Source organism: Polyodon spathula, chromosome 4 (genome assembly GCF_017654505.1).
Source record: "Polyodon spathula isolate WHYD16114869_AA chromosome 4, ASM1765450v1, whole genome shotgun sequence".
NCBI lineage: Eukaryota > Metazoa > Chordata > Actinopteri > Acipenseriformes > Polyodontidae > Polyodon > Polyodon spathula.
In genome coordinates this window covers 79,320,304-79,449,885 of record NC_054537.1, presented here as the reverse complement: position 1 = coordinate 79,449,885, position 129,582 = coordinate 79,320,304, and the positions used below count along the sequence as shown (strand labels likewise).

General features: G+C 36.0%; 3 protein-coding genes across 4 annotated transcripts; 2 read left to right on the top strand and 1 right to left on the bottom strand.

Annotated features, from left to right (window-relative positions):
• The first annotated feature begins 12,063 nt into the window (after positions 1-12,063).
• pkhd1l1.1 (PKHD1 like 1, tandem duplicate 1) lies at positions 12,064-75,891 on the top strand. Its single transcript, XM_041246753.1, is given in 79 exon segments — positions 12,064-12,110; positions 12,618-12,748; positions 15,882-15,968; positions 16,332-16,476; positions 17,149-17,213; positions 19,328-19,382; positions 19,854-19,903; positions 20,137-20,230; positions 20,697-20,716; positions 20,719-20,749; positions 22,880-22,947; positions 23,554-23,596; positions 25,080-25,147; positions 25,298-25,408; positions 27,127-27,216; positions 27,746-28,011; positions 29,578-29,663; positions 29,999-30,158; positions 30,540-30,624; positions 31,148-31,291; positions 31,569-31,720; positions 32,201-32,305; positions 32,498-32,649; positions 33,624-33,781; positions 35,859-36,031; positions 36,366-36,513; positions 36,933-37,087; positions 37,650-37,772; positions 38,040-38,145; positions 38,340-38,459; positions 38,593-38,754; positions 39,067-39,188; positions 41,326-41,461; positions 42,385-42,568; positions 42,880-43,022; positions 43,231-43,335; positions 43,744-43,932; positions 44,359-44,533; positions 45,322-45,520; positions 45,791-46,778; positions 47,483-47,731; positions 48,591-48,740; positions 48,899-49,073; positions 49,542-49,698; positions 49,981-50,137; positions 50,575-50,654; positions 51,182-51,311; positions 51,899-52,028; positions 52,300-52,541; positions 52,660-52,800; positions 52,889-53,908; positions 54,382-54,573; positions 55,082-55,233; positions 55,468-55,627; positions 55,796-55,976; positions 56,322-56,410; positions 56,737-56,891; positions 57,413-57,542; positions 57,901-58,019; positions 60,189-60,318; positions 60,607-60,783; positions 61,439-61,533; positions 62,232-62,364; positions 62,605-62,726; positions 63,669-63,759; positions 64,027-64,186; positions 64,329-64,440; positions 64,599-64,710; positions 67,072-67,188; positions 67,467-67,632; positions 68,084-68,316; positions 68,559-68,726; positions 69,753-69,910; positions 71,928-72,063; positions 72,295-72,636; positions 73,744-73,895; positions 74,026-74,172; positions 74,575-74,728; positions 75,225-75,891. Coding segments are annotated over 79 exon segments (12,606 nt in total). The 3' UTR covers positions 75,476-75,891.
• Positions 75,892-78,491: 2,600 nt separating this feature from the next.
• On the top strand, positions 78,492-91,092 carry LOC121314911 (receptor-binding cancer antigen expressed on SiSo cells-like). 2 transcript variants are annotated; one of them, XM_041248653.1, is made up of 7 exons: positions 78,492-78,751; positions 81,289-81,385; positions 81,694-81,772; positions 81,857-82,015; positions 82,612-82,719; positions 84,241-84,332; positions 89,489-91,092. In XM_041248653.1, exons 2-7 carry the CDS (start codon positions 81,303-81,305, stop codon positions 89,604-89,606), a joined length of 639 nt encoding a protein of 212 aa, XP_041104587.1. In that variant the 5' UTR covers positions 78,492-78,751; positions 81,289-81,302; the 3' UTR covers positions 89,607-91,092. The 2 variants fall into 2 exon arrangements, with proteins under 2 accessions (XP_041104587.1, XP_041104588.1); XM_041248654.1 differs by having other exon boundaries at positions 78,511-78,556.
• A 4,552-nt stretch (positions 91,093-95,644) lies between these two features.
• On the bottom strand, positions 95,645-112,301 carry sybu (syntabulin (syntaxin-interacting)). The gene is made up of 8 exons (XM_041248652.1): positions 112,075-112,301; positions 108,497-108,552; positions 107,791-107,977; positions 104,319-104,516; positions 100,244-100,346; positions 99,492-99,671; positions 98,231-98,392; positions 95,645-97,413 (listed from the first exon to the last, which is right to left on the bottom strand). The coding sequence occupies exons 2-8, from the start codon at positions 108,518-108,520 to the stop codon at positions 96,282-96,284; spliced, it is 1,986 nt and encodes a 661-aa protein (XP_041104586.1). The 5' UTR covers positions 108,521-108,552; positions 112,075-112,301; the 3' UTR covers positions 95,645-96,281.
• Between the last annotated feature and the right edge of the window lie 17,281 nt (positions 112,302-129,582).

Here is a 129,582-nt window from a genome sequence, read left to right as displayed (position 1 = left end):
CTGGTGTTTTTAGTTCTGTAATTCATTTTTAACTATTACACTATGGCTTGGTTTACATGAAGATCACAGTCATGACTGGGTGACGTTATGCAAATACATTGTGGTAGCGTGACTTCAAAGGCAGGTTCAATCGCTTTCTCACAAGAAAAATGGCTGTAAAAACGGTAAACCGGTAAAACATGTAAACTGGAGCAGGAATCGTGCTTGTGGCTCACGAAGTTTCAGCAGTCGAGATCCCCTTTTTTCTGACTTAATATCGTGTAATCTTCAGCAGAAAGGCTGTAGAAAATATAGACCCCCCGAAGCCCACCACACACACTCACACACTACATTTATGGACTACTTCAACACCAGAACCACCGTGGTTATACTCATGCCTACAACTGACAGTACGTTTTAACCATCAGTATTAAAATAAGACAAATTCAGACACGACTCAAAAGTTTTATTCAAGTTCATATCAGAAAAAATGAGAAACTAATAAAATAAACATTTCAGAAGAAACTAGTGTGTATAAATAGGTATACAAAAGTAGTTTTTAATATAAAACAAAAGTAACATAGGATTTATCTTGTGTGTCACTTGCAGCACAAAATCCAGGTTGAACTGCTGCAGCCTACAGTTCTGCAGTTTTCTGATCGAAATGTTTCTGCTGAAGTTCTGTGGCTAGCTTCAAGATTAAATCTCTCCTACCTTGAAAAGACAAAAGAATTGATGTTTGCCAGGTCTAGTAGAGATAACAGGCTTGTATATACATTAAAAAATAGAATATTGTAGGTTACATTCAAAATAAAACATGTAAAAGGCAGTCCTAGTGTTAAACAAATATAATAAACAAATATAAATTCTAAGTAGTAAAACTTATATTTTATTTAATTGTGTGTGTTGGAAAGGAAAACGTGTGCATGTAAACGCCACCTATGACAGCATTCAATAACGCTGGCAATTATATGAAGTTTTATGGTAATTAAAATATAAGAACCCTAAAATCATTTAGTTTCAATTTAAAATAATCTTTTATTTGCATTCTACAATGCAGCAGCAGCATGATTTATTTTGTGTTACCAGTAGGCTAAAGTACAGAAAAAGTGTGCTCGGTATTCACTTGATTTTACTGCTGTATTGTATACTGTATAGGCCTACTGTACAGATTTATATTTTTACATAGTGTAATGTGTAGCTGTGGCAAAGTGGTTGGTAAGGGGAACAGATGTCGCGGTGATGCGGTGCAGGAGTGATGAACAGACAACGATATCCAGTGAAAAAAGTGCTTTTATTTGTAATCCAGGTCTGGTGACCGTCAAATAATAAATCCCCGGCTATACACAACAATGCGTAAAGCCCGGGGATAGAAATAACTGGGCACAGTCCCGAACAAAACAAACACACGGTCACCAGTCCTGGGTGAGTGCAGACGTGCGTGTGCAGTGGTGAAGACACGGGTAATTTGTGACGGTTGGTGCGGTGGTGATCCGGTTGGTGCGTTTAGCTGTCTAGTGGTGAAAACACAGACAGTTATTTACACAGACACAAACAACATACAACACTCTTTTCTTTTACTGAGAGCTCCTCTCTCGATACTTCTGTCTCTCCAGCGTTTTACCCAAACGAAGGAAAAGGTCAGCGTTACCCTGGCCCCTATATGTAATCCCGCATGATATCGAGGTAAACGATTGCAGCTGCCTTATTACTTGCAGCTGCCTCTCGTTTACCTTTAAAATCAATACGGTCTTACAACAGAGTCTCGCTTCTTTCCAGGCTGACCCACTTCCCTGACCTGGAAACGAACTGTCAGGCCAGCCCTTCCAGATACTTCTCCTCTTGTTCTTTAGCGCCCTCACAGGTCGGGAGGAAGATTCATCACCAGAACTCATGTTTCCGTCACAGTAGCTTACTCAGAACACACTAGAGTTATTTCAGCGCAATGATTTATACAACTTCCAAAAAAAAAAAAAAATAGAAATTTGTAAAAAATTAATTAAAAATAATAAACTGAAATAGCTTGTTTAGATAAATGTCCACCCCCCTTGTAATAGCAATCCTAAATTACTCAGGTGTAACCAAATGCCTTCAAAATCACACATCAAGTTAAGTGACCTCCACCTGTGTTAAATTGTATTGATTCACATGATTTCAGAATAAATTCAGAGGTTCCTTCTGCTGGATAGTGCATTTCAAAGCAAAGACTCAACCATGAGCACCAAGGCACTTTCAAAAGAACTCCAGGACAAAGTTGTTGAAAGGTACAGATCGGGATGAGTATAAAAAATATCAAAAGCCTTGAATATCCCTTGGAGCACAGTCAAGACGATTATTAAGAAGTGTAAGGTGTAAGGCACCACCAAGATCCTGCCTAGATCAGGCCGTCCCTCCAAACTGGATGACCAAACAAGAAGGAGACTGATCAGAGAAGCTACCAAGAGGTCAATGGCAACTCTGCAAGAGCTACAACCTTTATGGCCAAGACTGGTCAAAGTGCATGCGACAACAACATCCCAAGCACTCCCCAAATCTGGCCTGTATTGTAGGGTGGCAAGAAGGAAGCCATTACTCAAGAAAGCCCACCTTGAATCCTGTTTTGAGGTATGCAAAAAAACACTCAGAAGATTCTGTAGGCATGTGGCAAAAAGTTTTCTGGTCTGACGAGACTAAAATGGAACTTTTTGGCCTAAATGCAAAGTGTTATTTTTGGCGCAAACCCAAAACAGCGCATCACCCAAAGAACACTATCCCTACTCTGAAGCATGGTGGTGGCAGCATCATGTTAGGGGGGTGTTTCTCATCAGCAAGGACCGGGGCACTTGTCAGGATAAAAGGGAAAATGAATGGAGCAAAGTACAGAAAAGTCCTTGAGGAAAACCTGCTGCCCTCTGCAAGAAAGCTGAAACTGGGACGGAAGTTCATCTTTTAGCATGACAATGACCCAAAGCACACAGCCAAAGCTACACTGGAGTGGCTAAGGAACAAAAAGGTAAATGTCCTTGTGTGGCCCAGTCAAGAGTCCTGACCTAAATCTAATTGAACATTTGTGGCATGACTTGAAGATTGCTGCCCATCAACACTCCCCAAGGAACTTGACAAAGCTTGAACAGTTTTGTAAAGAAAAATGGTCAATTATTGCCAAATCTAGGTGTACAAAGTTGGTAGAAACCTCAGAGCCTACCAACAGACTCACAGCTGTAATTGCTGCCAAAGGTGCTTCCACCAAGTATTAACTCAGGGGGGTAAGGACTTATCCAATTATAATCTTTCAGTTTTATATTTTTAATACATAATTTTCTCTCAATAAAAACTTATTTTCCCCTTAACAGTGTGGAGTATGGTGTGTAGATAAGTGGAAAAAAAATCCTCATTTAAATGCATAGAACTCTGTGGCACTGACACAACAAAATGTGAAAAAAGTTCAAAGGGGTGTAGACTTATTTTTTCTTTGTACATACGCCAAAATGTGCACTTTGCGAATTGTCGTAATGAAAGTGCAAATTGTGGGACGTTTGCGCTGCGATTGGCCCATCTTATTACATCTACCCCTTGGTCTTTAATCTCAGTTTGTCAGTGTCTTATATCATTTGTTACATAAATAAAAAAATACATACCAGCTTCTTGCACAAATCTATTATTCAGGTTATTGTTATTGTAACAAAATTATATGTATTCAAATATGAACCCAAGTGTCGACCCAAGGGACTTTTTCAGCCTGAAAAAAGAAACAAGGACCAGGGGTCACATATGGAGTTTAGAAAAAGGGGCATTCAGAACAGAAAATAGGAGGCACTTTTTTACACAGAGAATTGTGAGGGTCTGGAATCAACTCCCCAGTAATGTTGTTGAAGCCGACACCCTGGGATCCTTCAAGAAGCTGCTTGATGAGATTTTGGGATCAATAAGCTACTAACAACCAAACGAGCAAGATGGGCCGAATGGCCTCCTCTCGTTTGTAAACTTTCTTATGTTCTTATGTTCTTATGAAGTATGTAGTGATTTTATTGTAGACATTAACACCTTATGGGCAGGATGAAAGAGAAAAGTAGGTCTCTACAGATATGTAAAACATGTATTTATGGCTTCTTCTGTATGAGTGTATATAAAACAAACCTGACCCTATTTTAATTTAAGACAATAGTCTTTATATTAATCATATTTAAATTATTTGTGGCTTTTAGTTTAGAGAAAGAGATACGTATATTAAACAAAACATGCACATTAGAGGTTAGGATTAGGCTTGTTTGGCAATGTTTTTTTTTTTTTTTTTTTTTTTTACAGTGCTCAAGAAAGATAATTCCTTCTTGGCCTTAAGTTGTTTCAACATCTATCAGTTGTTGTTATCGGTCAACAAAAATAGTAAACAAAGACAGACTTTTTTCCCTGCCAAACTATTGACTAATGATGTCAATCATGTTAATTACAATGCTTATCACAGCTACTGCAGGTATAAAAGATTTTGAGATGCCCTTTGAGTTGGCAGTGCCTATTTGATCTATACATACATAAAAAATGCACACCAGCCTGTTGCAGAATACTAAAAGACAGCTACTTTTTGTAGTTATGAAAACAGCACTTCAAAGTGAAATGTGTGCCAGGCTCTACATAACTCTCCATGCTGTGGATGCAAAATCAGAGCTACAGGTACCAAGAAGAACATTCACTGTATCCACATATTTACTGCATCCACTAAAAAGGTAAGTTTGACACACAAAAAGATGGGCAGACACCTCCATGTGCCCCAGATTCTTATATATTATAAGGAATCACTGTTCAATGTTAAGAATTTTTTAATGATTTGGAGTAAATCGCTTTCAAAATGTAGCTCATTCTTTTTAAATAAACCAAGCTATACCTTTGTGAATTGAGCCCATTGATGCAGTTCATTCTAAGTGAACTCTCTGTATGTTTACTTTAGTGGCTTGTTTGTTAACAGGCCAGAAGGCAAGTGACTTGTTCATTGTCATGTCAGTTTTACATCTGAATAATTGCTTTGCTTAAATTCTGTTGAACAATATATAGATCGTGTTTTTTTTTTGTTTTTTTTACACAGGTGAAGGTCATTTTGGTATTATCTGCACTAACAATTGTTAATTGCAGGCTGTTTGGTTTTCACAAGCATGTCTTTGTATTAGCTGTTTGTTTCTGTTCTCCTTCCCCGGTGATACACTTTGTAATCACGTGACATTTTGTCAGTCCTGGTTACGAAATCAACAAACAAAGATGCTATATCGTTCTTTTATGCTTATGACAATGAAGGGGTCTGAGCAGGTATACACAACAAGTCTACAGAACTTGTTTATTATGTTCAGAAATATAGAATTAGACAAAGTAAATACACCTGTGTTGCCTCAGGGTCATTTAAGGATGAAGATCATAAAGGATCAGGAACCTTTTTAATACCTCAAATTGCATCCTGATTTTCACAAATGTATTAACTCACTATTTTAACAATGTATGCAAGAAAAGTAATAGTATCTGTAATAAACTTTTTGTCAACAAAAAATATAAATTATGTATTTTTAGTACTTCTGTATTTATTATGATGGACTTTTTTGTAGCTGGTTTCACAGACCCTGATTTGCACTCACCTTGGACTGGAAAACCAGTCATTAAAGTTTAAATGAACCCAGATAATTTAAAACCAAATCAAAATGATATTGGTAGGTACAGAAAAAAACTAGATTTTCATCAACTCTTAGCAAAAGACAGTTATAGTTAAGAATGTGCCTGTGACAGAGAAAGAATGAATCTTGGTTATAAATTTTCCTCCCGACCTGTGAGGGCGCTGTGCAAAGGGAACAGAGTGCCCCGGACTGGATTCCCGGACAATTCATTCAAGGGAAAGGTGGAAGTCGGCAATCTAGAAAGGGGGTGGAGCTACGGTATATCAAGTCATCGCCCCAGAAGGGAAGCAATGTGGCAACCAAAAATTGTAGGAGAAACGGTTGCACTCGCTAACCAAGGGGACGTGACTGACAGTAGAAAAGGGGATGTGGCTAGGTGACCTGTTCCTTTGTTATAGTTAAGAGCGAACGCTGAAAGGAGAACTATAATTGTACTGTGAGTGTTTATTTGTTTTGTCGTGTCTAAGTATATACTTGTTTGTTTATTAGATGGCTAATACGTACCGGGAGCTGTTGCTTAAGACCAGCACCCACCCAGACAACACTTCACAACTGTACACAAATAAATTGTATTTCACCACTTGCACATTAGCACTCACTCTGGACTTGTGTGTGTCTTTGTGTGTGTTATACTGTGTTTATTATTTCGGGACCTTTGTTTGGAACAGTGCAATGCAGATTGCTGAGTATTGCCTAGGATTATTCTTTGTGGTCGCCAGACAGGGATTATACAAATCAACGTGTTTGGATCGTGAACTTTGTTGTCTATCATCTGTTTCGTAATCACATCACCTCTACACCTGAACACTGCAAACCACTTTGCCACAGTGCCTTCCCACAAAATATACAGATTTAGTTTCACGAACCAGTTGTTGGTTTGTTTTCTAACTAAATTCTAATATAGGGACACAGGAGATGCTGATATTACCTAAACCAGGCAACAAGAGCTACATTTTTACCAGGATATGTTTCTATTGTCAGTCCTCGTTGCCATGGTAACAATGGAATGCAGTAGTTTTTGCAGTCAACAACAGTTTAACCCTTTAAATTGCAGCTTTGGTTCTGCAGGCTTGTGTATCATAATGGCCAGCTTGGAAACAGAACTTGCTTTGCTCTGGCTCTGCACTTTCAGTTGACATTCCTGAAATCATTGTTAATTCAAAATCTTTTATCGGAGGGGATACATTTATTTATCCCCCCTTATAAAAGATGTTGAATTAACAATGATTTCTTAGGGAAATTTTAAACCTATTTAAAAGGATAAAAGTATGCCGCATCCATTTTTACACAAACTGACTTAAAAAAAAAAAAAATCTCACTCTTACCACTTCAGACCATAAAATCAGTAGCGCATTTAAAAAAAAAAAAAAAAAAAAAAAGGAAAAAAAGAATGGATTTTAGTTTCACTGAAACCGGATCATAAAGTTCAGCTGTGTAAAGTGGATCAGGTTCGGATTCCACTCGCCCGTTATTGTCATCCAACAGTAGTGCTGTACACACCGTAGCAAGGCAAACTAACCAATGAAAATCGTCAACGTCATTCATTTGCTGTATTTCAAACTGTTCTTTTTTATTATCATTGGAAGTGCAAACCATACTAAAGGAAAAAAGAAATGAAGACAGGACACTAAAAATCTACAAACTCTGAAGTGGTACATTTGTTTATTAAGAAGCCACCACACGTTCCATATTTTATTCATTTGTCCTGGTGATGTATTTCGAGCTTGTAACACATCTTCATGTGTTACAAGTACTGCTTGTACCAAAATCTTCACTTCCATATTGGTAAATTTCAGTTTTCACTTCTGAGCATCCACCATGGCTAGTACCAGGCTGGGGTCTTAGTGTGCCATTAATTTTCTTTTGGAATGTGTAGCCTACACACGCAGGGTTGACCCAGACCTGCTATTTATTGTAAGAGGCCTGTAATTCTCTATCACTAATTGCAGTGAGTGGTATTTAAATTGGTGATGCGTCAATTTTAAAAACGAAACAAGTTTGTTTTGATCCAATTTGACATGCGTTCAAAATTACATTGACCAATGAAAATTGACTGGGAAGACACGTGGGTTCTTCCAGTACCCAGAACAAAATGGAAAATCTAATTGTCTGTGTGGCCAAACAAAAATTACTTTATGATGAATCCAACAAAGATTACAAAGACTTTGAAAAAAAAAAAAGAAAACATATGAAAAAACATTGCCACAGACTTGGGCATTAATGATATGTATTATAAAACATGAAATTATGAACTGACAGAATACATAAACATGTGGATTTTGTGCAGCATAGGTTATTACAAACATATACATTTTATTTCAATTGTAGTCGAGGAAGTAAAGAAACAATGGCCTAACCTGGAGACACATATCAGAGAAAGAAACGTGAGACAGGGCAATAGCGGTCAGGGCTTAACAGGCAGAAAAGAGGAGCAGTACATGAAAGTGATGGAATTTCTGGCTCCATACAGAGAGTAGTAGAAAGTCATTGTTGTAACGTATTTTCGATAGTTGGGTAGTTTCGCATGCTAGATAATCGAGTATTTATCAGCCACGATAAAGCTCGACTTAAAGCATAAGACCCGAGTTAGCACGCACGCCTTAAAAATAACACGATGGGTATATTAGCATCTGCTGAATATGCAAAATGCATAGTGATATATTCAAATGAAGTGGCAAGAGAGCACTAATAAGGCTAATGATATTTAGACGATATTTACTAAACTGCGCTAACCAGGAAGCACACCTTAAATCACGGGCTAGATAGCACTGATGAAAAGCAGGTGTTACGAGCCGAGATCCGTCTTGCTGTCTGTCAGCACAAGGTACAGGTATATTTATGTACGATACTACACATCCGAAACTCCATAAATAAGTAAGACTAATTTTAAAATAAATACGTTTATATACTAAAACACACATATACCAGCCGACTGCATAACATAAATAAATAAATAAACTTTTGAACAGAAATGCGTCTATATACAGGTATATTATGGTTAAATAAAACTGTACAAACAAAATAAGCAACAGGATATTGAAAATACACGTGTTTTTATAGACATAAAAGTATGCAAAAGCTTACTATGCAAATGAAAAAAAATGGTAATAACTTACTAGCAAACAAAACAAAAAGAGACATAACTGCGTTCATAGATATAATTGAAACACGGTAATATAAATAAAGGAAATTGGGTTTACAATCACAACAGCACATAATATCAAAGAAGGAAGGGTCCTTCTAAATCACGTACCTGCATGCAGTGCACTTTTTTTTTCTCTACACGATTTGGGCACAGCTACCATTGCATGTGTCGACTGGCACTGGGGTCGTTACCTGCTTTTACTTCTGTACAAATAATTCTGTACCTCACATCGTAACCGATTTGCACTTTTCTGTACAAAATTATTCTTTGTCTAACTACAATAGATTATACAGCAGGTTATGTACAGTATAGTTACTCCTAGTTATCATTACCTGTGCTTTTCTTGCAATTGGTGTCTGCGAGGTCCACGGTGTAAAACACGTGAACTGCATTTCAAAGTACAGAAATGCATTGATCACTGAAATATGCCACCTGGTCTAAATGCCAACTCCATACTTTGTTGTATTCGCAGTTTCATTAATGTAGCCTAAGGGCTGCCGACTGATCTAATCAATGATGATAAAAAAAAAAAATAGGCTACTGTATAAACGAAATGCTTTGTATACTGTACAGCCATGGGTATAACTTTTTTTTATTAATTTTTGCGATACAGCCACGATACTATTTAGTAATTGTCAAGAAGACCTTTATGTGATAAAGCACGTCTTTCAATGCAAATGATTCCCATAGTCTTAATAAGCGGCATTCACATTAGTAAATACCAGTTTATTTATAGTTTACGAGGTTGTGTTACTTCTAAGAACCTTTAGTAAATGAAGTCCCTAGTGTGCAATGGACTGACTCACGACTTTGTCAGATGACGTATTCTAAATGACGGAACGGATGCAGAGTGCAATGGCCTTACTTAGCTGTTAAAATCAGACAAATCGCACCCTGGCTTAATCAATAGCATTGTGTTTTTTTGAGCTGACAAAACTACTTATGCACGTTGCCTGGTAAACTAATCCCATAATTAAAAATTGAAACTGCATCTCCAGTTCCCGGATTCCCGTCTGAATTCATTGTAGTTAGATAATCCAGTCACTGAAGTATATAATTATTGCTTTCTTAATTTGCTATGAGGAGCTTGTTTGTTTTTAAATTGTGCATGGCTGTTTTTTTCTTTCCCTTGGAAACAAACTGTTTTCAATCTATTGTATATCCAGCAACAGATATCTAGTTCCTTATTTTGAAGGAAGTACAAAGAAACATTTCAGGAGCTGGAAATTCACATTTATTATCATAGCTGGAGTATTCCAAATTAATGTCACTGTTCTTTTTTTTTCAGCAATATATACTGCAGGTATCATTTAGTATTTTTTAACAGAAAATGCACAGTACTGTACAAAACAATGTAATATTATGTATGTTACAGAATTGTAATTGTTTTTTTAAACATACCTGAGGTATTTTTTAAAACTCACATTGCTATGATTTTGCAGCTTGGTTATGCTCATGGAGGTTGATAGTGTGCCACCAGAAACAAAATGATTTTTTGCTAATTGTCCTGTTGTGTTAATAATAATTTGCAGTAGTAATTTGAGCAGCTTTAAATGTAATTTGAGTTTACATTTCTCTTAGTAGTTTACAATATGATTTTTGTTTCTGAGTTATGTTGCACTATATAGTCAGTTATAATAATTCTGTTATTACTTGGCTTAGAACTCGTCTGCTTAACCTTAAGTTCCAGGGCTGAGAAACATTCATCGGTTTGAAAATTTTGTTTGTATTTTTTACTTCACAGTTTTGTTTCACTTAACGTTTACAGCTTTATCACAGTTACTCCTTGCTACAGCTACTGTATTTCCTGCTCTAGTTCAACCTATAAGGAACTTTCCAGTACTCTGATTTGCATACATTCAAATCAGGACCAGTATTCATATAGTCACACTAAATGGCAGTTCATGAAGTTTATTGTCACCCTAGAAGATCGATGGACAGTGTGCTAAGCAATCAAAATGCAGCATCTATGGTCAGAATCTGCCACTTGTTGTGAATAGCAAGTATAGAATGTGTTGTGAATTGATGTTTACCTAATGTATTCATGTGACAGAGGGCGCTGTGTAAAGGGAACAGAGCACTGGATGGCCAGACAATTCATTCCCAGGGTTAGACGGAAGTCGGCCATCTAGAAAGGGGGCAGAGCTACGATACACTAAATCATCAACCCGGAAGGGAAATGATGTGGCAGCCGTGGATTGGTTCACCAAAGGGTCATAATTGATGGTATGTAAGGGGACGCAGCAAGGTGATCTGTTCCTTTGTTTTACTTAATGCTAAACAGCAAGGAGACCCGTAGTGTAATCGTGAGTGTAGTTTGTTTTGTCATTTCTAAATACAATTTGTTTGTTGTTATTAGACAGCTAACACGATCCGGAGCAGTTACTAAAGGCCAGCACTAAACCTGGATAACACTTAATCCTGGTCACAAATAAATTGTAAATCACCACAAGCACATTAATAATCACTCTGGGCTTGTGAATGTGTGTCTTTGTGTGTGTTCTAGTGAGATTATTATTTACAAACTGTGTCTTATTATTTCAGGACTGCAACCTGTTTTTTGGAACAATGTAGTACACATTGCTGTGTATTGCCTGGGATTATTCTTTGTGGTCGCTAGACCAGGATTATAAAAATAAAACCTGTTTGGATTGTGAACTTTGCTATCTGTCTTCTGTTTCACCATCACATCATCACTACACCTGTGCACTGCAAACCACTTTGCCACAGTAATGAATATACTGAATTTTATATAAATAGTATATTTATATATATATATATATATATATATATATATATATATATATATATATATATATATATATATATATATATATATATATATATATATATATATATATATATATATATATATATATATATATATATATTATATATTCATATTTCATTCCATTTCATTAAGCGATATGTATTATATAACAATACTTATCTATATTTTTGTGGTTTGCCCATGGAAAGCACACCTAGAAAGACATAAATCACCAACAGTAAATGCCATCAGCAAACTATAGTGCTTTTTTGTCAAGAAAAAAGCTGACAAAAGGTGTGTGACAAGCTAGAAGTTTGTTGACTTTAATCCCCTTTTTTATCTTCTGGGTGGTTGAATGTTTTTTTGTACAGTATGTGTCACACAATACAGAATATTATTTATGGACCATCTCAGGTGTATCAACATAACTTTTGTGTTCACCTGTAACATGTCATTACCATGTAATTGCATGATATAAGATATGTAAAATTCCCTTACAGTTTCGCCTATATAAATGGGAGGTTAGGAAATTGCTGACAATGAAGGAAAGGTCTTTGAAAATAACAGAAGTCACTGTCTTGCTGAGGTAAGTGTTTTTAACTTGCTGTACATGCAGTTTTGGAGTTTCACCTTTAACCAATAAAATTAAAAGCATCTACAATTACTACTACGACTACTACTAATAATAATAATAATAATAATAATAATAATAATAATAATAATAATAATAATAATAATAAAGGATATTTATTCACATTATTTGTTTTTCTTTCTTTTTCTTATATAGGAAATTACTGGATTTTACCCAATTTGCACCATATGACTAGAAATCTTAGGAGTTTGGAATTAGGAAATAAACGCTGAGGGGATAGTAGTCTAAAATGTGACAAATGTTTCCCCTCACCAGTTATTTTATTAAAATTTGAAAATGTGATAAAATAAAACTGCTAAATTAATTGTAGGTAAGCGATTCTGTTTTGCCAGATCAGACAATCTTTGGGATGAAGTAGGTTACTATGGGGGTGGCCGTCACAGTGCTGTAGACATTCTTATAAGTGGGTAACACACCAAACTTTTATTAGTTTTATTTCAGGCTGCGTGTGGTTTCTTCAGACTCCGAATCTGCGTGGGTCTGCACCACCACAAAACGGCTTCTGACAATGAAGCCCAAACTGCATTCTAAACAGAATATGCTTCTAACAGCTCTCATAGTATACATTACAGGTATGTTTCTCAGTGATACCCATGTTAAATAGGGTTAATTGTAACCTCTCTCTCTCTCTCTCTCTCTCTCTCTCTCTCTCTCTCTCTCTCTCTCTCTCTCTCTATATATATATATATATATATATATATATATATATATATATATATATATATATATATATCTATATATATATAGATATATATATCGTTAAATATGTACGTACATGCAGTTTTTATTCAAATAAGAATTTTGTATCTTTTTTAAAAAGATGCTTCGGTATATATATATATATATATATATATATATATATATATATATATATATATATATATATATATATATATATATTAGATATATATATACACATATATATATATACACATTAAATGTAGTCTATTAACGTACATGTTGTATTTTTGTTTTGTTTGTTCAAGAGTTTACCAACAGGCATAGGGCAGAGGGGACATGTATATATAAAATATAATTTTGCCCGTCCACTTTGTCAATCTTTGGGCAGTGTCATTGTATTTACCATTACAACAATGTTTCATTTTAACCATGAAATGTAATACAAAAGGGATGGGGGGGGGCGTGTGTATTTAAATAACTGATTTATTTGAATGAGAGCAAGGAGCCAGTACAGTATTAATTTTTAGTTCAGTAACCACTGTTGAAATGTTACAGGGCTGCATTATGACAAGTACGTTATAATGCAATGTACACAAACTCTATATACCATAAGGAGGGTATACAGAGGTTATTCGAGAGAAAAAAGCCTCAGTATAAACTATAAAAAACTTGGAACGATGAAGAGGTTTGTTAATATTGTAATGAAGGTGTTCAAAAGGCAGAATCCTAATTTAAATATAAATAAAACATTTTAACTGTGAAATGCGTTGAAGTGTTTTCACTAGATAACACGGTGATTCGATTATTTAATTATTTCCACTTTTAGAAAAGTGTATGCTCATTTACATTCATCTACCCTAAGTGCAACTGCATAGTAACTATATCCATTCCACAACAGGACTCGCTACATTAAACACAAAATCGCTACATTAAACACAATAGCATTTGTGTACAGTATAGGATTTTTATTTTAGTTATGTACATGACAAATTATGTTGATTTTTGAAGAATTTTGCTTTCATAGACTGGGAAAAATGCTGTGTGTCTCACTGTCCATTGTGCCTATTTCATAAAGAAAATTTGTACAGAGGATACCTGTGTAAAACTGGTCTATGCTAAATGGTATGGCAAACCAAATGATCATTTACAGATATCTCAAACTAATTTATAGATATCTCTGATCATTTTAAGATAACTTAAATGACTTAATGTTAATTAAAGATATTTCTAAATCATTTTAAGATATCTCTAAATGCTATCAAAATACACATGGTTTATAGATATCTACAAGGGCGCTCAAAAGTATTCACCCCCCTTGGGCTTTTCCACATTTTATTGTGTTACAACATGGAATCAAAATGGATTTAATTAGGAGTTTTTGCCACTGATCAACACAAAAAAAGTCCATAATGTCAAAGTGAAAATCTACAAATTGATCTAAATTAATTACATATATAAAACAGAAAATAATTGATGGCATAAGTATTCACCCCCTTTGCTATGACACACCTAAATAAGCTCTGGTGCAACCAATTGTCTTTAGAAGTCACATAATTAGTTGAATGGAGTCCATCTGTGTGCCATTAAGGTGTTTCACATGATTTCAGGTTAAATATACCTGACTCTGGGAGGTCCCACAGTTGGTTAGTACATTTCCTAACAAAAACTAAATCATGAAGATGAAGGAACATTCAAAGCAAATCTTAAAAAGCTCCAATCAGGGGTAGGATATAAGAACATTTCCAAGGCATTGAATATCCCCCGGAGCACAGTAAAGTCCATTATTATGAAATGGCACAACTGTGACTCTGTCTAGAACAGGCCATCCTCAAAAACTGAGTATCCGGGCGAGAAGGGCACTATTCTAGGAGTACACCAAGAGGCCTATGGCAACTCTAAAGGAGTTCCACTGCTGACCTAGGAGACACTGCATAGGACAACAATAGCCTGGGTGCTTCACAAAACTGGCTTTTATGGGAAAGTGGCAAAAAGAAAGCCATTGTTGAAAAAACTCACATCGAATCTCCGCTAGAGTTTGCCAGAAGGCATGTGGGAGACTCTGACACCAAGTGGAAGAAGATTCTATGATCTGATGAGACCAAAATAAAGCTTTTTGGCCTCAATACTAAGCGCTATGTTTGGCGCAAGCCTAACACTGTGCATCATCCTGAGAACACCATCCCTACCGTGAAGTATGGTGGTGGCAGCATCATGCTATGGGGATGCTTCTCTACGTCAGGGCCTGGAAAGCTTGTGAAGATAGAGGGCAAAATGGACGCAGGAGGAAAACCTGCTGAAGTCTGCAAGAGACCTGGGACTTGGGAGAAGATTCATTTTCCAGGAGGACAATGACCCAAAACATACAGCCAAAGCCACACTGGAGTAACTTAAAAACAAAAAGATCAATGTCCTGGAGTGGCCCAGTCAAAGCCTGGACCTCAATCCAATTGAGAATATGTGGAAAGAGTTGAAAATTGCTGTTCACCAAAGGTCCCCATCCAACTTGATGGAGCTTGAGCAAGTTTGCAAAGAAGAATGGGAAAAATTGCAGTGTCCAGATGTACAAAGCTGGTAGAGACTTATTCAAATAGACTCATGGCTGTAATTGCTGCCAAAGGTGCCTCTACCAAATATTGACTCAAGGGGGTGAATACTTATGCAATCAATTATTTTCTGGTTTGTATTTATAATTAATTTAGAACAATTTGTAGATTTTATTTTTCACTTTGACATTATGGACTTTTTTTTTGTGTTGTTCAGTGGCAAAAACTCCTAATTAAATCCATTTTGATTCCTTGTTGTAACACAACAAAATGTGAAAAAGTCCAAGGGGGGTGAATACTTTTGAGAGCCTCTGTAAGTATTATTTAAAGATATCTGTAAATCAGTTTGAGATTTATTTTATATGAATTTAATTTATATGCATTGCTCCATTAAAACAAATAAAAATACTGTACAATAATCCAAACTGGCCAAATCAAAGCAAGGATCTAACTATGTCTGTCTGATGGCCCCAATTTCCAGGAGTACAGAGCATCCCACGTGTCCTGCAGGTCACACCTCAATTTGGAAGCGTAAGTGGTGCAACTCGTTTGACGATTAAAGGGCAGGGTATGTGTTCATAATTTTAAAGTATATACACTTAAAACCTAAAAGGCAATGTATGATTTTATCTGGCATTTGAAATTCGTATGCCTCGGTCATAGGTTATATATTGACATATTAACAATGTTTTATCCTGTAACTAAATACAGGGAAAAACTATAACGTGATGGGTCGTTTAGGTTGTTTTATTTCTGTGGTTGAAGGATTTATTCGTTTTTTTTTGTAAAGCTACATTAACGATAAAAACTTTAGCAATTACAGCCTTATATGCAAGCTGTTTCTTTTCCTGTACTGTATCACAGGTGAGTTATTAAGCATTTTAAATTTTTAAGGCTAATGCAATACTGTTTCTTTGTGTTTGCCTGATAGGATTTGCTCAAAAAAACCAATTTAACTATGGAGCAGGAAACGACCACCTTGGTAATACTGTTCAGTTGGTTTCTCAGACCAGATCAATCCCCTGTGATGTAGAAAAGGACTCTAGCCATGAAAACCAAATAACATGCTATACAAGGTATTTAAACACCTTACTCACAAAGAAGATTTCTGGTTTTACTGTGTCTCATTTTGTAATCTACTTTGCGTTCATTCAAATCCAATGAAAGAAGCAAAAGTAATAGCTCAAACTATTTAAAATTATGCAGTGTAGACTAATGTGGAGTTAAATCTCTGAATTTAGCTTCTTGATTTAGAGTATTAAATATTTTCATGCAGTATCCGATACTTGTCTGCTAATTTAAAAAGACAACAGCTAAATAGCTATACTGAGCTACAGAAAAAGTATCTTTCTTATAAATGATAATACATGAGACAATTTCACAGAAACAAATGATTTAGCATCAAGTTTCATGTTCATATAACTTCTTGACTGGTTTCAGTATCATTATTTCATAGTACTTTTATTATGAGTTTACAGGTTCACAAACCAACCATTTGTTTTAAAGCCTTTTTATAACAATGGGCTTTCTATCTCGTCATGTCTATTGATTTTAGATTAGGAAAAAAGCCATAAGCCGTGAGACAACTATGAGCTACTGCTACTATTGATCCACCTAAACAGTCGGATAACCAATTGCATTAAGTTATTATTATTATTATTATTATTATTATTATTATTATTATTATTATTATTATTATTATTATTATTATTAAGATCCAGTGCCGATTTAAAACATTTTTATTTTAGAGGTATGCCTCAAGAGAACTACTTAGTCCAAGTCAGTGTGGATGGAGTGCCAGTCACTGAAACATGTGGATGGTGCACATTTTACGTGAGTAAAGAACATTTTAAAAGTTAAAGTACACTAGGAATTAAAAACAAAAATCTGCTCTTCTGTGACAGTATTAACAATGGGCTCCTCCATTAAAGAGTAAGCAGCTTCACCTTTGAATGCTGTTTGCAACCATTCTGAGTGCCATTTATCAAACAATATCTTTTACTGATATTTGTGAATTTTTGAAGCACAGTTCTAGAACAACCACAAGAAAGGGGGGACCAGTAATGCTGCTGCCTACCGAGGGATTAAACAGTCAACCCACGTATAACAGGGGAGATCTGTGCTTACTGTCTGGCACATGCGTGGTTCTGCAGGAAGAGGGCAGCAGCCTCATAAGATCTGCCTGTCAATCATGGCAATGACACAAAGAGGTTGGGAGGAAGGCGTAATGGCTTCCCCTCTCTCTGAATGGTTGAGAGGCAGGCCTTGGAGGGTTGCTTGGCCCATACGAACTGCGCTTGCTTATGCATTCTGGTGGCCTGACAGGGGATACCCCTTGACATTGGCGGAAGACGACAGTGTAAACAAAGACCAGGCAGGAACGCCAGCAGTTGAAGAGAGAACGAAATAGACAAGCATGGCTAAGGAGACAAGCCGCCTTAAACAAATAAAACAACAATTAAAATAAATTATAACATACCTGAGGGGGACGTGTGTAAGTATATGGAGAACTTTGGCCACCCCAGTATATAGAGAATAGCCGAGCATAGGACAGAGACCCAAGCTGACCGGCTTAGCAGCAGTGGGGGCACTGTGTAAGCAGCACTTTTATTTTGTAGTTTTATTATTGTGTTTTATTTTCTCTTTTTATTTCGCCTTTAGTTTTCATTTTTATTTCAGAGCACCTGTGCGTGCTGACTGATACAAGTGCAACCCTTGTTTACTGTTGTCGGTATAGGGGGAGTTGCAATACCAGCACCATCTGGCGACAAAAATAAATAAATAAATACAAATTACCTAAATAAAACTGGGCACCTGAGCGGTGTTGCAAATAAAACCTTCTGTCTCCCATGTGTGTCAGTGAATTTCCCACCACGGAAGCCATTTTCTCTTTTGCCTCTCACCTCTGGTAAGGTAAGATCTCTGTGTATAACCAACTGATCATGTTTTGAAAGAGCTTTTCCGAGTCAACTGCAGTTCCCCTGCATTCGTGGTGAAAGCTGGCTTGCCGCTTTTGTGGAATTATCGGCTTTAAAATCTAGCTTCTTTCTACTCCTTTCTTCAACAGCCTACCTCGCTTGCATTGCAGGCTGTCTTTTTACTGTCTGTCGTATGTGTGCGACTGCCTGTTCAGCATTGACTTAAAGGAGTGCGTATGTGTGTGTCTTTTCAGCTTAGGCTTTGCTCTACCCCCGCCGTTGAATGATTCCGCCAACTGCTGTACGTGCAGTTGGGTGATAAACAAATAGATATTTTTTGTACCTTTGTTGTTGCGTGTCCACCTGTGTGTTGACCCGGTCGCACATCCGTGTTGTGCTGTGAATTTTAGCTGCAGTGAAGTTTAAAAAAACAAAAAAACAAACAACAGCCATGTAATTCCTCCACCAGGGCTGCGTTTTAACCTGTCCCGCTGTAGAGTAGACTTCTCTGGCTGCCTCGGCCTGCCCAACCCAGTTTGTCAGTCCTTCAAAAAAAAAAAAAAGATAAGTGTGTTCTCCCTTGTTGTATGATTCGCGTTGACCAGGGGTGACTACACACGGTCAGGGTAGGCACCGCTGCTTTAGCTGAGCCCGGATGCTTCAGTACCTCGGTGCACACTCAGCCCTTGATACTTCGGTGCCTCGGTGCGCACGGTGCTGGGTTCACACGGTGCTCAGTGCACTCAATGCACACGGTACTTCGTTGCCTCAGTGCACATGGTGCTCGATGCTATTGGTGCGCACCATGCTTGGTGTTCACGATGTTTAGTACTTCTATGCGCATAGCACTCTCGGTGCTCGGTGCTCGGTACAACCGGACCAGCGCTTTGTCTGTCACGGTATACGGACCCTAGGACAGCCCTCTCGAAGCAGCGACTGTCGCACTGGATTGTGGACACAGTCCCGACTGCGTATGACAGTGCTGGCTTGTCCCCTCCTGGGCGGGTAGCCACACACTCTACCAAAGGGTTGGCTAAATCTTGGGCCCTCTTCAGTGGGGCCTCGCTGTCCGATATTTGTACTGCAGCTAGTTGGGCTATGCTGCATACTTTCTCGCCTTAATGTGATAGATCCTTCCGTGCCTTCATTAGGCATGAGGGTCCTTATGGCTGCAAGCTCACAGCCCTAACCCTTGGTGCGGCCCCCGGGTTCGACGCAAAAGAAAAAATGGACCGAGGAAGTCAACCCAGGAAGGGGCCTATCGGCAGCTCTGATATAAAGAGCTCAGTGAATACCTACCTAAGACAAGCATATCCCATAAGTATGTTTGGGTTGTCTTCTCTTTCAGCGAACCAGGGTTACAGTAAGTAACCTAACGTTATACTGTATATTGAAAAAGGTCTGACTGGAGCATTGACTAGAATAATCTAACATTGAAACGGATATCCATGGAAATATAATGTAAAAATGAAGCTATTCGTTTGTTGCCTTGACAACATATTTAACTTACATTGTTCCTTTTTTTAGCCCACCAGATCTAGAACTCCAACTATCACAAGCATCACTCCTTTAACTGGATTACCAGGTCTGACATTTCAAAATTATAAATCTATAGAAATGCTTGTTTGCATAACTTAATTTGACAAATGTTTTATTAATTTGTATGGAATATGTATTTTTTCTTTGAGAATTAGGACCATATTATCTTACAGTAACCAGTATTAGTATGGAATTCTTTAATTTGGGCTTTCACACTTATTTAACTACTCTTTCAAGGTGTTTTATATCTGGAATTTATATATTATTGTTGCTCAACAGGTTCGCTACTCACCATTAAAGGAAATATCTACACAGATGTTTATGGCAGCAATACAGATCTTAGTTCGACTGGCAGAAATATCAGGGTTTTAAGGTAGCTGCAGTTAAATAACAACATAGCTAAAATGTAAAACATCTAAACCTAGGTTTCTTAAAACCTGTGGAATATCTAAATTACCTTTCATCAGTCTGTTATGTGTAGAACATTCATTTGTAGGTAGAGAAAACCCAGCAGATCTTGATGTGTTGAAGTAAAATGTCACTTGCAGTAGAATATCTCGTTCTTGTTGGTAAAGATTCACTTACATATCCTGATATCTAAATTAAAGACGGAATCCCCTGTAAACAAGATAGCTTTTATTATAATTTTATACAGTTTTCAAATATTGTGTTAAAATATATAATGGTGGATCCTCTTGTTTAAATAAAAAATATTTTAATTGAAAGTTAGTTATGAGTGATTATAAACCTGAGCTATATTAGACACTCACATTGTGTATTTGACTATATAATGTAAGTTATTATTAATAATAATTAGTAAAACTTTCTTTTTATTTCAGAGTTTACATTGGAGGAATGCCTTTGAACTTCTTATACCTAATTCTGATAGACTGTCCGACATTCAATCATTTAAATTGCACAAAGGCTATATATATATATATATATATATATATATATATATATATATATATATATATATATATATATAACAACACACACACGCACACAGTACATTCTTGCTATAACACCCTTCATTATAACAAACCTTCGGCTATAACAAATTTGGCCTCTAGACCCCAAATAAAAAAATACACAAAAAGATAATATAAACACACACTGTCAGCATCCCAGTCTGTATGCACAGAATGCCACCTCTGCAGTGAAGTCCACTCTTTTGTCTTAATAAAAAGAGCGTGCTGTGAAACGGAAACGAAAATCATTTTATGTTGCAGCAAAAAATCAACTATTTTGATTATTTGAAAAAAGGAGTAACGCAGGCATATCTCTGCTGTGAACATGGGTTGCCAATAAGCGCTGTTTTTTAACTTGTTCAGCAACCGTGCGGCAAACCAGAACTGATTAAAGAAAAAAAAAATAACAACAACAACAAAAAAAAAAAACCTTGAGGAACTTTTCATGTCTCAAACTTTCCATGTCGGATTGATTTGGAATAAAAGAGTAGTTTGGGATTCTAGTATGTTGGATTGAGATTTGGTGTGATCTAAAAATTCATGGCAGATTGATTAAGAATAAAAGTTTAGCTTCAATTTAGTTTTTTTGCTTTTTGTACTGCGTTTTAATTCTTTAACGAATTGGATAAAGCAATGGCAGAATACTGCATTCATGAGACGAACAGGTACATGTAATTCTAATTTTATTCACAATATCATCTCATTAACTTACAGTCATTAACAGTTTGTCCTTCATTTTTATTGTCCTTTCGCTATAATTAACCCCTCGATATAACAGACAAAAGGCTTGGACCCAAACAAATTTCAGAAAGTCAGAAAACAGTGACAGTGACATTTTAAACACCATTTTCATGTTTGGAGCATCTTTCTTTTGTAGTATGTTTTGCAATTCATTTTCTGTTAAGTCACAGAATCGCTGTTCAGTAGTTTTTTTCATTCAGCCATTTTGTCTTGTTGTCAGGAGTGGAAGTGAAGGGCATTCCTTTGAAAAGGGACAGGACTGACAGTGATGTGAACCATGCAAATGTCAGAGGGAGACTATTGCCCGGTGGTGTAAGGATGTTATGGCATAGTTCAACCTATTTTTGATCCTATGATGAGGTTTTAACCAATCAGTCCAGATTTTCAGACAGTGTTGGTCCCGAATTTTCTCCATATAAAATATATACTATAAAATAGTATATAAATCCTGCCTCTTAATTTTGTAATTCGACACCACACTTCACTCAAAACTCGAAACTTATTACCAGTACTGAAGGGATAAAAACTATTAAAAAGACCCAGGGATAACTCGATACTGTCATTTTACGTGACTGACCTTGAAACGGACCGTTCATTCATTTGCAGTTACCAAGTGCAGCTGGTTACGGCGTCAGTTCATAATGACTGAGAAGTGAAAAATTAGTTCTCATTCCATTGGCATTAAAGCTCAGGTTATTCGGGATAACAAGCTTCTCATTAGAACTTTCAAAGCGTGTTTTTGCATGCAAAACAATCGATAATGTTTGATTTCTGTGTGAAACTGTAAGTTGTTTATTATTGTTTTTACTAAGTTAATTCTGTATAATGTACTTTTATTAACATTTTCTATTTAAGCTGTCAAATTAGTTAGCACAAGCCAATACCTAAAGGTTTAGTCAGCAGTTTGTGGTTGTATTGTTTTCGTAAAAAAAAAAAAAAACACTGTAGTTATATTATTTATTTTTATTTCCAATTAAACTATATGAGTTGCGCCGAGTTTGTACAGTACTGTATACTGTAATTGATTCATTCACTGCAGTTCTTTTTTCATAAAGAAATTTAAATAAAAATAAACTTGTAAATACTGTAATACTGTAAATGTGTGAGTTCTGTTACTTATAATGCCATGGCTCACGTGCACCCAAGGTTAACCTTGGATAAGACAACACTAAAGGGCATCTCCGTAGGGTGTCGAGCAAATGAGATTGTACATACATATTCATTAAAAAGAAAAATTCATAAAAAAAAAAAAAAAAAACTTTTATATGGTTTATTCTGAATTATATTCCTTAATATTACCTTTTCATTAGGTATGGCCTTCAATTAGAATATAATGACCAGGGAACAATGATTTGCAGAATGACAGGAACTTATGTGGGTAAGAACCTTTTCTATTTTTATTGCTGAGTTCACACTTTGTCACCTTAAAAAAGAGCATCACGTGACCAAAAATTAAATTAAAAAAAACAAAGAGCCCTAGTCTTTTTATGATGATCTAAAGGCTAGTCTCAGACGGAACAAAAACAAAAAAGAAATATATTTCAAAATGTGTATTTGTAACTTCTATCAGACTGTGATAAATGATTGTTTTTAATATCAAGTTGTAATATTAGCCATACAATAAGAATAGTATACAATATCTATAAAGGCACAACACACAGGAAATTTATTATTTTGGAACTGTAGTCTTAAATAATTTCATTAAAAAAAAATTATAATATCTGCAATAAACAATCATGGTAAGTTTCAGAACTTAATTAACACCTCTGTTTGATTGGCTTATTCCATTCAAGAGATGAAGTTGATTCATCATGGCTCAGCAAGTGTAAGTGCTTTCCTTTTGTGGATGGCTGCAGATCTACAATATGTATAATTATCTTTTTATGTTTATGTAATGTTCTAAAACAAATCCTCTAACCATGATATAATACAGTCATAATTTTAAGTCACACAGTAAGTAATAATTCTGTCTATGTGTTGACAGGCAATCACAACGTGACCTTCATTCTGGATAGTGACTATGGAAGGTAAGGCTTTCCCAAACTCTTCTGTTGGACAAATAATGCCGTGACCTTGAGAAACTTTGAACTATGCTGACACGACTTGTATGTTAAGATCGATAAGACCGTAGTGGTCATCATTTATTTTAATACTTCAAGTATCAATGCAAATAGATGTGATCCTTGGGTATCTTAACAAAACTAAAATAAAAACATAATGTACAATTCTTTAAAAATAGCTTAGTATTTTTTTTTTGTAAAACATAGTACTGAGAATATGTTTATTATTATTATTTATTATTATTATTATTATTATTATTATTATTATTATTATTATTATTATTATTTCTCAAAAACAGGTCCAAGATTTTCGTGTATCATAGTAGCACTCTTTGTAAGAACTTGATGCACAACCCTGGTTAAATAACAAGTAGCAGATTTAATTCACTATTTCTATTACCACTATTTTATTTATTATTCGCTGGAACCTAGGCATATTACTGCCACACACAGTTTCTCTCCATCAGTCAATCCTATGCTAACCCATATAAATCAACTTGATAGTAACAATTGGTTTGAAGACGTAAAGCCATATTCTGACACTAGCACATACCATATATTAAGATTCAGTATCTATATATTTGTGATCCAAGAAGATTTTAGAACCCGCTCTGCATACTGTAGATGTAACGGAAAACATGTGAGCAATGCAAATCATGCTTTTCAAATAGACAATGGTATGTTTAGGAATGATAAGATCAGTGTATAGCCATGCCACTGTTGGTGTCCAAAGAATAAGACAGGATTGTGCAGAAATCAATACAGTATTAGTAACAGAATAGGTTTTGCAATGTGTCTGCTTGATTCTCTAAAGGTATGGGAGCTTCCTGTAGTGAATCACCGGTCTAAATGTTTTTTTTTTTGTTTGTTTGTTTTATACCCGGAAGACCTCACAATGCTGTCCATGCTCTTTAAGCCTGATATCTGCTATTAGCTGCTGCTACTATTTCACATATTATGTTACTATCATGTATTCTGCTTTTTCCACGGTATTTAATGTATTATGCTTTTTTCTTTTTCTTTTTTTTTTACTGTATATCATGTATTATGCATTTCTCTGTATTTAAAGTATTATGGATTTTCTTTTTGTTACTGCATCTTGTAAAGAGCTTTGTGATGGTGGTCCACTATGAAAGGCACTATATAAAATGAAGATTGATTGATTGAATGTTGTCTGATATTCCCAGACAGCTGATGAAAATACAGAAATTGAGTACAAAATAATGACACTGTCCTCAGTATTTTGTTGCCGGTGTCAAATAGGAAAGCTGTTTTTTTTGTTCTGAATGTGATAACTTATTTTATAAAGAATGTATAAACATTCATGAAAAGGTCATTCCGTCTCAACTGTGTGTGTATTTAAAATGAGAAAAAAAGTTGCAATGCATTTGACAATCTGCTAGTATTTTCTTGTCGCATTTTAAGTGTATCCTTTCTGTGTCTTTTTCAGGAGCTTAACTGATAATGCATATTTTGTTTCATCTTTAAATAAGCTTGCTATGTTTCAGAGCTACGCAGGTAAGAAAGTCAGAATAGTCACACACATTTTGTTAAAAAAAGTGAATTTGATAAATATTGCAGTTTTTTCTGCTGAATAGTGATACTGATAGTAATTGCTTTGTTAACTTGTTATCACGGCAGGAATAAAATGTGAACCTTTTTTTTCAGAGATCAGTGGCATTTCTCCATCTGAAGGAAGCATGGAGGGAGGAACCATACTAACTATAAATGGGCAGTACTTTGATCAGACAGATAGCCCGGCTAAAGTTCTAGTCGGAGGTATGCACAAATATTTTAGTCACCTTCATAAGTTACTACAGAGTTTTACATATACAGTAGAAATAAATAAATGTGGAGAAACATAAATGTTGTGTGTGTTAATGGGGAGTTTCTACCCATTAGTGTTGATAAAGGGACTGTTACTGTACCTAGGTTTAATTTATTAACCCTTTCCTGCCTAAATATGACCATATATGGGCATGGATATGAGCACTTTGTTTTAGCTCTTTAAATCAGAAATTAAAACCAATGATATAATGTCTTTTGTTTTGGAATGTATTTCATTTTTTGTTATATAAGCTCCCCCCCCCCCCCCCCAAAAAAAAAAAAAAAAAAAAAATTGAATGTATAAAATAAATAATAGTTTTAAAAACTGCCCATTTTGACCCCTTTCTAAGTTAGATATAAAAAAAAATAAAAAATAGGATGGTACAGTTGCAAAATTATGGGATTTTAAATTTAAAAAATCAAATTTCAAATATCTTCTACCATTGAGGAGGTACAGTATTTTGTCCGAGCCGTGGTCTGTATGACAAAATGTCTGAAAACAGCCCTATTTTCAGTACTATCAGCTATTTTATGGAAGTAGTCCAGACTAAGCAAAACATCACAAAGTACACTGCCAAATCTCAAGTAAAAAGTGCAGTTGTTTTTAGTCAATAATTTTGTATCATATGTATATACAAAAGTTATAGAATTCAGTATAACCACGAATAACAAATAAAACATATTTAAAAAAGTCTATAGATAAACTAACTATATGGTGATCAGAAAGCAGTAATCGTAAAGATAATGGGATAATGCAATACATGTGGCCACCATTGTAAGCAAGTAATCAAATAAATAATTAAATAAAAGTGTTGTTTTGTGGTGTATGGTGTACCTCCTCTCGAGCTAGTCCTGTTCTACTTCACCAAAAGTGACATGTAGGATTACACATTGCGTCATGACTTATGACTATGCCACACAAATAATATTAAGAGAACTGGGACCTCTATGACAGAACTCAGTTTCCTCCCTACACAAGTTTTCTCAATTGAATGAAAAGTCAGAGACAAAAAGGTAATTTAGTGCTCATTACGAGCAGGATATTTTATTATAACACACAAGGCATAACACAGATAAGCTACAATGACCAACACAGTGATCGCTGCACGCAGTGGACAAAGAAAGAATGAATCAGTTGTTTGGAGTCCTTTTTAATACAGCAGCACCTAACAAGAAAACACAAACAAGTCAGGGGTGGAGCACTGAGGAAGGGAACACCCAGGGCACATCCGTCCAGTCCATCAGGTCAGCCCAGACTAAGCAAATAACACAATGAAACAATGAGTGATTAAATAAAGTCAACAAACAAAAGAATACCAATAAATCAATCTATAAAAGTGCTCAGTAAAAACACAACCAAATCAAAATGTGCAAAACTCAAAACATACATGAACCACCTTGAGACAAGCCCACCAATACATTTACATTGACCTTTTGTATTGATGGAAAGTTTTGGTTCCTCACCTTTTCTACAATAATCCTGACACTATTTCACCATAGGAGTGAGTTTGAGCCACTGAATTAAATGTCTGAGTTGCTCTTTATGCTTTGGTATCTGTATTAGATGTGTTTTACTATCCGAACAAATGATAATTTGGAGATAAATGCTTTGAAAATCTAGCCCATAGTTTGTAATGAGCACTATGTTGATGTTTTCCTTTTTTCCACAGGTCAGAATTGTCCGGTTCTATCTTTATCCAATAACAAAATCACCTGCAGAGCCCCAGCATACCTGACAAGTAACATTACTGTGTTTCCAGGTAAATGATTTCTTGTCTTGGTTAATCTTTGCACCTGTCCCACATTTTTAGAATAAATATTTGTTTAGCTGAATAAAATCCTGGCCTTGGATACACTATTTAAACTTATTTCAAGATCATGACTTATGTTTAACCATCCTTAGTGCTTCAGCTTGTTGAATGGGTGCACAGTTTACCACCTATATTTTGGGACCTGCTCTTCAACAATGAATGGGAACATTCAGAGAAATGGGGAGAACGGCATGAATTTGGGTTTAAAAATCAATAAAATATTTAGTATTAGTATCGGTATTTATCTTGATATTTGTCTACTGGTCTCTCTATTGGTCAGTGTCATGTTTCATGTATACTTGTGAATTTGTGCCTCAAGCTGAGAAGCTAGTACTATAGTACTATTAACCTGGTTTTGATATCCTTATACAATAGAAAATATCATTGAAAACGGAATAAACTGATTATAATGAAAGACTATTAGTAGCAAGAATGGCATTGGATTGGATGTGTTTAACCTTTACATTGTTTTGTTTAGGTGGTAGAGGTCTGAAACTTGAGACCTGGAATAACAGTAGCCCCAAGAAATTGGATGAGATTCTGACGTACACTGCATCAAGTCCTGGGTATAATGTCACCTGGGTAGATTCTGCGTCATATACCTGGCCAGTAGAATGGGATAATTTTGTGGCCCGATTCAGTGGCTTCATGATCCCAACAGAAACTGACAAATACCGATTCAACATCAAAGGGGACGATTTCTATGCTCTATATTTCAGCAATACTGGCCATCCCAAAGACAAGGTAATAAGCAATAGCAGTTTGCAGTAAAGTAAAATATTGACAGATATAAAAGTTTAGTTTTGTTTTGCTTATCTTTGTTTCACCTTTTCTTGGATGTAATGTTTAGTCTCTTACTTGCCGTTTTGAACATTAAAATCATTATATATCTCCCTTGCATCCACACACCCGTTTTTTACAATGCATAACAAACTTTACAGTAAACTGCAGTTTTTTTTCCACTGACCTAATTTCCTGATGCACCAAAAAAGATCCCCTGAAGAAACTGTGTTTTGCACAGACCAGTTCGACGTGCGGAGCTCTGCAACAATGTATCTAGTTTCACGTGCGGAGCTCTGCAACAATGTATCCAGTTTGACATGCGGAACTCTGCAACAATGCATCCAGTTTGATATGCGGAGCTCTGCAACAATGTATCCAGTTTGACGTGCAGAGCTCTGCAACGATGCATCCAGTTTGAAGTGCGGAGCTCTGCAACAATGTATCCAGTTTGATATGCAGAGCTCTGCAACAATGTATCCAGTTTCACGTGCAGAGCTCTGCAACAATGCATCCAGTTTGACGTGCGGAGCTCTGCAATGATGGATCCAGTTTGATATGCAGAGCTCTGCAACGATGCATCCAGTTTGATATGCAGAGCTCTGCAACGATGCATCCAGTTTGATATGCAGAGCTCTTCAATGATGCATCCAGTTTGATGTGCGGAGCTCTGCAATGATGGATCCAGTTTGACGTGCGGAGCTCTGCAATGATGGATCCAGTTTGACGTGCGGAGCTCTGCAATGATGCATCCAGTTTGACAAGAAATACAAACACTGATATATCACTGTTGTAGAATAATTTGTTTTATTTTAAATAGCACCTTGAAATAGCCATTGTTTTTTTTAACAAGTATTATGTCATTTTATTTCATTATTATGGAGATTATTAGTTAGACATGCAAGGAGATTTTATTTTTATTTCATTAGATTGTAATGTTTTTTGTTCCTCCCATACAAGCTAAAACATTTGTTTACATTGTGGTTTATGATTTTATGTAGCCTACACCTTAAGCTAGAAAAAAAAAAAAAAGATTTATCCTATTTCTTAAAGTGGTTTATTGCGTGAATATTTTCTTGAATTACTATTTGCAGTTGACAAAATCATATGCACACACAAATCATATTGACTATAGAGACGGAGCAATCATGTGCTACAGTTTGTCATTGTTTTAGTGCCCCATCTAGGCAGTTCGCACTTGGTCCAGAAGCATTTGAATATATTGAAAAATATGAAAACTCATATAATGATAATTCTTTTTAATATGTAGACTGTAGAGACATATAAAATCAGATTTGCCATTCATGAAACCTTTTTTTATTGTGGATCAATACACTGTTTAACCTAACCGTCAAAAAACTATATATATGTAATTCATATCTACTACCGAGTTATTACAAAGGATTGTTAATATATATTGTAAGCATCAGTGTGTATTTTAAACATTTGATCCTTTTGTTACTTTTGTTACTGGAAAAAAATATGTGTGATGATGACTCTTCATGCTTCTTGTTATCTAATCGTTTTCAGGTAAAGATTGCGGACTATGACACTAACAGTTATTACAAAAATCCTTCTCAGCAATCAGACATTCTTCCTCTTGTGAAAGGCAAAGTGTATGTGTTTTTTATTTTCTGAATCAAATAAATTTGATGAATTGTTTTATAGACATTATTTACCGTAATTGAAGTATAGTGTTAACAAAAAAAAATAAAAAAATCCATGATATTACTTTCTGTAAACCTCTATGAGATTACAATATTTTTTTGTAAATGTAAGGACCAGCTGTAAAATAATTGAATGTAAAGTTATATTTCACAAAGAGTACAATAGGATTTAAGAAAAAGGAAAAACATGTCATATAAACTAGAAACAACTGAGATATTTAATTTAGGGTCTTGTACATAGTCTTTTCTTACTGCTGAAAATAAGTGCTACTTTTTCTGTACAGGTATTATATTGAAATACTGCTAATGGAGTATAGTGGTGTTGCCTCTGTAGATGTGGGTATGTTTAAAGAAAAGAGCATCTTCTTGACAGAGCAAACATCTAATGCAATCAAAGAGGTCCAGATCATCCATACAACGTATACTGTTTCAGAGGAAAAGCAGGTTAGTAGCTTATCAATACTAAATTACCACTGTAGTTTTTGGCATGAATAGAGGGAACCTTGCAGTTTGTACACTCATAAGCAGATCTATTACTGATGGATCTTGGTTCTGAAAATGTAGCAAAGCTATAGTATATATCTCCCATGCATGTTTTCTTCTTTTCAATGGCAAATTATTGTAAAAGAAAATAACTAAGGATAATGTACAGCCAGCATGTAAATGATAGGAATGTTTCCTTCAAGGGTTTTTGATAACATAGAGTGCTAGCTTGTCACTAAAAACCTGTGGTAAAATGACAGCCTTTTATTAGTTGTGAACGATTTGATTAATTTCTCTATGAATGTTTTTATTTCTTTCTTTTTTTTTTTTTTTTTTTTTTAGGTTCTGTGCTTTGAGAACTGGACAACAGGAAGCCCAGTTAACGAAACTCAAAGAATCACTGTAAAAAGCTCCTGTTTTGATGTAGGCAATTGTGTGTCCATAAATTATCAACTTGTCTACAATTCTGAAAGAACAGGTATAGTATGAATGAATTTGTTTAAAATGCAGGTCTTGTTATACAAACTTTAAAACATAAAAGACTGAGGATGTTTTTTACACAGCTGTGATAAGAACATGGTGGCGCCTCTCATTTGTTAAAAACCTAATCAACTCAGTGCATATAGTCCTTTCCATTAGTGCAGCAGAACCTCAGATATTATCCATTTAGTACCAAAGTCTGCAATAGTGGCTGTCAAGAGTGCTAACATTCAGTGAGCCACCCAAGCCTTGTTTTGTATACCTTCAAGGCTATGTGGTACATGTTTAATAGGTATTATTTTTTAATGAAGTAAAAACTCATTTAGGGAATCACAATATTAAGAACAAGGGATAGAACAAGCATAAAAATGTCCCAGCCCTTTGTAGATCTGTGTGTACAGTTTTATTAGGGAAATGTACACAAGTATTCAAAGGGTTGAATGTAATTAAACTTGTTTAAACATTTACAGTCCCAATTCCAGTGACTGCCTCAGCTGAAGAAGTTCAGAGAGCTTTAAATACTCTTTGGTCAGTTAAGCCAGATACAGTCCAGGTGACGAAGGCAGACATCAGCCAAGGTTCTGTTTACACCATAACCTTCCAATCACAAAGAGGTAAATACAAGCACTTTATGCGTGACACTGTAGTTAATGTTATTGTTCTGATTCAAATGTATTGTTTTACTATGTAGGCCATTTTTACCCCAAGTCGTTAATCATAACTTTTGGACAATATGCCTGGGGTATTCAATATAAGAGTGTTCCGTATGTGCTATAATTTGGTTGTCTGGTGACCAAAATGCATTCTATAATTATCAGTCACGTTAATGTTAATGTTATTATTATTATTCATATTGAAACTATTACTATTTGTATTTACATCTATTTACAGGTGATTTTGAAGATCTTCAGTATAAGGCTGTAGATAGTATTAACATAACTGTTGAGGAAGTAACCAAAGGAAAGCCCAGTCTAACAACATTTACAATGATGTGGGATGGAGTGTGGTCTGAACCGCTCAGATATAACGCATCTGCTGATGAGGTTTGTGTCTGATTTTTTAAAGTACGTTTTTTATGAAAAAAAAAGGATTCACACCAGGAGCTAGAAAGCAGTTGCCAGTGCAGATGGAAAGTCAGAGGGAAAGAACAATGTCTGCCTTTGCCAATAATAGACATAATGGCAAGAGCAATGTCAGGCCATGTCCATTCTCTGTTAACCCATCAGTCAAGGCTATACTATTCATTACAAAAATTACGTTTTTTAAGAAAAATAGCAATACGATTTCAAGTGTGACTGGTTACCACCCAGTGAAACATGTAAAAGAGTCTAACAGACTCTTCATTTAATAACATTTCATATAGGCTGCTGTATATTTCCAGTGTTAGCTGTGATAATTTTAAAATCAGTTTCCTTGCCTTTGGATAGCTTTAAGCCTTATTATCATTTGTCACTATTGTATTCTGATTATATATTCATAAGAAGAATGGAAGAACTTAAAATGGATTACATGTCTCTTTACAGGTCAAAAATGCCCTTGAAGAAATGGTCGGTGCAAAATGTCCAAGCGAGTTTACTGAACACACTGAAGGTCTTGATGTAAAATACTTCAGGGATTATGAAACTGGAGTAAGCGCTTAAATACATTTTTCAAAAATATTAATACAGTATGTATTATATTAGAGCATACATTATGTGCAATAATAAAAATAAACCCAGTATTCATAAGTATTTGCATAATTCAACTACAACTCTGTGTTCAGGGGAACTCTATTGTTTTGAATACCTGCTGCTGAAACACATTTTTGTGTCACTGTTTAGGGGTACCATTGGGGAATACTTGAATCAAAAACAGATGCTTTCTGTGGACGTTTCTATCTGAAAAATCCATATTTACTGTATAATACAGAAGAAATATCACCGTCTGGGCAAGCCTATGGAGATATCCGATTAGAAAAATATAATACGGTAAGGTTTTCTACAGTTTTTTGTATTTCTGCTTGAATATCAATTACCAAAAAATAAATAAAAAATAAAGCAGCTAATGTTACAGTAATTTCTCCTAGAACATATTTTGTAATTAATAAACATATATAGCATATTGTGAAGTAATTACAGTATGTATATATATATATATATATATATATATATAATATAATATATATGGGTATATTATATATATATATATATATATATATATAAAGCATAATAAATCCTTTAATGAAATGTATTTTCGTATTATTTAGAAATTACTTTGCATACAAAGGAAAAATAAATCGAAACGAAAATTATGTTTCCTAGGGAGACCTTTTAAGACGCAACGAGAATGTATAGCTTTGTTTTTCTCTTATGTCTTGTCTCAAAAAAAATGAACGGTCTACAGAAATAAGTTCCTCTACACATTTTTTAAAACGTATTTAATAATCACCATATATATATATATATATATATATATATATATATATATATATATATATATATATATATATATATATATATATATAAATTATTATTTGAATTCTATATTCAGTATCATGACAAGATTTTGAAAAGTAGTAAGCGCTGAAAATTAGTACAACACATTACTTAAAGATAAACATGGGTTACTCAGAATAGTCGTGTAGTGAATAGAAACAAAGAATTAGAACAAATATTTTGCAACTTTAAGTCAGACAGACATTCATAGGGCAGAAACTTTTCATGTGACAATATTTTTAAAATCATTTTATTGGGGTCCTTTGTTTTGATCAGCATAGCAACTTTTAAAAAAACTATTCTATAGTGTTTATTGTTTGATCTAATGAAATATTTGTGGTTGATTTAAGAAGCAAATGCATACATTTGTTGATGTTCTTTCACAAAATATAATGTATTCACAGAATGTAATAAGAATGATGATATGTATATACATATATTTGTTCTCAGTTATAACTTTTTATCATTTTAGTTGGCAGTACACTTGCATTGATCTGCTCCTTCCTTTGCAAGACATGTACTCTGGAACCAATTATTTGCTTCAGAACATTTATATTTTCACGGCATCATCAGACTTCTACGTGGACACAGTTTACATTGGGAAAAAAATGAAATCAGGAAGTATAGATGGTAATGTATTTAACGTTTCAATCTACAAGTGCTCAAGATACAACTAATTTGAAACAGTTTGAAGGACTTAAAAATAGACACACTGATAATGTTCCTTCTGGTAAACTGTGTGTTTCTTGTGGGTAGTTTTATGGAATCATGGTCTTCTTTCATAGTTTTAATGATTAATAGTGTAATGAAACTGAAACTTGTATATTCAATTCAGAAAGTACCTTTCTCAGTTTGCTCTACCAAGAAACAACTATGGTGCTTCAACAAATTCTCAAATTAATCCCTGAGCTATTTACCGTGGGACTATGGGCCATATATAAAAGATGGCGGTAATTTCCTGCCATAAAAACAATAAATGAATAAATTACTGGGCAGTATTTAACACATCATTTATAAAACTACTGCCTGGTTATTTTGCTTGCCAGTAATGGTTTCAGATTAGATTTAAGGTTGGTTCATACTCCCACATAATTTGTGGTTGGAGTCAAGGGTCTCTGACCCTGAGACAGGTTGAAATTATGTCATCCACACTCTTGCAACGTGTGTCTTTTTTGATTCATACAGCCTTTTCTCATGCATCTGCGACCAGATAATATTGAAATTTCAACATATGCTGCACAGCTTTTATAACTGTGTTAGCCTGATGTATCACAATCATCTGCGACAGAAGTGTGAACAAACACTTACTGTCACAAGTTATTACAGAGAGATTGTATCTAACCAATTGTCAGAGGTAATGTATGTAAATGAGCTGTGTCCCTGCAGGACATATCTGGAGACAGGTTGTCCGAAATATCAAGAAGTCACATTAAAAAAAGTACAGATACATTTTACACACACACATATTTATAGTGCTCGGTTTATTTTAAATGCATAAATCATTGCGCTGAAATAACATTAGAATATTCTCCATATAGATTGCATTAGCCTATGTAAAAATATATGATCTGCACATTAGGCATATACAGCTATGGACAAAAGTTTTGCATCACCTTGTAGAATTATCATATTTTGCTTCATAAAGTAGAATGAAGCGTGCTGAATAATGTTACGTTAACATTGAATTATGTACCGCTTTGTCTTTATTTTCCATATACTTCACGAAAACTGTAACAAATAGACATTTTAAAATCTCACATGAAATCCTGTACTACCAGTATAGCTTCCATTAGACTTTTGCAATATCATTTTTTTATTTCTTTGGTTACACCTGTTTAGATGACTTAGCAATGCAATTTAATGTATGCATTACAAATAACAAAACACTTAAATTACGTAATTATTGGATAATTAAACATACTTTTTTTATTACTATTGGCTTAAATACATATTCCTAAATGCAGGAAATTATACTGTTAAGACACGTCTCATTCGCTGGCTGGTGTTAGGCACGTATAAATTATAATGCCGGTAAGGTTCAATTAACGCCACAATACAGATTTATGAATCAGACGATTAATATACTAATGAGAAAATTGGTCTCTAAGGGCACGTTATTCTAATGTCACAATGTGTGAAGTTTTCTGATGGTAAATGTGTTTAATCATCACCTTACGAAATACAGTCATGTTAAACATTATTACTGGCATGGTAAGTTTTATGAATATGGGTCTATGACTTTTCTTGTATCTTCCTGTATGTCGTTATGAGGCTGAAAGAGTTGGGGAAATATTTTCTAACTAGCTATTGATGTTCAGTGGAATGTTGTAGTGCCTAAAATGGAAGGTGAAAATAACAAAATATTGTTGAACTTTTTTTTGTCTGTCACTGCAAGATGAGGCAAAACACACCTTAAAACCACACCAGATAGCCACATTGTTTTCTTGGCATGACCTTACTGTACCATACAATGGTGTTTCCAGTTTGGAACAGAAATGTTATAAATAAAAAAAAAATTAAAAAAGTAAAATTACTTTTATTATTTTCTGGAGTTAAAGTACCAGTATGCTTAAACTTTTAAATGGTATTATTTATTGTTTTTTTTTTTTTTATTCCAAAATGTTGCTCCATCGAAAATGCAATTTTGTGCATCAGGGTCTTGTGGTTTTGAAGCCAGGGTCTATTAAATGTTTTTCTGATTGTGTAGTATTGACTTCGAGGAGAGCTCCAGCATTAGCAAGCAGAGGGATTTTTGTTGAGCAGATTAAGGTCAACAAGGCACCTCTATCAGGGTCTTCAGGATCACACCTCTATGAAGTCTCTATGAAACCCTACAGCTGTGGACATGACTTACCTTTACTGGGTGTTGGATTTGCACAGGTCAGTTGGATATATTTTCAGGAAACAGTTACAGTCCAACATATATTAAAGTCCACCTGAATTAAATCGCCACCTCTCTAGCTACCATTCTTATCATGGCACATGAACAAGGAATACATTTTGATTACCCTTTTGAGTGTTCATTATTTGAATGTTTGACTTTATGACTGCAGAACTATGCATATGTATAGATGTATAAATATAAAAGTATGCATGTCATCTCTTTTTCTCTAGTGCCAATTATATATCCATTTTCAACCCCATTCCTGATAAACTAGTTTTTTTTGTACACTACAATGTAATTCCTATTAATGGCTTTTCTAATCCATGACAGAATGTGTCAAATATTACTGAAGATGAAGTGCTGTACCAAGGATTTAACCCGGAAGCCAGAGCTGGTGTTAGAGTAAAGAGATTGCAGTATGCTTCGCCTCCAGTCTCAGGCACATTTGATGTAGAGATCTATGGAAAACAAATACATGGTAAATCTTGGTACATTCCAAAGCCAACCTACGCTTTATCCATAAAATCAATGCGCTTCAGAATGAAATTTCTAAAGACATTTTAAGCATTAAATGGGATTTGCTATAATGTGCATAAAATTTAGCAGATTAAGAGTATAGTGCATACCAAAGTACTTTTGTGTAGCATTGTTTAATTAAGATAAGTGCTAGATGTTAAAGCGATATTTTATTTCAACTACGTTTTCTTATTAAGTATGTTCTGAATAATTGTTTCTGCCTTAGATCATTGTCTGTTTCTCAAATTCTTCTAAAAGTTATTTTTTTATTTTTAGTTATTATTATTATTTTAACCTAGGCCAGCCTTTTTACTAAACAAAGTACTTGATTGATTGTCTAGTACTGATTCCTGTATTATGCGTTCTTCTCTCCTCTTGTAGGGCTCTCTGTCAATGTGTCAGAAGCAGATTTGCAATATGCGCTGCAAGGGATTCCAGAAATGGGACTGGTACAAGTTACCAGAAGCGGAGACTGTAAAGGATATGCTTGGACTGTCACATGGATGACCAAGACTGGACACCAACCCCTAATACAGGTTAAAATGTTGCCCTGTTACGGATTTATTTTGCGGGAGGAAAAAAATGGATTGCAATGACTAAAAATTAGCCTGCATTCATCAGATTTTTTTTTTTTCCCTGTCGTGGCTACAGGAAAAGCTAGCAATAATGACCAGAACTCCCTGACCATTAACTGGAATAGGTGATTTCACCAAGTCAATTTGAAGTGCAACTCATAACGAGTAATTCTGTTCTTAATGGCTGTGTATTTAAATACGGTGTCATTGATCTGGCAGAGGCTGTGCGATACTATCTAGCCAATTTATGCCTTATCCATAAAATCAATGCACTTTCAATCTGATTTTTAAACACACTAAGCAGTAAATGGGTTTTGCTATGCATGTACATTAGCATAAACTGTAGCATGTAACCCGATGGCAGGGTTCAGCACTCCTGATGGTAAAAATGTGTCTAAAATGCAGAGCATACCTGATTTAGATAATGTGTATACTATTACAAGGAGGAACTACTCAGGGTGTTTGCATGTGAAACAAACAGATGTACATCTCAAATGTATTCACTATTTGTTTTCCCATTCAGATTAATAATGTTTCTACCAATGGATTAAGTATCAGCATATCAGCTTATGTTGTAGAAAAGGGAGGTTTGTTAATACCGCAGATTTTGGGAGACATGTTGCGTGTTCCCCACGCTAAACCACAGGTATGTAAAGGCAGAACTGTACAACCTTCACAACTAGCTGTTAAATAAGACACAATTAAATTAAATGATATACAGAGTTAAACACATACGTGTAGACTGTACATTAATTATGGTTTCTGACCTATTGTAGTATCTGTATGCAAATTGTCACAGTATAGTTTTTATATATTATTATGTTTATTTTTCTTTTAATATTGCATCGATTACCATTTTCATATTTGTGTACGTTGCTCTTCGTGGTACTGCTACTTTATTTCTTGTTTAAAGGTTCAGGTTTTTATCAATGATATCCCATCATACTGCTCCAGTGACTGTGGATATCAGTGGAAATCAACAAAAACTCCAGTTGTTTCAGGGTTAAGCCCAACTGAAGGTAATTGAATTGGTTCAGTTTCAGTGGTTATCAGGGGCACTGACTTTGCCAGACCCTGTACCAGTTTTGTGGCTGTTTAAAGCAGATGGCTGATTCTACCATTAAGGTATTAAAAAATCCTTCCTGGCATTTGCTAGATATATTCATTGTAATCGTCTTCATAGAAGTTAGTTTATATGCAATTCTTTTTTTAGGATCATTTCATGAACAAACCATCTTGACAGTTACAGGATCTTCACTTTCCAATAATTCCCCCAATGCAAGTGCTAAAGTTTATGTGGGGGCTGTTGAATGTAATGTTACAAAGTTAAGTGGTAAGTAATATGTATTTACTTCTTTAAATGTATACTGGGGGAGCTGTTTATTGCACTTAATTATGTTAGTGTAAGAAATTATGAAAATAAGATTTAAAATAAGAGCATTCTTGAATTTTCAATGTTTTTTCAGACAATGGGATCACCTGTAAAGTTGGGAATGCAAGTGCCGGATCCTTCCCAGTTTCTGTCTATATTGCAGAGCTTGGTCTTGCTCACAACGTCAACAATTTAACCAACTTCACTTACAAGATGGGAGTCACGCAAATCTCCCCTACTGAAGGCAGTACAGCAGGTACTGTAAATATGTACTGTTTCAACATCCTTTTGCATATCTGTATTTTAATAATACGTATTTTTTGTTTTAGACATTAATAATGTATCTCCAGTGTCAGGGTTATAGTGGCTAATGTGGGACCCCTATGTGCTGCATGTCACGTTTACATTTGAACTGGAGAACTACTGTTCCAGTCGTGATGAAATGGGCATTCCTTCACACATAGAGGGGGTCATGTTCAGATTTTTTTCTTCCGTAATTTACAAAGTCATTTACAATCAGTGTTAATGTGTTACTTACTGGCATACTTTTTTTTATTTTGCTTATTAGGAGGAACTGTGCTCACCGTGTCTGGATATGGTTTTGGCCAGGATGCAGTGGTTATGATTAATGATAATCCCTGTGTTGTTATTGATGTAAGCCTGGATGAACTGAAATGCAAAACACCAGCTGTAAGTAAATGTGCTTGTTATATAATGTACCTACTGTATGAGAACAAGCTGCCACTTTGTAAAACTATAATAGGGGTGTATGGTTACTGTGTTGGTATCAACGGAGAGAACGGGGGAGACACACAGGGTTTGTAGTTGAAACGCCTGTCCAGCGTCCAGGTTTATTTATTTACAGGTAGTTGCAGTGGTTGGTGGCCACCACTAGGGTACCAGCAATGGTATCCCTAGTACGGAAGGATATTCACAAACACAATGTACATAATAATACAATACACCATTCAAAAACAGCTAAGAAATGAATGGTGGCCAAGTTTGGGTCGTGCGCTACTCCCGCTACACAGGGATGTCCCACACCAGGAACCTTCTTCCTAACCTAAAACTAAATAAACTGTGGTGGGATTAAAATTCCCCTTAATTAATTCCTACATAAACGTGGCATTTATCTCGGTATACAGTGCTCCCTCGCTAGAACGCGGGACACACACAATATGAGTAATAAGCTGGTGTGGGGGGGTGCCACGGGACATATAGCAACACACATCTGACTAAAATACAAAATAACTCCCTCTTTATAATGCACATATCTTGAAGCAAAAATGTAACTTTCCATGAATTAACCATGCATAATGCACTGTGTAATCAACGCTATATTTTTTATATAAAAAAAAAAGGTAATATTACAAATCGTGGATCATTTTAATTAGCATTTTTTAAACTATGAATAGCCTGGCTAAACAGTGATCGGGAGTTCAGTTTGAAACGACAGACAAGCAAACTAAATGCCGGAGCGGGGCTGAAGTGTCTCATCTCCCTGAGAAAGCTGCAGCTCCTCTTGTAGCAAAAAAGTAAATACATTAGGAAAGATAACCATGTAATAGGCCTAATATTTATTTAATTATTAAAAAAAAAAAAAAAAGTTGAAGAAGATGACTGTGTTATGTTAAGTGCCAGTGCAGATTTTCTTCAGTTCAGCTACTGTACCAAAAGGGAGAGACAGAAACGGAAGTTAGACAGAGAAGTTGTTTACAGTTTGAACAACATCAGTACTGTATTTACTGTAGAAATATTGCATGAATCACTAGTATAGGGAAGAGGGAGCACTGTACACACGTTGATAACCTGTAGCACACACAGTCATAAGGGATCTCCATCCACCAGGACCCAGGTTCTTTTGGTTGCGCCCCCTGGATATGTACATAGCTGTGAGGTCTTCAGTTTGTAACAAAGCACAGAACAAATGGAGAACAAAGAATCTTTTCAGACCCTTCTTAAAGTCAGGCGATAAGGGTTAATTGATTGTCAATTCTTCAATTGACACCTGGCCATCTGCTACACATTACTTTCAATTAGACAGGGAGGAATCACCCAGCCCTGCCATATCTAATCAAACAAAATGTTCTTTACCAAGCACCACCAGTACATACTATGTCAGTCAGTCCTGCCACAAAAGCCAGTAATTTAAAGAAGAATATTTCAATTATTTTTGGTATTAAGATAGCTAATTACCATCAATAACAAATACATTCTATGTAGTAACACACCTGCAGTATCATTAACAGCCACGCTGTTTATTTTTATATTTACCTTTTATAAATGTTTTTTTCAAATGTGTTGTTTGGTTTGTCAACTTTTAAACATCTATTTAAAGATTTTGCAGCACCTTACTTACAATGTACAGTGATGGTAGGGATGCTTATGTTGACAATGCTTTATAGTGACTTTTCTTTTTCAACAGTTTATTTGACCTCAATATTCACGAATGTTTTAGATGATCCACTTTGTCCTTTTTTACCTGTCTACTATTATATTTAGACTCTTTTTGTCAGTGAAATTTTAGACACATGTGTATATTTACATTCACAGTATCCTGGCGCGACTTTCATGTAAAATAAATAAATATACCTCAAAGTATCAGCTGGAAAGGGGAAGGTTACAAAACACAGTTTAACCATCAGCTCCTGATTGACTAAATGTACTGCTGAATGTAATTCATCTTTACTATGTTGTGTACTTCATATATTCATACTTGTGAAAATTCATTGTAGGTAAACTGAGATGAAAGTCATAAACTGTGATATCTAGTTATATCTACAAACTTGAATGGTTTAAAAAAGAACAAACCAATTTATCATTACAGGGAACATTGGGCCCGGTCAATGTAACTGTAAACATGAAGAAAATGGAAGCTGTGCTTGAGAGCAGCCTCTTTACCTATACTGACACAATGACACCAGTCATAACACTGATAAGCCCACAAAATACCAGTGTAATGGGTAAGTTCTTTTATACAGGTAATGTGAAAGCACTGTTTTGGGTGTGGGTGTGTGCTCTGTGAGGTTTCTTTGAAGGATTTATAATACATCCTGTTCAGGTATCTTAACTAAGAACTACTGACAAAATACTGAGTAGCTGAACCTTGTTTTCCATTATAATACTGGATTCTGTGGATTCAGAAAGTAAACATAAATTCTGTACATCTTTCTTTGTGTTCTTCTTTGCCTGTGTAGGTAGCATTCAAAATAAAAAAAAAATACAATTGAGATATTTTCATATCTGGTCACAAAGGCTGTATGTATGATGCTCATTAGGACTGTGCCAAAAAAAATAATTATCTTCAAATACTCGATTATTATGATATTCAGTGACCCCTCACTCAAGTTCCGTGGGGTTCGCACATGCTTTTGTCATTGTTAGTGGCACTTTTCCATTTATTCTGAGGCAGAATGTTCATTACTGAGTGTGGCAATCATCTTATCTGAATTGTACTTTTCCATGCATTGTTTCTTAAGCATAATGCATGGCCATCTAAATAGTTTAACAGGTAAGTAACCACAAGACTTAAATTACATGTAGATCTTTTAAACACATTACTTAAATTTTTTTCAGGATGAGAAAATGCCACACAAAAGAGAATTATAGCAAAAACAATTAGCAATGGTTTAAAATATAATGTAGTTCAATTACTTTTCTCAGCTCTACAGACAAATACAAATTCTAGTTTAAGGAGTCTTACAGCATGTGCACAGTAGTGTTTACATGTGATTAATAACATTATTGAATGTAACTGGAAGTAACACGCAGGTATAGTTACCAGAGAATGACTTGACTCATTACTTGATTATACTGTCAAAGTTTTTGTTATTTTACCAACTTTGCTGTTGATGTTTGTTTATGTATTTATTGATATTATTTTTAGGAAACAATACTCTTACAATTGAAGGATCTGCCCTTTCCACCAGTGGCTCTGTCCTTATTGGTAATACAGAATGTAAAATAGTTGAGTGGTCAGACAGTAGCATTACCTGCTGTCTTCCCAAACTCCCACCTGGGTTGTACACTATCCAGGTACAAGTTGGAAACAGGGGCTACGCCAGCCTAAGGTAAGTTACAGAGTTCTTAAAATCATAAGGAACAGTTATAGTTTTACATTTTATTTTTCAAACTATGTAATTATGTTAGTGTTATTCAGGCTAAAATTGTTGTATGTTTGTTATGTTTGCAAATGAACAACACATCTTATGGTAACCTTATTTGATTATTAATGTTAATTAATAATGTATAATTATTAGTTGCTGTTAACTACTATTAACTATTGATTTGGTTTTCAGAAATACTAGGGTAACTTGTTATAGTTGGAGATATGACTGCATTTTTGTTGTTACAAGGTGTATTTTTGTTTGCTTCTGCGCAGCAATGGTGTCAATGCTTCTATTGAATATGTGTTGCAAGTCATCTACGTCTCCCCCCTTCAAGGCTCTCTGTATGGCGGCACAAAGATTACTGTAACTGGTTCAGGGTTCAGTACAAATACAGAAGACAACCAAATCACTTTAGGTAAGACTGCTTTTTATGGGTTAAACATAACTGAGACCCAGGATTCAGAAAAAGTATTGCAATGGTAGATTATCATTAAGAGTCTTTTTTTTTTTCATTATTATTTTAAACATGTGCCATGCCATTTAATATTTAAACATAGGTCTATGATGATTTTTTTGGTGTCACTGGTATTAATCTAATTGGGCTAATTAAATTTATTTTACAGAGAATACAGATTGCAAAGTAACATCAGCTGCACAGAACCAACTGGAATGTGTGGTGCAATCAACTGGGAATAGCCACACCATCACAAATCTTGGAATACACCCAGGTATCTTTTTGCTCATTATCTTAATTACATTATAGTAACTGTAAATGACAGTGTATTTCAATGTAAGGGACCTATTGGATAATATTGATAAAGGCTCTTTATCAATATTGTGACTGGTATAAACCAGAGACCACACAGATAACTAACTGCTGTAAAAACAGCTGTGCTCCTTTGCACAACCAATTACTGTATATCTGACATGCTGAAGTCAGAAACTGTTATGGGAGAGTCACATACCTTAACATACAGTATAACATAAGCAAACTTGTTTCATCTTATTCAATGGAAAAAGCTGACGATTGGTTTGCTATAATAGTACAATTTATGCTAAATGTGATTCTTGTCTTTAATGTTCATCCTTTGACGGAGAACACTTAATTAAACACTTAGTCAACTGTTTTGTTGCAGACTATGGGGTTGGGTATGCTTGGACTCCATCATCTTTAGAGGTGTTTGTAGGAGACACAGTGCAATGGCAGTGGCAGGCACCGTCCTTTGTGAAAGGGATGGGTTACCGAGTGTTCAGAGTCTCCAATCCCAGTGATACAAACTATGATGGCAGTGGATTTACCAGTGGAAACAGCAATACTGCTTTGGGTAAGGCATTGATTACAGACAAGGCTGTTGGGTTTTGATTGCTGTTAATAAATGTGTGTCATATTTGTTGGGGAATGTGTATTTTGTTGAATATCCAAAAAACGTTATTTTAAAAAATGAGTTATGACTGTGTGCGTAGGGTTTCTCATGTTTAATCTGGAAGAAAGGGTTGGCTGATTAAACTGTGCAAAATGATTTCTGTTATAATAAGAGACACCCTGCACACAAAATATTAACATTACAAATCACAAAAAGAAATGATCTACCCTGGAACTACTAGTAAGAACTGTGTTGTGTGTTTTATGCACAGCATGACAGCTGTAAACAAGATCCGTTTTACTGGAATGTTGTTATCCTTAAAGGTGACTGGTTGATTTGTCATTTCTGATTTATAATACCGTTAAATATCTTTTTTGTTTTTTTCAGGGTCTTTCAGATACAGCTTTATGCTTCCTGGAACCTACTACTACAGCAGTGGTTATATAAATACACAAAGCAATATATTTATGCAAGGAGCTATCACTGTTAAACCAATACCTGATAATAAAAAGAAACTGTATATTTCAGTGGGAGGAATTGAAGCAAAATACAAACCAAGTGAGTTACATTTCCGTTAAATACAGAACTGAAGTGTTAACATTGTATAATACTTTTTAAAGCATGTGGCTCAAGTATAAAATGTTGTATGGTATGACTGTGGCTAAACATGGATTAATCTGATATCCAGAACATGTCAGTTCCATGCCTCAGGAAGTTAAACATGCTTTGTGTTGCATTGTCTGTGAAAGAAAAGATCTAGCAGTTAGATACCATTACACAGTAATGTATCACTTTGCAACCAGTTCTAAGAAGTATGTACTAAATATACCTAGACAAACACAGACTAGGTTTAAATTATTGGCTTACAGTTGTATGTATAGCAAAGTGGAAAATACTCTAGTGGCTTGTCTAAACAAGAATATTTTGTCAGATATCAATTTAATTGTATACCAGTCCAAATATCGACTTCTTCTTTGATGATGTAGTTTAACAATAAGAACGGGTAATTTGGGATTCTTGAACAGAATAGGCATATTTTGTTCTTATATTTCCAAAAAACAAAACAAAACAAAAACACCAGGTTTCAAATTATTGTTAGTTATACATTGAGGTACCCTACCTTGCCAAGGTATATAATATATAGTAATAGCTTTATATACAGTTTATCTTACTCAAGTAATGGCTATATTATTCATCTTCTTTTTCCTTTTATTTTTTCTTTTTCTTTTGTTTCTTCTTTTTCTTCTAACTAGTATTAATAGTAGTCATAGTACCTATGGAAATGGTGTCATAGCAATTGTAATAATACTCTAACATCACTTTTTTAATAGTGCCTCCTCACATAGAAAGAACAGTGGCTGACTGCCCAGAAACAGTCCCACTCTGCAACCAGACCTCCAATGAAACTACAACTGGAGATGGCATTTTATTCCAGTTTTCAAGCTGTTACTCTCCTACTGTCACCAACATCAGCCCATCTAAAGGAACTATCTATGATGCAATATCCATCAAAGGAACAGGATTCAGCAGCACTAACTGTGCAGATGAGGTTAGTGCCTAGATGATCCCTAGTTCAAATAATGTCTTGTCTTTTTGAGTAAATTCATTGTGTTGATGCTAGTAAGCACTGAATTGTGAGGGTATAGGGTACTTGGCAGTGCTGTATAAAGGGTCCCAGTTAATAAAGATAATAGTCATGTTCTAAAGAAGATAACATTTTAGGTGCTGAATAAGTTTAACTTCCATTTATGACCTTTCTTGTCTAAGACAGGGAGAAGCATTTTCTACTTCATTGTTTAATTATTTATTAACTTTATAGGTGACTATTGGAGGACATCCATGCAAAGTGATCAACAGCACTACTACTGAAATTACCTGTGCTCTGAATCCAGAAAATGTAATGAATATTGGCTTTGCAGAACTGGTGTCTGTTAGGGTCAACAATCTAGGGACTGCCATCACCACCATCACTAATGAGTTTAGCCGTCGCTTTGTGCTCTTACCAACTGTCGATTTTATCCACCCTAGTGTTGGAGCCACCACTGGAAAAACAAGGGTGACTATTCAGGGCTCTGGATTTTCAACCCCGGCTGACAGTATAACTGTAGCTGTGGCCGGTGTGGACTGTTCAGTTGTCTCTGTTAATTACACAAGTATCACCTGTGATACCTCTCCAGCTGATGCCACTGAGGGGGAGGTTCGAGTGTCAGTGAATAATTACCTTGCTAGTTGTAATTCCGACTGTCACTTTCAATATAATGCCTCATCTAATCCATCTGTGTCTAGTGTCTCACCGAACAGCATCAACAGCAGTTCAACCATCCTTTCTATTAATGGAACTGGGTTTGGGGACCTTCTTGAAGATATTGAGGTTTTCATTGGAAGTTTGAGATTTCAGCCAAGTGCAGTCACAAATGCACAAATTACTTGTCCCATAGGCACATTGCCTGCTGGTAGTTATAATCTTAAAATTGTTGTGATGAGCAAAGGATTGGCATCAGGAAACATCATGGTTTCCAGTCAGACTCTAGCCTCTCTTACACCAAGTTCTGGAAGCATCAAAGGAGGAACAACTTTGAACATAACAGGCAATGGATTTGTTCCAGGCAATACCACAGTCACTGTAGGGAACTCTCCTTGCTCAATTATTTTTGAAACACCAAGCAAAATCATGTGTCTGACACCACCCCATGATGCAGGAACTGCTGCTGTTAAGATCATGGCTCTGTCAGTTGCCTACCCAGAATTACATTTCAACTATGCAACCCAAGACACTCCAAAAATCACTACTATGAGCCCATCGTCAGGTATGTGTGTCTCTCTCTCTCTATCTATCTATCTATCTATCTATCTATCTATCTATCTATCTATCTCTATCTATCTCTCTCTCTCTCTCTCTCTCTCTCTCTCTATATATATATATTATATATATATATATTATATATATATATCAGTTTAACCCACTGAATATCCCATTTAGCATACATTGTGACAATAAGCAGAATTGATGTTATCAGGTGTTCAAAAGATAAGTTAAATTACAGTGGTTTCAAAACCATTCAGTTGACTATTGACTGATTTGTTGTTTGAAATCCATTTATTAGCCTCTTATCCTATTAGCACTAGCAGTTATGCCAAAACTACCAGCTGATGCACTGTGAATGTTTTGATTTGATTTTCTCATTGAAACACATTAAACTCTTCTTGACTGTCTTGTGTTTGTGACGTGGAACATTTATTTGGGAACACCAATAGGGTACTACTTTATATTGTACAGAAACGAATACAGTGGGATCCCTATCTTCAGAACTGGGAACTAAAACGTCTAGGTTGTACTGCCTAATTAAAATACTTGCTCCAATAAAGAAAATGGGTCAGAAGCCTATTTTCTAACCCAACAACAGTGTTTTGTGGCTTTCTTTGTGCCATCTTGTGATAATAATTAGCTAGAGTAGTTTCTGTGTTTTCTGATTTTTTCATTTAAATGTCTCATTACTTTGTCATCTTGCAGGTTTAAGTGGAACAAATGTTACCATTACTGGGTCTGGATTTGGATCCGTTTTAGAAGATAACTCAGTGGATATAGATAATGTGAAATGTACACTGACAACAGTCAGTAATACACAGATTGTATGTTCTGTGGGAATCCATGCAGGAGGCACCTTTCCCGTAGTGCTCCACAATGCTGTTAAGGGATATGCTGATTCAAATGCTTCTTTCAAATATGAGATGTCACTTGTAGCTGTCACTCCAAAAGAAGGTAAATTATTACCAACAGCTAGATATTCAAGGTAAAGCTTGTTTATATCATTAGATTTATTAGTCTTTGTAACAGGGAGATTTCTACTGACTGTCTGACGCATGCGTGGTACTGCAGGATGAGGGCGGCATCCCTGTAAGATCCGTCTGTCAGTCATGGTGATGACACGGAGAGGTGGGGAAGAGGGTGTGCTGGCTTTCCTTCTCTCTGAGTGGCTGAGAGGCAAGCCTTGGGGGATTGCTCAGCCCATAAGTACTGCGCTTGGTTGTGCATTCAGGTGGCCCTGATTGAGAATACACACAGAAGCCTGCAGAGAAGGCCGGTGGTTGGAACGAGTGACCAAAACCAGGCAAGCACAGCTGAGGAAGACTATTAAATAAACCGACTATTAAAATATATGGTTACATACACAAGGGGACGTGTGTAGTGGCCACCCCCGTGTATAGTGCACAGCGAAGCATAGGACGGAGACCCAAGCTGACCCGCATAGTGGCAGTGGGGGTGCTGTGTAAGCAGCACTTTTGTTTTGTAGTTTTATTACTGTGTTTTATTTTCCCTTTTTCTTTCGCATTTTGTTTTCATTATTCTTTTTGAGCACCTGTGAGCGTACCAGCACTAAACTGTCTACCTGTGTTGGTATTGCCATGGACCTGTCTACTATACCTGTGGTATTCAGGCCACGAACAACAGCGACCTCTATGGGCTGAAATAAATAATTGCAAAAAGAATACAAAAAGAAACAAATAAAACTGGGCACTTATGCAGTGTTTGCAAATACACTTCTGTCTCCCGTGTCAGTGAACACCCACACCCTTCCATAGTCTTATTGATTTGTTGAGATATATATTTTTGTATTTAGGAAGCTTTGGCGGAGGTGCCATTCTAATACTAGAAGGAGCTGGATTTGACCAGCAAAGCTCCAGAGTGTTTGTGTGTGATAGTGAATGTAAAGTAGACCGACATAATTCTACCTCCATCAGCCTCATATGTGAGGTGCCATCTTCTAATGGTAAGTTGTTTTATTTGTAAGTTATTCTAATGGTAAGTTGTTTTAAGTCATCTTCACTGTTATTCAATCACACCATCAGTTAACTAAATAAGATGCCATGTAAAAGCTATACTTGCAATACCTAACAATTTCACAATACATTTGTTACTGAATAATAGGTACAGGCCCACAACAGGATTGTGATGTTCTTGTTTCCAATGGCAATGAAAACAAGACACTATCTAATATCTTCTCCTACAAGTCTTCCCTGACCCATGTAATAACTGACGTGTCTCCAAGGAGAGGAGGCACAGCAGGAGGCACCAAACTTACAATTTCAGGATCTGGTTTCAGGTAATCTTTCTCAGTTATGTAAAATAGATTTTGTTGTTTAATTCCTTGATCGATTTTTTTTGTTACTGTTAGAAAGAATATGTTGTTTGAGCATATCTTTCTTAGTTGAGAGGAGAAGTTTCTGAGGTCTCCTGATGTTCCCTTGTCTCAACCCCTATATGAAAACCACTGGTTTAAAAATCTGAGTCAATGTGGATGGCATTATGGTTTGTGTAAATTATTTAAAGACATGTAGGGCAGATGGAATAGACTTGCACATGCATAAAGTCTAATTGAAGATTACTTTAATGTTATTTGTATGCAACTTATGTCTTCCACATTAGTTAGGGATGCAATGTAATCTGCATTTCAATTTACACAGTATGTAAAAAAAAAATCTATCCCAGAGCAATTTGCTTCTCTCACTCTGACGATAAGGAATTAAAGCTATGATATCCCTTTAATAACATATAATAATTTTTCCACCAGTTCTAGCATGAATGACATCAAGGTCACTATAGGACGATCACTGTGTGAAATTGAGTCTGCAAGCAGCACACAAATAATCTGTGTCACAGATCAGCATCTTCATTCAGAGCAGACCAAAGTTAAAGTATATATTGGGAAAAACGGCATTGCTAAACTGGTAAGGATTTAGTGGGTTTTTTTTTTAATTTTTATTTATTAATTTATTTTTTTAATTTCATTTCATGAATTAAATGTGTACGGAATAATCTTTGTGATATACCCTGTGATAGGTATAACACCATCATGACCCTAGAGTATAACATACAATAGATAAATATAATTGTTGCTGAGTGCATTGGTTTTCTGAAATTCCTAAATATTTGTCATAATATGAAATATGTAGTTAATACAGAGTTAATTATAGATCAGTTGAATCAGTGTTTGTTGGTTTGTTGTGCAGGACAATGCTGATTTCTTTTACATTGATGTCTGGTCCTCTAAATACACATGGGGTGGGGAATTCCCTCCTGAGCAAGGATCCTTTGTTGTAGTAACCAAGGGGCAGACAATCTTGCTAGACACAAGCACCCCTGTGTTAAAGATGCTTCTCATTCAAGGTAGCCCAAATAAATTAAAAATCACACTATCCTTATGTTACCCGTGTTTTAGCAATTTGGAAAGATGAACAATTAAAATATAATCATAAATATGTTAGCTTAGTTGTAGAGAGAACATATTACACTGAAATAATGTTTCGTGACTTTCTGATTAGTCATTAGAATATTAAGTCTTGTGTTAATATTCTACCAGGAATTAAACAACTGTCTGTGTTTTCTGTTCAGCTCTCCTCCTGACCGCTAAATGATGTTGGAGATCATAATCACCGAAGGGTCAAACTCTAGTTATTGTATTATATATAGATATTGTAGATCCATCAAAGCTCTGCCTTGATCCATGAATTAATGATTAAAAGTACATTTTATGGACCAACTTGTTTATACTTTTTCAATGGTATACCAGTATTTATGGCATTTGATTGAGTTGTGGTTTTTAGGTGGAACCCTTGTGTTTGATGAAGCTGACATTGAATTGCAATCAGAAAATATCCTGATCACAGATGGTGGAGTTCTTCAGGTATATTTACATAACTGTTTTTTTTTTCAGTTCTCTGAATCCATTCAAGCAAAGATGCTTCTTTCTGCAATTTAGACCTATTGTCCATTTCTGATGTGCCAACAATTATAATTAAAGAAACAAATAATTGTTGCCTCATAATTAGGATCAATGTAGAGATCAGTCTGAGAAGAACAGTTGATGTATAGAAGCTTATAATGATGTATTAGCCATGATGAGTGTTACGTTTCAGGTTTTGGGAATCTATATGAAATCAAATAAAGCCCCAATAAAACATCTGATATATAGACCAGTCTATCACATTACAAAATCTCAGCTGGCCTTGCCAAGTTTAACCATCAGTATATCTGGGGTAGCTGACAGAAGAGCACATCAGATGTTAACTGTGAATGTAAAAATAAACAGTTAAGTACATTATCCCCAGAATACTGTATCTTATAAAAATAGATAAGTCAAGAGATAAACTTTGTAAAGCGAATATAAACAGTTAGAGAATGTTGATAACATACATACTGGTTCCCCTGCAGATTGGAACTGAAGATGCACCATTCCAGCACAAAGCAATTATTACACTACATGGGCATCTTCGTTCAATTGAACTTCCAGTGTATGGGGCTAAGACTCTGGCAGTTCGAGAAGGAATCCTAGATCTCCATGGTAAAGTCCTGGAAAAGTGTTATGAATAATTGTATAAAGCTTTAAAAAGATTTTAACAATGTAAAGCCAAAGAGCTTTAGTAAAAACTGATCATTAGTTCAGAATTAACATATGGCTGATGTATGTATTACAGCAGCTTTGAAAGTAAACATTTTGAATGATTATGATTTCAATACCACCGATCGTAAAACTTAATTTCTTATCTGTTTACAATCCTATCACTTGAGTTCTGTATTATTCTCTGTTGTGTGGAAGTGAGGAAGAATATCAGGGTTGCACTGTTCACTGAAGCCTAGTGCTTCCGCACATGATAACTCACGGTATGCTTTTGAGGAGTCTTTTCAGAAACAGTCTATGCTAGAATAATTAGCAAATAATTGTATAATTGTAAACAACAATGGAGTGTCAAATAGAACACATGTAATAGAAATTAAATATGAGTCAAATTCAGTGGCATCAAGTATCCCTTAAACAGTTCTTATCCTAGTTAAATGAACAAAGTTTTTTTGTTGTTGTTGTTTTTTTGTTTTTTTTTGACATTATATAAAACATATCGAGGCATGCTTAGTTTTATATTTGTCTTGCAGGCATGCCTGTTCCTGTAACGTGGACCCGTTTGGCTAAGACAGCAGACAAAGGTTCTTCCACACTGGTTTTACAGCAAGCTGTGACATGGAAAGCAAGAGATGAAATTGTTATAGCATCAACTGGAGACAGGTATGTGATCTGTGTATTTCTTTCATTTTAAAGAAAAGAAAGCTTTTTCAACATTTGAGTTCACTACAACACAATGTTAGTTTCTTGAAACTGTAAAGTGTTTCTGTTTCGTTTATTTATATAAATATATTTATATATATATATATATATATATATATATATATATATATATATATATATATATATATATATATACGTGTGTGTGTGTGTGTGTGTGTGTGTGTATCATAATTATTCATGTGAATACAGTACAGTATTTGTTGTTTTTTAGGCATAGCCAAAAGGAAAATGAATTAATGAAAATTGAGTTCGTATCAGTTGATGGAAAAACCCTGACCTTAGCAGAACCGCTGAAATACCAACATTTAGGAGTTTCTATCACCTTGTCCGACGGGACAGTATTTGAAGCAAGAGCTGAAGTTGGACTTCTTACTCGGAATATTGTTGTCAGAGGGTCAACCAATATTGAATGGAATGACAAAATAGAGGCCTGCCCTGATGAATTTAACACAGGTAGATTGAATTGTGTAACAAAGTGCCCACTGCATTATTCATAATATTGACTACTCTATATAAGTATCAAAATAGTAATACTTTTATAAAGCTGCATGCACTAATACATTTTTTTTAGGTGAATTTGCTACCCAGACTTGTTCCCAAGGAAAATTTGGTGAAGAAATTGGCAGTGACCAATTTGGTGGTTGTATTATGTTCCATACCCCACGGCCAAGTGAAAGCTTAGCAATTGGAAGAATTGAATACGTTGAGGTATGTAATTCAATATTTGGTTATTCTGAGAGAAAAATAGCAAAAGTTGAAACCTTGATTGTTTTTTTTTTTGTTTCCTTATCTGTAGGTAGTCCATGCTGGACAGGCCTTTAGATTGGGACGATATCCAATACATTGGCATCTTATGGGAGATTTGAAGTTTAAATCTTATGTCAGAGGTTGTGGAATCCATCAAACCTATAATAGAGCTGTCACTATCCATAACACTCACAATCTTTTGGTGGAGAAAAATGTTATCTATGACATCATGGGTGGGGCCTTTTTCATTGAGGATGGGATTGAGACAGGCAACATTCTTCAATACAACCTGGCTGTCTTTGTGCGCCAGAGTACCAGTCTCTTGAATGATGATGTCACACCTGCAGCATACTGGGTGACCAATCCCAACAACATAATCCGTCACAATGTAGCTGCTGGAGGAACCCACTTTGGGTTTTGGTACAGAATGCATGATCATCCAGATGGACCATCCTTCGATCTGAACATCTGCCAACAACATGTTCCTCTGGGAGAGTTCTTTAACAACACTGTTCATTCTCAAGGCTGGTTTGGGCTCTGGATTTTTCACGAGTACTTTCCTGTGAAAAAGGGATCTTGTGGCTCCACAGTGCCAGAGCCAGCACAATTCAACTTCCTGACCACCTGGAATTGTGAGAAAGGAGCAGAGTGGGTAAATGTGGGGGCAATCCACTTTAACAATTTCCTAATGGTCAACAATGAAAAGGCTGGCATTGAAATGAAACGTGTTTTTAATTCATTCATTGACGGCTGGGGAGCGAACGGGGCCATGATTAAAAATGCCACCGTAGCAGGTTACGTGGGTGAACTCAGTTCTGACTGTAATTCTAAGGGTATCATTCTCCCCTTTAATGAAGGACTGACTGTCACATCTGTTAAATTTATGAATTTTAATCATTCCTCATGTGCTGCCATTGGTGTGACATCGATTGCTGGAAGATGTATAGACAGATGTGGAGGCTGGGGTGCCAAGTTCAGTAAAGTAGAATATTTCAACACACCCAGTAAGGCTGCCTTTCGATGGGAGCATGAAGTTGTTTTGATTGACTCTGATGGGTCTCTGACGACAAAAGGTGTGTGTGTGTTTTTTTTGTTTTTTTTTAACTTTTGAGTATATAGACAGAATTTATAAATGTAATAGCTAACATTTGTGATCGGAGATTTACATCAGTAGTTATGTGGGTAAGAAAACAGATAGAGAAATTCAATTGACACTGTATATGAAGATAAAAGTGTATTGTACACTCATAAAACGGAAACATTTCCTTTTTATCTCCAGTATTTACAATATATAAACATGGTTGGTAGTTACTGTATTTGTCTATATTGTCATTTATTGACATTTTTGACAGTTAAGTGGTAGAGTTCATTGATAGAAAAATAATTATACAAACTATATTTAAGATTTTTCCACAGGCACTAAATGGTCAAGGTTAGAACCTGGGGGCTTCATTCATTTATTGATACTTATGAAGGTTATTCTTTGATATCTGTCTTGTTTTTAGGCATCAAATTAAATACTGTTCTCAATTATACTGGTCCTTAGGTATTGCTAACTATAAGGTGGTTCCTAAAAGCTCCCTACTGGACCCGTCCCACTGCTCCCAAGAAGCTGACTGGAGTGTGGGGTTCCCAGGTTCAATTTGTGACCCCACAGTCAAGTTCCACCGCCTTGCTTTCAACAATCCTTCACCTGCCTCTCTTGAAGCAAAGAATGTCATTCTGACAGACTTACATGGTAAGATAATATTATTTTACCTTTAGTCCAGATCAGCTATAGCAGTATAGTACATGAGATAGCATGACTTCTCATTAGAGGATTTTCGTAATTCTAGGGGCAAGGTTATGCTAATATGATTGGCTAACCAATCCTACAAAGACCATGCATAATGTTCTGACGTCTTTCTCTACTGCCTCCCCAATATATCTCCCTGCTGGTGGTAGGTAGTTACTTGAATTTGGATAATTTCAATTAAGGATGGCTCCTGCTGGTCCTGAAGGTGAGATCCTGGGCCAAACAGTCTAATCATTTCATATTACATTTTATACTACATCATTCAATGCTGTGCCTTGATCTTTGAATGTCTTTGACTGTGATGTAAAGCTAACTCTTCTCATTTTTAAGAGTTCTATCTTTAGCATTACTGTTCTTAAGTTTAAAAAAAATGTTTTAGGCTTATGAAAGTAAGTGTGCAACACAAATTGGACGGTACTCCAAGACTTTTATCTTTGTTTTTACAATGTAGGTACCAGTGTCATTCCTTACTTAAATAAAAGGCTGACCCACGCCCCTGGTTGGATGGCGCTGATTCCAGATGCAAATATGTTTAACTGGTATTTTGAGAATGCTGATCAAATTACCAATATTGCTTACAGTGCCACATTCTATGGATTTAAGGTAATCTGATACTGAGTGATGAAAAATTTATGACACATCAGCAAGATCATACTTAGAATAACCTTTTTGTGTGAAGAACAATTGTATTCTAAAACTAGGATTGTAAAACTTGGATTGTAAAACTGTAGGTTGTATTGTGTATAGTTTGCTGATTGAATGTTTATGGATTGTTTTAATAGCACATTATGCATGATGTAAAAAGTTATTTGATTTATGTATTTTTTTGTGTTACAGCAAGAAGATTATGTCATTATTTCGCACAATTTCACTCAACATGCAGAGATGTTCAGAATAACTGACATACGTAACAAGTCCACAGAGCCTTTGAGCTGGGATAAAAATGTGAACGGTGACTGGTATGTGCAGGCCAATACAACAACCTTGAGTTACATAGGTATGTGAAAACCTATGAATATCTTAATAACCCTATTAATTATACCCACATATAAACACAATCTAACACCCCTATCATGACTGCCCAATCCTGATGCAAGTTTGCTTTTCTTATCTCTTGAAATGTAATGAGGAATACTTGAGACTGTATTTGCATTTTGTGTTACAGTGTCTGGAAAGACCAGCATGAGCAGACACAGGGAAGCGAGCGTGGATCCTTCCATGTCTGATGAGAATGTGGAGTTTCAAGTTTACACCTGCTTCTTTAACTGTAACCCGTCAGTTCCATCAGACATCCCATTACCACCAACCATCCCATTACCACCAAACAAGAAACCTGCACATTTTGTGTATGTCATACAGTAAACACCTGATATACCAACACCCTTTATCCAAATAGACCTGGTGGAGTTCCCCCCAAGATGTTCCACCAATATCAACTCTAATGGCCATAAAGCCCCCTTTATCGAAATGCCCATCAACCTGTTCCGATAAAATGAGTTATACTGTTTTTTAATTAACAAAAGTTAACAATAACAAGATAAGTCAAGATTTACTTTTATATTATTATTTTTATTAAAAAGTAAACTAAACGGGCACATACTTTACAAAACTAAATTTTTTACTATTCAAAAATAGCAATTTTATAAAAAAAAAAAAAAAAAAAAAACATGTTCCCTCTTTGTTTTCTTTAGTCTGTGGTCCAATGACTCTTTCTGGAAATCTTCTGCAGAAAACAGTTACACTGTCCCAACAAAAGAATCTGATGTGGTTATTCCAGCAGGTAATAATAACTATCTGATTACCATGGAAGCTACTCTAGAGAGTATAAAACAGGTAAAGCTTGTTAATTATACATTGAATCATAAGAGATTCGAATAACGTTGGGTCCATTCAAACTTGTTAAGACAGGTGGGGCTCAACCAGCAACACTTTTTTGGATATGCTGGTTTAACTTTAGCTGTATACAATTCAGCCAAAAACAGTATACAGATAAAGCACAGAATAATATGAATTTATAAAAAAAAATTGCAGATCATTATCCTCCTAAAAGCACATGTAAAATGTTCTTTACGAGGTAGATATAACCAAACTGTTATTTATCTACAGAATATTGGGTAGTTCTGGACATAGACACCCCTCCTTTGAATAAACTTACTATTCATGGAGTATTGGAAGTGGACAGCGAAATCTACAACAAGTCATTTGCTGCAAGCAATGCATCTGGGAAGATAGTAATGAAAGCTACCTACATATCAATACAGGTAAAGAAAGTACTTTGATATTCTGGTGAGCATTATATTCATTCCACTGAGGATAAATAGTGTTGTGCATACTGGTATAATAAATGAATAGAAAGATACATGTTTGCCAGGTGTGTATACTGCATTGATGTCACTTCTCTCACGTCATTTACAGCACATATTTGATATACTTCATTTTAAATTGTGTTCTTTGAGAATTGCAATAAATCTGAAATGAGTGCACAAATCATATGAGGTATTATACTATTTAACAACAAAAAGGATAACATTAGATGACAAGTGAGCTGTTCCTTGATGTTTGTACTCTGTGGTGACTGGACACTCTGTACTGACTTTTTCATTGCTGTGCATTTTGTAAAGTAAATCTATACAACTTCTGGAATGTATTCTGGCTGTACCAAACTATTAGATTCATAAATTAATTTATAACACGTGTAACTAGCCACCCAGTGGATGACCTGTTTTAATCATTCCAGTTGAACTACTTACTAATGAAGACCATGGTTTATATGCCAATATAGGGTGGTAAACTAATCGCAGGACAGCCTGACAGTCCCTTTAAAGGTGAACTAGACATTGTTTTGAGGGGGACTCATAAAACAATAGAGTGGCCTTTGCTCGATCAACCTAACCAGGGAGCAAAGGTTTTAGGTAAGTGACCTTCTCTTAGTGTTCAAATTCTATTAATCTATTTAATCCTGCACTTAACCCAATCCGTAGTATTTTGTATTTCACCTGCACTCATATCTAACCCTGATGTAACTATCAACACTGTTATCTGCTCTTGAACTGCCCCGATATCAAATCGTACTGTGTTTTGTATCTTGCTCTTAATTGTACTGTAATTCTTGATATGTATTTTTTGTATACAACTGTAAGTCACTCTGGGTAAGGGTGTCTAAAAAATAAATAAATAAATAATCTAAACTGAGGAAAATCCTAATACTGTACAAGCATCAGCATTGCAAAACAATATTTTAGAAGACATTAATTTTTCTGGGTAATCTAGGTGTCTTTGGAACTTTGGAACTTCATGGGATGCCTCACTCTATATATCGGACTAAACTAGCTTCAACAGCCTCAGTGGGGTCTACCAACTTATCTCTAGTTGATGCGGTTGACTGGAAGGTACTCGTGTCTTTATTTGATTTAAGTACTTTTTCAGTAATGAAAATGAAGCATTATTTGATTTGTTCTGATTTAAGCTGTTGTATGGATGTTCTATATTCATGGGTGAAAGTTTTCCGTCTATAGGTGGCATTCCGTCAAATGACCGCTCCCAGGTTCATTCCTATGATTCATGTAGAAATGGCAAAAAAAAAAAAAAAAAACTTAACTGTTAAACTATAAAATATTTTCGAGTTTTTTTCCTCCAGTAACTTTAATGAGACCATAGACGCCTAACCCATGGGGCACACAATGGAGGCAAACTATATATATTTTTGCCCCTTTTTTTGCTCTGTGTATATACACATTATTACTCTATGTTTTGTTATGGTTTTGCATTTAAATGGTTTAAAATGTATAACAAAAAAACAAACAAACCAACAAACAAAAAATCATTCAGAAGACGCCAGAGGTCCGACATTGATTTAAAAAAAACAAAACACACAATAAAACGCACCCTACATGAACATTGGTTTGACCCATAGTCCGCAATGCATTATTTACAACAGCTAACATTAGCAGCGATGTGCCGAAGATTAGGGAATACTTACCTTCAAAAGAACAGTGCTTGCTTTTCTTTTTTTTGTTTAACACTTTCCTTTAATAAATGACAGGTGGGGATTCTAAGTGTAGCACTGTGCAGAGATGCCATTGGTACTGGTTGTGCCATTTGGTGTTACTTGCATATACTGTATTTGTAATTAATGCTTGCTGAATAAGTACATATTGAACATTTTATGCTGAAACACCTGCCCAATTTTATTGGCTTGCAATTACTAAAACCATAACTTCACAACAGCAAGGTTTGCTTGATTTCTTAGAGCTTCTTAACTGTAGAAAAAAATGGCGTCTCTATGCTTGCAGTTAGTCCTTCAGTTTGACCCCACTTTTTAACAAAGTTAGGTGCCTATGATTGAGACACAACATTCTTGGACAAGTGTTTCTGACATTGATTAAAACACTGACTTGTTGTGCTGCTTTTAGGATGAAACACTCACCTATAGGTACTATATTGGTGTTACTGAATAAGAAAGTTTACTGATCTAGAGATTATCTATACTCAAAGTGAGTATAAGTTAGATTTGTGTTATTATACAGTTCAATAAACTGTTAATCCAAAAGCTTGATTAGTTATCAACATTGAAAATGAAATTAGGTATTTGAAAATTGTCGACATGGTCCTTGAAGGTCCTTGAAAAGTCCTTGAAATTTGTATCAGAGAAACTGCATGAACCCTGTATTTACGACATCTGATTGAGTTAAGCAGAGACTGTATATGAATTTTGCAGCTGAGGTTTTATAAAATGTGTGTTATGTGAATTATGCATACATGTAAAAGGTTTGAGTAACATTTCAAAAACTATTTTTGTTAACTTTTTGTATGTGCGATTTGTCAGGTTGAGCCAAGTTGTAAGTGAAGTAATTTCTGAATGTCTATTTCTACTAAGTCAAGTTCAAATTTGCATCTGAAAGTGGACCAACATGGCTCAGAATGCATCTGAGAGCATGTACAACCCTAGAGCTGCAGGGGGCATAAGAGTCCCAGCCAAAGGATTTGTTTTGCCCCAGGAGTTTCAGGCAAAATGATTATTGGCCACTTTCACCCATGTATATTAATACACAATTTATGTTAGTTCTCTGTACTTTAAAATATGTTTATTTTAAATAAATGAGTACTGCTAATAACTAATCATAACAGAAATATGGGTTCTACATTAATGTTGACTTTATACACCAACTGTTATTTTATCAACAATACAAAAAAGTTAAAAAAAGATGTACGCGAAAAAACTTTTGCTTGTACCTAAACATCAGTTATAAACCTACTTGTGCCATGATGGTGTTTCTTAGTAAAGTGGTCAACTCAGGCAATCCGGTTCAGCAAAGTTGTCATTATGCCACATGTAGATGCCCAATACCCTTCCGCATTGGCCATGCTAGCGACATTGGCCATGCTAGCTGGCGACAACTAACTGCCTGTGCGCTCAATCATCTAGCAGGGAATGACTGCTAAACCATAGGTTAATGCTTAATGAATTTACTCGCTAAATGATGACTACAAGGTGAATTCAATTGAAACCATGTTAACAAGAGTAAAAAATAAAACGGTGTTTCATATTCTATCATTAGGAGGGAGATGATATTGTGATAACTACAACCAGCTATGACTCCTGGCAGGCAGAAACAAGAAAGATCAGAATGATTTCAAAAGATGGATTAATCTTGACCCTGAATGCATCTCTAACCTATTCACACATTGGTGAGAGAGTTAAAACATACAAAAACCAACAAGTAGTAATGATGCTGAGGAGACATTGGATTTATAGCATGAACATTGCTGCAATTTTGGGTTTTTTTTGGTTATTTTTTTGTTATGTATTTAATTTCATGTTAGCAATTTGCGTTACAGTTTTTATTAACTAAACGTATATAATCAATACTGCTATAAGCAATACCCAATGAATATTGAAGAGATTAAACATATTCTAATGTATCGGGCACACTACAGTAACAGGAATGCAGTACACATTCTTAATATATTTTTCAGGTGAGAGTTATGGTGTACCTGGTACAGACCACAGTTACACACTGGCCAGTGATGTGGGTCTTCTGAATAGGAATATCAAGATAATTGGTGAAGATTATCCAGGCTGGTATACAGAGTCTTTTGGAGCCCGAGTTCTGGTTGGCTCAATCTGGGCAAATGATGACACTGAGTACAGAGGTGTGTTGAACTCTTTCAGCATTGCAAATCTGTATGTTAAAAAAGATGATAAAATTATATTTTTTTCTTACTGTAAATTCTGAGCTCCATATAAACCTCACCTTACTATTAATAGCACTGTCTATCAGGCACATTTTAATTAGGCTTACTTAGCACTATGCATCATATTTGAATCTGTCTTGTTCTAGTGATCCATGTATATTTAAAACATTTTGTACATTGGGATTAAAGGACATACGTTTTGGTTCTAAATGCCACTTAAACATTGAAAGGTCACAATAGCACATTATATTTCAAGACCTGAGTAGATACAAAAAAATAAATATAAAAATTGAAGTACTATTTTTTTTTTTTATTATTAAAGCAACAAAATGTGAATGATTTCAAACATCATAAAATGGTAAGGGAGGGTTAACACATACCTTTAATGGCATCTGTTTTATTAATTTAGCAATCTCTACTCATGTTGTTCAACTGCAGTTCATTCTCCATTAGGACTATTCAGGACAACATGCTTTTCATGCTTTTCTCATTTTGGAATACTGTTTTTTTTTTTTTATTTTTTTATTTGTATCTACTTGCAAGATCAAATTAACAACAACAAAGTATAACTAATTAAATTCCTTTTTTTGCACCCCCCCCCCCCCCCTCAAAGGAATTGCCAGAATCAAGGATGTTGAATTCTATCATAGCGGCCAATTTGGCTATAGTGATTACAGTGATCCAAGATATTCGGTGGCTTTCACAAATGTGGGAGAGGTTTGTGCAACGCCTTTAACAAAGTCTACTTCACAAACATTGTATTACAGTTGTTCTCAATTGCAAAACCACAATTACTGATTATTCCAGACCCTATTTAAAAACATTATCACAAACAATGCAAGTTCACACATTCTCAGAAAATGTTGTATTTCTTGTAACAAATAGGTATTTATAGACATATTTTTGGTAAATTACTAATTTAGTTAAATATTAAATCTGACTTACTAAATACATCTTTATTAGTTATTAAGCTAGGTTGTTCAAGCAAGTAGGAATATCTGGGAAAATTGTAAGTGATTAATTAGCTAATTTACAGATTAAATTCCATTAACTACCTACAGAGGGTACCAAATCAGGTGTAAAATAACCATCTCAAGATCATACTACATTCTCCATATAAACCTTCAAAGAACCTTCCCCTTACATTTTAAATCTGGGTTTGTGTTAAATGTTTTGAAAAAGGTGCTTCACAATTGAGAACAACTGTAATTCATTTTGTATAATATAACGGTTGTTTGTCAAATGTTAAATCTAAAGATGTTAATTTGTAATATGCAGCTTCTTGTATGTCACATTTTTATATTTAACAAATGCAGATAAAACATATCTGAGAGCTAATGGTTAAAAGCTCAAAGTTGTCAGTGGAATCTTACAAAATAGAAACACTTGTCATACCTTTTTTCCAGATTCCAGAGAATGATGATTTGTCCTATGTAAAAGGCTGTGCTTTCCATCATGGCTTCTCACCTGCTATAGGTGTCTTTGGAACTCATGGACTCAATATTGAAGACAATATTATATATTTTACTGCTGGTGATGGTAAAGAAAAAAAGAGAGAGATATACATTTTTTCAAGTACATTTTTCTTGTTATAGTCTCTTTATTTACTCCACATTTGTGGAGACAGATTGTAATGCTTATCACTGTGTGTTAATTATTCATATATCTTAAGCTTTCTTTTTGCCAGTGTTTATTTCAACTCATTTGAAGATATTTAATATCTCATTTTGATAGTACATTTCCACGATAAACACCTTGTTTTATAAATAATATTCATAGGTATTCGGGTCGGGGGAAACAGGAACAAGATTAGGAGGAATTTGGTAGCTTTGACTGTTTGGCCCGGTGCCTGGCATGGGAGAGAGGAATCTAACAACATCGAATGGCATGCTGCAATTAAGGTGGCTGTCTGACACTGACTCAAAATGTGCATTCATAGATGGATCTGCTTTTACGAAACTGGCTATTTTAAACTCAGATGTCAATATATTGGTCAGGTCTTTTTAAATTATTCTTCTGATTCAAAGACAGTATAGATAATTGTTTTTGTTGTCTAAAACATGAAGTAAACTAAATTAACAAAAAAAGTAATAGTATATACCACTGTGGCATGATAAAAGTTATTTGATAATTAGATTTTGGTTTATTTTCAAATTTAAGATTTTTTTCTTTTTTTTTTTTTTAAATGATATGTTGACGTTGGTAAACTAACCCCTGTTTATTCCTGATGTAAAGTGCCAATTTTGAATAAACACAGTAAAACGCAAGCACAAGGCTCAGTGTTACTGCTTAACATTTTATTATATTGTCCCCCAAGTGTTGTGATTCAAAGACTGTGCTCGGCCTGACACAAATTGATTAGCACTTGACAATTGATGGAATGTGGGACACAGAGAGGGCTAATAAGCAGAAGTAACTAACAACCTTATTTGTAAACAGCATTGTGCCTGTGCTTGCGTTTTCTGTAACTTTGAAGTTTTTTTTTTTAAATTGCATGACTTCACAAAAAAAAAAAATTCGTAAAAATACATTGATTTTTTTAATAATATAACCTTCATACTTCATAATTGAATTAATTAAATGTGCTTTAGTTTTGAATGTGGAGCTATTATTGTAGTTGTGATTTGTCTTTCTGGGTGCCAGCTATGAGCTCTCTCAACAAACAGAATAGACTAAACTATCAACCTGGTTCAGGCTGGAAAAGGTCTGCATGGAAAATTATTTGTACAGCAGAAAGGTTTCTTGTGATTTCACTATTTTACATCATTATTTTCTGTTGCATTCAGTTTGTTTCTTTCAAATTTATTAAAGCAGATAAACAATGTCTCATTCTTTTCCCCCAGATCAATGAAGGTCAAAACAATGTACTTCAGGATAATATTGTAGCTGGGTTTGAGAGAGTTGGATACCACATTGATGGTGAACCATGCCCAGGTAATTAACCACAAAGATCTCATACTTTTTTTTTTATTTTTTTTTTATCACAATTGACTTAATGTAACACGTGTTATAGTTTTCAAGGAAGGATTTTGATATGTAAGGACTATTCTTATAAATGGTCTGCAGTCGAGGGACTTTCTTTCCATCTGCCTTTACGGACAAATACTAAAGAACACAAAAAAGTTGTTGGTAGCTTTTTTTAGAGCTGGAAATGTATTTGTTACACAAATGCACAAATGACTAATTCTGATCTGTTTACAGGTACATCAAATCCAGCTGAAGCTTGGCACAACAATGAGGCCCACGGGGGTCTGTTTGGGGTGTACATGAATAAAGATGGCATTGCTGATTGCTCCTATCTTCAGGGATTTACCATTTGGAAATGCTGGGATTATGGAATCTATTTCCAGGTAATACTTTTGTTTTGAATTATAATGGGTATTAGATTACACACTCTTCTAATTTGATTTTCTAACATTTACTTCCAGTGAAGCAGCAAATAGTAGAGTCGTGTGTATGTACTGAAGTTATTCCATTACTCTTGATTTTCAGACATACACTAGTGTGCACATCTCGAATGTCACACTAGTAGACAATGGAATGGGAATTATACCATTTATCTATGAACCTCCTTCTTTATCACACATGTACTCCAACAAAACTGTTCAGATTGAGGTAAGAAATATATTTCTTTGAATCTAAGACCTGTCCGAAGCTCAGTTAAAAAAATAAAATAAAATAATATAATGATTTGGGAATGTCCTGAATGTACAAGATTTTATTTATTTGTTTGGTAAGTTTAAAGTCTGTGCTCTTCTCCCTTTTTTCTGTAGAAATCCCTGATTGTAGGAAATAGCCCAAACTTTGATTGTTCAGATGTAGTAAAGAATGAGGATCCAAACATCAAATTAAGTTCTTCGCATAGGAGCCCCAGGCCTCCTACAGGTATTGTCCTACATGTTCTTTTAAGGATATTTGGGTGTTTCTTTCTTTGAAAGATTGTAACTCTTACCGATATTTTTTAATTTCTTATTGAATTGCTCTGAAAATCTGTATGAAACACTTGACAGGATTTTCAAAAGGTTGTAAATGATAACTCCACAGTTAATAAAGAAATCTGTATGTATCATTGATTTTGACATTTTCAAGCGTCGCTGTGCCTATTTTGATATTAAATAATCGTCCTAATGTGATTCCAAAATTATGTTGATTTACAAAATAATGTTAATATCTTAACAAGCTTCTTGGGACTATTTATTTTGTTTCTGTGAGACTTTGAAAGCAAATCCTTGTTAATTGTCAGAATTTATCAGGAGTTAATTTGCACTTGAAAAAGGAGGGTTTTAATTAACAAAACATTATATAACTCATCTTGAACCAAATTTAACAGACCACAGCTGATACAGAAAGAGTGAGAGTGTACAGGACCAGAGTTAATTTCTTACAGACAACCTAGATAATTCAATATTTGTAGTTATGAAAATGTTTTAGCCTTTTCTATACCTGCGGTTATGAAGGAGATTTATTCACTTGTTTTAATCATTTGTAACCTTACGGAACATTTGTTGTATTGCAAAATTATATACCATTATTTGTACGAAGTGTAATTTCACAAGAAATTATCAATGCAACTGTAGCCTGTTTGAAATCTGCATAAGTACATTATATGACAGCTGACCTCTACTGTAGATTTTATTTGAATTATGCAACTAAAATCTTGCTATAGAAAATGGCATATTACTATAAAGTTTCCTTAGGTGATTGCGGATTTGCAATGCGTCCTTGGCTTTATACACATATGTCTTATCCACACAAGAATGAAGAACTGCATGCAAGGCCACACCAATCCACTAGGAATGTGATCGAGATCATTGACATGGAATTTGCTTTAACATATTTGTAGTGTTACCACACTTTATTTACAATGTACACTTTCACGTTCACACGTTTGTATGCATATAAAATGTTTTGTAAATGTATTGCAAGTGTACATTGGCTACTTCTAATCATGTTGAGTTTATTTATTGTGGAGGCGAGCAAAGAGTACCACAGAAAATGCATGATTAAAAGATTTACTGAACAATTAATTATAAACAAATTGTGTATTGGGTAGGGAGTTCTATTGTAATTTTAAAAGCTTAAAAAATGTAATTATTTGTAGCCTACAATCGTACATACTAAAATACAGACAAAAGTAAAATAAATTCCAACAATTCACAAAAAAAAAATTCCAACCAATATACACAGATGGCTTACAGTATTTTGTTTTCCTTTTAACCAAAAAAAGATTGCAAAATGCACATTAAAAGAGTTTTATATAGTAAGCTGAGGCAAAATATCTCGCCAAAAGAGGATAAATGACTAATGGTGTTTATTTATTATTTATTTGTATATATTTTTTATCCGTGCTGTACAATCTTTACCTGCGTGCCAGATAATCGTAAATCAGCATTTTATATGTGAATTGTTCTACATAAATGTACATTCTGGATGACAAAATATACAATTTTAAAGGAAGTAAGAAATAATATACAACGTAGATATTCCCATTAGTTTTTTGTTTCCATTTGGCTGTTGCTCGCTGGTTCCCCTTAGCTAGTTGTTGAGACAGGAAGTGACCTGCAATAATTAAGATTTAAACAAGAATTGCGTTCATTAACGACCTCATTAACTCAATTTCAAAGCATGAACAGATTGATTTAATTAACACATTTAGTTTGAGAGTCACTTGCTACTAAAGCTCTTGTTACTATACCACAAGTTCGATACAATAACACTGGTTTTTGAATAATGGTGAGTGAATGAAAAAGTTTATAAACAATGATTGTGCGCAAAACACCCGCTGTACTTTTTTTAAAAAAAAAACTACATCTTCTATACAAATAAAAAGGGGGGTTACTTGTTTTTAAAAAGCTTGGGCTTTAAGCTCCAAAGTCTTAGCAAAACTCAATCTAACGAAACCCAACATTTTAAATACAAATCTGATCTCAGTGAATACATGAATATACTACAAATGGTATGTCTTTTGATTGGAAGGATTTACATTAGAGTGGTAAGATTATAATCTTCAGTGTAGTGAAAGCTAAATGAATCATTCATATTGCAACATGCATGCCGTAGCTTGGTTTGAAGCTCACTGAACTGATTTTTATGCACCTGGTACTTATTCACAGATCACTTGACTAGTGCAAATCATCTGATGCGTTCCAGAACAGAGTTTTAACCCTTTAATTTACTACACTAAAATCTTATCCTTACCTCTCTCCTGTTTAACCACTACAACCTTGCTGTGTGTTTCCTTCACAGGAGGCAGAACTGGAATTTGTTGGCCCACCTTTTCCTCGGCACACAATCATGCACCAGAAACACCTCATGCTGGATTGATGAGCTACAATGCCATCAGTGGACTTATGACCGTAACAGGTCATTTAAATATGTGTTCTATTTGAGCACTTTTGCTTTTATCTGAAACATTTTCTTTTTTTTTATTAAGAAATGGAATAAAATAAATAAAGCTGCATGAAAATGCTGTAATGTGGCCTCAAATTGTTGCCATCACAGTTTCCAGTCACTATCAATTTGTAATATGTGTTTCTTTATCAGGTAGTGCTCAGAAGACACAGGAAAATTGTATAGATATCCATGAGAGAAAGGTTAAACAATATTAATGTTTGTGTTTTCATTTTGTTTTTCTGTTTAAGATTCCACATTTGTTGGATTTAAGAGCGTCTGCTCAGGACAGATTAATGTGATGTTTATTACCAATCCTAGCAATGAAGATTTACAGCACCCAGTACATGTAAAGGGAATAACAATGGTTAATGGAAGCGAAAATGCTATGGTTTTCATACATAGACCAGATGTTAAGTAAGTATTTATTTATTTTCTTAATATCCAATTTCTTAATTACCCCTGAAATGAATGCAAGTCAAGATGATAATAATTTTTAAAAAATCACAATTCTTCTGTTGATGTTTCTTTGCTTGTTTGCACTTTGAAATTGGAATATGCAGATATCTGAAAAGAAAATGTCATAGATGAAAAGCTGCTGCTGCTTCCTGGTTACAGCCTAATGATTTGAAGTGCTCTACTTCAAATTTACTCCAATAGTTTTGCTGAATTCTGACCAATGTGAACTTCATAAGTACCAGGATAGAGTTGTATTTCAAATATTTGCAAATCTTAGATTTGCATAAAAAAAAAAAAAAAAAAAAAAAAAACAAGTAAAATGTTAACCAGTAAGAATGCATACTATATTTAAAGTATGTTGTTCATAAACATTCTGAACATGCAGTACTGGCTATTTTTCCCCACACAGCATGGTGAACCCTTCGGACTGTGTTGATATGGATTGTGATGCTAAAAAGAAAACGATGCTCAAAGATCTGGATGGCTCCTTCCTGGGTGGGATAGGGGCTGTTGTTCCCCAGTCTGAGTTTGAGTGGAATGGAGACAAACGGCATGGTCTTGGGGATTACAGAATTCCTTCTGTAATGCTCACTGATCTCAATGGAGGACGTATTCCTGTTAAACAAATTGCACCAAACAAAGGTTGGTACATTTTGATTTGAAAGATCTGCAAAAAAAATAAAAATAAAATGCACATTTAATAAATATGACATGTTTTAATATAGCTATTATGTAAAATGTCATTGTTGAATATGAGTAATTTCCATTTAAAAGAAAAAAAAAAAAAACACTTTCATTAAGTTGATGAAGTGTTCTTGGATGTGGAAATTCACCTAATAGCTGAATCATTCACAATGTTTCCTCACTTTTTTTCATAACTACAGGGATAATCAGGGACTCCAAATGTACATACGTGCCAAGCTGGCAGAGCTACAAGTGCCTATCTCTTGACTATGAGATGTTGGTTATAGAGAGTATGGATTCTGACACGGAGACCAGACGCCTATCTCCAGTGGCAGTGCTTGGTGATGGGTACATAGATCTTATAAATGGTGAAGCATTATTAGACTTTTTCTTTTTTTTTTTCTTCTCAAAACTTTAAACTACCGCTGCTTTGAAGCTGTGTGACTGATCAGGTTCTGACTTGGTAAGTAATAAGCTGGATACATTGGCTGTCTGATGCTGAAAACTTTTTGCAGCTGCATCCTTGCAATTGGCGCCATGACTCATTTTTTGATAAAACCTTTCGAAATCTTCTTCCTGGGAAATGGTGAAGCGATTGATCTGAAACTCGGCATATCTCATCAGCATCCAAACCTGCATCAAGTTTGCGAAGCAGAAGTTGCTGTGATAAATTTTAACGTCACAAATCTTATCGAAACGCGCCCCTAACAACAAACTGCTGCTGTTTGAAAACTGTTTGTCTAGCAAACTCCAAACTAGTTCAAACTTAGTTTCAAACTTGTCCCAGTAACAATGGGATACAAATATGTGAAAATGGTGATGTTTTATAAAACAAGATGGCCACCCGTTATACGTTTAAATTTGAAATTTAAACATGTGTCAGATGTCAAACTATTTACTTTACTAACTCCAAACTTCACAAGCATCATCCTTGACATTGTAGCAATTCAACTGACTTTTTAACAAAATGGTGTTGACCTGAATCCAAAGTGGCTGTTTGATGCATTTTTTTTAAATAAACTTGCTTCTTCCACTAATTGCTTAAGTGTTTGGTACTGGCATTGGGGCTTGGAAGCTGTAAAACTGCCTGGCAGTTCTAGTTATTATTATTATTATTATTATTATTACAGGGCCTGATCCATATTATAAAGTGAATTAAATGTTGTACACTGCCTTAACATGATACAACATTAACTCTCATTAACTTACTGCTAAAGACATTATTCTTCCACAAATGTAAGTTGAAATACAGATGTTGGATTACACAGTTTTACAGCATGGAAACTCATTGACAAGAGGCAAACTTTAAATGATATTGTTAAGTGCATTTGCCTATTAAGTAGAATTGCTTACTACTATGTTTTTTTTGTTTGTTTGTTTTTGTTTAATTACAGGTCCTCAAGACCATGGTTGGTGTGCTGGATATACCTGTCAGAAAAGAGTCTCTTTGTTCCATAGCATTGTGGCAACAAATAAGTCTTATGACATTTACTTTACTAGTACCAGCCCCCAGAACCTTCGCTTAATGTTACTCAGTGCTGATAGCAGCAAGGTAAGTTACAAGTTAATGCAACCTGTTACCTTGTCAATATGCCAGGTGCCTTAGAATCCATCCATTGTGCATTATGTTTGTTACTGTAATAGATTTATGATTTGTATATTGTTGTATGTTTGTGTTCTGTGTCTCCTGCTGTTTTGTTTTTCAAAAAAGCATTTGACACCTACAGAGCTCATATTTTCATGGATTTTGGTACTTCTGAGAAATGTAATACAGTTGGTAACGAATAACTTGATAGTGCTTAATTGCGCAAAATTTTGACAAATGCAAAACATGAAGCAATCAATGAAGGCAATTGTGTTGCATTGTGCCATATCCTCAGAGTACATGCTGGGCAGCAGCAAAAATGTGTGAATTTAGACCATTATCAACTGTGTTAGTGCCTTGCCCTGTGACCAAAATTGGGCCCTTGAAGCTTATGATTCATTATTTGGTTCTATTCTTTGTAAAATTAACTTGTGTTTTTCTCCTTTAAAAAAAAAAAAAAAAAAAAAAAAAAAAAAAAAAACTTAAGGTTGTGGGCCAAATATTCAAATGCATTGCGTGTGTCACAAGGGGAGTTGTAGAGATTTTTTCCCACAAGTCCTTTTTCAGAAAAAAAGTTGCTCTTTTGAGTGCGATTCAAAATAGATGCTGCATTGAAAAACATGGGTTGGCAAGTTGTTCTACTATCGCAAGTGCTTTTCTCTCAAATTTGGGGGAGGTTTCATAAATAATCTAGCAAGTTCACTACCACAAGATAAATTGAAATGTTAATTTGCTCGCAAATCACTATGTTGCATGGAAATCGCTTAAGACTGGTTACAAGAGGTATTTCAGGACAATCTGTATTTCCAGTTATAGAGTGAATATGGCTTTCAGACAGCTATATTTGCAAATGCTAGCAGAGCAAAAGAAAAAGAGGAAATTTTGCGCGATCAGAATATTCAGACAACAAATAACATTCCTTGACTTGCCTACTGAAAAAGTCCTTAATCGTTTTATACTTTGATAAAAAATAATAACATTTGGGTTTATTTCCAACTCAAACATTTAATTTATTTTAAAATTGAATTTTAAATAATACTAATGCTTAATTTGTAAAGAAACAGGTGCCGGGGCACAAGCAATGGCAATAATACCATCCTTAAGAAGCGCACATTCAGAATCATAACAAGTTTATTTCAAAGAGTATTGTACTTACTAGTTTAGATTTTATAAACACGTATTCTACTCACATGAACAGGCACTCGGAACACAGGCAAAACACTGGACAGAAACACAAATATACACATTTATATATATATATATATATATATATATATATATATATATATATATATATATATATATATATATATATATATATATATATATATACTCTGTGTGTGTGTGTGTGTGTGTGTGTGTGTGTGTGTATATATATAATATATATATATATATATATATATATATATATATATATATATATATATATATATATACACACACACTGAGCATCAAAAGAAAGTCATCACTTATATTTGAACATCAAAAGAAATCTGTCACTTATATTTGGATAAAATTTACCAATGTTCTGTTTTAGAGCAGGTACAGTGATTTTTTTATTGTGCTGATTAACAATTGACATCACGAAGATGCTGCAAAATGATATGTCGCTCTTAGGCAGGTGTTCTGACTCTTGGTCTCCCAGTTTGTGGCCTGTCATTTACAGAGTGTGTCTGGTTATACCGTCTCGCCAGGTTTGAAATTGCTGGTTGTGAACACCTAAGACGGCAAGCCACAGTACTCTGCCCTAGTCCAGCCTCCAACATACCAATAGCATGATCGCGCTGCTCTCATGACAGACGTGGAATCTAGATTTTTTTTTTTTCTGTGATTTTTTAAATTGCTTTTAGTCAAGCTTTTAGGTTTCACTCATTTGTGATTTTATGCAAAACATTCAAAACGCAAGCAGATTTGCGTCAAAGACCTTTGAATATTTGCCCCTGTATCTTCAATTATTTTCAATTATCTTATTTATCTTACCCAGGTTGTTCGTGTTGCAGTTTTTTATTCCAGTCCTCAGCGTTTAGATGTCTATGTTGAAAACAAATTGGTTGCTCCGACAAATGCTGATTGGAACAGTGACAACACTGACTACACATTAAAGGAGCCTACTTCACCTGGTAAGTAACCCAAACAAAACAGGTGAATCAGTTTCACAAGCTAGCTCATCAGTCCAAGAAGTGAATACAATATTATTCTGCGAGTTATGAATGTTTCAAATTTGATATACAGTGAAATTTGATTTCAGAAACAATCTTTGTGTTTCAATAGTTCTTCTGTTTAACACAAAGAGCTGTCTCTTTCCATTTTATATACGTGTCCAGACTTTTATTTTCTTTTTGTCTCCACAGATCAATACATTCCACAAATGAAGTCTGAAGTCTACGGATCAAACTACTTTGACAATACCTATAAAATGCTCAATATTTTAGTTAGAGGCTCAACTCCAGTTGAAATCCGCACATCTCCACTTCTTTTCATTTCCTTTCAAATGCCTGCCATGACCATTGACAAATTCTACGGAGATAGCCTTATCAAGAACCTTGCAATCTTCCTTAAGATACCTGCAAACAAGATTCGCATCACTAAGATTGTACGGGAAAACAGGCGCAGAAAACGTGCCACTGGTCTTACCGTTAAAGTACAGATTGCTGAGCCACCAGCTCAGCAGTTAAGCAACAGCACCAGTCCAGGTAAGGGGTCCTTCATTATAGTGAATTGGTTTTAATTTATTCCTTCCTGGTTCTAGTGAAAGCAACTCCAGCTCACGTAGTACAGTACGTGGGATATATTCAGTCACAATTCCTGTAGCAATATTTAATCCAGTTTCCAGTCATAAAAGGACAACCCCCAAACACAACGCTGTATTGGCAAAAGAGTCAAGAACTAATGCCACCCTTTACACATTTCAATAGGAGAATACAATGATTTCCAGAAAGGAGGAATGGCAATACATTTTAATAAATAAGATAAAAAGATCAGCATCAGATGTTCTAAATAATTATTTTACTAATAGATAAGATTCAAGCTTGCACTGCCTGTGTTCAAAATATTTTTATATAAAACATATATATAATGAAAAACAGAGCGAGGTTGGAATTTAACTGTTGACTACAGGTTTGCAACACGGTACCACCTGTTGTCTTTTATGAATACACAAAATCCTTCCTATAAATCAAATATGGAGGAAGGTTGCAGGTAAGATCATTTGGGGCAAATGCAGGCATTGCAGATTTTTAAAAAATTAATCTTTACCACTCATTGCTACAACTCTACACACATTATAATTCCTATTTTTAAAACATGAAATACCTGGCAACATCATTTGTGACACTAGATTAGCAGATAATGACCATAACAATGTTCTGCACATTGTTCATTGAAAGCCTGTCCCTTGTAATATCTACAGTAGAAGCAGTAATTCTTTGGAAAAAACGTATATTAATTAAATCACCTTATCAAGTACCTCAAGTCTAGGATTTTGGAATGAGATTTATTTCATGAAGAATATTTCAAGTTGTTCCTAAAATAATGACAAAGTGAATGATACAGTATGCTGTTTATGAATCCAAAATGGCAAGGAAACCCACTTATGGCTTTTAATAAAAACATTAAATGCGGGCAACATAGTGCATGGGGAGAGACAACGTACTGTTCTGGCTTGTTAATACGACCTTCGCCTTAACATATTCTTCATGGCTTTGGGATGGAATGGGGAAAGCACAAATTATTAGGTAGACAAAATTAAAAGATTAATTGTACATGAAGACAACTATGTTATTTATGCTTTTATTCCACAGGCCAACTTGATTTCAAGAACCTGCAAGAAATTTCTAATAACATTGGGCAAATGGCTCTTACTGGAAAACTTAGCAGTGCCATTGGGTTCAATGTTTCATCTGTAGCAATTTCCAAGCCAGTACTTTCAACGAGTGACCCACAATGGAGCCAGGTGTGAAGCTTATCCAAATTACACCAATTGGTTTGGAGTAGGGGGAGGAGTTGTATACCCATACTGTATAACTATTAGATTTACTGTATACAAATATTGTACTGTATATGTTTTTTGTTTTTTTTTCCAGATGGCTGCACAGCCTTCTCAAAGAACCGATGAAGCTGGAGAGTATGTTTCAACTCTTACACGCCTGGTAGTTGTCACAGAGCCGGTAGCTGGGCAGAAAGGACAGAATTTTACCCAACAGCCATCCATAATGGCTGTGGATGCTAATGTAAGTTGTACTGTACATCCCTATGATTTGTGATGCATGATGTATCTATGATCTTTTGTACCTTTATTTAAAACATGGATTGAATACTGTTTGTGAGAATGAAAACAGTTTGCTTTATAAAACTGTTAATAGGGTTCAGAAATGTGTACATTTTCAAACTGATTCCACTAGAGGGAGACCAGAAGACGTTGTAATCTAGTGAGAGTCTCCAGATTTTGGACGAATAATAAATATCAAAAACATAAAACAAAGGCATGACAAGAGACTTTTAGTATGGTAGAAGTTACAGTCAGTATGCCAAACAAATAACTAATCATAACAGGGTTTGATTTGCAAGACTCACTAAAGGCTTAACTTGTTTTACCCATTTATTTACCCATCATGCCATTTCCTCATCTATAGGACAATTGTGTGTGTGTAGGCATTACTAAACTCACACTTACAGCAAAACTTACAAACCCAGAAAACCAGGATATTTCCGGACTAAATGGAACAACCACTATCCCCTTCAATGGCTGCTGGGCTAATTACACAGACCTGTCCCTTAGTATCAGTGGTAAGTACACTATAGTTGTTTTCAAATACAAACTGGTTTCATGACTAACCATCAGCCCACCACATCAAGTGTATGTGCAATTGTATGGCATGATGGGCCCTCTTCACAAATTATTGAAAGATCATTGTTCTATTTTTATTAAATATATAAAGTTTGATATTCATAAAACTGGTGTTAAAAGAACAGACAACATCTACCTAAACATGAAGCTGTATTCTTACTGGATCATCAAAACACACTTTAAAACACACACACACACACACACACACACACACACACACACACACACACACACACACACACACACACATATACACACACACACACACACACACACACACACACACACACACACACACACATATATATATATATAGCTTTGTCTTCTGACTTTTGGTACTATGTTATTAGCTTCAATAGTGCAAAATGACCAATTGAAATCACAGCCACCCTATGCTTAAAAAGATGCAGACTAATAATTTTTTTTTTCTTATAGGGACAGACCTGATGCTTGCATTCACACTGAACAACGTCAAAGCACAATCTAAGTCATTCTCTGTAAAAGCCAATACAGCTCCAACAGCAACACCAACAGCTAATACTGGAGCATTTGGATCCAGCAATGCTTTCAAAACAGAGGCTCTTTATGTAATTTCCATTATTTATTCTTTAAAGCTAATACTGTGTATATTATTACTTCACCCTTCTGACTTTGTTTTTTTTCTCCACTGTATAACAATACCTTAAGTATATAAACATTAATGTTGCACAAAGATGTTACTAAATGTTCTACAAACATAGCACTCCTGGAATATTTGGAATATTCCAAAAACTTGAGTGTTATTTGGGTTAACTTTTGGGAGATATGCAAAAGTCTGGGCAACTGAACTTGAACTTTAGCACTGACTGAAAGATTACAGTTTATACAATTTGAATCAGAAATCCACACTACTATCCAGAAAATAAAATCACTATATTAAGGTTAAGTTAAGGGAATTATTATATATAGTTATTGACTAGTTACCAGAAAATAGATACAGTAATATGTGTGCAATTTCTATTGTATTTCACATATGTTAACAATTGTTTAAAATATATCTTTAAGTTGACTATATAGATGCTAGTGTAATATATTGTAATAGTATATGTAGCATGTGATTTCATATTGTACTGTAGCATTTCCCTAGCGTTAAATTTAATAAATGTTTTTTCAGTCTTCAGAACTCCTTGTTCTTATTCAATGACACATTAAAAAATATGAATTATATAATAATAATAATAATAATAATAATAATAATAATTAGAACTGCCAGGCAGTTAATAATAATAATAATAATAATAATAATAATAATAATAATAATAATAATAATAATAATAACTAGAACTGCCAGCCAGTTTTATGGCTTCCAAGCCCCTGTAACCATACCAGTAGAAGCGAGTTGAGTTCTCAATTTGCCAAGTTTGAAATCAGCAACCTCTAGTTCCCCAGAAGTGTTTTTTTTTTTTTTTTTTTCAAAGAAGCGTCATGTGGCCATTTTGTTGACACACAAACATTAAGTTTTTAGTTTTTTAGTGTGTGTGTGCTTTTTTTTTTATACACATTACTATTTAGATGTTGGCTGATCCCTCTCTTCAAGCAGACTTGCATTTTAAATTTAAATATACAAGCAGTTAATATTAATATAGTTAAAATTTGTTTTATCAAGATTGGACCAAAACATTACTCTAAATCTCAATGAAAACACAAGCCATATTTTTTTTTTTAATTAATCTTTGTGGCAATGGTTGCGATGCTGGCTCCGGGGATCAACCACAGTGCGGTCTCCCCAGCGCATCAGCATGACAATCGTCTGGATTGAGCTAAGTAGGGTACATCTCTGGGGTCCTCAAGTAGGCACCCTCCATACTCTGTGTTTCGTCGACTAGCCCAAATCACCTCAAGAGGGCTCGACAATGACTCTGGCGTCCCAGCATCACCCCCCTCCGTCCCCCACTCAACTCAGCCCAGCTTACTTACCGGTACATCAGCGTTGCTTTCTTTCTATTGTGCTTGAGATCTCCAGCCAGAATCTCCCAACCATTTCCTGGCTTATGAACTGATTAAAGCTTCCAGCTTCTCAACTGTTGCCAAGTTGTACACAACAGACATTTGCAACACATCCAGCCACTGTAAATAGAAGTCATTTGCAGTTAAAAGATTTCCATACCTTGGAATCGTAATCTACCAGGGGATATACAGAATTAAATGACATTAATTTTCACATTAAAATTTATCACAGCAACTTCTGCTTCGTAAACTTGATGCGGTTTTGGATGCTGATGATATGCCAAGTGTCAGATCAATCGATTCACCGGTTCCCAAGAAGAAGATTTTGAAAAGTTTTATCAAAAAATCCAGCAGCGTGCCAATTGCAGGGATGCAGCAGTACAATTTTTGCAGCATCTGACAGCCAATGTATTCAGCTTGTTAATTTCAAAGTCAGAACCTGATCAGTCACACAGCTTCCAAGCAGCAGCAGTTTAAAGTAAAAAAAAATAAAAAATAAGTAATAAAAAAAAAAAATAATACTAATAATAATAAAAACAGTAAAACTTTAACAATAACAATGGACTTCCCAGCCTTTCTTGGAAGCCTAATGATAATAATAATCAAATGACCATGTACATTTCCAGTCACACAACAATGGTCTTACATATTGGGGTCTGAGGTGTATACTACAGATGAGATGCAGAAGTAAACCCGGAAATAAGGACTTCCAGGTTTCATTTACAGCAGATTGAAGGAGTTTAATAATATTTTATTATCCCAGTTAAATAAGATAAATATAAATTACTCACCAATGTTGGGGAGGCTGTAACCAAAATGGGGATTACATACATCACATTTGGGACGGCCCTAAAATATCTACATTTTGGGAGAGAATTATTTTTCTAAAGATATTCTTAAAGGCGATATACCTAAATCACCCAGGACTATTACATTATATTACTTAATCCTAATTCTAGTTCCAAAACCAGCACATTCTGGAATTATGTTTATGCTGTATTTTGACAGTAAACAAAGTACAGTATGGCAGTATCTTATGATACCTTGCTGCCTATGCTGATATTGTTTTGTATATCCATTTTAAAAATAATATTGATTGGAAATTTCTAATTTAAGGAATTACAAAACCAGCACTAGTACACGCATGGATCTCATTGGGGCAATGGCATATGTGGAGATCATCGGGGCCAAGAAAATCAACACCTGGCCGCGATCTTACATTAAACTTCTTTTTTTTTTTTTTTTTTGAACGGTGTTGCTCGAAGAAAGCAGCAACCAACCTCAAATGCTTTGTCCCTTTATTCTCCACCTATGCCATCAGGGGAACATCATTTAAATAAACAGAGTGTCAAAGTGTATGTTCACCCTGCAGCGAACCTAAAAACCTTACTCCCATACCCGTCGTTCTGCAAATGCAACAGCTCCCGGTACAACTTTTGGGCAGGTGTTCCATTGTTTAAGCTTCAAATGGGGTCCTTTCCGAAGTCGTCTTGCATGTAGGCATTTATTTAATTATTCAATTAAGACGTTAAACTGTTTTGTAGCGAACATATAGAACTTTTAAAAATATTTGTACATACTCCTGTAATTCATAAATATATTGTTTAAAAATATATATCTATCTATATACTGCATGTGGCCGTATTTGTCGAGTACCAAATTTCAGGCACACGACTAGTGCTAAAAAAGAGAGGGCCCTACGCTTATTCGCGTTTCCACTTCCTGAAAGCGTAAAGATTGCAGCAAATAGGCAGAGGACTGGTTTTTCAGTGAAAACAATGGTAAATAAAAACAATGTAGTTGAATTATAAATGCATGGATGCAGATTTCTCACGTCACAGACATGAAACTGGCTGGAAACGGACAAAGCGTGGAAATAAGTTCGCTTTGCTGCCAGCTGTGATTTGAATTCAGAGAGCCACGTCTGGTGGGTAAATAAATATATCTAGGACAGTGTACTAAGTGCGATATTAATGGTGAGTATCCATGTAACATTAAAACTGTCAATGTCGTATAGATATGTTATACAATTCAAAGAAAATATATATAATATATTGCATGCGAGAATATATCTTGTGTTTCATTATAAAAAGCGATGTTACTGTAATGAGTGCTAGGAAACTTTTCGAAATTCATTGCTCAATGAAAAGGAAGTTATTTAATTCAACAATATGTCAGCTGATTAGGAAAACACTAATTTGCTCGCAATCATGTCTGCATTTGTAAGTGTAGTGCTTTCGTCTTTGGACCCATCATTATAATGTATTATTTAAAAAATAATTGTTGCAGATTTGCGTATTTATGGTAAACACAGCCAACTAATACTAGTTGAATAGAATAGGTGTCACAATACATCCCTTCCAGAGGACAAAATAACATTACCACTACGCGCTGACATTACAGTTTGGTGACATTTTAAGCATAAACTCATCTTCAACTTGTTTGTAGTCTGTTATAAAATATGACATTTCTAATTGAAAATGAAAAATAATATGTACAGTAGAATGCAGTTAGTAAGTTGCTCTTCAGGGTGACATTACTTAACGCCGTGTATTTTGCAGTTTTTTTTTTTTTGGTAAACCCACAGTAAGATTGGTAAGAGTCAAAAAGTAAGAAAAGTACACAAATACCCCCCCCCCCCCCCCCCCCAAGTATGCACAGTTGGTAAGAGTGATATTTCCTAGTTATCAAGGTCTTTGTATTTTTCAAGTACTACAGAATGTGCAGTAAGGTACTGTATACATTAGGAGCCTAATTGCAAAATAAAAAGCCAATGAAGGGTCTTAAATGTGAAGGTTTTGCCACAGTATAGTGAGGAACACATTTTCAAGGTCAAAATCGCTCCACAAATATTCAAATTAAGTCAGTCCAAGTATGTGGAAGCACTCCTTAACAGTAACAGTTATTTTAAAAAGTTGTCAAAATGTGGCATTATGTGAAATCAACAAGATGATGCCCACATGACACTAAAAATAGGGGATTTGGCATTTACCACAACAGTTAACATGTAAATGTGAATACATTTTTTACTTCTTAACTAATGTCAATACTGACTGAAAGAAATTATAACATTTTAGTGTCATCCTTATTTTCAAAACTAAATTGTCGCATGATCCTGGGGTTATTATATTCAGATGGTACAAATACAGCACCTCTGAACTTCAGCCCCAGTCACACCTGGAAGGAGAACGATTTTTAAAAATCGTTCCAGTTCACATGAATGGAGGTGGTCGCACCACAACGATAACAGTCATTGTAAACGATAGCTATCTTTTCGATCGCTTTCAGAGCGATGTTTTGTGCAATAACGATAAATGTGTCAGTAAATACAGGCATTGTAATGGTTTACTACAGAGGAGACTGCCCTCCACTGTTCTACCGCAGAACGTCATGTTGGAAAACTGTTTCTGGCCGCCTTTAAAAAAAATAAAAATAAAATCTTCTTTAAAAAAAATCTTACTTTTGCTTTGTTGAAAACTGAAACAGGCTTTTAGATCTGCTATTTTTTTTGTTTCTGGCCCTGCTGTCCAACTGGTGCACATCGTTGTATTCTGGATGGTTTGTGCTGTGATGACTGTTTAAGTTGTAGCTTTTGTTAGGGAAGACTTTCAAACAAATTATACACACAGTTTTTCCTACCTTCACTCACAATTGCAAATAGTCATGTTCCCACTGTGGTAAAAATGTGTGCTTGCCTGCCTGGGTAAATGCAACAATTTTTTTTCCAGTGGTGCTGAGCACTCTTGTGAACACGATTATGCCAGCGGGACTTTAACAGAAAAAAACGAACTAATTGATTCCAATAAATATATAACATTTAAATAAATACACAAAATTAATTCAAAAGTTTCGATGCGCTGGGGGAGGCCAAGTAAAGGTTGATCCTCAGAGCCATCATTGCATGATAATATAAATATTACATATACATAAAGTTTATATGAACTAATGTTAATTAGAATTAATACAGATTTAAAGGTATAAGTAAAAATGATGTCACTATACGTAGAACACCATTACATCGTGTAAGAATAAATCATGGATTTGAGTATAAACAATAACACGTCACACCATCAAAAACCTATACATACCTCCAATGTTTTGATTCAAACACATGCTCCCTTGAGAGATATGTACAACATGGCTCTTTGAGCTAATATAGTATGAGTTCAGCTGCAGCAGGCACAGCTTTGAGGACCACTGGCCTACTGGATGAGCAGTATTTTATTTAATTTCTTTAGGTTATGGATGAGTGTATAATGGGCAGGATCTCCAAGGAGCTACTGTATTGTTTGCATCAGTGCCTTGGCCAAATTCTAGTAGTTATTAAATATTATGGCCTGGTCCATTTCTCTCTGGTGCCCTTTCTAAAATTTTTGGGGCATCCATCTTTGGGGCATCCCTGGAACAATATTCTGCATAAGTATCCACATTTTCCTGTATTACAAAAGACCCATAATGGTTTTATGGATGAGTAAAGATCTTTTTGACATTTATATTTTTGTCTTTACCACAGGTATATGATCCACTATGGCCATCACCCGGTTCCGTTTATTCAAAATTTGCACTTGCCTTGCAACAGTGATCTCTTTCTTTAAAAGATTGATATGCAGGTAAGTAAAAGTGTAGTTGGATTTATTTAGATTTTTCCATCCAGCTGAAGAAGGCTTTGTTGTCTGAAACCTGAAACATCCGGATTTAATTGGTATTTTATTTGATCAATTATTCAAATTTGTGTACTTACATTGTGTGTGTGTGTGTGTGTATGTGTGTATATATATATATATATATATATATATATATATATATATATATATATATATATATATATATATATATATATATATAAAATGTGTGTGCTTTTGAGTTTTTCTTCCCAATTTGTGTAGCATGTGTTAATACATTTCCCTGTTATTTTCAGGTCAGGAAGACAGAGAAAGCTAAGTGGAGATCAGATAACCCTTCCAACTACAGTGGATTATTCCTCAGTTCCCAAACAGGTCAGTGAAGTTGCCATTGCCATTTTAAAATAAATAAATAATTAAATAAACATTTTCTCATCTCTTTTTTTCCTATATTTGTAGCCAGAGGTGGAAGAATGGAGTTCATGGGATGAAGAAGCGCCCACAAGTATTAAGATTGAAGGAGGGAATGGCAGTGTAGTCTCTGAGCAAAATGATGCAGAATCAGATGAGCCTGATTATTTCAAAGACATGGCACCAACAATCAGAAAAACACAAAAAGTAAGTTTGTTGAAATGTTAGTAGTGGTTGTTATTGAGTACTATGAAACACTATCCAGAGATACCCAGACAATTTTAAATTAATTTTGCTAAACATGCCACACCACACCAACACTGTCTGTTTGCTGTAAACATTTTCAGCAGTTATTGTAATTGCATTTATTTAAAGACGTAGATATAAAAAATCTAATGTAGGCTAGAAAGTAATTGCAACACAGAAATGGACATGGAATATACCATACTTTGATGCAGTAACTCCATTTGGAGGATCCTGCGGATTTCAAGAATTGTGGTCCTGTTGGCTTTGTTCATGAGAGATTCTGACAGAATCTTCTCTGTAGTCATAGTTCGTTCCCGGAAAACTGAAGAGTGATCACACTACCCAGTTCTAAAAGTGCATTAAAGGGCATTCCCTGATAGAAGAGAGATGGATAGACATTCTGCAAGTATACTGCTTACTCTCTTGTCGTGGATTGGTTAAATCCTTTGCAAATTTGATTACATTTTTAGATAATTTTGCTAAATTTGTACATTTTACTTTAAATTGTTTGCTCTTTTCTGGGATGAGTATATTCTATTACTTTTGTTTTCTTCCAGATTGTCCTCAAGAAGAGGGAACCATTAAATTTCACTTTACCAGATGGCAATACAGGGTTCTCTAGCAGGCTCGCTGCTGCACAGGACATTCCTTTTAATGCGCCATCTGTAAGTACCTCAGAATTCATCTACAAAAACTAGTATGTTGAAAGATGCTTTTTATTTCTAACTCAAAACTCCAGATCACTCTGTAATTAAGATAGTTACACTCAAAACAGAAGACCAGTAAACAAATCTAACATAGTGATATATATATATAAATCTATTTTTCCTTAACTGAATGTAAAGTACTACCAATTTTCTTTTCTGTAAACTTATTAACTAAGGTCTGGTTTCACAGACCCTAATTACACCACCTTATTTTAAAGTAGTTGAAAATGATTGCTAACCAGCCGAATAATGATAAATATTTCTATGACACTATACACCAAATTAAACTGTAAGGGAAATATTGCGTATAAATTAATTACTTTATTAATGCCAGTTTGAAACATATCGGCAATCTTTGGCCTTTGTGTGAAGTCAGGTTGCAAATTGGATTGAAGACTGCAGAGGAACCTGTTGTAGCACCAGTCTGATACTGGCTTCATTAGTTAGTTATGTATAGTGTGTTTTATAGTAACAACTCGCACCTGAATTGAGGAAGTGTTTAAATCAACAAGAAGTCTGTGGCGCTTGTGTGTTTCTACATCAAGGTGGATGTTCCGTGCTAATTAAAAATTACATTTTGCCATCAGAAATGCAGCGAAGCATTGAAAACTTGAGTATCGGACATATAAAGAAATAGGTATTGTATACATTTACACATCAGCAAAACAACTCTTCTGTGTAAATGTAAACAATAGCTTATTTTCTCTGAGTCAACTTAAAAGTGGCTAATGTAAACAGGGTAATAAGGGACTTTACCTTTTGTCAAACCAGCCAAAGTTAGTATGGTTTTAAAGTTGTTTCTATTGGAAGCTATTTTATAGAAACAGAATTACTGTATAGGAGAATTGACTTGTTTTTATGTGTTCACAACATAAGACCACAATTTTAAAGAACACTTACTAACAAATCCTCCTGTTGAGGATTTATTGCAGAGAAAAAATTAATTGCAGAGAATTTATAGCTAATAACTTTCTTACAGTAGCTGGAGTTGTTTAGGCTATTTTTATGACATAACTTTCTCAAATGAAGGAATCGGACAGTGACCAGCTAGCATTCTTCAACACCATATCCCACCAAATTATTCAGCTGTCAGTTAATACATAAAAATAGTGGAAAAGATAAATCTAAACAATTTAATACATAATTTAATGTGTAATATGTGAAATTGTCTACTTAAAGCAAAAAAAAGGAGTTAAAGAATAACTGTACAACACTGAACTTTAAAGAGTTTTAAGCATTGTTATTACATTCAAAATACAGCCCCGTAATTTACACTTGATATGTTTCTAACAGGAACACTTAGCTTTCGAATATGTTCTTTTTTTTTTTTTTTTTTTTTTTTTTTTTTTTTTTTTTTTTTGGTACTATTCAATTGTGGTCAGTTATTTGTTTAATAGAATATTACAATAAAGGAAGACTGCTTTCTGAGTGTGGGATGATGCTAATTGGATTATTGGTTTGTGTTTTTTTGCTCTGTAGGCAGAGCTGGGGGATTTAGATAATTGGCAAGAAAATTCAAATGCCTGGGAAGATGAGTCTGATGCTACTTGGGAAGCTGAAGAAATATTAAGGTATTTACATTTTCCTTTCGTGGTTGTCCGCAAAAGTAGTCCGGGTGAGCCTGCTAATCATACAAAGGTTAAACTAAAGGTAAGCCCTAAACATTTTTGGGTAAGCCCTAAACTAAAGGTAAGCCCCCTCTCCTTTTCTTATTGAACCACTATTCTTTATTCCTAATCTACATTAATGATTTAGATTCTGGTATCGTAAGCAAACTTGTTAAATTCTCAGACGACACAAAAATAGGAGGAGTGGCAAACACTGTTGCAGCAGCAAAGGTCATTCAAAATGATCTAGCCAAGATTCAGAACTGGGCAGACACATGGCAAATGACATTTAATAGAGACAAATATAAGATACTGCACACAGGAAATTAAAATGTGCATTATAAATATCATATGGGAGATACTGAAATTAAAGAAGGAATCTATGAAAAGACCTAGGAGTTTTGTTGACTCAAATGTCTTCACCTAGACAATGTGGGGAAGCTATAAAAAAGGCCAACCAGATGCTTGGATACATTGTGAAAAGTGTTGAATTTAAATCAAGGGAAGTAATGTTAAAACGGTACAATGCATTAGAAAGACCTCATCTTGAATATTGTGTTCAGTTCTGGTACCTCACTGAAAAAAGGATATTGCTGCTCTAGATAGAGTGCAAAGAAGAGCGACCAGAATTATTCTGTGTTTAAAAGGCATGTAATATGCAGACAGGCTAAAATAATTGCATCCATTCAGTCTTGAACAAAGAACACTATGCAGCGTTCTGATTCAAGCATTCAAAATTCTAAAAGGTATTGACAATGTCGACCCAAGGTACTTTTTCGACCTGAAAAAAGAAATAAGGACCAGGGGTCACAAATGAAGATTAGACAAAGGGGCATTCAGAACAGAAAATAGGAGGCACTTTTTTACACAACAGTATTGTTGTTGAAGCTGACACCCTGGGATCCTTCAAGAAGCTGCCTGATGAGATTCTGGGATCAATAAGCTACTAACAACCAAACGAGCAAGATGGGCCGAATGGCCTCCTCTCGTTTGTAAACTTTCTTATGTTCTCCCTGGTAAAAGCCGTTTGGGTAATGACAAGATCAGTCAGCTGATGAGGACCGAAACGTTTAACCTCTTAACAAAAATGAGATGGTGTTCATTTTGGATATAGTAGAATGAAAAAATATGTCATGTGAAGGGTGTCTCTTATTGTATAATGTTATCTCGGGCAGTTTGGTCGAGAGGACCACAAAGCGAACCTGTTCTGGCTGCTGATGTCTCCCTACAAGAAGAGACACCCTTTACACGACGTTTTAACTTATTATAAATCGCACACAAGGATTAGACACACACAAATATCTCTACGGTAAAATAACTTATTTTCTATAAAAAGGTTTGGTCCAGCATTGACCGTAACTGACCTACAGTGGCTGATCTGTGCTGTTTTTTCAGGCTAGTTAAACGTGAAAAGAAAAAGAACCATAATTAGGATGACACATGCGAGGTAAGGCAAGGGGCCAAGGGGGCCCCTGGAATGCCAAGAAAAGGCATTAGAGCGCATGCTGTGTATATGTAAGCACTCAACTTTATTATGAATATATTGTGTTGTTATGTTTAAGGAATATATTACGATAATGTTCATTATGGTAATTGTTTATTAGTTAAAGTTTTAGTAAAACGTGGCCAATTTATTATTTTTTGATCTTTTAGACTTTTTTCTTGAATTTTTTTAACGCAAGAATGTGAATGTGAGAGTATAGGTGTACGTTTGTTTTAAGTACTCACCCAGAGGACTGCTGAGACACAGACATCAACTAGTCCTCATCAGATTTAATTTGCATCGGGTGAGCGTGTGTTTCTAACCCTGCTGTATGAAATTTGTGTTTTCGGTTACTTTCCAAAATGTTTGCAAAATATGTATAGCAGCAACTCAACAGTATTTAAATACTTACATTGTGCCTTCTTTCCTTTTCTATCTTCCACAACAAAATCCTTATGGTCATGGGCACATTCTTCTGGGGTTTTTGTGTGTAGGCATTTTTTTTATGTTTCGCCACAATTTGCAATTCTGTTTTAAATCTTCCATATCTTAACTAATAGAGTTTTAAATCCTGTGAACAAGCTTCCATTCCTTTTGTAATTTCGTTTTAAATCTCACAAGCAGAGTCTCCAATAGAAATGTAGGAATGTGCTGCTCAGTAGTTGTGGTGGGTTTAAAGTATTCAGAACGAATCAATGATAGATATTAGTCAGGAATAAGGGACATTGCCCAGCTACACTGGGAAATGTGATTTTTATTTTGTGTGGAAAGGGGTGGTCAATGTGAATTGATTAATCATTTCCACTGTTCTTCCAGTGTTTTCTGGTGTTTATTGGCTATACACCAATTTCATTTTTTTGTGTCGAGGAAGGGGGTGGGTCGTATTTTATTGGTTGATCGGGTTGTTTAGAGACATCTGTACCTGTCTTTGTGTCTGACCATGGCTGTTTGCTTTTCTGCAGCTAATTTTGTGTTCTAATTTACAGCCTTAGCAGCGGATGTTTGTCACTGACATACTTGCTTGAATTTCTCATTTTACTAGTTTTTCAATCCAAGTTTAATGCTAGATTTCGACACTATTGCAACCTTTAAGATGTAGTGACATAAAATGGTCAGTAGATGGCATTGAAGTGTTAGTAAAAGACAAGCAAGTATGTGAGCATGGTGATCATTTGTTTATTCATCAGCAGTGGAGTTGGTTCTGTGTACTCAGCCCTCTTAATATATTTTCTACTTGATTAAAAAACAATTGGGTATAGTAGGAATAAGTTTTTGCTTGAACATATCACATAATTTTACTTCTTATAGTTGCCATCATAATGCAGGGTGTTTTTCTGAACTGTCCTGTTCAAAGAATTATGGCTGATGGACAATTTGCCTCCAAGGATGCTGTCAGGATAGTGAAGTTTCATAATTTGATCAGTCATTTATAAGAAAATGTTACATTGTTTAAAGTTAAATAAATATAAATGTATTTTTCTATTTCATCCACTTATTGGCTTGCATTTGTTCCTTGAATCCACTTCAAACTGTAATGCTGCAGGACTCCCCTGCAATGTTTTGGTTCTATGCGTTGTTTGCCTGGGGTAATATTGCATAGCTTAATTTTGTCAATACATATTAGAGGCTAAGAAAAAAAAAAGTGCATGTGTAAATTATCCTATCATTATAAAATGATGTTGCCGGAAGTAAAGATGGTGCAAACAAACATAAATGGGCTTTTTACCAGTTACTTGCTTTTTTGTAGTTGGTTCAATAGATTGTTGTAGCTGTGGTATCAGCATACTCTAAATTCACCCTGGGGACCTATTTCCCTTCCAGTTGATTTAATTTGAAGAATTCTCTTTTTGAAGTACCTTTTTCTTATGCGCTTCACTAAAACTTAATTTGCCATTTATTTTGCTGCACGATGGTCTGAAGGGTAGTAATAAGGTGATATTTTTAGGTAACTAAATGTTGATGGTCAAGAGTTATGAATTGAAAGATGTAGGCCTTTGAATGAAAATTGCTTTGACCTTACTGTAGTCATTGTTTTAATTATTCATTGAGCATATTCATTTGTGCAACAGACCAGAAGTCCACTAAGAAAGTAAAGCAATTAGTATATGGACCATTATTCTAGCATGGTGTTCTTTCCATTTGTGGTGGATACTTGAAACACATGATGGAGAAAAGGTTTCCAGGGTTGGTGCCGTGTGCATGTAAAAAGACATATGTAACCCATGCTCCACGTGGTGTAAATACATCTGCACATGATAATAATGCCAGTTGGGCTGACTGTTGACCTACTTTTTCTTCATGTAAGGGGCGACCTTGACAAATAACATTTGTATAATTTTAAAACTTGTTTTACAGGCTTTTGAACTAAAAAAAAATATGGAAGTCAGTGGCATAAGGGGATCATGCAACCCCTTTTGGTTCACTTGATTTGATATATTATGTTCGTCACATAAGACAGGCTAGAATACTCTTCGTAAAATGTTTTTAAAAAAAATAACACACCCAAATTTAATCACAAATGGATGGGCGGTTATTTGCATATAAGTACAAGTTTATGTGTCTTCTATTAAACTACTATGATGGTCTTTATGAGCGTCTACAAAAAAATACGATATGCTGCTGTGTGCTTTTCTTAGGGAGATTTTAGAGTTGCCATAGAAACCACTTGAAGCAGCACTTTTAGCCAGGGAAGCTATGCGTCAGCCGGAATTGTTATGTTCTGGGGATCCAGTGCACCAGCTGCAGTCGGTTTTTCTCCCTCAAACAGGTCATCACATGCTAGAGCAAATTTAAAATAAATTGTCTGTGATTCATGAAACTAGACACAGTAATTTAAAATAGTTTAACACTTTCAATGCTGCAGGCAGGTATAGCATTAAACCACAGGTCTCTGAAAAACTCTGAATCTGCAGCACTTCATTGTTCCTGCGACCAGGTGGCAGTAGAAAAAGGGTGGAAAAAACATTAAAATAACTGCAGGGGTTGCTGTGGTCTTCCATTGACTGCTGTTGGGAGACACAACCCTAAACAAGGGTGCAGCTATAAAAATAGACAGGATTGTTTTGTTTTATTTTTGCTTTTGTCACAACCTAACATTAAAAGCAAACTGTCCGTTGCCATGTAATTATACATGGGAAGTCATTAGATCCATCTATTTGTATTTATGTATGTTATTATTCTTTTTTGTAACTGCAATAGCGGCTTGTGTATCTTTTGTATTTTTTCTCGAGTCACAAATGCGTACATTTCTAACTTGCAAAAGAAAAACGAAGGAAGAAAACAGTTATACAGAGTCCCTTTGGATCATTTTTATGTTGGAATTAATAAAAGGTTTATCATTGTTATAGTTTTATGTTGAGATTCATGTTTTTGGCGTTGGAAACATTGTAGTTGATTTGTTGGAATGGTTTAATTTTTCTTTTTTGAGGTACTGGCCTTGTAATGTTGTAAACACAGACACAGAAAATACCAGAGCATCTTCATGCTTAAAGATAAACATCACATTTCAACCGGTTGTGGTTTGTGAGACATGGTGCAAAATCTCATTGATGTCTTCATATTTGGTACACACCTATATTATGCAAAAACACCCCATTCTAGTTTTTATTTTTGACTTATTTTTAATACTTTTTTACAGGCAGCAGAAAATGGCTGAGAGGGAGAAAAGAGCTTTGGAACAGCAAAGGAAGAAGATGGAGAAAGAAGCCCAAAGACTAACTAAAAAGGAACAAAAAATTGCTGTAAAGCTTTCATAACATTTAAGGATCCAAAAGACATGGTGTACTGTAAACTGGAAAAGTACATGCTTCCCCAATATGAACAGTTATATTTCTGTAGGTGATAAATAGTTTTTACAGTAGTTGCTGTTAATAACCTGATGTTCCTTGCAACCTGCAGTTCAGCAACCAACATTATTTAATTCGAAGGTCAGTAGAAATAGCTTGGTTTACTTGAAGTTTATAATGTTTGGAACATGGCAGTTAATTATTTTGGGGAGATACCTTTCCCTGTTACTGATCTTGCAAGACATTTCTGTATAAACCCAATTTTACCATGATGCTATATTACATGTTCTTCAGTTAATTTAACTGAAACGAAATTAAAATTGAATGTTAAGAATTCAACATTCTTTTAAAATTTGATTTTCAGCATATGCCTTAGTAATACAAAACAATATTTCTAAATGTACAAAATGTTTTAACATAACCTCAAAGACTGATGATGCTATCAGCTTATGTCATTCTTTAAACCTATTGTGACCCTTTTCCTTTTAGTTCTGATGTGCACATCACATCATCAGCAAGAACTTAAGCACTTTGAATTTGTACGTTTGACTGGATTTTGGTGCGATAGCCTATTTCATACAAATGTATAAACTCACCTGCTATGAAATTAGGCTTGCAGAAATGGTAAAAGGTTTAATGCAGGACTGCATTATACCAAAACATGTCAAATTATGAAGGTTTTCTTAAAAAGTGGAAGTGAACTCTTTTATAGAAAACAAACTTAAATACAAATCTGAGAGATGAAAAATGGCCGCTGATTGGCATTTTCCCCACTGTTACTCGGTCCCCTGGGGATATTGGTGTGAAAGGGGGTGGGGGGTGGTGGTCCTGATTTTTTTTTTTTTATTTATTTATTTTTTAAAGGTTTGTATTTTTTTTATGTAAAACAAAAAGAAAAAAAATAAGGCACAATTTCATTAAGGTGGTTGTTTTTACATTACATACCCTGTTGGTGCTTGCAGACGTCTGTCTTTGCAAGTTGCTATTTCATTGGTCCACAAACAAGTACTGTGAAATAAACAGTAAGGGTGCAGTGCTATAGTTTCAGAAAATGACATACAGTTAGGGTACATTGCTATAGTTGTCAGAGAACTTGAGAAAGAAATGAAAAAAACTAATTTAGGTGCAATTGGTAAGAAAGAAAAGTAACAGTGTTAATGGAAAGAAGCAAGAAAAAGTAGACGGCCCACAGGAGAATGTATTCAGAAAGTTCATGTACCGGGAAGAGTGCTATGCACATTTTGTTCGAACTTAATACGTTAAAGGATACAAAGCGTCGGAAAGCCATATTCTCATCAGAAAACATGTAGACCTAATAAATACTCATCACAGTAACTATATCCTGCCGTCTGCATTTTCTTTGCGACTTTCTGATGTAAAAGTTGCATTTGAGATCCAAAACAGCAAGGACATTTAAAGTTTTACAATATTTATTTCAGCAGTAGTGCACAGATAAGAAAAAATAGATTTCACTTGAAACTAAATATATTTTTTACCTTAACTTTATTTGACTGGATACTTGCATCAAGTTTCACAGACCCTATTTTTTGCTGTCCTGTCAAAAAACAAAACAAACAAAAAAAAAAAAAAAACGTTCACCTCATTTGCTTGGTAGGTGCTGTTTTGCTCACTGTCAAGTATTGTCATCTCTGGGCTTGTGAAACCAGCAGTTAAAGTTCACTTATTATTTGGTATTCTGCTGTAATCTGAATCATAACTTCATTCAATTTGGGTTCCTGTGCAAAACATCCAATATGGCAGTGGATCCCAGATTCCTGCCAATTTTCAGGGTGGTTATTTGTTTTTGTTTTTTTTAACTTCTCACTTTCATCTCTGAAATCTGCTGTCATTAGACAAGGATTAGTATTTAGTCATGTATGTGTTTTGTTCTGTTTTTTCCCCTCCTATTTCCTTTGTATAATGGGGTTGGCAATGTTAATGTGATTTTCTTTGGCTTTAATACTGTTCGCTCAGGATTGTGTCCGTAAGGAAAATATTTACCTGGTAACTTTGTACAAACCCGTAACCTAGAAGAATACATTATTTATTAAGTGCATTTATTGTTAAACAGGGCCATGTAGAATAACTTCAATGGATTTACAATGGTTATGCAAATGATTGAAAACCGTATCTCACCATGTTAAAAATAATTTAAAAAATAAATAAATAAATAAATACTAAATAGCTAAAATGATTTGATTGGGAAGAACAGGTGCATGCTGATCATAAACCTGTATTGATGCTTTTATTTTTGCATTTGTGTTCTGTATTCATTGATTATCTGTCTTGAAAAAAGCAATAAATGATCAATGTCACCCTGCAGGTATTGGATATGGAATGTATAGCAGGATTATCCATTGAGGTTTGTATAATAAATGATCATTTTTTTATGTTGTCAGGAGTGGCATGTGACTGCCAACTTCCAAAAGAGCATACAGTTACAAATAGAGCACATGAAATCTACAGTACCGGCACAAATTATGGCCACTAGAAATGATTTACAGCAAGACAAAGGGTCTGGATTTTATTGCCTATTTTTCCTCACTCGTCTCCTCTTGAAAAATATGCTAAATATTTTAATGAGTAAAGAGTCTGAGTGAGAAAAAAATGGGCAGTACAAGCCCCACCCCTACACTTGCTGCAAATCGTTTGTTGTTGCCATAATTTGTGCCCGTGCTATTCATCTGCAAACTGCGGTTCAGAACAAGAGGATTACTAATCATTGCTTACATTTTCATCACAAAAATCTTTGATGTTGTTTATGCATGTAAACAGTTGGTGCACGTGCTGGTCAGATTTTACTCATATCAAGCCACCTACAAGCTTTTTTTTCCTGTGAGCTTTTAACCTTGAATTCAGCTCTACCAATGGCATATAATCACACTATTGCATGAAAAACTTTCACACAAAAGGTTGACTTTTTAAGCACATGCACAAGCTTCAGTAGTCCGTATGATTGTCATGGGAAACGACAGTAAAGGAATATACAAATGTTTGGATTATTATTCTTTTCACACATCCATGGCCTTAGTTTTATTTCCTTGACCCAAAATGTAGGATAAACATTATAAATTGTGAAGGAACTATTGAAAACATAGGCTCATTGAACCTGTTACTTTTTTTTTTTTTTATTGCTGTTCTGTGCCAGAAGAAGGAACATGTCTCATGCCTCATAGACACAGACACACAGTAGATGCCGCTCATTATCAACCCTGATAAAGACAACTTCTGGTTATTAACATTTTCCCAGGAACCAAACCCGTCCCATAGACTTTAATGTTAATGGAATTCTGATATTAGCAACACCACTACGTTTATTGACAACTTTATTACTGGTTGCCAGTGCACTTCATGCAACTTTTATAACACACTGACTTCGCAACTGCGTATTTCTGGCGCACTCGGGCGGAATCGTGGCTTTGAAACTGGCTATGAAACTGCACACAAAATTGACATGGATTTACAGCGGGAGGTTGTACACTGTAAAAAGCAGACAATGTTGAACAATTTCTTATTTTAAAATTTGGTTCTTTAGAATTGTTTGTAAGTGTAACACATTTTTATGTTTGCTTTATTCATGTAATGACAATTGTAGCACATCGTTGTGTAGTAGTATTTAAGCCTACCCCTTTTTTTGTTTTGTTTTACACACGCATGAAGTAAACAGTTCTATGTTTGGGTATTTTGTGTTTCTCTTGTTCATTTTTTAACACTAACATTTAAAACACATGTATTTCAGTGCCATACTTGTACAACTACAGTATATGTCGTTGTTCCATATAAATACACTTGAAAACAGGCTTTTTGCTTATTGGCAACTTTCAGTTAATGACGTATTTTTGTTGGGAACCGAGAGGTATATATGTATATAGATATGTATGTGTGTAAATATCAAATAGTTTTAATCTAAATAATCATCAAATACTAACTGTCAAACTTAAGATTACTTTACCTATAGAATGATCAGAAATAATGTTCTGATTTTGGTAAATAAAAAGGGATTTCACAAATATGTAGAAGGCTATGTGGTTTATACCTGCTTTGTGCTTTAAAATACTGTACCATAATTTTTCATTTGAATAAAATGTCACCTACATAAACATCCCATATTGTTTTGTGCATTTTTTTTTAATAAAAAGAACAACGTGTTCACTGTATTGGAGTGAGACATTTATTAAACATGTTGTGTAATATGTTGTTTTATTATAAAGATAATACTAAAACAAAATCTCCCACACCAAAATGAAAACAGTTAATGTAGATAATGTATTCGTTTTCATGTAGTTGTTTAACCACTATTAATGACTGCATTCATTATTAATATTAGCATTCTGATAGGTTAATCTGTTACCACATGGATACAATATTGATAAACTGTTAGTGGAAATTGTACCATTATTACTGCAGTGATATAAAGAGCATATGGTACATTATGACTGAAACTTACACATGCCTAGGAAATGAATGAGAAATATTTTCACCTTACACAGTAGTTACGTTGCTTAAATAAGCCTACACCAGTGGAGCACAAATTAGTCTTGTAAGGGGAAACTCAATTCCTGAAGGCCTCCAATTTGAAACCCATTAAGTATTTCCACATCACAAACTTCCACATGCTGTATGGGTGAAGGGATAGTGAGCCATTGATTTTCTTAAATGCAGAGTATTTATGACATCACATTACAGCCATGAAAATTACTATTTGTTAATTGGTCAGACATGTTTTATGTTGGTCACTGATTATACTTCCTGCCAAAAGGTTTCACTATCACTAACTAAATACTGTTCTTGGCCAAATTTTATGCACTGTGCTTGTTTTTTATGTACTAGTGTTTGCCCAGTATACCATTAGACTAGCTTGTAATAAATAAGGTCTTCAGTTATTAATATAATGACCAATTTCAATCCAACAATTCTAAAAACTGTATGTACCACTAATTGCCAGATAACATTCAGTTATACATTAAACTTTTACACTAAGAATCTACTACCTAAAGATCAGTTAGCCGCTAAATATCAGGCACAGGTGTTGAAGCGTCTATTGAAATGTCCTTGTTAGGCCAGATCAGTGATTTGGAAGGCGCAACTTTTTTCTAGCAATCAGTCCTAAAGCATGTGTTGATGAATCTGAAATGACTACTGGGAACTCGCATAAAAATGAAGTCATCATGAGTGGGCTCCACTTGTTAACTTGTACATGACCTGTTCCTGCCTTGCTGCTTTTTTTGTTTTGTTTTTTACATTTAGTCGTTGCCAATTATTTTTATTATTTTCTTCCCATTTAGAATGTCCAATTATTTTTAAGCTCAGCTCACCCCCACCATCCCTGGGCTGAAAACGGAAGGGGCGAAGATGAGCACTTAAATCCCATTTCATCCTCCATCACTAAAAGTTGTTCAAAAAAGTGTTGAAATTATTTTTACTGAGCTTTTGCCAATTACCCTGAAACCTAATTTTAAATAAAAGAATAAAAATAAAGCATGTGTCACTGACACTATTATGCACTGTAGCTTCATAAACAATCACAAACGTATCCTAGTAGGTATCCCGTCAATTTGTCACACACTTTTCATCACCAACAATTCATCACGGACAATAACTCACAATTAAGGCCACAATATATCATAAAAGCTACGCTAAAAACAAATAGAGCTATAATAAATCATAGATAACAGATACAGTACGTATTCACTTACAAATTACATAAATACAACCCATAATGTACTAACTTTTACTAGTTCATGACCACCCAAGTAAGTTTAACACTAGAAGCGCCTAAATTTCGAACTACCTACAAGCACCGCACCGGTCACTTTCACCTGTAGCGTTTTAAACAGCTGTGATATGATAATGTACACTCTGTGATGTACTGACGCTGGCGATGAACTGCTTGTGATGAATTTTTGGTGATAAATTGTTGGTGATGAATTGTCATAGAACCATTGTAGTAACCCCAGTGCTGCAGTAAGCCCATGTTTGCATTTATTTCAAAAGAATGACACTGTACATGGTTTTAGCATGCTTTAATAAATATTCATACATTCAATATAAATAAAATATTGCACATGGCTCAGGCACATTAACTGGTTTCATTTGTGCTTTAAGCATCTTAGCATTTACATGAGACATTAGTATACACAAATACAAACAGTTGAAATACACTAGCACAAGGAATAATGGAAATCGAACTCATCACCAAAAATGCAAACAACAAGCAACATGAAGCTTTGGCTGCAGGGTTTGGACATTTGTACACATGGATATCAGCATTTACATTACTTTGCATCCATAACAGCTATAACTAAAACATAACTATTTGTAAACATCCAAGTACGCTGCTTTCTGATTCACTGTCGCTTCCACCCCCACCCCCACACTGCATTACAAAGCAGATGAATTTCCTGGGAAATAGTCATTGAAGTCATTTATGCAGTATTTGATATCAACACACACCACAATTGGACTGAGTGCAAGTTATGCACATATAACTCAATTTCTTTCCATAGCAGTTACTTTATATAAATGAAACAGTGCAAAAACTTTACAAGGTGACCCCCCCCCCCCCCCCCAAAAAAAAAAATTTGCATTATATGCATTATATAAAACCATTTTAATATTGAAGTGCTTTTGATTAGACTCATGCATTTAGTGGGTGTTAGGGGTTTGAATGTTGCGATGATACATGGTGGAAGGTGCACGACGAAGAGTGTGCAAGCCCAAAATACAGCATCCACGCAGCAGCACCCCAATGTTATAAACTGGATCAGTTCCTCCTCTTTGGGTTGCAAATAGCCATGCCACTGTCGGCACAACTGGAACAGCTACTGCCAGAAAATCCAGCAAGAAACTTCTGCTCCAGTATTGCCTTTCCACAACTGCTGTGGTCTGCTGATTACTACCAACCGATACCTTATGCAGTGAATCAAAATCAAGTTCCTTCATAATGTGACTTTCAATGGACTCTGAACAGATGCCCGAATCCTCAGATTTCTCAGGGGACACCAAAATAGCAGAATTGGGATCACTGGGAGTTAAGTCTAGTACTGCTTTGTGGTTTTCAGGGAAAGAATGAGCTGCATCTGGAGGAAATGTGGCGATATATTGCGATTTCATCAGATGCAGGAGAAGGTTTTGCATATCAGGAGTACAGGGGATGACATCGGTCTGAATGGCTTTTTCAGTCACTACCGTTTTACCTTCAGTCATGGAGCCATTACCACAAGGCAGGGCAGGTATCTTCTTAGAAGTTGTGCTTTTAACCATCTTGGACTGAACCACACTGAGCTTTATCTGGGAGTTATCGAGTGGTTCAATTGTAGAAGACATCATGAGATGCTCAAAGAAATCCATCCTGTTTGCCATCTCATCGTTCACAAGCAAGCCACTATCTGCCATCTCCTCAGCTGCTTGGTCCTCCAGAGCCATGCCGTCTTCCATCTTTGAAGTTGAACTGCCAGCTAAGGATTTGTCTGGCGAAGTACAAATGTAGTCAAGAGTCGGCTCGTCTGCCAAAGATCCGCTCTGAGCCAACTCCATACTGTGCAGCAGAGACTCCAGCTTCTTATTCTGAATGTTAATGTCAATGAAATATTTCTGAATCCCTTTGTCCTTTTCCACAAGGCTGTTCTTCATAGTTTCAACCACAAGTCTCAGTTGCTTTATTTCCTTTCTTGCTTCTTTAAGGGCTAACTGAGCTTCAACTCTATGGCATTCCTCCTCAATCCAGTCATCTCTCATGCGGCCCAGTTGCGACTTAAGTTCTTCAATTTCAGTTTCCCTTAAAAGAATTAATTTAAACAGAAATCATTTACTACCACTACTGTAACAAAAGGATACCGTATACTTGAGATGCAATTCATATTTAACATGGGATAGAGGCCAATAAATAAACCCTGGTGGTGAACAACAGCAGGATTAACAGTCACCAAAGTTGATCTTTGAAAAATAAACTTCACAAAATTATAAATTGTTAGAGTGCAATACACGTATTCCACTACATAAGGGTATCACGGAAAGGACCTTGCTCCCAACTTAATTTTTTTTCTATGGCAACTTAAAGTCAACAGGTATCCAAAATAATAAATTAATCAGGTTACAGCACTTGGCTAGTGACTTTTTCTTTTTTTTAAATTAGTTTTTACCCCCCCCCCCCCAAATTTGGAATGTCCAATGATGTTTTTCTCCTCACCACAGTGAGTCCCCACGCAGCAGACGTTCTGAGGGCATGCGAGTGTCCTCTGACCAAGCCTAAAGCCAGAATTGCTTTTACACTAAGCAAATGAGCGATGAGACACAATCCCTGCCGGTTTCCCATCCCCCACCCCTGGAGCACCCCAACGTGACACCCCTCTCAGGGTCCCCTGCAAAGTTCAGCCTCTTTGCACAGCCTGGAAGCAAACTTGCGCCGTCTAAGCTGTGCGACTCATCCTGCGCTCCCAGCGGCAGCGTTTTAACTGGATGAGCCACTCGGGGACCCTTTGTAGCTAATGATTTATTCTTTAATAGAGGTGTAAGAAAGCTGAATAGAAAAAAAAAAAAAAAAAACAACTGACAAACAACATGAAGTATTTAATTTGGAGATGAAACATAATTACTTTTCATGAAGCCTGGTCTCAGAGTCCTTCAGTTTAGTTTTAAGGTGTCTAATGGCAACCTCTTTTTGTTGCAGAGGAGTCAAGTACTGCTCAGGTGCTGGTGTTTTAATGCCATGGTGGTCACCACAGGAAGCATATCTACCCGTGCTTGTTCTTTTGTAGCTATAAAATAAAACACACAGTTTAAAACGCTGGCATGTCACGTCATTAGAGAAATGCTAGACCCTGGGTTGGAGTAGGTAGCCCAGCAATGTCTGCACTGGGTTTCAGTTACAGACATGCTCTGTTTTTCTACTAATGAGGGACTGCAGTTACGCTTGAGACACTTGAAGATCTCTCATTATCCCCAACTGACTACTGTATCCCCCCCGAAGGTGGAGACTAACAGATTTTCTTATGTATACATGTAACAGCATAATTAGAAGTCTTGTTTCGCTTGCCGTTGTCTCTGTCCTGATGATAGACCAGTAATTTTCACTGGCTGGGGAACACAAACTTGGATAAGAATACATCCAACATGTTTACTTAACTGTCCTGAGCTACTGAGGAAAAACCTTTATACCAAATTATTTTCCAGACATTACATCAACTTTGAATTGTCTGCTGCTGTTGTATTATCTTTGTGGAATAAACTGAACTACTTTTACTGTATCCTAAAACTACAAATCATAAGTTATTTTATTCTCTATCCTTCTGGCTTTGAAAAAATAAAATGTCAGGGACGCATTTACTGTTGTACTAGGTTTATACCTACTGAGAAGTAAAACCTTGCAAACCTGGGCATAATATCCTAGCTACAGTGCATCCCACAGCCTTTGAATATGAGTGGGCAGCCAATGAGACTTGAGAATGAACCACAGGTCTAATGAAGCAGAACAGGATTTGTCATTTTTTTTTTTTTTTTTTTTAAAACATGCTTTCTCTAAGCAACCATGACAGGCATTTTAAAATGATTTACAAGCTTGTCATTTCTTACAGCTTCTGGGTCACTTCCCTTATGTATCCAACAGGTTAACTAACGAACGTAGCCCTTTGGCAAGGTTTACACAGTCGTACCTTTTCTGTAGGTTGATTTAGAGCCTATGAAGGATTCTGAAGTTATTTTTCAAAATCAGTTATGAAAGTTTTGATTCTGAAAGTTACAGCTTTGTTGGGGATGCGCATTTGACTGTAGTGCGTGCCACCCATTTTAAAAAGCATGTTCTTTAGGTATTATACATACTGTATACCACAATGATATATTGGGGAAAAAAGAAAACACCTTATAGTGGGACTGGTGTCACTTCCTTTGTAAGAACCAGAATTACTGCTGCTGCTGTGCGATGACGCTGTATGTGGCTGGCTTCTGTACAATGTAGATAACAGTTCCTTGTCACGTGCTGTAGCTGGGCTGACAGCAGACTTGTTTGTTGAGGGGTTGGTCCTTCCATGAGGACCACGGCTACCAAAATGAAAACTTATTATATGTATTGTACATTTGACATTAACACAAAAAATTGAAATTCTAGAGTGCAGAAAGCATTGTGCGATCAGAGCCCTACACTGCTTCAAAACAATACAATACAGACATACAGCTTATTCTGTGGAAGCTCATTCAGGGGAGACCCCACCCTCTACTCCATAAACACAGACACACTCAAAAAAGTCTAAGCTTTATCAAAAATAAAAATTGGGCAATAAACCTGTGACTGTAGTATGTAGAATGCAGGAAGGTCTGGAGTCAGACACTATATTAGGAGGAAGGTAATGTAGAGCCACTCCCTTGTGTAAGGGAATTCTAAACCTTACAGAAACCCAATGAAGCACTTCCAATACTGGAGGGACAGATTTGCTATAAGTCAATAAACCAAAATTTTTATTAAATTAGATCATTGTCGTTGCTTAATGTATAGACTTACTAACCGCTGAATATTCAACAATTCACACATTTGTTACCAGGATTATATGGAACATCTTACATGCTTAGATGAATATTCAAGGCAATCTCACAACTTAATCCAAGATGAGGGGTACCTGCGGGTAAGAGAGGACTTCTTGACTCCTGGCGCAGCCATAGAAGCTTCCCGTGCTGAAATGCTGCCTGTACTGCTCGAGGAACTAAAGTCAGCTTCACTGCCTACACCAGACAAACACAAAATACAGCACATTCAGGATTGTATTTAAATGCAATTGTATTAATTTGTTAATAGTTCTTAAGTAACTGGTACTGTATGGATGTCCCCCGGTGGTACCCGTTCACATTGTGGTTTGCAGTAAATAGCACAAATAAGCAAAGTCACTTTTTACATTTCGTAGAAATAAACTAAACAGATGCTTGTATGTGTTAAAATATAAAACCTTTACAGAGCACTGGCATTTCCTCAAGACAACATGGCTAAAAATCACTAAAAGCTGCTATACAAAATCACCCCTCCTCCTCATATAATTAAACTATGGCAGATGTATAATCTAATTTCACCAACTCGATCTAAGCAGCTTCTCTGTCAAGCCATGCTATCATCCGATTACAGACTATCCATGACTTAACACAGCTCCTACAACACTGCAGGAGATCTTCTTAAGATATGCCGTGGCAGTGTCAGCTTGTCATCACATCAGGGTGCAGCACGATTCCTGCTTAGCTCAAGCTTGTCATATCGGTAAAAAAGAGCTTTTATTCTTCACCCTTTCATCAAATATTCTTGAAATATTTGCAGTAAATACTTCAACATTCTGATTCTAAAGTAAATAAAGTTACATTTTCCACCAAATCAATCTTCCCGATTCGCCTTTTAGTCTTGTTTTTGATCAAGTAATTACCAATGGCTTTTGGTATACAAAAATCATTTTTGACATTTATATCATCTTTAATAGTGACGGCGTTATCAGTTTACAGGAACAGTTCAGGATATTGAACAAAGAAGACTACGTGGCGACCTAATTCAAGCATTCAAAATTCTAAAAGGTATTGTGCACGTTGAAAAAAGAAACAAGGACCAGGGGTCACAAATGGAGTTTAGAAAAAGGGGCATTCAGAACAGAAAATGCACTTTTTTACACAGAGAATTGTGAGGGTCTGGAATCAACTCCCCAGTAATGTTGTTGAAGCTGACACCCTGGGATCCTTCAAGAAGCTGCTTGATGAGATTTTGGGATCAATAAGCTACTAACAACCAAACGAGCAAGATGGGCCGAATGGCCTCCTCTCGTTTGTAAACATTCTTATGTTCTTATGTTCTTATGATACTTACTGTGCACGTTAGCTACATGTGTGCTGAAAGCAGTTCTAGCTTTGCCAACTATAACAAGTATCTTTGATCCCTTTAAAAAATGCACATTAAATATTTATGATTGAAAACCTCATGGGGGAATAATTACTAAGTGGATTTCCATTTCCATGCAGACAAGGTTAGTAGTTGCCTGTGAAGGTCTGCTGGAACTGCATACAAGAGCTAATATACTGCAGTAGATCTTGTGAATACAAGAGCGAGTATACCATCAGGGTTAGTAAATGGCTGACATTGGCTACATGCCAATCGAAAGAAAAAAAACATCTTCCAGCAAGCACTACACTTAAATTTCAAGAAATCCAGTGGGGACAACTGTTCGGAATTACAATAGATGCAAATATATTTAAACAAATTTAATGTGTGAACTTTATTTCAATAATGGTGTTCAATGCCAACTCTGCTGGCATACAAAAACAAATAGATTCTGTAGACAGATGTCATGAACAGCACATTCACAGCAGAAGACGTTGCATAACCTTTGAATGCATTCCAACCGGAAAAAAACACCCACCCACATTTGCATTTGATGACAAAAACAAAAGGCTGCTACAATGCAACATAATAACAAATTGAAATATAATTAATCTCAGTTATTCTAGGAACACAGCAAGCATAACACTCCAGCAACAAATACAGCTTTTTTTCTGTAATTGTAAAGAACCAATATGTTATGCAAGCATTAAGACTTACCAGTGGAAAAAATTGAATGTGTTTGCCAAAACCATTTCGGTTTGTACAAAATAAATTAAACACGCTACTAAAAAAAAAAAAAAAAACTCATTCTTTCTATCTAGATGCATCTGGTTTTAATCACGAGACCAAACTCCCAGTGCAATTAATAAGCTACCCCAATTAGTATGCTTAAAGATAATTGAAAATGTTTGTATCTATACAAAGCAGTTTTTGTTTATGTATTTATACATCCCAGTATGAAAGAACATATATTCTCATATATCTGATGTGAAAATATATGTCTGATGTGCATTTACCATAATATAAAATGATGCATATAAAACCAATTCAGAGCAGTACATTTTGCTATACCTATGTTCTAAGAATAAACAGTTATTTAAACCGTGAAGCAATAATTAGCCTTTGCTAAAATTACTCACCTGTTATCAATAGCACTTCTTAATTGGCAACCTGTTGTCAGCTTTTTCAATTAGAAACCTCCTCACATCTATTTTCTGCATTTTAAATTGCACTGAGCACCCTTGCCACACCAAAATAGTTATCTGACCACATTTTCATAATCATAATCAGTTCACACAGCATAAAATATATAGCCTGGGTAACATATATTTTAATTAATCCTCTGCACACATGCCAATATGCATATGAGACACAATTAAGGAAATAAGACTAAGATATTTTGTATTTAAAATGGAGTAACTCGCCTGATCTCAACATTTTGTCTTAATTTGCAAAATAAAAACAAGTTGCAATGCAGTCAAAAGCTTTTTACCTACTTACAACTGTGTGTATGATACATTTGTATTATCATAAAGAGTTAGCTTTCAGTAAAATATGTGTCTTTGTGGGTAAATAGTATTTATTTTAAGTACTTTAATTTGTAACCAAGCTTTTGTTCTCCATAGATATAATAACTATGTAAGCTAACATTTTGTTTAACCAAATTTTAAGTCACAAGGCTATTTACAGACTTTTACAAATACTACACAGAAAGGATACAAGTCAGTTATGATCAGTTTGGTTTTTGATCAATTTCAGCTGATTTTGCCATCCAATTGGTTTTCGGTAAAACCGAAATTAAAGTTTAAAACCGAAAAATCGAGCTGCATTTGTGTAGCCAAAGGGAACTGGACACATCATTATTACACACATGTTGTTTTATTAACTGTGACAAATAAGCTAAATATAGTTTTACAGCATCAACCATACCAATGTACTGTACCATTACAGTAGAAATAATACATTAATGTATTAATATACACAGACACTGTTGCCGTGGTCGGCTGTAAGTGGCAAATCACGTACCAGTTTAACTCCAGCTCATGTCATATAAATGTCCACATGCCTTTCCACTTAAATTCAATCAATAAGTTGATGCAGCAACAAAGTTATCAGACAAACAAAACTAATTTCAATAATACCTTTGCACTTGGCTGTTTTAGTCAGTTAGCATCATTATTACATTTTTTTATTAGGTCCAGACAGAGTAAGTTAACACACTTAACTCAAGTGTTTGTGTATGCCTGCAGTGCTAGTAGCACCAGTACCTTTCATCAACAAACTGTACTGAGGGCTGCCACAATCAATTAGGTAGGTCTTGTCATAACCTTTCATTTTAGAATTTTATTTTATTTACGGTTTGGAAAAATCATAACTGTTAGATCTCTACTACACAGAAATACACACACACAAAAAAAAAAAAAACTTTTTAGGTCAAGACTGATCATGTGCCAAATGGAGCACAAAGAACATTGGGGACCAGCAGAAGAAGCACTTGCAAAACAAGATTATGCCTGGTGCATAGAAGTATTAAAAGTAAACCTAGTTCTAAAATTTGACATGCATTTAGACAACAGTCTTTGTGTATATTTTGTGTTATTATTTTAACAGTAGCATTGTATTATGCAGTTCTTTAAAAATATAACAGCCAGAAATATTCCTTGCTTTTGTATACATAAGCTTTTTGTGCTAAAATATGTCAGCAAAAGGCTCTTATCTGCTATAACAAGGCCTGCTGCTTACCCTCTCCCCAATTGCATCAGACACTCTAAGTATTACCAGCATTTTAAAAAACAGTGTGTCTGGGGGTTCAGGGTGAAACATATCACAGATATCATCACTCCTACCTCTTGGTAAGGGGCATGGCCTTTGTTCCCTCTTGTAGCGTCCAGGAGGGGCATTCCATTCAGCCATGGCATCGGTTTTTGTTTTCTTTACATTTTCGTTTTCTTTATCAGGAGAAGAAAACCCTATTGGGCTGATTTCTGTATCTGAGGGTGTCTTAGAAGGGGACACTGATTGGCTGCTTGGGCATCCGGTGTCATCTGGGCAACATAAACAGATAAAGTATTCAATAAAATCTGTCGTTTGGTACAGAAATGACCTTAGTCCCAAGATATTATACAAGGGACAAAAGATTTTTAAAAACGTCTTTCATAATACTCCCTAATATTGTTTAGAGCAAGGATAGCACAGATTAAATTAAGAAGTCTCCAAATTGTCGTGGAGGAATAGTTGATCAATGCTCAATAAATATAGTCTCTATTTACTTCAAAGATGGAAAATAGCTCATATTCACTTTAAAGCTGGGTCCACACCTGAGCGATCAGTTGCACAACTTACTTGCATGCAACCAAATCGCTTATACATGGATGTCCCTGCAACCAGTTGCGAACAGATGCGCAACCAGTTGCTTAAAGTAGAGCCGGGCTCTACTTTCCAAGCAACCTCCTGTACGACTTCTGTAGACACAGGTGATCACATGGCCAAAAACCAAAAAAGCTCCTACTATTAGTCATGCATAGTCAGTGATATCTACAGCTGACATGCATTTAAAGTCTCATTTAAAGCCCTGCTGGTGTGTACAAGTGAGAAATGCATAATTAACAAAGTAGAACGGCAAACCCATTATTTTCTTTCTTAGAGCTAAATGTTTTAAAAAAACAGACACCAAAAGACAAAGATTTTAAAGCTGCGTGTTATAAAATTAGCAACAATCTAATACATAGCTAATCATAAAGGAACCTTTTGTTTAGCTTTTTTTGTTTAGTTATCACTTTGACTCTGGTGAAGTTCGTTTATCCTGCCACAGCACCACTTATTTACATTAAAGGGAGCGTCCGCTTAAAGTGGGGTCTTAATATCTGGTGCAGAAGGAATCAATCTACTGCCTTAATTACAAAAATAAAGTTTGGAAAACTAAACGCTCAAAATAAGAATGATATGGGACTTACAATATATGTATGCTATTATTGAAAGGTAAGAAAATGTATTTTTAAGTCTTTTTTTTAAACCCAAAGATAATATCTTTTTTAATAATAATACATGTAATAATATGTGTGAAACACATACAGTAAATCGAAGGTTGGTTATAAAACTTTATAAAGTACTGTCATTGGGTCCCAGAAAGTCGACTTACAAACTTACAGTCGCAGACAAAAGTATTGGCTCTCTACATGTATTATACCATAATCCAAGGTAACAGATTAAGGACAAGCATTTAGTAAACATTAAGCACTTATGCAATAAACACTACACAATTTCTAGTAATTTAACAAATAATCTTTATCAAAAAACTAACTTATTTAATTTAAAGTATTTATTCATGACAAAAGTATTGGCACCCCTGCTTTAGTATTTTGTGTGCCCTCCTTTTGCTTTTATTACTGCTCTCAGGCATTTATGATAATTCTTAACCACTATGTTACATCTTGTGGGTCAAATCCAGGCCCACTCTTGCATGTTTCCTTCAGCTCAGACAGACTGGATACACAATGCTTGGCTGAAGCTTTTTTCAGATCGGTCCAAAGCATTTCTATTGGATTGAGATCTGGTGATTGCAAAGACCACTGCAGAGCTTTAATCTCAGTTTTCTTCAAGAATTCCAGAGTTGACTGAGCGGTATGGTTTGGGTGGCTGTTGTGTTGGAAGACAAACTGTCTGACAATCAGTCTACAAGCAGATCACTTGTTGAATGTTGTCGAATGTTTTGATACATGGCTGCTTTTATTCAATCTTCAATCACAAGAACGTCTCCAATAGCATAACTGCTAAAACACCCCCATCTCATGATTGAACCACCTTCACGTTTAACTGTACATACAAGGTTTTCTTCATTGAAGGCTTTCCCTTTTTTTCCAAACAGTGGTCCAATTTTGGGGGAAAGATATTTTAGACTCATTGGATCAAATCATTTTGTTGAAGAATGCCAGGTTCCTGTTCATATTTCTTGGCAAAATGTAGTTTTTTTTATGATTTTTCTTTAAAAATGGTTTGAAGTGAGGTCTATGTGCATATTACAACTCCTTTGTGTTCAGGTGCCTTTGTACAGTTCTTTCATGCTCTATTATGTCTGATGCTTCTAACTATTTCTTTAAGTCCTTCCTGTACCCCTCCACTTCTTTCAAACGTTTCGGGAATTTGTTCTGTGGTACTTCTTGATTATTGCTCTGAGTGTGGATTTTGATATAATGCTTAATTAGTTATATTACATTTGTTAAGACTTTTAATGTAAACGTGCCAATACTTTTGTCACGAATAAATATTTGAAATTACTTCAGTGCTTTTTTATAAAGAGTGTTTGTTAAACTAAATAAATTGTGTATTTTGGTCTTGTCATATTAATTACTGGCTATATTAAATGTAGGGTGCCAATACTTTTGTCTGTAACTGTATTTATAAAATGTGAAGATATTTTACATTGTTGTCAAATATGCAAGACATAAAAATAAAATAAAACTAGAAATGCGATTTAAGGGCAAGATTAATGACTTGTAAACATGAAGTAAATGGATACAGAATGTGGAAAATCACTGCTTACAGTTTAAGACAATGTGGCAGTGAAACAGTTAATTTCTAGAGGAACTTTATTGAGAGAATCATAGACTACTGCTGTGTACCAAATATTAAGACAATAACTCAGACAGTACTGACTCTGTACAGCAGAAACTTAGAAAGTCATAAGACTACAAAATGGCTGTCCTATTATATAAATTCTACAGTCACACTCAAAAATCACTGAGAATATGAAATTGCAGGGTGATATGATTTATGAGATATTACCAATAGCAGCAGCTAAGGGTGTTTAACATAGTTAATTTGACTGGGATCAGACTGCAATATTTAATCTGAAGATAAATGTTTCAGTTATGATCAGTTATAGTAGTTCATTTTATTTATTTATTTATTTTTTTAGAATTATTCAACTACAATTTAAGATGAGCCTGAAAACAAGTGTAACAAAACAGTTAAGATAAAAGTAACATTATTATAAAGGAAGTATTACAGCATAGCATAAACTAAGGTACTGGATCATGGGTGTAGCTACAGAAAATATTTCACAAGCTTTTGCTTTGACAGCAGTTTATAGGCTGCACTTTGGCTGATGTTACTTAACGACCAATAATAATACTTAGCTACATGTTCCACCCTATTTTTTTTTTTTTTTTTTTTTTAATCTCAAAATGTTCTGAAGTACAAGGTTAACTTTAATGCTGCACAGCATCTTATCTACACCGCTGAAATAACACCATTAGATTTTTTTTTTTTTTTTTTTTTTACGTTCCTCACACAACATACTATTACAAATAAACAGTTTACCTGAACAAAAACTATTGCTGCTAATGGTTCTTCCAGAATGCCCAGAACTCAGATCACAGTCTTTGCTCTCCTCTTCTGAAAATGGTGACTCTGGCACCGGCGATCCTTTCTGTTTACTGCGGTAAGGGCGGAGGACAAGGCGAGGGATGCGACTGCGGGAGTTTTCCTTCTCTTGCACCTTCTGTTCCTTTAGACCAGCACAGCAGGCATATGTTTTGCGTTATGACAGACTCAAACACGAACTAAACAAGCTTAAAATGTCTGAAAGTGGTTCAAAAGTAAATACAGTTTGATCTGTTATAATCCTTTTTTTTTTTTTTTGTCTACTTATTGCAAAACATATATTTAAACGTGCAGTATCTGTATCATGACATAAGTATCAGCAAAGCATGACATTATGCAGCAAACCTGCGTTGCTGCTTGCATTCAATGTTTATGTAGCAGAAAATCCTACTGAATTTACATTGTATTCTATTTCCAGATCACTGATAATAAACGACTGAATTATTTAATAACAGCATTTCAGGTATCAATTGTTTGAAATAAACGCAGTCATACAGAAACATTTGATTTATGTACCTGCACGACTATATTCTAACAAAATATTCCAAATAGAAATACCCATCGTGTTACATTTAATTTAAAAAAAAAAAAAGGTGCACCATTATTGTTAATATTTTCCTTAAGTATCAAAGCCTAGTGGTACCTCGTATTCTTGAAAGGGTCCCATTCCGCTTGAAACAGCACTTCTTTCACGGGAATCTGTCATGGAAGGAAAATGAGACCTCAGTCAGACGTATGCGGCATTGAGCAGACACGTGGCATCTAACAACAGCCTTCTCTAAGGTTACGCCGTAGTATATAGTGAAAACGCATTTTACAGTAATATTTAACCCATCCTAACATACTCAATAACAACACTTCTTCTGTATTTGTAAATGCATTTAGTCTTGCATAATGTGTATGCTAATTTAGAATTCTCTCATTGAGTTGTCAATTCGCCATATGCTTACCTGTTGATTTGTAGACTGCAGGGCGAGTTTAATGATAACGGATAAGCTCACCCAACGCAGCTGACAGACAACAACAGTTGTTTAACATGTGAATGCACTGGTAATATGTACAGTATGTAATTGTATGTATTTATTTATTTTAAACGTTTAGAAGCACAGAGAAGAAAGGCTGCATGTTAGGTACTGTTTTTTACGGTCTATTTTGATCAATTAAATCAAACTTTATTCAAGAAGTGATTGATCTCTGTATTCTATTTAGAATGGTATAACGTAAAACTAAAAACATGTCTTAAAACATTTGTGAATAGGACCCTGAATGTTGGGGATACAGGGTCCATGGTTATTAAATAATAAAAAAATACCCATAAGAAATACAGTAATACTGTATAATCGTTATATTATTGATAATAGTAGTTTGAATAATACGGTATAATAAAGACTGCAACAAAGATCTCAGTTTCTGTGTCATCAGATCTACTCAAACCAGTGCTTCTTTTTCTTGTTAAAATCAATCCTTAAAATCCACCAGGCAGCTCAGCCTTGTATTAGGAGGCAATATAATTTCCCCAGTAACAGGACTGTATCAATGCTGAGGCTAGGTTGCCTTCCATGAGCATCATGCCCAGCAACACATGAATCCATGAATCCATTTCATTTCATTATCTTCCATTTTGCATCCTGCACATTTTTATGTATATTTACAATTTTTTATTTTTATTTTTTTCCACAACACCAACAGTCGTCATTTCATAAGAAATGGCTGGATTCCTTCTTATGTCAGAAATGTTGTCAGTAACCAGGATGTTTTTCCTGATGTCCTATAATGTGGTGTTGTTCAGATTTTAATGTTCCTACTGTGGTATTTCTCTAATGCAATACAGTTTTAAAATATAGTCCTACTTGTTTCAATGTAAGATTATTCAAATATTCGTCTAAATGTTGAAACAATTGTCCCAACACTAAAAAAAAAGATCACTTTTGCTTACACATTAGTTTTATTTCACTAAGTGACTGAAATATCAATTTAATTTGAAACATAACACAAGCAGAAATACAACATATACCAGTATCAAACTAGCATTACCTACTTGGTTGCAGGATAGTGCAATAGATTCTAGCATCTTCACTGAAATTCATTAACTATTCTGTGAATAATGTAATTACAGTAGATAATTCTAAACCGGTACAGCAATGCTGTAAAGGTAGATAATTGATATAATTTGTTGTCTCTTTTCTGTTTGACTAAGAAACACTCAACTAGTCTGACAATGTTGTGTTTTTCATTGCTCCAACATTCTTATACCAATGGATGTTTTCGTGAAATCTGAGAAAATGTAGTCACATTGTAAACAATGAAAGAGGACAGACAAACATCTGGTCTTGAGCACAGACAGCAAGTAATCAAGCAAAGACTAGAAACTAGCAAATGTGATGCACATGGAAACATGTAGTACGATGCCTCTCGAATCTTGACCTGGGATGTACACAATGTTTGGACAGCCTTTTAAGACAGACATTTTCTGAAGTTAACAAAGGGGCAAAATATATATTTCCTATAATCTTTATTATCCAGGCCATCAAGATCTCTCCAAGATTGCCTTTTAAAGGGGCTACTTATATAGCCTTGTAAAACACATATAAACCACTGAAATGCTGTATGTGACATTTTAAAAAGCACCTACTAAATCCATTAGAAAATTTCACATTATGTAGACTTTCAACCAATTCACAAAAAGATGCACTCAGACAATAAAACAGTGAGTGTGTGATCCATGATTTAGATTTGATTCAGCAGTGTGCAGTCGCAGAGCATCATGCTTAGCAACTGACTTAGCAACAGGAAAAAGGCACTGCATCACAAGCACTGATGATAAATACATATGCTGGAGTTGCTTTGCCTGTATCTTCTTTCTGTTAAGATTATGAGGCATTCGCCATTTTAAGTGCCCGAATCTACAAAATACTTTACAAAGCATGTTTTCAAAAATCTAAATTTGCAGCACTAAATCCTCAGTTGTTCTATAGAGGGCTGCAAGGCTGCAGTTTAATGATCAACCACTGCTTTTTTTTTTTTTTTTTTTAATAAGTGGTGTACAAGCCTGTGTTTTTAAAAACATTCCCTACACATTATTTAAATACAGTAACACATAAAGCAGTTGTGTCAGTAACAGTCCATTAACTCGGGTGTTCCAGAGTGTGATTTAAAGTCATTGAAGTCTGTTATATAGCTATTTGTTTATTGATAAAAACAAAACACATGAAAAAGGATTACTGTTTTTGAGTTGGTAAAAAATGATCTTTTCAGTTCCCTCAACTTGTACTTTCATTATTTTCTAAATCTGGAACTTTTTTTGGAATACTTCTTGGATTTTCCTGAACTGATACCATTGCCCTGAAATCTGCTCTTAACAATGGTATTCTATACATAATGTTTGCTGCTGGTTTGATCATTAGAACCATGAATATAGATTTTACTATGTGTTTATTTACATAAAATATCACGGTAAGACACATTTTTAATTATTTCTCAGAACCAGATTCACATTCCATTATCTTAAAATAGCATATTCTTATATTATAAACCTAAAATGTTTAAAAGCTGAAAAGTCTGTTTTTCCATGAATCTTTAATTGTGGTATAATACAGTAAGTTATTCCAAGACATGCCTCATATGTTGGCTTTTTTTTTAAGGCAGTGCTGTACTCCCCCCTTACCACACATGCAATTTGTGCCATGATGTCATGCCTGCTAACATGATTTCCAGAGTTATGCACCTGCTCAAAATGGATATGCCAAAAACTGTTGTAATATTCTTATCAATAAATAATGCAAAAGAAACAACAACAACATCACATTACAACTAGCCCAGCTAAAATGACAAAACAATGGATTCATTATGTAAGGTTCAGTCTGTATGCAGGTATATGTTTGTTCCTGTATGATTATTACTCAATTAAATTTTACAAATGCTGTATGCCATTAAATAAATATCATTAAACTATATATGGAATAGCAATAAAACCAAATACAATCTTGGTGTACAATTATATAATATTGCTTAAACAGTATCAAATAATGTTATATAACACATAACACATACTACTACTACTACTACTACTACTACTACTACTAATAATAATAATAATAATAATAATAATAATAATAATAATATTATTATTATTATTATTATATTATTATTATTATTATTATTATTACTACTCAATGACCCCTAAACATATTAAGATAGACCATAGTTAAAATGCAAACTTGCCTCTTGTGATATCAGTAGAAATATCTTTCAGCACAAATCCTCACTGGTAGGTTATGGATCTTTGAATCCAGCCACGATGCAATATACAATTTCTGAATATTTCTATTAAATAGGCTCTTTTCTTTGGTAAAACTGTGTGCAGTATTATGAATAGATTTCCTTCGAGGGGTGATCTGCACCAGTCCTCTGGTGCTAGCTCTCTGGCACTTGAATGTGATGTTTTAGTAGTCGAGAACAGTGATGGGATTGGACAAACAGCCAGAAGCAAAAACATCATTGGGATGACAGAAATCACGAAGTAAAAAAGATGACTAATATTCTCTGGGTTATATAAACTTAACCATTCCATTGCACTGTATGTTCAGTTGCAAACTGTGTGAAAGGGATTCGAGTGCAGCACTGATCTATCAACACTTTAACAACTTTTTAGTCCTGAGGGGCTGCTCTTCACTCCAAAACATAGCTAACAGAACCATGCCAATACAAACAGTGGCCATTCCCTTTCAATTCGAAAATGACCGCCAATGATACTTTTGAGATATGCCTGCTTGTCAGATAATTTCTGAGCATTTTATATCAAAGTCCTCTCCGCAGAGCGACGTCCTCGTTCCCACCTCACCGAGGTAATAAATAGTCACTGCACGGACATGTTAGTCTCTTTTGCCTTTCACAGACAGGTAGGTAAGGTAAGTGAGTATAACTAATCTTTTCCAGTTATGATTGACTCTTTTAGAAACTCAAAAACTTGGCAACTGAAGGCTGAGTTAACGTTATGCAACTGTATTTCGTTTAAAACATTTTTTAAAAATTCTTCAAAAGCTTACATCGCTCGACAATTGTAGTCTGCTTTTTAACCTCTGCAGCTTGATGTATGTTCCTTTCTTAATTTTCCTCTGCTTTTTGCCACTGTAAAAGAAAAAAAAGAGAAGGGAGAACATGACCCTACAGCGAGTCCAGCCTCGCTCTTCAACTGCTGTTGACTCAAGGACTCTGGGCGACCTCGATACACCCACTCAGTATGCACGGTCTAGCACCTCTACAGGTTGTCGATTACTATTGTTTTTTACTACTTAACAGTAAATTCACGGGGCATGAGCTGGAGGATAGGGATAGGGCAGAAGAAGCAGAAGGGAGCGGTAAGTAGGACAGAGTGCCGGCTAGAAAGGACCGCACCTAGGATAGAAGAGCAGGCGAGGCCCACTCTAGTAGCAGACCAGCGAAGCTGGACATGGAAGCTAGGATAGAAGGTGGTCACTGACTGAGGGTGGTGATGCCGACACGAGCCCAGGGGCGAAGGACCCAGCAACCGAAGACAGGATAACTGAAAGTGGTCACTGACTGAGGGCAGCGATGCCGACATGACCCAGGGCCAAAGGACCCAGCAACCAAAAACACATATGAGGGTTATGACTCAGGGAGCCGCCCCTCAGATGAAGATGGTTCCGGAAGACCGGGACACGAAAGGAGATAGAGAGGGAGAGGTACCCAGCATCTGAGACTTCTGTAACGGGGCGCTCGTTAGACCCCCAATTGGCCGAGACTTCTTGCTGCCTGGGACCTAAGATAAGAACAAGAGGTTAGTATGGGACTCGAGCATGAGTAGCCATGACCCGAACTGAGACAGAGTATAGAACAGAGCCTTGAGTGAGGCAAGATAAGCGCAGGAGCTGTGAAAGAACAGAGTGTGGCCTGGGGTCCGCTCTGACTCACATGGTGAGAACCCCCCTGAAGGTCAAGGGAGGGTGAAGCCTGCCCTGAGGTCGAGGAAGGATGGACCCCCGGCTCCTCACCAAATCTCCCACACCATGAGACAAACAAAAGACAGCACATGCCAGTGCATAACAAACAAAAGACTAGAAGGACAAACAGACAAACAGGAGGATGGTTAGTAATTTAGTGGGATATGACAACGTGTATACCTGCTGCTCAGTGGAGAGGAAAAAACCCCTTGAGGCTGATTAGGGGAAAACCTCTAGTGGCCCCGGCAGACAGGTAGCCCGCACTCCGGGCATGCTAGCATTTTTAGAAGGAACAGCAACTATATCATGGAAGGATGAATGAATGTAGGAATCCACTGCGGAGGAGGACCAGCTCCCCCACATTCGTGATCAGGCTGGGGGGGAAGGGGAGGGGGGTTTGAGAGTCGAGGAGGGAGACCTGCTCTGGAGGCGAGGGTGGAGAGGAGGGAGGCCTGCGAGGATGGCGAGGGTGGAGAGGAGGGAGCCATGAAAGGAGGCGAGGAGGGAGGCCTGCTCTGGAGGCGAGAGTGGAGAGGAGGGAGCCATGCAAGGAGGCGAGGAGGGAGGCCTGCTCTGGAGGAGAGGGTGGAGGAATGGAGGGAGGTAGGGGACTTGATACTTGACGGGTGAGTGGACCGACCGCGATGAATTGATCCGTCGTGAGGTATGCAGCCAAGTGATGGAGTAAGCATGGAAGGTGGCCGAGAGGCAGCTGATCTCCATGGGTAAATCATTGTAGGGGGAGAAGCGGCTTTTCTGAAGAGTGGAAATTAGCAAATGGAGAATATATGTTGATATTGACAGACAGGAAGGTGAGGCAGGGGGAAAGCTCTTAAGAATCCCACAGAGGGTCAGGCAGAATGCTGATATGGAGAGACTGGAGGGAGTTGGAGAGAATCCCTAGGACGGACCATGAGAGCCAGGTTTTGATTGAAGGGCTATGATTATTCGAATCTGGGGGCAGAGGATTGAAGACACTGAGCAGGCTGTAGAATAGGAGCTCTTGAACAAGGTGGATGGCTGCAGACATGTAATGCTGAGCAGATTGAAGGAGGTTTCTGAGAGTAGGATTCAGTCAAATAGCATTTGGAGAAGCTGAGGATTCTGGATGGAGATTGTGAAAGCAAATGGGACCAACTGACTGAACTTGGATACCGAAAGTAGAGGCAGAAGGAGAGCTGGAACTGAGAGCTGAGGTGGCAGCTGGACTGAACGAACATGAATCGGCTACTGGGGAAGCATGGCGCCTTTGCGTCCCATATTCTAGAAATGAGGGCAGAGATGAGATGCCGCCTTTCTATGTGTTAGTTAATACAGGATCGATCAGCAGTTTGCTACTATCATGTCTGCTTGAAATAGAAAAAGGTAAACTCACATTCAGAGATTTGGGTTTCGCAAACCCAGTTATTCTCTTAATACTGAAAATCCTTAGCTCATAATCAAGACAGATTTCTAGTCTCGTACCACGACTCAAACCAAGTATTAATGCTGTAACATTTGGGAGGATGAGTCGTGATATGAATAGGATTGCTGAGGAAGTGCCCTGTATTTTATTAGATGGGGATTAGCGTTAACCTTGATTGTAGGAATGCTGCCACGATCTGCGTATTGGAGGAAGGCTGGAGCATTGTAGGCTCTGGAGAAGTGTAGCTGCAGATTTAAACAGTAAACTAGAGTGACTTTTGCAACTGCAGTAGTGAGCTGATCTGAAGAGGGAGTGGAGATCTGCTGTAGTGAGGAGCGATTAACAGTAGAGGGCAGGATCTGCTGAACAGAGCAGAGGTCTGAGGAAGAAAACAATGGAGTGCTGTCAGTAGTGTGCAGAGGCCCAGCTGTGAGAGCAGAGATCTGCTGAAGCAGAGATCTGCAATAGAGAACAGAGGACTACCATCGGTAGAGTGCGGTGGTCTGCTGCAGAGGGAAGGGATCTGCTGAATGCAGTAGATATTGGTCTTTCAGTGTTAAGGCAGATTTAGATGGAGCCAGAGATGGGGCTGCTTTTGGGCAGAGATGAAGATTGCAGAGATCTGAGACAGCTGCAGAACCTGAGAGGATGAAGAATATGTTGCTCCGAGGCATCTGCAAAACCTATTGATTGGTCGGGAGCAGTTTATTGTCTATTGGTGGTAGGAGGACATTGACTGGAACGTTGATAAATCGTAGGACATGGTTCCATGACTGACTAGCGGCTCGCGTTGATGAAATGATGACTTTGATGAAGCTGGTCGGATTGGAGGAGCAGCGCCAGATGAGGAAACATGAATCTGGGAACAGGAATAATTCACAGGAATGGATGCGTGATGCAGGAAAGCAGGACATTACTATGATGGTAGATACTGAGCATCTCATAAACAGCTGAGTAAGGTTGCTTCATGACCAGGTCCTTGAAGAGGGGAAGAGTTGAAATTGGATAACATCAGTTGCTACAAAAGGTTTAGGAGGAGGGGGAGTCCTGTGAATCCCTCGGAGTGACAACAAACTGCAGGAATGTATAGAAAAGCTGGAGTGTGCAAGCTTCACAGTGATAGCAAACCAGCTTAGATACTATATAAAGTTTGTGGTGTTATAATGCCATCTATCATTAGATAGCGATTAGAATTAACCATTGGCTTGAGTGAAGCCTGGTAGAATACATTTGGTTATTGTGATTAAAATCCTTGTCGGTGTAGAACAACAATTGCGTATTCTTTTAGATTTGAATATCTTCGTTACATGTTTTAGGACAGTTAGTCATGTATATAAATACGTTAACACAGTATTTAGATGTCACAATTCGACGAGTTGAACGAGCCCTCGCAGATTGTGAAAGCGCAGCAGCAGCAAGCCAGAAGATTGCAGTACTGAGGCCCGGAGCTCGCAGTGCAGATAAAGCTGCCTGGTCACCATGGCGACTTACCACTCCCTGCAGTCATGCAATGAGGGCATGGCCATGGTAGCCACAGACTGAGAGGCGCCAGTGGAAAAGTTGCAGAACAGCAGTGTTGTTGGAGCATGTTGTGACCAGTCGAGAGCACAAGTCGCCACGTGTTGAAATGGAGTATGAAATTGACTGGATATGTCTTTAAAACGTTGAATGTAGCTAATAGAAATCCAGGGCAGGATCTTATAAAGGAACAATAATTTGTGCTGGCTCTGGGAGCGGAGGAGGGGTGCTTGATTGCAATCGAAGAGTAAAGAAATGTTCAGCTGACAGATCTTTGTGGTGGATTAAAAAGAGGAATTATGGCAAGGCAAACGCTGACGATGGGAATGTCGATGTCTTGTTGAAGGAGCTTTAGAGGTTTTAGTGGAGTGCCAGTCTGTCTAACAAAGACGTGGATGAGTTGAGAAATGAAGCTGCGGTTTGGACGGTGCTGTTGCTGGACTGGAGGCTGGAAAGAGCAGGAAAGACTAACACTGGAGCTCCTGCAGCCGAATGGAGAAGCTGAAAAATGAGAAGCAGCACTGGAGCAGGTAGGAAAATATTTGATAATATCTTGGGAGTGCTGCGCAGAGAATTGACCTCCAGTGAAAGGCAATGAAGTGTAGATTAGCAGTGAAGCACGAAAAGACAGCGTCTGAGTGTTTGCTACAAAAACGAAATGCTAGACAGCGAGGGTGCAAGTGATCAGGGCTTAAATAGAAAATAGGTACTAATTGACAGGAAATTGGAAGCCCCCTACTGCACGCCCCCTGAACTACGCTGGCTAACATAAAAAAATAAAAACACTCCAGCTTGCTGTCGAGTGTCTCTATACTACTGCCTTGCAGTTTAAAAATGAAATCACGGGTCCGTGATTGTACTACCCCACAAGCTATGCGCTGCACCGGTTGAGGGCTCTACGAGGTTCCGATGCCATCTTGGGTGCTCCACTCCACTGCAAGCTTCGTGCTGCACTGGTTATGTGACTGCACTGCAACTGTCTGCAGGCTACGCTCCACACCATTGCAAGCTATGCACTGCTCCTGGATGTGTGACTGCCCACACACAGACACGGAGCTCAGTACCTTGGTGCTTTGCCTTCGGTACTTGGTGCTCGGTGCTTTGACACCTCAATGCCCGCGGTACCTACGGGTCCTCTGTGCTTCAGAGTCTTAGTGCCTCTGTGCTTTGGCACCCTCGGTGCACTAAATCATTGATGACTCAGGACCCAGACCTTACTCAGGTAATGGTCCCCAGCTCCGAGCTTGCCTCGGAACCTGAGATTCCAGCGTCCTCGAACTCGGTTCGGCCACTGATGGAGAGGGCTGTCAACTTCCTCCAGGTACCCTGGAAGGCAAGTTCCGAACAGCGCAGGTCTGTCTTCAGACCAGGGCAGACTTTTACACCCTAGCCATTTCCGGCATTCCTGGACTTCCTGGAGGAGGTAAAATCCTCTTGGCAACGCCCAGCCTCAGTGCCCAGTGTGTCCAAGAGTGCATCCACACTTAGCGGCCATAGCGGCCTTAGTGTAAGCTCCCCCAGTGGGAGGCCCTTCCAAGGATCCTGTATGCCCTAACGGCCAATGAAGGATCAAGGAATTCCACTTAAGTACGCTTATGCGGCTGAAGCGCAGGTTAAGCATCTGGTGAACACAGGAGGCCTCTTAACGGCCTATCTGGATGGAATGCTGTGCTCCATAACCCTCCCCGAGCCACTAGTCTTGGGCAAGTTGTTACAAATCTCAGGCTTCCAAGGACAAGCCCTGGGATGAAGCCTGGTGAGCTTTGTGGAGGTGCGCAGACAGCTCTGGCTTTCTCAAGCGAGGGTCCCAGATGCTGAAAATTCTGCATACTAGATGTGCCTATCTCCCCTGGCCACACTTTTGTACCACCAGTAGAGACAATCTTGCAGGGCTCTCACAGAGAGCGAGAGATGTCCCAGCAGGTAGCTGCGATGCTTCCCTCCCATGCTTCGGAATTGGGAAGGGGAAGGCGGTACCACAGTAACCCGGATTATCCAGATCCCTACGGCACAACAGGCTGACCTGAGTCACTGCCTCCAGGCCTCTGAGGCAAGGAACCAGCAACAAAGACGAGTGAACACCAGACATGTGGACCAGCGCCCAGGGAGCCTCCAAGGCAGCCTCTGCCACAACCTCAGCAGGGGCCTTGTAGACCAATCCATTTGCACAACATCATCTGCACTACTGGCACAATTGCACTCCTGGGTTCTCACCACCATACACCCCAGCTACACCCTGCAATTCCACTCAGGAACTCCTCCCTTTCGAGGAATCACAGTCACATCTGTGAACAACCCTCTCCTGGTCTTGGCCCTCAAACAAGAGGTAGAAACACTACTTCAAAAACAAACCATCCATCTCATAAAACACACCTCTCGAAGACAGGGGTTCTATTCAAGGTATTTCTTGGTTCCAAAGAAAGATGACGGCCTTCACCCCATCCTAGACCTGAGATACCTCAATGGGCTCTTGAAGGAGAGGAGGTTTTCCAGATGGTCACACATCACCACATCCTCCAGTCTTTCTGGCCAGGTGACTGGTTTACCACATATCTCTCTGTCCACGGTCTCTCCTTAGCCCCTCCGGCACGTTTGCAAAGCATGTTGATGCCATCTTAGCTCCCTTGCAAGGGATCAAGGTGATGAATTACCTAGATAACTGGCTGATTTGTTCCTAGTCCCAAGAAGGGGCACTGACCCACACAGCAATTGTGATGGAGCATCTGTCGAGGCTCACCGTTTTGCTTTTTAGGCTTTCTCTAACCAATTAAAAAAGGAACAGATCACTTCACTACGACCCCTTTTTATACCATCCCTCATGACCCCTTGTCAAGGAGCGCATCCGCTCCTTCAATCCACGGATACCACACTGTTTCCCGTCCGGGTCATTGACTTTGTGTACAGTAGCTCTGCCCCCTTTCTAGATGGCTGACTTCCACCTAACCTGGGAATAAACTGTCATTCCATTTAGACAAGGGTACTCTGTTCCCTTTACACAGCACCCTCGCAGGTCGGAAGGGAGATCTAACATCAAGAATCATTTGATCTCTGTCACAGTAAGCTATAAAGAAAGGCTAACAAAGTGCTCAGGTATATAATGAAAAGTGCTGAATTTAAATCAAGGAAAGTAATGCTAAAACTTTACAATGCATTAGTAAGACCTCATGTAGAATATTGTGTTTAGTTGTGGTCAAACCTCGCTACAAAAAGGATATTTCTGCTCTAGAAAGAGTGCAAAGAAGAGCGAGTAGAATTATTCCTGATTTAAAAGGCATGTAATATGCAGACAGGCTGAAAGAATTTAATCTATTCAGTCTTGAACAAAAAAGACTACGCAGCGATCTAATTCAATCATTAAAAAATCCAATCGGTATTGACAATGTCGACCCAGGGGACTTTTTTGACCTGAAAAAAGAAATAAGGACCAGGGGTCACAAATGGAGATTAGATAAAGGGGCATTCAGAACAGAAAATAGGAGGCACTTTTTTACACTCCTCAGTAATGTTGTTGAAGCTGAAACCTTGGTATCCTTTAAGAAGCTGCTTGATGACATTCTGGGATCAAGAAGCTATTAACAACCAAATGAACAAGATGTGCCGAATGGCCTGCTCTCGTTTGTAACCTTTAAAATACAAATTAATAATAATAAAAAAAAACACTTTAAAATACAGTTGTATATTCTGCTCTATGTTACATAGTTAACTTAGACAGTTATTTAATACTAATGCATTCTGTTTGTTTCATGTTTTGTTTAAAACAAAATGTAAGAGGAATCTGATGATGTAATTATTAGCGGTCAAGTCTGAAGCAACAAGAGATTTTTGAACGAGCGACCAACCTCGTCTCCATATCGTCATCAAGCAAAGTTTATATAGTTTACATGTGGTTGCTGTTAAGTATTTTTTAACTCTGCAGACATATTTATATATAAAGTGCCTTATGGTCGGCACCTCTTTTTGGAAAAAACTTTGCTGTGCATGAATGTTTTTAAAATGATATATATATAGGGCAGCTGGCTCTTCGAGCTAAAATATATATAGTCTCTATGGGAACCTGATGAAGACACGTTAAGTGTCCAAATGAGTTGTTTGTTTTACGACCATGTTTTTAACATTATTTATTTATTTTGATGAATATAAATCAGCATTGAATCCTTTTCAAGAGGAAAAATGTTGAGTGTGACTAGTAATGTTTCTTATGGACACTTTCTTGGTAAGCCATTAAAACTGAATGTTTGGCTCAAAGATTAAATATATATATATATATATATATATATATATATTGATATATATATGGCTATAATATAATATATATTATATATATGTATATTAGAGGTCATTACGGGAGTGCGTGTTAACATACTTTTTCAGTTCATGGGCCATTATTATATAATTAAACAAAACAGTGAAAAGTCTAGACTCAAAATATCTTTATTTTTATTTAATTAAAAAAAAGGAACATGGGTTTTGTAATATGTTTGTTTTAAATTCAATAAAAATAAAAATATTTTGAGTGCTGATTTTTCGCTGTTTGCTGTTTTGTTTATATAGATGCAATTTTCTAAAAGAAGTCACCTTCCAGGTCAATAAAGTAGCCAAGGACAGCTGATTTAGGGCAGGCAACAGGTTCTTACAATCAGAACCGGAGCCTATGCAGAAGGCCCTGCTCCTCTAGTACAAGGCTGTTTACCAGGAAGACAGCAAAACAAAAGAGAGAGACAAGCCCACTACACAGACTCGAAGACACAGTCATGGTGACTACACCATCCGACTCGCTAAAACTGTAAACATTTAATACAAACTGAAAATATCATTCATTTTTATATGATTCAAATAAATACGTGGTAATTTATCAAATGACAACAATGTTATTAAATGAACCAATTACATTATTGTAAAGAATACTCTTACATGGCGATTTAATATATTAACCCACAAAATGCTGTAGGAACCGTGTTTTGATTTGTAGGCTGCCTATTTATATATACTACCTCTTTCAGTTGACACTTGCTATGTGTGACTTCTCAACTTTACCATTAGAGGGCAGCATAACATTATCTTCAGAAGTTTTCTTTCTTATATAGAAATGTCAGGTGTTTTTTAGTCACAGTAATCCTGCACCAGAAATATGCATTCAGTCCATATATTTTGTAGCATTGTTATTAGATTATTTTACTGTTGAGGAACAAACTGATAATGACAGCAACAGGCACAAAGATATATTCTCTTTAAGACATTTTACAAACCACAACATGCTACTGCACCTCTTACCATACCAGCCACTGCCTTACATTGGCAAACTTAGGATGACAGTCTTCATTCTAGAAGAGATTTTAACGAGTATAACAAAACCACCCAAAATAACTAATTACCAGTGCTCACTATTCATCCATATTTCTATATTCTATATCATGGAATTCAAGAGCAATACATATTCCACATATTCATACTGACTGTATTTAAACACACTGAATGTGTTCATATCCAGATTAATGGAAAAGTATGCTTTCCTAAAGACCTTCTGACATTGCTGAGTCCATTGGACTGTGCTGTCCTGTTTCCTCAGAACTTACTTAGGTAGCTGACAGCAGAAACTGTAGTAGCATTTCTCCACGGCTGAAGATTTGGACACACAGGTTGTCTTCCTTTTGTTTTGATTTTTGGGACTTAGGACACAATGCCAGTTGATTCGGTTTGGGTGGTCTCTTGTCTTTAGCACTTAGGACACAATGCCAGTTGATTATGCTTTGCAACCTTCCCACAGCATGTTCCTGGGTCCTTGTGCCTGTCATTCAGGAGTGAGCATTTGAGACTTATATTGAGAACAGTGGCAACAATGCTATGAGAAACTATAATACCAAATATATGCTCTATACAAAGCGTATTATCACATATATACACATATCAAAAATGTGTATGTGTACAGTGTGATGTACTTTATAGTTGGCAAGAAAAAAAGAAAATTTAACAAGTAGACATTGTTGAGGAGAATAAATAAACTAACAGTGCCATCTAGCAGCAGTTAAGATCTTGTGTTATAATATATACATTATTTCATGGAAAATATTTCCACTATTATCAGAATTCGCCTATGCTATTTATGTTGTTTAATTGGGACGTCACTTCATTTAATTGGGATACAGTATTTTCAAATGAACGGAGACAGAACAAGACAGAGTTGTGTAGCGCGGTGCAGCGAGTACATGATTACGCTGTGACTTGCGTAAATTGAGTCAAAAACAGCTGGAGTCGGTTTCTCATGCTGCTGTTGCACAGGACAGTTGGTGTGTCATCATCGCAGGTACCTCACCTTGTGATAAGATTTCATGTAGAAATAAAATTAAAAAAGACTTATTTTAAATGATGTACTTAACATTAAATCATAATGTGGTGTAATTTCAATCTTTCTCTTTTCTTAGAAACAAAAAAGTGTGACTAAGTTTGTCTGAAATGCCTCTTGTTTAATTGGGGCTTGTTCAGGAATTTTTTTACTTTGCGCTGCCGACTGTATTTTCATTTATTATTAAGTTGCAGTTAGATATTTACAGCTATATATATATATATGCAATAAAGCCCGGCTAGGCATCCATATACATCGAAGATAACAAAGTCTCCTCGGGGCACTGTGAGGCACGAGACAAAGTTGAGTGCCTTCAACCCCAGAGAAGTCCATGTATTAAATGTATATGGACACCCTAGGGCCTTATTGCATTTATAATCCAGGTAAAAGTGGACTTGAAGGGAGAAAAAAAAGCATAAATCATGTTTACGGCAAAAAAGTTTTTTCTTTTTAAATATCTTTGTGCCAAATAAAGTAGTCCCATGTACAACTCTGAGCTACACACTACATTAAGATGAGTGGATTAATTCAATTAAAACATGCAAAAGAAAGAAAATCACTTTTTTGATAGTGTGCACACTGCCATTGAAAAAAATGCACCAGGGGGTGGAGTTGGGACGGCACAGGTTTTTTTTTCTTTCTTCATCTCAGTGCAGACACACTGAGCAGAACAGACGTGAGGAACACAAATAAATTCAACAACGTCTCAGATTTCAGTAATTTGTTCAAGATCTGTGTCAGAGATGGGTGGATAACGTGCACAAGTGTCTTTTTGTGTTTTTCTGTAGAGTTTACAAACCTCTAAAAATACATTATTTGAAGTGACGAAGTTGGGGTGAGTGAGCATAAAGACAGCGATTCTTTTTTTTTTTTTTGGTATTTATTTTCTGTTTTGCAATCTTCCAGTTCATTTAATTTTTCTTCTTCCAAATCGGCATGTCTACTTACTACTTTGGGATTTTTTTTGCAGGTAATTGGTCACTCAGTTTCATAGTTACAGCTGTACATCTGTAAGTGAATGTTAGCAAGATGGCTATCGGTACTTAGTTTAAATTCTGTGAGGCTGCGCAGTGATTTAGAATATGTGACAAGCCTCCAACTGTCCATATTCATCCAATATATGGACAGTTGGAACCTTGCTCGACCAATCACATTGCTTATTTCAAGTTCCATTATGAGCCCATGATTTATATATATACGGATACCTGAAAACCCAGGTTAATGACCAGACACTACCCTGGTCTCTCTTTACCCCCCCTCAAAAGTCACAACAGAAAGCCTAACTTGTCAGTTCACGCTTCACTCCTGCAGTGCAAGCTTCACTTGCTCATGATCCAGCAAATACAACCCCTCAGTTTTCATCTGATCCTTCCTCCGATTTGCTTTATCAGATTTTCAACGATATTAACCAACTCATTCATCCTCTTTCCCTCCATTTCTACCGTATCTATTCGCCTGGATGCATTAGATAGCAATATCACTTGCTAGGAACTGACAGCCATTACTTCCTCATCAGTAGCACCAGCAGCAGTGCATGTCTCTGCCACTGCTCCAGCCACGACCATACCTGCTCCCGAGCTGCCAATCTTCACTCTAGTGACCGTGTCTAGTTCAGGATCCTGTTTTGCTTCAGTAGTTCATCACCACTCTCCTCCACTGAGATGCAATATTATTTAAGGTAAAGATATTAATTTGGTCTCGATATTTATTGCAACCTGTGACAGAGAGAGAATGAATCTTGATTATAAATCTACCTCCCGACCTATGAGGTTGCTGTGAAAAGGGAACAGAGTGCCATGGACTGACAATTCATTCCAGGGAAAGGTGGAAGTCGGCCATCTAGAAAGGGGGCGGTACCACGGTACACCAAGTAATTTGCCCCAAAAGGAAACCTATGTGGTAATCGTGGATTGGAGAAGAAAAGGTTGCACTAGCTAACCAAAGGGGCATGACTGATGGTACAAAAGGGGACGTGGCTAAGCGATCTGTTCCTTATTTATGGTTGAGACAAACCTAAAAGGACAGAGAATAAAGTTTCCGTGAGTGTTCAGTGTTTGTTTTGTCAATTTCTAATTGTACTTGTTTGTTATTATTAGATGGCTAACACGTACCGGGAGATGTCGCTTGTAAGGCCAACACCAACCCGGACAACACTTCACCATTGTACACGGATAAATTGTATTTCACAACGGGCACGTAAGCCACTCACTCTGGACTTGTGATCATGTGTACTAGGTTTTTTTAGCCAAAGCAGCTTCTCAGTTAGCATTGGACAATACACTGATTGACAGGGCTCAGCCCGATCCTGATCTCTTTAATAGATTCTTCAGTGGTTTCCGGGCTAAAGCTTGCAGAGTTTGTGCTTCCACTGCCCATTCTACTTCTATGTGACCAAGAGCAGCCTCCTCATCAGCCTCACATTATTCTTTCCCTGCTCTCAACAACACCCCATTTTGTTTTAGGAATAATGTATCAGCAGTTCCTCCTATCCATTCTTCAGCTCCATCTATGTTTCAATGGAAGACATATCAAATATTCTGGTGGCAGATAGCTATGCATTAATTTCAATTTCTCATTCTGCATTTTCAAAGAATGCCGTTTTTTACATAGGTGCAATTCCTGTGTTAATTCTCATTCACATTCTACCTGCTCGCTTTCATCTAAATGCCATTCATCATTATTAATAGCCTTTACCCCCCTCGTTATCCCAACTCTATCAGACGCTCTTCAAAATCACCCTGATCAGGGTTTTTTTGTGTTAATTATCTAATTTCTGGCCTTTCTACTGGTTTAAAATCCATCCCTTCTTCCTCCATTCTCTAATCAATTCCGAGATCTCAAAAGGATTCATGGAGGGCCTGTTTTCAGGCAAGAAGCGTCTCATTATTGACCTCTCTGCACCTTGTGGCTCTTCTATCAGCAGCATGAATTCTCTCATTTCCTCAGATCAGTTTTCTCTTAATTACATCACCATATCTGATGCTATCCATTCGAATAAAATATCAGGACAGGGTTCCTGGTTAGCTAAAGCAAACATTTCCATTGTCATGCCTAAACTCCATTCTCTCTATCATCTTTTTGGTATCTGTTGGAAGGGCCACTTTTACTTCACTACACTAATTTTTGGATGCTCCATTCACTCTCCGAAGCCCTCTGCTTCAGTCCTTTGAGATCAACCATTCCATTTCTAAACTGAACCTTCTTTCATTCCTGGGACATTTCAGTTTTGAAATTCACAATCATTCCTCAAGGTAGAACATTTATTTCTCGTCTTCTCACTCTATCTACAGCAGCTACAAATCTCATCTCTCACATTAATAGATGTTGTGATGTGGTGCTCTGTCCTACAGTACTGGACAACCTTTCTCTGTTTTACGATGACTTCATTTCTGCCCCCACAAACTCTCACTCCATAAGGATGCTTCTTCTACCGGTTTTGGTGGAATTTTTCTTAATCAATGGTTCTCAGATGTCTGGCCTCCTGAAATAAAAAATCTTCCCCCTCGGCTTAAATCTTGATGTATTCCCTATTGTCTTTGGGGCCCATTTTGGCACAAAAAATCTGTCTTAATCTTTTGTGATAATCAATCTACTGTTCATATTATTAATAAAGGCCATTCCTCTTCCCCTCTAATTATGCAACTTCTTCGCCAGCTAGTCTGGATTTTAGTTTGAGCAAACTGGTTTTCAGCTAAATTCATACGTTTGCATTCTTCTGTCTTCACCTCATTCAAAGCTGACCTTCCTCTAAAGTCGTATTCTCAAATTCATTTTGTATAGGTGCAGCAACATCAGCAGTCAAAGTTAAAATCAACCAGTCCTTCCTCAGCAAGAACTGAACATCTATGAAATTACCCTATTATACACAAGTGTAGATTCATATTGAATATATACCAAATGAAAACGCAAGATGCACTGAGTAATAACCACGTTTTTCCGTGTTAATCACTTTTTAAAAATAACATTCTTGATTACCCTAGTACGGTACCTTGCATTTTATTGTATTTTGTTTTCACTGCAGGTGACATAAACTAAAAGCAGTTGTTTACATTATTTTGTCGCACTACAGGAAGTCTCTGAAAACCGGGACTTATTTAAGATTTTGATCAAAATGTCAGGACAATGGGACCTTTGCTGGAAAACCGGGACGTCTGATCACCCATGGAGGATGGACAGAAAGACAGGCTCCTCCAAACAGACAATAACTTGTGATAAATAATGTTGTAATCTAGTTCCATCTCAACAGGATAAGTTGTTCTCTAGATACGTTAGAAAAACAGTTCTCAAAATCTATTTAAAAATGCATTTGTGCCGTGCATAATACATACATAATAAATACAGATGGGCAGGCCCCCTCCTTACCTAGATACATAGATTCTAATTCTCTAAATAACAGACCAATTTTCGCTGTTATTTTAAAATCTAGAGTTAAGTAAAATCGTTTTTTATGTTAGTACACACAGTACAGGGGACACTACACTATATCCCCATCATTAATATTCCATTCCCAGCAGGGTAAATAACCTTGTACAGTAACTGATCCTCAGAGGCTAGAGAGATGAAAACTTGCCTCTGGCATGTGCGCAACTCCACATATGCATTTTATTGAACTCATTGGCATACATATTATTGGAAATGTTAAAATTGGAAAGTCCAAAATAGCATTTTTTAAAAGTTATTTTCCTTTTTTTTCCTCTTTTTTTTGTCCTACTTTCTGACCTGAATGAAACAAATTAAAATTAAACAGCTGAACATCCAAAAATACAAAGGATGTAAAGCAGGTTACAAACTATTTTTATCCCATTTACTACTAAAACGACTCAGCAAATACTTATATCACAGACCCCGATTAGCACAGGAGGTAAGGTAGTCCAAGGTAGGGTTAATTGGGGTCTGTGAAACTACAACAATTCTCATGAAAAAGGCATGTATTCTATACACTACAGTATCAGCTGGAGTTCAGTACTTGATTTAGATATTTTTAGACAATGAGCTTTCCCTTCACATTTCCAATGCAGTGTAGCGTGCTAGTAAAAAACAGGCACATTAAAAAAATGTTTAGGTTTTACTTTCTTGCCCTTATCTTCATCAACTGTTGATTTTCACATGCGTATTGCTGTGCTTTAAATTGTATATTGCCTTGAATCTTTAAAGAAACTATCAAAGAGGTTGCTATAGTTTCATGCTGAGAAATCCTATATGGTACTAATATAGATGCAGGTCACAATCTGAGGTCAAAAATATTCTCTGGTGAAACAGGAACATACATTGTACATTTTTCAGAAACATGTCAGGGACATTTTCAAGGAGGAAGAAGATATATATGGAAATGTAATCTCCAAGCAAGTTCTGTATGAAGAACGAAAAACATGTTTGTATATTTTGCTTGTATTGAATGAGAAACATTTTATAAATAAAATATTTAACTAAAACACATTGCCCTCAAATAATTTTTGGAGACAGGTAAAAAATGCAGAACGACTGGAACAGAGGCTTTGCCCACTCAGATCATTTGCTTAACTATAGTAAATTAATAGATTATCATTATAATTTCAAAAACAGGCAAATATTTTTATGTAGTAGTGTTACCACATATTATCCATTAACTACCAGTATTTTATTTATATGCATCTATTAATAGAATACATTGCTTACTAACTATAGAAAAGAAAAAAAAAAAAACTTTTAATTGGTGCTGAATACAATGCAATAAATTCAAATGATTACAGTGTTATACCTGAGCCAGATACAAAGCAGCAGCCTAATTGATGGGGCAGCTGTAAACAGGTACAAATAAGTTAATTAATATTTAAGTACTTGTATTATCCAGGTAGTATTTATATGTATGTGTACACTGAATCAACTAACCATAATGAATGTAATGATAAATTTATCCAGCAGTCTTTGCCATAATTATGTACTTTTACAAACAAGGTGGAACTGTGCTAGCACCATGTGTGAAGCTAAGAATATTCTCACTCAACTTCCATTGATAAATCAAACACTTTTGGCTCAAGTGATCGACAACACACTTTTGAACGGAAAATTTGCATACGCATATGCACTGAGGAAGATAGGTTCCTCTATGCGGAATGATGTTGTATCAGCATATCTTTGTACAACTATAACTAAAGGGGCTGTTCTCTCTCTCTCTCTCTCTCTCTCTCTCTCTCTCTCTCTCTCTCTCTCTGCAATGCAAAGTGAGTGAACAGAAGACAAATCGTTGGGGTCGTTGTCATGCTGCAGAATAAATTTGGGGCCAATCAGATGCCTCCCTGATGGTATTGCATGATGGATAAGTATCTGCCTGTACTTCTCAGCATTGAGGAGACCATTAATTCTGACCAAATCCCCAACTCTCTCCCTCATATATATATATATATATATATATATAGTAGTTCATTTTTTATTTCATCAGACCACAGAATCTTTTGCCACATCTTTTCAGTCTCCCACACGCCTTTTTGCAAATTCCAAGCAGAACTTTACATGGGCTTTTTCAGAAA

Coding starts and splice junctions, on each gene's coding strand:
- LOC121314911 (XM_041248653.1), top strand. CDS start 81,303: ATGGCCATCACCCGGTTCCGTTTATTCAAAATTTGCACTTGCCTTGCA. Junction 81,773..81,856: donor ATTCCTCAGTTCCCAAACAG/GTCAGTGAAGTT, acceptor CTATATTTGTAG/CCAGAGGTGGAAGAATGGAG. Junction 82,720..84,240: donor TTCCTTTTAATGCGCCATCT/GTAAGTACCTCA, acceptor TTTGCTCTGTAG/GCAGAGCTGGGGGATTTAGA.
- sybu (XM_041248652.1), bottom strand. CDS start 108,520: ATGGGACCCTTTCAAGAATACGAG. Junction 107,978..108,496: donor GACCCTTTCAAGAATACGAG/GTACCACTAGGC, acceptor GCTGGTCTAAAG/GAACAGAAGGTGCAAGAGAA. Junction 100,347..104,318: donor GCCATGCCCCTTACCAAGAG/GTAGGAGTGATG, acceptor TGTCTGGTGTAG/GCAGTGAAGCTGACTTTAGT.